The 144,179-nt window shown below is 35.2% G+C and overlaps 2 long non-coding RNA genes and 1 other non-coding gene across 6 annotated transcripts; 1 reads left to right on the top strand and 2 right to left on the bottom strand.

Annotated features, from left to right (window-relative positions):
• Positions 1–37,411: 37,411 nt before the first annotated feature.
• Positions 37,412–96,140, bottom strand: LOC126956289 (uncharacterized). 3 transcript variants are annotated; one of them, XR_007726280.1, is made up of 4 exons: positions 96,018–96,140; positions 49,024–49,295; positions 40,735–40,785; positions 37,412–37,686 (listed from the first exon to the last, which is right to left on the bottom strand). It is a non-coding gene; the product is annotated as an uncharacterized LOC126956289 (long non-coding RNA). The 3 variants fall into 3 exon arrangements; XR_007726278.1 differs by lacking the exon at positions 40,735–40,785 and having other exon boundaries at positions 96,018–96,139; XR_007726279.1 differs by lacking the exons at positions 37,412–37,686; positions 40,735–40,785 and adding an exon at positions 44,434–44,693.
• A 10,446-nt stretch (positions 96,141–106,586) lies between these two features.
• On the top strand, positions 106,587–142,633 carry LOC126956288 (uncharacterized). Of its 2 annotated transcripts, XR_007726277.1 has the most exons (4): positions 106,587–106,801; positions 118,662–118,784; positions 120,332–120,368; positions 142,268–142,633. It is a non-coding gene; the product is annotated as an uncharacterized LOC126956288 (long non-coding RNA). The 2 variants fall into 2 exon arrangements; XR_007726276.1 differs by lacking the exons at positions 120,332–120,368; positions 142,268–142,633 and adding an exon at positions 119,639–119,754.
• Positions 121,781–121,882, bottom strand: LOC126957725 (U6 spliceosomal RNA). The gene has a single exon (XR_007726901.1). It is a non-coding gene; the product is annotated as a U6 spliceosomal RNA (small nuclear RNA).
• Positions 142,634–144,179: the final 1,546 nt, after the last annotated feature.

The following is a 144,179-nucleotide window of genomic DNA, read 5'->3' as shown; positions in this document are numbered from 1 at the left end:
AGAAGCCAGTCTTTGAGGCCTATTCTCACCCCTGGAGTGGTCTATTTAGCTATCTTTTTTTTTTTTTCCCTTGAACTCTGATAAACTGGTTAGCTTATGATTTAGTTGCTCCTTCTCAATGATCTACCAGCCTCCTCTTAATTACCATTTCAATCACTCTCTTAGGTTTAAATTTTATACACTCTGTTTTAAATAAATCCAGTTTTTTAAGGGACGCTTTGGAGCTTTCTATTTTTATGAATTACCACATCCCCTGATTGTATTCTTTACACTAGTGCTCCAGAGTTGCAGGGGGCAGACAGCAGGCTGTTATGATGAATGGCGTGCTGGGCAGGAAGGTAGCCTCTCGCATTCTCAGCTTGCCTTTGCTTATATGGAACTTCTGCCCTATACACAAGCTGGGCAGAAGCAATCAGGTCCCCAATATTTTTAGACTGTTGATCCTTGGGTAGGTTCCTTGTCCTATGAGTGGTAGCTGAGTCGGGGAAGTGAAACTCTGATATCACAGTCACACTAGCTCTTGTATAGCCTTCGCAACTTGAAATTGAGGACAGAGGGTGTGGTATGAAAAATGCCTGCAGCCTGTACCTCCCAATGAGATACTGTTAAAATTGCCAGTATCAAAATGGAGTCACTTAACTTAAACCCTAACAAAATGTAGCTGAGAGCCAATGAAGGAAGGGCCCTCATACTTATATGTATGTCACAGAACCTGCCAAGGAGAAATTTTCTAACTGGAATTTTTAGTTAAACCACTTCTATGAAGACCCTCTTCAAGTAACAATCAGTACCATCAATGAACAGATGTTACCTCCTGCAATAAGCCCCTGTAACAAATGATTTCTTTCAAAACAGCTTACGTGGATGCCTCCTTTTTGTCTTTGAAAGATTCCTCTTGCCACAACACTCTGGGATGTGCCTAGGGGCTGCCATAAAATGCATACCCTAGATTGCAATCCCATATTATTCCTGAATAAACTTTGTTTTTGAGAGTTGGCCTCTCTGCCACTCAGTTTAGGTTGATAATACTGTATTCTTTAAGTGGAACCCAAGGGAAAAGGAGCTGCAGGTTTTGCCCACACATGTCTAGAGAGGAGTTTTGATATGCTGAGCTGGGGGATGCGGTGAGAAAGGGAGACAGCTCTTTGGCCAAGTGCCACAGACACTCACTGTTTATTAAGATTTAGGTTGTTTTCATATTTTATTTTATTTTTCATTTTCTGTGTGTCCTTAGAACAATGTAGGGACATTTTAAGTGGTAGTTTGTTGGACTTAACATTTTTGATCAGTACAGTTTTGCTAACATGGAAAAATTTCCACGTTACCATTCTGGAAGTTGGGAACAATTTGAATGGAGCTGATATGTCACATAATAGGAATGGCGAATATTTATAAGTTCAACAGGTATTTCTAGAAAGCCCATTATATGCTGGAGGTAGTCATTAACCTCATTAACTTAAGAGACAGGCTTTCATATATCCCATTTCTATTAAGAATACTGCTATGAAGATTGACATTAAATAATACATAAACAATACATAAAGTTAAGAATAACAGTAAGAAGTAATAAAAACAATAATATAAAATAGTATTACAGAGTACAGTGATAGAGCCTGGATTGGGGGCAAGTGCAAAAATACTCTACATGGAGTGAATTGGGTAGGCTTTACTGTATGTGGTATTAGCACGGAGATTAGAAGATGAGAAGTGATGCATGTGAACAATCCAGGAAGATCATTTGAGATAAAGGAACATGCCAAAATGAAGTTTTAAATAATAATAATAGCTAATGATTTCATATACTGAATCATGTTATAGGCCTTAGTATAACTGTTTTATTTACACATTGTCACATGAAACTTTGAAAAATTGAAAGAAATAAATAATATGATATCTTTATTTTACAAACAATGACAGTGAGGTGAGAAATGGTGGAGCTGAGATTTAAATATAGGAATTCTGGTTCTAGCAACCATGCTGTTAAGCATTTATAGTGCTACCTCCCTTGAAATGTATTTATTATAAGATGGCATTTAAGACCTAACTGCCAACCTTGGAGAGGGGAGTTTTATTAAAGTTTGGGAGTAAAATAAGACTTGTTGAGAAGAAGGCCCAGAGTTTCAATTATTATTTTTAGCTTTATGGCAGAAAGAATACCAAAAATGATAGTAGGCCATGTGGATAATAAGAGAAAGTGAAAGTTTCACTTTTTTTGCTTTTGTTATTGTTGTTCTTTAAAGGTTAATAATAATCCAAACAAAGAGCTACTAGAGACAGAGAAATTAAAGATTCAGGAGTGAGTGTAGAAAATTGAATAAGGTCTCCTTGGTAGAAGGAATTGAGGTAGGAAGCATAGGTAGAGTTTAAGGTTGTAAGAGGCTATTTTTGTTATAAAAATGAAATTCTTTTCCAAGCTTAGAGGTTCAGACATTTTTCAATGTAGTAAGATAATTATATTTAAAGCTTAAAAGGACTTTGCAACTAGATGAGATAAAAAAGAAACAAGTACATTTACCTTATAGCAAATAGCAGTGTTGCCAAATACCAATGGATTATATAAACTCAATTAAAATGAATTATTATTAATAGTTTTTCACGTTAACAAAAATATGGATACATTTAAATATGATTAAAATAATTATGTTTCTGGAAGCTATTCTAAAATCTCATTTATCTAATCAATGCCTTCTATGTCTGTAGTGGAGTAAAGATTCACTTTACTTTCCAATTAATAAAGAAGATAAAAGAGATAAACTTTAGAGATAGGGCAGATGTAAGTAATAAAAAAAATCAAACAAATCTTAGCCACATGTGGATTAGCTTATGTACCTGAAAAGAAAAATGTGTGCTATGATGAGATTCAATAATAGTTCAATTACAATAGATCTTATGGAGGGCCAGTTAAGGGTTTGAAACAAATATATCAAGTTCAAAAATAGTTTCTGAGAGTCAATTGAAGGCACTGACAAGCAATTATATATCTACATAGAAATCCAAAATCAAATAAAGTTGGCTTAGTTATCCATATAGCAGCTAATTGACCAGATGTATTCCAAAATAAGACAATCTCATATTTGCATCACAGAAGTAAATGAAATTGTTAAACCAATTTCTTCTAAATAAAGAGAGAGAATAAAATGAAATTTGCAAGCATTAAGATAAAATTCAATAGCTGACATGAAGCATTTGTGAAAATGTGAAGAGCTCATAGAAAACTAAGGAAAATACATTGCCTTAAATGTCCTTCAGAAAAATCTTTAAAAAGTGTCTAATATTGACTAAGAGTAACATAATAGTAAACAATAATAAAGATTTATAGCCATCTACTATGAAAGTACTAAATGCCTTTTAATTATTACCTTTCTCTAGTGTCTTTTACTGATTATTTATTCTGATGATGTCAAAGTTGAACAGAAAGTAAAATTCTTATTTATGTTGTATAGTGTTTAAAAATGCAATTTTCAAAAACTAATGGGGGCCAGGCACAGTCACTCACTCCTGTAATCTCAGCCCTTTGGGAGGCTAAGGTGGGAGGATTGCTTGGGCCCAGGAGTTTGAGATAAGCCTGGGCCACATAATAAGACCCCATCTCTATAAAAACAAAATGAAATGAGCTGGATGTGGTGGCATGTGCCTGTAGTCCCAACTACTTAGGAAGTTGAGTCAGGAGGATTGTTTGAGCCCAAAAATTTGAGGCTATGGTGAACAATGATGGGGCCACTGCGCTGCAGCTTGGGCAACAGAGAGAGATCCTGTCTCCAAAATATCAACAACAACAAAAACTAATGGGTATGCCATGTATCCCTGTTTTATTGGTTATATGATCCAAAGAAAAACTCTCACTATATTAAATTTTATTGCTTTCTTGTCTTTTGCCCCCAAAAAAGATAAAAATTAAAAACACTTTGCAACAATAGTCTTTCTATAAGCAAACATCCACAACAAAAAGTGAAGTCTCCATGGGCTGGGTATTTAGAAGAGCTGTCAGAGTGGTATGTACAATATGAAGGAGGAACCAAGTTTCATTGCTTTCTAATCCAAAAGGCAAACTCTCAGCTAGATGTCTGGTTGTTTAAAAGTAAAATATTCTAAAGTTGTTAGTGAAATATGCTTTCAGACTTTTCAAGACAGTGCATTTCTTGTCAATAACTTTCTGGGGAGTGGGCAGATGGCAGGTGAAAATGAAAATGAAGGCTATACAAGAAATATGAAACAACACAAGGAAAATAGTACGTATAAAAAGGTTCGAAGTATCTGTTGATAAATGATTTTATGATAGCTTCCCCATGAGTGAACAAGAATAAGAGGTACTAGTCACTTAAATTTAGCCTAAAATCAGATCTGTTTAAAAGAAAGATGGATAGACCATACTTACACAGGTAAAAGTATAGAGGAGTAAATTATTTGACAGCTAAAACCATTCCAGCACATTTGTACAAAATATCCCAGATTTCTCAAGTCTTCACCACCTCATGGGTAGATGAGAATTGTGCATCATTCTCCAGCACTGTGACAGGATTGACATAGTTGGACCTGGATTCCAGCTGTAAGTCAGGAAGGTCAAATTCAATTTCAAGAATTCAGAATAAAACCAATGTTCAGCCTGTGATTAATAAATGAAGTTTATTACTTTCCTTTATGCATTTTAGCATTATTTTGGCAATTAAGAAGCTACTTTCAGGCAATTTCCCTTTCCTCTAAGATCTGGAACAAGACAAAGATGTGCACTTTTAGCACTTTCATTTAACATAGTACTGGAAGTCTAAGCCAGAGCAATTAGGCAAGAGAAAGAAATAAAGTGCATTCAAATTGGAAAGGAAGAAGTCAAATTACCCTTGCTCACAGATGACCAGGTCCTATATTTAGAAAAACCTAATGACTCCACCAAAAAGCTGTTAATACTGATAAACAAACGTATATAATTATTGCACAGCAATAAAAAAACTATGGAAATATATAATTAAAAGAAGGTATGTTGTGACCTTGCTTTTTCTTAAGAAAGGAAATACGTTTTCATCAATTGTGTGTTGGTGTGTGTATTATGATCTCAACATAATGATAAACTGTTTAGTAATTGAAATAAAATTATACATAAATATTAGTTGATATGGAAACATTTCCATACATTATTGAATACAACTAGTTTTAAAATAACTGTTCATGGAAATATAATATTTTCACTAACCTTTTCACCTATTTTACTTCCCTATCCAACAAACAGAATTTAAAAGTTTTAATGTGTTATTTTATTTTATTGTTCTCATATAGAATGGAGAGAGTTGCTCTTGTTGCAAATATGCTGTTAACGTACATAATTCTTATTGTTCCCTCATCCCATTGATTGAATAAGCAATGTGTTATTTTTAATATAAATCTGTTTCTCTATATAAATATGAACTTTACTTTTCCCTAAATATTGGTTGGTTACTCTATTTCATAAATTTATCTTGAAACAAATATGCTGTTCTTGTGAGTGAATCCCCAGCCAATCCTCAATGAGCATGTAGCATGATTAAACCTCAGTTGCATAAACTTCTGGCTTTGATTTTTTTTTTTTACCTCAAATTGTAATGTAATCAATAGACTAATATATGTAATTTGAAATCAAGGTACACTAACATCATAAAATGAGCTGAGTAGCTTACACCATTTTTATTTTCTCAAAGAATGTTGCAAGACATAAATCATTACTTAAATTTTTGGTCTGTTTTGCCTGTCCATATATTAAAACTTGTTTTATTTATTATTTTTATTTTTTTCTTTTAGAGAGAGGGTTTTTCCCTGTCACCCAAACTGAAGTGCAGTGGCACAACTATAGCTCACTGCAGCTTCGACATCTTGGGCTTAAGTGATCCTCCCTTCTAAGCCACCACCAAAGTGCTGGGATTATAGGTGTGAGCCACTGTGACTACCCTTGTTTTATTTTTTATTAAATTTATTTGACACTTACTAATCAATTAAGTTCATTCTGTCTTTTCCTCTGATTTGGGGCCCTATTTTTCCATGTTGAATATATTTATTTTATTAAACAACAAAATTTTTCATACAATAAATTATAAAAGGAATCTGATTCTTTTCATCCTCATTTTTGCACTAGTCAGAACAGATAGACTTACATAGTCATTCATTCTATAATTTTGAAGTGAAATCATTTTTATCTTTCAATATCTTATCAAAGTAGAAAACATCGTCTGTAAGGTAGTTGAAGAAAACCAATACCATAACATTTTGAGGAAAAGCAAGACAGCAATAAAATGTGTATTGAGTACTTGTATTACATCAAGCAATATTCTGAGTGTTCCGTGTTTAAGACCACAGATTCTGGAATGTGATTTTTGTGAGATTTTTTGAACCCTAATTATTTTACTTCCCATTTGTATGATTTGGAGTAAAGTATTGATTCTCTATGGGCTTCTGGTGCATAATTTATGAGATTGAAATAATAACAATATGTATCTCACTAGACCACATAAAGATAAAATATGTTATTTCGATGGCTTTGTCTTTTTCCCACCAAACTCTTTTATAAATACAAAGAGAGAACCTTTATATGTGAGAGACAAAAACAGAGAGGCAAAAGCAAAACTATTCTTTTTGAAATGGGTAAGAGAGCTCCTTGCCTTATTCTCCCTTGTATGTGTTCTACTCCTTCCCTCAAAGCAAGTAGCTGAAGAAGGTACCTCTTCAAAAATGTAGGAAATAAAGGAATAGAAATAAAAAAGAGAGATGACTAGTATTTTTTTTTATCAGAAATGAATCATCAAGCTACATTATTAATTCCGCCTTAAATAGAATTTTGCTGTCTTCTGAGTGGCATAGATAAGTAGGTTGGAATGATATATACTTTCTTTATTTACATCATCACCACAAACATTCAACTTACTATAAGCAAATCACTGTGCCAGGTTTTGGGTATGCAAGTAATAAATAATTGGGCATAGGCAGCATGAGGCTGGTGTCTCTCTGTTTTAGAGGTAGGGAAGACACACTTATCCTTAATGACAGTCAAATCTTGGCATGAGATTCTGGCCTCACCACTTACTAGCTGAAAACTGTACGAAAGTTAGATAACCTCTCTGAGACTGAGTTTGTTTGTTTTAAATTTTATAATATGGCACACCTTGAAGGATTATTTTAAAGAATTCTAATGATATAGTTTCACAAGTTTATTGATTCTGATATGCCTCTTAGGGCTTTCCATATAGTGTTAGTAATTTACTATTTCTTTAAGGGATGTTTAAACAATTACCTCTGTCCGGAACTACACAGGGTGCTTACAGCAGTCTCTGACTTTATCAGTGTGAATCAATAAATCAAATCTAATATTTTATTCTGGAAAGACCCAGCTTTGGCTTCAACTTGTTTTGACCACTACCAATATGTAGACTTTCTTTTGCCCAATACAGACCCTAATCCTTATCTACATGAATATATCTTAGCCTAATCCACTAAGAATAATTGTTCATGTATGATACATGGATCAAATAATTTGGCACTCTTAACTTTAAAAGGAAACAGAACAGTCCTTGAAAGCTCAAGTTTTTAAAATATTAAAATTATATTACCATACTCTAAGATTATAAGTGTTGAGGTGACCTTCCTAGATGGCAATTGCTTCATCTTAAATCATGTACATAGATAAATCAAGAAAAAACTCATTATGAAAATGTACTTGATTTACATGTGCTAAATGCTTACAACATTCTGCTATGGAAAAATATACACTTTTTGAGGGAATTAGGGGAGAAAATGATGGATAGGAGACAGAATTAACTTGAAGCTCCTACTTGGACAGACAGAGCAGCATGTGGCGGAGACTCCCATGGTGACCTTTTGGTCCATGAACTACTGCAGGAACATTGCAGGAAAACTGAGAGAATCCATGGACACTTTGAAGGAAGTGAATTGCTGCTGCAGGCTCAAGGAGACAGCCAAAAAACTGTGAGTGCCCAAAGTGTGAAGGTGTGAAAGGGGGATCATCCGCTGCCCCCAAACACACATCCTCAGTGGGGAAGCTAAAGATCCAGATCACAGCAGATGGATTTGACCTCACCTGGAGCTGAGATGAATTTATAGAGCCCAGCAAAACACAGATGTAGAGGAAGCAGCAGCAAGAGCCCTCTGGGCACTCTCAGTGCCCAGGGAAATCATTTGTGACTTTGTCTCATAGACATCCTTGGGGAGGGCTACCAGGGGAATTAGGGACAGATCATAGAGAGAAGGAAACTTCCAGCAGACCTTAGTAACAACTTCAACCAAGGAGAAGTTTCCTGGACAAAACCCGGAGAAGGGGACAAACCAGGAGTGCAGAAAGGAGCACAGAAGCCATGGCAGGCAGGGAGGTGCAAAACCTGAAAGTCCTGCTTGCTTTCTCAGCAGGAAGACTTATAGCCTGGGACGAGTTCTCAACCCTGCTCACCCACTGCCTGATAATAAACTCGGTGTTGCGGGGGTCACAGTGGGGTCACAACCTTGTAGGCTGTGTGGGAGCTGGGTGAGACCTGTAACTGCCAGTTGTCCCCCACTTCCTTGGCTACCTGTATGATGCAGCATAGGCAGCCATAATCCCCCTAGGAACATAGTTCCATTGGCCTGAGAACCACACCCCCATCCTCAACAGCAGCCCCAGCAAGCACTGCCAGAGGAGAGTCTGAGCTTAGACATAATCCAACACTTCTCCCACCTGATGGTCTTTCTTTACTTACCCTGGTAGTCAAAGACAAAGGACATAATCTCTTGGGAGCTCTATGGCTCCGCCCACTGCCTGAGAAACCAAGTACCTATCCAGCTGACTCTAGGGCAAGCTCACATCATCCCTATACTACCATAGGTGATGCTTTCTTGAAAGTGCCACTTCCTGGCTGGAAGCCAACCAACACAAAACTAGAGCAATAAACAAAAATACCAAGGAAACTCACAGAGTTCACTCCACTCCCCTGATATCTGGGGCTGGTATGTAAAGCTGAGAGACCTGAAGATGGATCAGGACATCATGACTCTTTGCAATACTCCCCAGTACCAGACCAACACCTAGCAGCTCTGTTGGATGACTATTTCCAGAAGAGAAATAACAATCACTGCAGTTTGACTTTCAGGAAGCTACAACTCTAGGGGAAGGAGGGAGAGTACCACAGTAAGGGAGCATCCGGTGGCACAAAAGAATCTGAAGAGCAGCACTTGAGTCCCAGATCTTCCCTCTACATAGTCTACCCAAATGAGAAGGAACCGAAAAACATTTCTGGTAATATGAAAAAAATGGTTATTTAACATCACCAAAAGATCACATCAGCTCACCAGCAATGGACCCAAACCAAGAAGAAATCTCTGAATTGCCAGAAAAAAGAATTCAGAAGGTTAATTATTAAGCTACTCAAGGAAGCACCAGAGAAAGATGAATAACAACGTAAAGAAATTTTTAAAATGTTACAGTATATGGAAGAAAAAATCCCAGGGAAATATTACCATAAATAAGAAACAATCTCAACTTCTGGTAATGAAGAACACACATAGAGAAATGCAAATACACTGGAAAGTCTTAGCATTAGAACTGAACAAATAAAAGAAAAAAACTTCAGAGCTTGGAGAAAAGGCTTTTGAATTAATCAAATACAACAAAGACAAAGAAAAAATTTTTAAAAATGAATAAAGCCTTCAAGAAATTTGGAATTATGTAAAATGATCAAACCTAAGAATAGGAAGAAGATAAATCTTAACATTTGGAAAACATATCTGAAGGAATAATCAAAAACTTTCCCAGCTTTGCTAGTGATCTAGATATCCAAAAACAAGAAGCTCAAAGGACACCTGGGAAATTCATTGCAAAAAGATCATTGCCTAGGCACATAGTCATCAGGTTATCTAAAGTTAAGAAAAAGGGAAGAATCTTAAGAGTTTCAAAGAAAAAGCCTTGGGTAATCTATACAGGAGAATCTATTAGATTAACAGCAGATTTCTCAGCAGATCCCTAAAAGCTAAAAGGGAATGGAGTCCTATCTTTAACCTCCTAAACAAAATAATTATCAGTCAAGAATTTTGGATCCAGTAAAACTAAGCTTCACAAATGAAGGAGAGTCACAGTCTTTTTTAGACAAACAAATTCCGAGAGAATTTGCCACTATCAAGCCAGCATTATAAGAACTGCTAAAAGGAGCACTAGATCTTGAAATAAATCCTTGAAGTACACCAAAAAAGAAGCTCCTTAATGCATAAATCTCCCAGGACCAAAAAACAACCACACAATTTAAAAAAAAAAAAAAAAAAGGTATTCATGCAACAAATAGCATAATTAATAGAATGGTACCTCATATCTCAATACTAATGTTAAATGTAAATGGCCTAAATGCTCCACTTAAAAGATACAGAATGGATAACAATCCACCAATCAAATATATACTGTATTAAAGAGACTCACCTGACGCATAAGGACTCACATAAACTTAAGGTAAATGTGTGGAAAAAGATATTCCATGCAAATATAAACCAAAAGCAAGCAGGAGTAGTTATCAGACAAAACAAAGGTTAAAGCAACAGCAGTAAAAAAAAAAAAAAAAAAAAAAAAAAAAAAAAAAAAAAAAAAAAAGGCAAAGAGAGCCATTATGTGATGAAAAACCTTGTCCAACAGGAAACTATCACAATCCTAAATATAAATGCACCTAACACTCGAATTCTCAAATGTATAAAACATGTACTGCTAGATCTAAGAAATGACATAGACAGCAGCACAATAATAGTGGGGGGCTTCAGTACTCCATGGAGATTACTAGACAGGTAATCAAGACAGAAAGTCAACAAAGAAACAAGGAACTTAAACTATATCCTCGAACAAATGGGGTTAACAGATATGTATGGAACATTCTACCCTACAACTGCAGAGTATTCATTCTATTCATCAGCACATGGAACATTCTCCAAAACAGACCATATGATAGGCCACAAAACAAATCTCAATCAATATAAGAAAATCAAAATTATATCAAGTACTCTCTCAGACCACAAGAACAAAATTGAAAATTGTTATCTTTTGACTGTGTCCCCACCCAAATCTCATCTTGAATTCCCACATGTGAGAGGCACCCATTGTGAGGTAATTGAATAATAGAGGCCTGTCTTTCCCATGCTGTTCTCAAGATAGCAACTAAGTCTCATGAGATCTGATGATATTATAAGGGGAAGTTTCCCTGTACAAGCTGCTCTCCTCTTTGCCTGCTGCCATCCATGTAAAATGTGACTTGCTCTCCCTTGCCTTCCACCATGATTGTGAAGTTTCCCCAGCTATGTGAAAGTGTAGGTCCAATTAAACCTCTTTCTTTTGTAAATTGCCCAGTCTCAGTATGAAAATGAACTAATACAGTGAATTGGTACCAGTACAGTGGGGTGCTGCTGAAAAAAATACCCAAAAATGTGGAAGTGGCTATGGAACTGTTTAATAGGCAGAGGTTAGAACAGTTTGGAGGGATCAGAAGAAGACAGGAAAATGTGGGAAAGTTTGGAATTTCCTAGAGATTTGTTCAATGGCTTTGACCAAAATGTTGATAATGATATGGACAATGAAATTGAGACTGAGGTGGTCTCAGATGGAGATGAGGAACTTCTTGGAAACTGGAGCAAAGGTGACTCTTGTTATGTTTTAGCAAAGAGACTGGTAGCATTTTGCCTCTGCCCTAGAGATTTGTGTAACTTTGAAATTCAGAAAGATAATTTAGGGTATCTGGCGGAAGAAATTTCTAAGCAGCAAAGCATTCAAGAGGTGACTTGGGTGCTGTTAAAAGCATTCAGTTTTGGGCTGCACATGGTGGCTCATGCCTGTAATGTCAGCACTTTGGGAGGCCAAGACAGGTGGATAACCTGAGTTCAGGAGTCTGAGACTAGCTTGGCCAACATGAAGAAACCTCATCTGTACTAAAAATACAAAAATTAGCTGGGCATGGTGATGAGTGCCTGTAATCCCAACTACTCAGGAGGCTGAGGCAGAAAAATTGCCTGAACGTGGGAGGCAGAGGTTGCAGTGAGCAGAGATCATGTCATTGCACTCCAGCCTGTGCAACAATAGTGAAATTCTATCTTTAAAAAAATAATAATAATAAAATAAAGCATTTAGTTTTAAAAGGGAAACAGAACAAAAAAGTTTGGATAATTTGCAGACTGACAATGTGATAGAAAATAAAATCCCATTTTCTGAGGAGAAAAACCATGTCTGCTGCAGAAATTTGCACACATAATGAGGAGTCGAATGTTAATCACCAGGACAATCGGGAAAATGTCTCCAGGGCATGTCAGAGGTCTTCATGGCAGCCCATCCCATCACATGCCTGGAAGGCTATAAGAAAATGGTTTTGTGGGCCAGGTCCAGGGTCCCCATGCTGTGTGTCGTCTAGGGACTAGGTACTCTGCCTCTCAGCTACTCCCACCATGACTAAAAGGAGCCAAGGTACAACTTAGGCTATTGCTTCAGAAGGTGGAAGCTCCAAGCCTTGGCAGCTTCCACATGCTGTTGAGCCTGTTGGTGCACAGAAGCCAAGAACTGAGGTTTGGGAACCTCCACCTGGATTTCAGAAGGTGTATGGAAATGCCTGGATGCCCAGGCAGAAGTTTACTGCAGGAACAGGGCCCTCATGAAGAACCTCTGCTAAGGAAGTGAGGAAGAGAAATGTAGAGTCAGAGCCCCCATGCAGCGTCCCTACTGGGGCAATGCCTGTTGGAGCTGTGAGAAGAAAACCACCATTCTCCAGACCCTAGAATTGTAGATCCACTGACAGTTTGCACCATGCACCTGGAAAAGCCCCAGACACTCAATACCAGGCCACGAAGGTAGCCAGGAGGGGGGCTATACCCTACGAAGCCACAGGGGTGGAGCTTCCCAAGACCATGGGAACCCACCTCTTGCATCAGTGTAACCTTGATGTGAGACATGAAGTCTAAGGAGATCATTTTGGGGCTTAAGATTTGACTGTCCTGCTGGATTTTGGACTTGCACAGGGCTTGTAGCCCTTTGTTTAGGCCAATTTCTCCTATTTGGAATGGCTGTATTTACCCCATGTCTGTACCCCCATTGTATCTAGGAAGTAAATAATTTGCTTTTGATTGTACAGGCTCATAGGCAGAAGGGACTTGCCTTGTCTCAGATGAGACATTGAACTGTGGACTTTTGAGTTAATACTGAAATTATTTAAGACTTTGGGGGACTGTTGTGAAGCCATGATTGGTTTTGAAATGGGAGGACATGAGATTTAGGAGGGGCCAGGAGCAGAATGATATAATTTGGCTGTGTCCCCAACCAAATCTCATCTTGAATTCCCATGTGTTGTGGGATGGACCTGGTGGGAGATAACTGAATAATGGAGGCAGGTCTTTCCCATGCTGTTCTCATGATAGCAAATAAGCCTCATGAGATCTGATGGCATTATAAAGGTCAGTTTCACTAGAAGGGCTCCTGTCTCTTTCCCTGCCATCATCATTGTAAGATGTGACTCGCTATTTCTTGCCTTCCACCGTAAGTGTGAGGCTTCCCCAGCTATGTGGAGCAGTAAGTCCAATTAAACCTCTTTCTTTTGTAAATTGCCCTGTCTCAGTTATGTCTTTATCAGCAGCATGAAAATAGACTAATATGGGAATCAACTCCAAAAGGAACCCTCAAAACTATGCAAGTACATGAAAATTAAATAACCTGCTCTTAATTGATCATTGGGTCAACAATGAAATCAAGATGGAAATTTAAAAAGTCTTTTAACTGATAATAATGACAAAAACTATCAAAACCTCTGGGAAACAGCAAGAGTGATGAAAAGAGGAGCGTTCATAGCATTAAATGCCTGTATCAGAAAGTCCAAGAGAGCACAAATAGACAATCTAAGGTCACACATCAGGAACTAGAGAAACAAGAACAAACCAAATCCAAATGAAGCTGAAGAAAAAAAAATAACAATCATCAGAGCAGAACTAAATGAAATTGAAAAAAAAAAAAAAAGATAAATGAAACAAAAAAACTGGTTCTTTGAAAAGATAAATAAAATTGATAGACCATTAGCAAGATTAACCAAGAATAGAGAAGATCCAACTGAGCTCAATGAAAAACAAAATGGTAGATGTTACAACTGATAGAATAGAAATACAGAAGTTCATTCAAGACTACTATGAGCATATTTACACATATAAGCTAGAAAACCTGGAGGAGATGGATAAATTCTTGGAAATATACAACCCTCCTAGATTAAACCAGGAAGAAATAGAAACATTGAACAAACCAATAGCAAGGAGTGAGATTGAAATGGTACTAAAATAAAATTGTCAACAAAAATGTCCAGGACCAGACAGATTCACAGCTGAATTTTATTAGACATTCAAAGAAGAATTGGTACCAATTCTATTGACTCTATTCCATAAGCTAGAGAAAGAAGGAATCCTCCCTAAATCATTGTATGAAGCCAGTATCTCTCTAATACCCAAACCAGGAAAGGATATAACAAAAAAAGAAAACTACCCACCAATATCCCTAATGAATATAGATGCAAAAATCCTCAACAAAATACTAGCTAACAGTCTCCAACAGCATATCCAAAAGATAATCCACCATGATCAAATGGACTTAATACCTGAAAGGTGGTGATGTTTTAACATATATACATCAATAAATGTGATACACCACATAAACAGAATTAAAAACAAAAACCACACAATCATCTCAATAGATGCAGAAACAGCATTTGACAAAATCCAGTGTCCCTTTATGATTAAAACCCTCAGCAAAATTGGCACAGAAGGGACATTCTTTAATGTAATAAAAACCATGTATGACAAACACACAGCCAACATTATACTGAACAGGGAAATGTTGAAAGAATTCCCCCTGAGAACTGGAACAGGACAAGAATGCCCACTTTCACCACTTTCAGGAGTTTTCAGCATAGTACTGGAACTCCTAGCCAGAGCAATCAGACAAGAAAAAGAAATAAAGGGCATCCAAATCAGTAAAGAGGAAGGCAAACTGTCACTGTTTCCTGATAATATGATTGAATTCCTAGAAAACCCTAAAGGCTCATCTAAAAAGCTCTTAGAACAGATATGAGAACTCAGCAAAGTTTCAGGATACAAAATTCATGTACATGTATCAGTAGCTCTGCTCTACACAAACAGTGACCAACTTGAAAATCAAATCAGGGACTGAACCCCTTTTATAATAGCTAAGTAATATAAAATACTTACGAATATACCTAACCAAGGAGGTGAAAGATTGCTACAAGAAAAACTACAAAACACTGCTGAAAGTAATCATAAATGACACAAACAAATGGAAACACATCTCATGCTCATGTGTGGGTAGAATCAACATTGTGAAAATGAGCACACTGCCAAAAGCGATCTACAAATCCAATGCAATTCCCATCAAAATACCAACATCATTCTTCACAGAACTATAAAGAACAATCCTAAAATTCATATGAAACCAAAAACAAACCCACATAGCCAGAGCAAGACCAAGCAAAAAGAAAAAATCTGCAGATATCACATTACATGACTTCAAACAAAAACATAAAGGAGAGAAAGGACATGCTATTCAACAAATAGTGCTGGGGAAATTGGCAAGCCACATGTAGAAGAATGAAACTGGATCCTCACCTCTCACCTCGTACAAAAATCGACCCAAATGGATCGAAGACTTAAATCTAAGACCTGCAGCATAAAAATTCTAGAAGATAACAGTGGGAAAATGTTTCTAGATATTGGCTTAGGCAAAGACTTCATGACCAAGAGCCCAAAAGCAAATGCAACAAAAACAAAGATAAATAGATGGGACTTAGTTAAACCAAAAAACTTCTGCACAGCAAAAGAAGCAATCAGCACAGTAACACAGACAATCCACACAGTGGAAGAAAATCTTCACAATTCATACATCTGACAAATGACTAATAACCAGAATCTACATGGAACTCAAACAAATCAGGAAGAAAAAAACCAAACAGTTCCATCAAAAAGTGGGCTAAGGACATGAACAGAATTCTCAAAAGAAGATATATAAATGGCCAACAAAACATGAAAAATGCTCAACATCACTAATAATAATGGAAATGCAAATCAAAACCACAGTACAATACCGCCTTACTCGTACAAGAATGGCCATAATTAAAAAATAAAAAATAATAGATGTTGGCATGGATGCGGTGAAGAAGGAACACTTTTAGACTGCCGGTGAGAATGTAAACTAGTACAACCACTATGAAAAACAATGTGGAGATTCCTTAAAAAACTAAAAGTAGATCTGCCATTTGATCCAGCAATCTGACTACTGGGTATCTATCCAGAGGAAAAGAAGTCATCATGAGAAAAAAATACTTGCACTCACATGTTTATAGTAGCACAATTTGCAATTACAAAAATGTGGAACTGGCTGAAATGCCCATCAATCAATGAGTGGATAAAGAAAGTGTGATGTATAAAAGAAAATTGTGTGTGTGTGTGTGTGTATGTGTGATATGCACTTGCAATTTTAGGAAAATTCTACATTTTTAATTCACATATGTCTTTTATATGTGTCTAAGAATCTCACTATAAATGACATATATATATATATATATGTACATATATACACACACACGCACACACCCACACACACACCATGGAACACTACTCAGCCCTAAAAAGAAATTAAATAATGGCATTCACAGCAAGCTGGATAGAAATGGAGACCATTATTCTAAGTGAAGTAACTCAGGAATGGAAAACCAAACATCCTATGTTCTCACTCATAAATGGGAGCTAAGCTATCAGGATGCAAAGACATAAGAATGATAAAATTGACTTGGGGGCTTTGGGGAAAGGGTGGGAGGGGCTGAAGTATAAAAGGGTATATATTGAGTAGAGTGTACACTGCTTGGGTGATGGGAGCACCAAAATCTCAGAAATCACCACTAAATAAATTATTCATGTAACCAAACATCGCCTGTTCCCTAAAAACCTATTGAAATAAAAACAGTTTTTTAAATAAAAAAAAGCAGATGCTGTTGTCATTGTATAAGGAATTCACTAATGTGGTTAGCATTCTTGATATGATAAAATCCTATCAACTATGCTTATCTAAAAAAACAAAACCATATATACTTTTTATGATAAATATGATTAACAAATATGTAATATTTTAGTCACATTTCTACATCTAGTTTCCCAAGATTTATAAGTATAAATAAAATACATTAGGAATAACTAAAGAAGTATATACATATTTATATTAGATTTTAATTTTATATATATTTTATATACATGTAGAGAGCATATATGCATATGTTTGTGTGTGTGATATGCACTTGCAATTTTAGGAAAATTCTTCTACATTTTTCATTCACACATGTCTTTTACATGTGTCTAAGAATCTCGTTACAAATGAATTCAAAATAAAAGTAAATTGATTTCTACCTTTGAATAAGGTGGTACTTTTAGTTTTTGACAACTCAGTAAAATCCTGTTTGATATTATTGTTATTTCTTCTGTGAAGTCTAACCATGTGTATGTTAAACACAAAATGAAATAAAATGAATGACTCTCATAGAGTCACAACTAAGAGAATCCTCGAATAAAATTGTGGGCTGTAACTAGACCTTCTTCCTGTCATCTAGAAGGTCGGCTTCTACAGAGTGGCATTAGGAATCAGATGTCTATCTCACTGTTCAGCATGAATACTTTTGTTTCAGGAATATTTCAAAGTAAAGCTAACTGAAAGAAGTTTTTGAATCTGAGAAGAGTGCTCCTTGGGACCTTACCTTATAAATTAAGAGAGTTTTTTCTTATTCTTATTGTAGTAACTGGGAGGAAGAAAACATGATAACTATGACAGATTAATGCTATCCATCAAAATTTTATTTTCTCCCTCTTTTTAGGTGAATAGCAGGATTGCGTTTTCCTGCCACCTTTAAATGTGATTATGTGACTGGCTCCAGCCAGTGAAATGTGAGAAGTGAAGCATGCCAGTTTGGAGCAAGAAGTTTTAAGTGCCAGCACACTAACAATGTGCACTGTTCTTTACTTTTGCAATGGTGATTTCTGTGTTCTAGATAGTGGCTGTTGTGTCATCATCAGGTCCAGAGAGAGAACATGACACGGAGCAGAGTTTTGCAGCTTAACCGAAATGGACATGTACAATATCTGAAAAATAAATCATTTTTAACCCTTTGAGCTTTTTGCATGTATTTATTATGGTAACATAACTTAGCATGTGCTGACTGAAGCAGTAAAGTATTAAACTAGTGGTTTTAGAAGTATACCATATTATACCATAATCATGACAAGACTGTTAACATTGTGTATAGTAGTTCTTTTCATTTTGAAATTCTTACATTTTCCCACTTATATATTAAATTATTAAATCTATCATCTTACTGAATCCTTACAATGACTTTAAGAAATCAATTAATACTTCTCTCCTACTCTTACATTAGAGAAAACAGGGATTTATAGAAATTAAGTAAATTCCTTAATGTCACACAGCAAGTAAGTAGAAGCAGATCTCAAACAGATTTATTTTAAATGGCAAATCTCATACCCTTAAACATTATGTTACATTATCGCTCTTATACAATGCCAAAAATCAACAAATAAAATGCACTAACCAAACATCAAATAGTCAACAACTAAGTTACTGTTTTATCCATGTGTATCTAGGAACTATATAAGTGGGAGGTGAGGAAGTGGTAGCTGAAGGATCATACCAAAATGAATACGATAATAAGTCTCATAATGAGCAAGCTGGAGACCAGGACAATGTGGAGAGGAAATTGAATTGAGAGTCAGGGGTATGCACCAGCAGGAAACAGGAAGGAACAAAGCACTGCAGCATGACGTGGTGAACCTGAAGTGGCCCATCTCAGAGAAGACTGGTCACGCTGAAGTGATGAAAACCGTAGTTACATAGTGGAAGAACTTAGGGACATCAAGGGTTCCAGAGTAAAATCGGCCAACAAATGAAAGTATGAGTGCACAAATAGGATAAACTTTATAATCATTGCTGTCAAGAATCCAATATTAGGACACGGTGTATACACGGTGTATACCTAATGATGTCTGGAATGGATTTGCACTATGGAAATTGTGATAAGCTGGTGAAAGTAATTTGTATTTCTTTCGCACATCTAAACTTCTGCAATGAAATTTAAGAATTCATTTTGGTTATTTATTATCTGTTTTATTTTCTCTTTATTTATTTTTTTGAGATGGACTTTTGCTCCATCACCCAGGCTGGAGTGCAGTGGCGCGACCTCGGCTCACTACAACCTCCGCCTCCCGGGTTCAAGGAATTCTCCTACCTCAGCCTCCCAAGTAACTCGGATTACAGATGTCTGCCAGCATGCCCAGCTGATTTTTTTGTTTTAAATTATTTTTAGTGGAGATGGGGTTTCACCATGTTGGTCAGGCTGGTTTCGAACTCCTGACTTCAGGTGATCCACCTGCCTCAGCCTCCCAAAATGCTAGCGCCCGGCTGTTATCTGTTTTATGTATATTATTTACAAAGATTATAAAGAAAGTTTGTGGTTATTTTCAGTATAATAAGATGAGTAAATATCTTACATTTAGACATAGTAGAAAATGTCTAAAAATAAATGGGAAAATTTAGATAAATGACACTGAACATGTAGATATTGTAGATAATGATTTGGAAGCAAAGTATATTTCTTAAGACATACTTCCAAACATCAAAATCGTAAAAACTGGGAGAATCAAAACCCTATATATGTTTGGGTTCTCTGAGACCCACAAATAAAGATATAATTGGATGTGCATTTTTGTCCGTAATATTTCAGGATTGCATATTAACCAGTTCTAAGGTGCAGTGAAGTTTTCTTTTTTAATGCATTGAATTTTAAGAAGTATCACTTTGAAATGATCTATAGGCCACCTAGTATAGTTAGAGAGCAAATAGACGATTTTAGAATTCTTTTTCAAAGCACAGAATTGTAATAAACAATGAATCAAATTATCAAATATTTTCCCAAACATTTTTGCTCAATATATTTAGCAATTAGAGATTTATCATGTGTAAGCTTTATTCCAAATAAAACAAGGATTAGGGAAATGCACAATTAAATAGTCAAATGTTTATTTAAAGATGATTTCCTCGAATCTCCTTTAAATAGGGAACAATTATACTTAAATTGTTATTCTTCTTTTCTTTTCATAAACCTTCTCATTTTCTGTTTGAATTCATAATGATGTGGGGTATTATGATATTAAGGGAAACATTGTGGAACGTTACACAAAGCTTTAGAGTTAAAAAATAAAGCTGAACAACTTTTACTTTTTTGGCTAAAGATTTTGTAGTCATGGTTTATAGTAACATTCACACTGTCTCATCAGTCTTAGGTGATTGAAGATTTATTACTTGGTAGTTTTAATTTTTGTTATTTTTTTTTCATATTATAGGTGGATGTGAAGACTATGACATCATCAAGAAAGACCACCAGCTACCCAAGCCAAACTTCTGAACAGTCTACATTTAAGCTTATGTTGCTTTTTCCATGAACCCCGAAGTACATCTTCAAACTCATCATAGGTAGCTGAATTCTAGCATCTATTACAAGGATCTAATACAAGGATCACTAGTCCAGTCAATAGTGACTGGGGAGGTTAGGGTGAAGAAACAAAGCATGAAGGTACAGGTGCAAGTTTATGCTCATGACTACTCTGGAAAACTGACTCTTGGAACAATATCATTTAGACATTCATGAACTAGGTATACAAAAGCAATACAAAGCAACAATTGTTATCTCATGGTATTAAAAAAAGTTGTTTTTTCTATTGAACTTCTCATGAATTTTTATCTAAAATAAAATGCTGTCATGGATTCCTTGCTTACTTTATCCCTAACACTATTTCTGGCTCCTTTGGAATTTCCCAAATCTACCCTTAAATCACAATTTATATTCCACAGCTCAACTCATTGTGCTATCTGGATCTACCCATATAAACTACAAACCTAATTCTAAGTTTTTTGAAGATGATACAATTCTAACATATGATATCATATCATAAGTCCTACTAAGACAGCGTAAATTATTTTATAGTTGCTGAGAAATGAAGGTACTAAGTTTAAATTCTGTAAGTCTATGAACAGCTAATTTTCTGGACCAGTACCTAATTTTGTCAAACATACAAAAAGTTGCCTGGTTTCTTTCAAGACGATTTAGATTTTCTAATTTTTGTAAGATCTACATCCAAAACTTCCAAAAGGATTCTTTGAATTTGGCTGTCCATTAAAGTGTTGTCCAATGCCTGCTTTTGCTCTCAATTTGTTATACTTAAACACTGTGTGAAGCATTAAATTAGAATAAGTATAACTCACTTTGATCTCAGTTATGACATTCCTTCCTTTCTGTGTAATACACAACCTGTCTTATGAGTTGCAAACTATATTAACCTTGAATATATCAACATTTTAGCCTAATGTGCCCTTCCAATATTTTCTGATCTGATATGTGCCACCAATCAATACATTTCAGACACTTGTTCATACTCCACAAAGCTGTTAACATGCTAATCTATTCAGTCTATTTTTGTCCTTCACATCTCCTGACATTTTTAACTACTTAAAATAGAGGCATTTTCATCTTAAAGTCTTTATACAGGATTTTATTTCCAATACATCTCTTATACCTTGCCAACATTCTTAAGTATTCAAAAATGAGTTTTTTTCTTTCTCGTTTATGAGCGTGCCAGAGCATACCCGGTGATGGGGCGGGTGGGGCGGGGATATACTCTAAAATTATGTAGGTCTTCACATTCTGTAATATTTATTCCTTCTTTAAAAATTTTCTCTACAGGCTTCTCCATGAAATTTCACAGAGTATGAAAATATTTATTTTTACATTCAGTTTGGAAGAGGTCCCCAAGTCATATTCATTATATGAATTTGTCAATATTGTAATCAAAATCTATTCATTACTTTAGACTCTATACAGTGATTTCAAATAAATCATTCTTTTAGCTAGGCATCTGTACCATTCCTCATTTTAAGGGGTGGTGACAAGGAGTGTAATGACTTGCCTCAAATTATGTAGCTAGAAAGCGTGAAAAGATTCCAACTCAGGAACTCTACTTTCAAATAGTCTGAACTTCCTGTCAGACTATTTGATCCTAACTTCTCACTTCTAGCTTTAACAATATGTCCCAATTTAAAAGATAATAAGAATTATACCACGATGTAGTGATGCTCTAAATTACTTAAAGATTTTGCATTGATACATGAAAAGGGACAGAGGGAGAATGAAAGCCGTGACCTCACTTTCAGGAATGATATAGTGAAAATTATATTTATATTATCTGTTTAATTATGCAGTAGTTGATGAGAGCCAAGTTACCTAAATACTGAAGCTGGAACAAGTTATATTGATTCTAATTATTTCTTGTTTATCCCATCCTGAACAGGAAAAAACAAATACAACCATTTAACCCTTCCCATGCCTCCAGCTTTCACCTGATTATTTTGATCTCATGTACATGCCTGTTAACTCATTTTTTTTTCTTTTGACTGTGTCTTCTATTACAATATGAACTCAGCTGTGATATAATATAGGGCAGATAGAAGTAGCTCAATAGACTGGGCGCCATGGCTCATGCCTGTAATCCCAGCACTTTGGGAGGCCCAGGCGGGCAGATCACCTGAGGTCAGGAGTTTGGGACCAGACTGGCCAACATGGTGAAACCCCATCTCTATTAAAAATACAAAAATTAGCTGGGCATGGTGGTGGGCGCCTGTAATCCCAGCTGCTCAGGAGGCTGAGGCAGGCGAATTGCTTGAACTCTGGAGGCGGAGATTGCAGTGAGCTGAAATCGTGCCACTGAACTCCAGCCTGGGAGACAGAGTGAGACTCCATTTCAAAAATAAAAGAAGTAGCTCAATAAACATTATCAAATGAGTTAATAAGATGTTTCATACATCAAAAATCAATCATTTTGTAGTAATTCCACTTCTGGTGTAGACAGCCAATTGTAAATATTTTTTATGTTAGAATGGATTAAACTTTCAAGATATATATTCTCTTCCGATAACCTTTTTAAAGTAGGCCAGAGTACTGTAGAAGACCTTGGATTACTCCAGGTCCAAATAGATAATTTAAGTATGTCTTATTCCTCTAGCAATGTTTGTGCTTGACAGCTATAGTTAAAACTTGAGATTCAGATAAACAAACTGGAAAAAATAAAAAGGAACATATATAGACAAATTTAAAAACAAAGATATTAAATAACTTCATAGGCTTCCATTGATATGCAGGAAACTACTGATACTAATTACAAATATTTATATAATAATTAATACTTAATGATCTATAGCTATTTACAGGGTAAGTAAAAGTGAACAATTATAATTTACATGAAAGCAATAGTATGATTCTATTTTCTATTTTTATGCAATCAGGTTTCAGAAAGTTAAATAAAATGTGTATGTATTTTTCTGATATTGAAACTATTAATGGTAAAAAGTAATTCTAAATTTGAAATATTAAAATATGTGGATAACACATAATATCACATCAAGTAAAATTTAACATCTTAACAGAGCTAATTAGGATGTAAATATGCTGGACTTAAATATAGGCTCTTTATTCTTCTACCTTTAGTATATTCTAATTAGAAAAGAAATAGTCTAAGACTTACCTTGGAATCCCAGCTCACTTTGAAGGACCTTCTTTATTTGCACTGACAGAATATATATAACATCAGTGAATATTTACCTCTTTTTACCTAAGGCCCTAACTGCAAGGCAACTTTGAATGACTCCTAAGTGAGTACTCTGTCATAGCGATCAACTGTCAAGGAGCTTCCACTACTCTAGTTGGCTTTTACAAGATCCTCAACAAACAGAATCCAAACAGGAATTAGTCAAATCTTCTGGTTGAAAATTAACATACCAGGATTATCTGCAAAGCCGCCTAAATTTATATGAGAAAAAGTAGTTGAGGCCAGTTGTAATGAACAGTTTTAGGGTTAGGATGGGTGAATATTATTATCTAGATTTGAAGAATTTTTCTTACATTCATGGATGGAATTTTCAGCCCTTAATTTTTATGACTCCTAGAGGCATTGGCCTTCGTGTAGATTCTACTCTATCACCATTCTTTGCGATTTTCTCTCTCTTATGTAACTTCCCTCTTCATGCTTCAATTTGTAAAAATCTTGATAGATAAAAAGATGATTATGATGCCACATGCCTTACAGAAGTTGAGGACAAAATGAAGGTACTTTCAATTAATATTTTTATCCACAGTACAATGTCATCTTTTATTCTGTGATCCCTTGTGTTCTCATTTTTTGTTTCTGTAGTTCAGCCAGGGGTACCACTCCATTAGATAGCCAGTTACTGCAGTCCAAGAGCTCTGTCTGCATGAAGACTGAAAGTTCAGTCGTCTTCCATGTGTTTCACACATCTCCAGGGAGTATTTTCCTTTTTTTATTCTATCTTCATCTGACTTTGCACCTTTACTCTGAGCTACACTAACTTCAAATAACATGCTATCCCTGTAGCTAAACTACTCCTCCCCATTGTAAAAAGAGCTCCTTGTTTGTTTTTCTAAATACCAAAGTATGGTATTAAATAAAACTTTACCTAAAGAGGTGGGAAGAAAAGAAAAGGTAAAATGATAGTCTATCAGTGCTTTATAGTGAGGAACCCTGGCTTTCCACAAAAGTGTCCTTATTAGTTATTTTTCTCCTTACCTGATTTCTTACACAGAAGTTGTCCCCACATGTGGAAACACCATCAGAGAAGAAAATTCATTTAGCATTATAATTTTTGCCTAGGAAGTTGAAAAACTTTTACATATTATGCAGACTCATTTCTCTAATTTGGCCCAAACTCTCCTTTTCAGAAAGGAAAGTAAGATTGTACCTTTGTATAACCACAGTGTCTAATAAAGTATGTTCCCTAAACAAGAGAATTCTCAAGAGAATACTGCTTTTGTTGAAACATGGTTTTGCTCCTTTACACTAGAATCTGTTAGTAAAGATTCATTCAAATTTTTAAAAGATTAAATCACAATATTACCAGAAACCGAAAGTTAAAAGGCCTGTGTAATTAAAACAAATAAAAATATTATCATAAATTCTCAGCAGAATATCTACCTTAAATAAAGGTAATTAGAAGCATGTAGTTGACTTCTCATTTTCCTTCAGAAAAATGTTTACCAAATGGACGTATTGACCTAAAATGCATTTCCTGTGTCTGCTTCAAGTTCGTTTCTGCAGCCAGTTCTTTCTCAACATGAAGTAAAACTGTGTTCAAGCCCAATCCAAAAAAAAAAACTTCAGAGCCAAAAATACCTGTGGACTTTTTCATTAGTTAAATTAAAATCAAATAAATATATAAGTAGAGCAGTGTTACTATGAGGAAATAGGCCTATTTTCCAAAATTGTTTTCAAGAGAAATGTGATGGATAGGAATAAGAGTAATCCTGTGTCTTGCTTTGGTCTTTCTAAGGTAAACCCTTCTCCTGACTCTATTTTTTGTCAACTATGCTAAGTGGATTTATTCTATGGAGTTGAACACAGAGAGACTACTGAAATGAAAGGTTTTACAAAACAGCGACTGCTATCTACCTTCTGGTTCTGAGCAGAAAGACTATTGAATACATATGCAGAAGTATTAGTTTTCAGTCTACTTGAGGGAGAGTAATCTAATGATTCATTTTCAAATTATGTGGTTATTAAAGAGAAATGGACAGGGTTCTTAACTGTTCACAGATGAAAGCAATTACCACACCAGTGAAAGTGCAAGAATTTTAGTGCATGGAAATTATAAGAAAGAACAGCAAGGACTGAAGATACTTTTTACTTTTAATTCAATGTATAAAATATTTAGAGTAATGGAATCAGATTCATTAAAAACTTTTCAATTTGTATTAAATTGTAAAAAAAATTATTGTAAAATCAGTCTTCTATCTAATTAAAAAATCTTAATTCTAGTCTCTATACAGTGCTACTAATTGAACACACTTGAATAATTCATTTACCATAATTCACCTTGGTCATCATATAACAAAACTGGCCCTGACTAGAAACACCTAATTGTCCTCTTAGCAAATAATTTCTGGAAATCTGCTTTTGGCTATGCACAATGCTAGGTACAGGCACCTCAGCTTAATGAAACCTTAATATATAAATAAGAATAACGTGTACTTTAAGTTACTTATATACTATTGTATTAGTCCATTCTCACGTTGCTATAAATAACTAACTGAGACTGGGTAATTTATAAATAAAAGAGGTTTAATTGACTCGCTGTTTCCCAGACTGTACAGGTAACATGGCTGGGGAGGCCTCAGGAAACTTACAATCATGGCAGAAGGCAAACAAGAGGCTGACACTTCTTACATGGCTGGAGTATGAGGAAGAAAGTGAAAACAGAGGTACTACACAGTTTTCAACAACCAGATATCATGAGAACTCACTCACTATCACAAGAACAACAAGGGGGAAATCCACCCCCATGATCCTATCACCCCCTGACAATCCTCTCCTCCAATGCTGGGGATTACAATTCAACGAAAGATTTGGACGGGGAAACAAATCCAAACCACATTAACCGTATACCTTGTGAAGTACATAGGGCAGGGTGGTGAAGCTGAATGCACAAAAATGGCCTCATTCAAGAATACTGCAATGTGGGAGAGAGGCTAGAAGTCCATTGTAGCTCAACCACTCTGAAAACAAGAGCTGGAGAGTTATGAGCTGGGGTGTCGTGAGTTATATAAGCCACCTGTGTTTGCTACTTGGCATTACCCAAATAAAACTGGCAAGAAAGCTTTAAAATGATTTACATTTCAAAGGGAAAAAAATTACAAGTTTTCTAAAGTAAAATCTCTAAGAAAAGGAAAGTCAGGACAGGCTTGGTGGCTCATGCCTGTAATCCCAGTACTTTGGGAGGCCAAGGCAGGTGGATCTCCTGAGGTCAGGAGTTCGAGACCAGACTGGTCAACATGGTGAAACCCCATCTCTACTAAAAATACAAAAAGTTAGCTGGGCATGGTGGCAGGTGCCTGAAGTCCCAGCTACCAAGGAGGCTGAGACATAAGAATCACTTGAACCTGAGAGGCGGAGGTTGCAGTGAGCTGAGATTGCGCCACTGAACTCCAGTCTAGGTAACAGAGTGAGACTCCATCTCAAAAAAAAAAAAAAAAAAAAAAAAAAAAAAGAAAAGAAAAGAAAAGAGAAAAGGGAAGGCAGGAATAGAGTAAGAAAGAAAACGATATAAAATGTAATCAAACTGAGGGGAACATTAAGGCCATCTTGGTCAGTGAAGAGAAAATAAAAATTGGCTCTAAGCAATTTAAATGAGTGATGCAAATTACATGGATAAGCTTAACTGAAGTATATGTGGTACAATCATATTTTTGTTCATTTTTATTTCCTTTTGAGTATCTATTCATGTCTGCAAGCAGTGGAAATCAAAAAATGGCAGTTTCACTTGTCAGAAGAGTGGATATCAAAATGAACGATATTTACATTGCATGGATTACAGTAAAATTTAAAGGTGCTATGAAATTTATTTGGGCATATTACAGTGCTTCAGTTTACTATAGCTTTCTAGACTGGGACTACAGAAGCCATTTGAAAACTCTTTCCCATTATCTTCTACTTTAAAAAATCTACCCTTGAGGTTTTTGATGAAAGAAAGGTAGAAATGCATTTATTGTGGCCCTATTGATGTTTAGCGTCACTGTAGACAGCATTCTATATAAGAATCTCCTTTATATTTTGTAGGTATAGAAAACCTTAGAGAACACTAACACAGATTTTTTTCTATACACATGCAGTGTTTTGGAGGAAGAAAAGGTATCTCACGTTATAAGACATATTGCAAAAGTAAAGTACAAAAATGGCCAGATATTGTAGGAAAAAAATAAGTATTTAAGACGATCTTAGTAAAAGTGCATTGTGAGAAGGCTCTATGATCAGTGAAATAGTCTGAAGAATGAAAATGATGTTGTTTTTCATAACTGTCCTAATATCAGACTGATTCTCATTGTTTCTCAGAATAAAATAATTGAAGCAATTTGTCCTCAAGACAAGTACTATATAACTCTATCTATTACTGCTGTTGTGAGTGTAGTCAAAAGTGTTAAAGTACAGTTTGAATGAAATTTTCCAGATGTATACAAATTGTTGCTTCTTTTAGTAGTTGTGGAAACCTTGCTTGCCAAATTACAGTGACAGATGGCCAACTATGTACTAGTCTGCGAGCTTCTTGTGAATTGCTGATGTCGTATTTCACGTTGTACACATATTAGGTCCCATTAAACATTTAAACACTTCTTAAACACATAAATAAGGGAATGTTCTTTGTATTTGGATCTTGGCAGAGTTTCAGTTCAGAAAAGGGAAATTAATCAATAGAGGTTTAATTCCCAGGAAAAGAGGAAATTTGTAAACTAAAGCTATTTGAAAGTGTTTTGTTTTTCTCATAATTGTAGAGTTACCATGTAATTTATTGTTCATATTAGAAAACGTTTGTCCAGGACAAATATTAAACTGGACAGGACTCCCAATCATATGTTGAAGTTTCTGTTACTTTACCCATTCTACAGATGATGAAACTGAAATTTATTTAGGGATCAGACTTGACTCTATATAAAGTATCTGATTATGACATAGTAAATACGCAAAAATCATTAGAGAAAATGTGTTTCCTGTTTCCATTTTGAAAAGCTTTGTGGGATGCGAATTTTTCAATTTCTCTTGCTCCCACCAGCAAGTCCATTTAGGGACCACACAGGATGTTGCAGTCCTGATGGGAACTTCATTTGTCATCACTGGAAGTTTCTTTCTCTTAGGGCTTTGTAAAGTTACAAGTGAATTAATTGAAAATAACCTGGTATATTTAAAATAGTTATAATTATATGAAATGTATAAGCCAATATGTTTAAACAAAAATACATATTTTAGGGACTATAAATATGGTGTTATAGGGTCCAACTGTTAAACTTTCATTGTTCCCCTAGTAACCTTTCTATTCCCCAGGAATAGGGAAAATTGTAGCTAGTTGATTATTTTTAAGAAAATTGTTTCTTTTCTTGTTCCGTCAAAATTTCTCTTCTGGTCTAGGATTAGCCTATCATTTTCTGTGTAGCATGATGTTTGAGTTTTGCTGTTGTTTATCAGGAGTAGACATTTTGTTTTGAAGAGAATAGTTTCACATGGGAACATGTTCATACTCCAAGTAAGAAAATATTATTTATATTATCTAGTTCTATTTTTAATTTCCCAGAAGTTATACAGATCCTCTCTCTCAAATATAGTTAACAATATCTGCTACAGAATTGTGCTATGTTTTATAGCACCAGGAAGGTATTATTTTGTCCCCCTGTTCACCTTCCTTTCCTTGTAATGATGATGAAAATCAGGGGGAAAGTACATTTTAAAAGAAGTCTGAGCCAAAAATGAATCATCCATTGGGCAAAAACTATAGCTGTCTTCTTACTTAGTGTGTTGTACCAGTAAACACACTTGTTGGCTACAGAACACCAGAGTTTTAATATTGAAACATTTTATGTCATAAATTATACAGCTACACATTCAAAACTCCCTAGTTCGAAAATATTTGTGTTTTTTTCCCTAAAGATGACAGATTAGAAGTTTTTAGGATGCCTAAGACATTTGGAAATAGCAAGATAGTGCATAAAGATCAACTCTGTGAGCTTTAATTCAAGAAGGGAAATGAGACTCCACCAGATTCATGAAGGACATCCCAAATCCTGGGGAGGAGAATGTGGGCAAACAGCCCCTGTGAAGGCATCTGGCTGATAAAGTGAGTGAAGTCTTATTATGTGAGAGAGTCAGAGAGCCTTCCTCATGATTCACCTTTCCACCGGGGATCTGAGCAACCCAGGACGAAGAACACTGCGTTCCTCCTAAGCCATGGAGCTAACTTGGGAGGAGGCTTGGAGACCCTGAGACGGAAAGACACCAGGAAGAGCTGCAGGCATTTTCCCTAACCCAGGACCAAGAGCAGGATGGCATTTTTAATCCAGGCACATGTGTAGCCAGGCGCAAATCCAGGCACAAAGCCATTCTTTGGTGAGCCAGCTGTGTGCCCAAACCAGCATTGTAATCTCAGGCCACAGGTGGAGCACTTGCTCTGGAGTCGGGTAGGAGCCTCTACAACCAGAATTGTGGAAAGTGCCTGAGCACTAGGAACTAGAACTGTGCTGTCCCCGATCACAGGCCTGGGGTGGAAGGAGAGCTGCTACAGCTCCGGTTTCTCCTAGATTATAAGACATGCAGCCAGGGCCAGCTTGATAACCAGTAACCAGTCTGGGTGTGCCCTTGCTGGGTGCCCCATTTGCTCCCCAGATATCCTTGTGAAGTAGAACCCTCTCCACTCATCTCCCAAGCAGAATTTCAGGCATTTGGAGTGCCACCTTGCCTAGATCAGCAGCCTGAGACACCCACTATTTCTGTGCATAGATTATGGTGCATTGCAACCCTCTCTGCTCCACACCCAGGCAGATTTCTAGGCCTTCAGAGCACCTGCTTGCCTGGACCTGCAGCCTGAGCTCCTATCCTTCCTGGGCATAGGCCATGCTGAAGCAGGGCCCTCCCTGTTCCACATCCACACAGAACTACAGACATTCAGAGTGCTCCCTTGCCTGAATCAGCAGCCTGAGACGCCCACCATTTCTGTGCACAGATCATGGTGCAGAGGGGCCCTCTCTGTTCCACATCCAGGCACATCTCCAGGCATTTGGAGTATTCACTCACATGAACTAGCAGCCTGAGTCACCCTACCCTTCCTGTGCAGAGATCCTGGTACAGAGGGTCCCTCTCAACTTTAAAGCCAGGCAAATCTCCAGGCGCTTGGAGCACCTGCTCAACTGGCTCTGCAGCCTGAACCACCTCACCCTCACCATGTGGAGACTGTGGTGCACTGAAGCTTTATCCACTTCACACTTAGGCAGATCTCCAGCCAGGCAGAGCACCCACTCACTCAGATCAGCAGCCTGAATCACCCAAATTTTCCTATACAGAGACCGTGGTGAAGTGGGGCCCTTTCTACTCCATGCCCAAGCAGACCTCCAGACATTAGAAGTTTAGGCTGCACCCACTCCCCCTCACTGTCTCCATGCAGAGAACTTGAGGTAGAGTTGGGGGAGACAGAGAAGAAAAGAGAGAGAAAAAAAAACAGAGAGGAGAGAGAGAGAGAGACTATACTACAGAACCTTGAGCATAAACAGCATTTATATGAATGTGGTTACCTTCTCCTTCCTTCCCGCTTATTGTAGAATGTGGCTTTAGCCTTAACTTGTGTTTCTGAGTATAGACCAATGTGTGCTTTAAATCTGAGGTGTCTGAAACTAATTACACCATCCAGGATCTTCAATGTGCTGCTTGAGTTGAAATACAGCTGCTAGGAAAAAGAAAAACTCGGGTATTATCTTTTCTGGGCAAGTTATAGAGCAGTACGTTGCTAAGTGCCACCTGAGTAAAAGGATTTATTGACGTGGAAACTACAATGATTCACTCACATTTTATTATAAGTTCAGCATGTTTTTATAGTTTCCTTATACTTTCAGATAAAAAAAATATCTTTTTGAAGTTACTGTAAAACACATGGAAGAACATTGAGTTTGCAGGTGATCTGTAATAACAACAAAAACAAACAAATAAAAACAAACAATAACACCACTTTTAGCATATATAAAATATAAAATTCAAAAGTATTTCATAAAATTTTGTGGAGAAGGACATTCACTAGAAGACACATGCATTTGGCTCTAAAAATTCACAACATGAGACAAAGGACAAAGCCAGGGAGTCAATTTAATGCTTCCTGTCTCTATAGAAACTGCATGATTGATACCCACCCCTTTTCTATTTCTGTGGTTACAGAACACAGAAGACCCTTAGAAAGCAAAAGGATAAAGGGATACACCTCTTAAGTGTCCATGGTGGTGAGTGGAGTCTGATGATGATAAGAAAAATGGATGCTCACGACTTCTTGACAATTTCTTAGAGTTATGGAAAAAATGTTTAAGCCAGGGCTTGAGCTCAGAAGACAAAGATGCTTTGTTCACAGGTGAGGACACCATTAAGCTAAACCGAATTCATAAAATCAATTTACTCAGACTCCACATGAGTCATTTTACACGCATACCTTATTAGGTTTTGACAATTGAAACAGAATAAAAAGTTTTAAAAGTTTAATAAAAAATAACTAATGTGTTCTTTTTTATATTTATACACTGGTGTCTCATTTTTTTCATTACATTGGTACATAGAAGAAAATAACATATTGTTTGGTACTTGGAGGAAATAAGATGGAATCAAGTACACACATAGAGACTACTTTAGATGTTCAGTTGTTCTTTGTTTCTAGCTTCTCCAGGTAAATTTATTCTTGATTTTTTTTCCTCCCAAACACCAAAAGTTTAGATGGTAAAAAGAGAAGAGAAGAAAAGGAGTCAGACAATTTCAATACTTTAGTAGTGAGAGAACGAAATTATTCACAGTCATATAGGTTCTTAGCTTTTCTTCCCCATTGACATACGCCAAACATAAAACTGACAAAGAAATGAAGGACAAAGACATTTTGTGCTATCTCCTGAATTATTTCCTACAATTTCTTTAAAGTTGAAAATTACTTAACATTGCAGGGGAAAATGAATCAGGAAGTCACATGATGAATTAAATAGTATAGAGTACACTTACTGACATACTCTGCTACTGAAAGTACCAGCTCAATTGGAAGTGAGCAGTCACCTAAGGTCTATGTGCTCTATTCTGTGTAGTTGATAGAAATCTCATGAAAATAATACGATTGGATTATTCTTCTTTAAACAGAAATGCTTTATTCTGTATGCGTGTATGTTTGTGTGTGTGTGTGTGTGTGTGTGTGTGATTTTTTCATGTGAACCTTCTTTGTGAAGGATTATTGACTTATGATTATTTATAACACCTTTGCCTTAACATTTCCTCCATGAATTAACTCCTAGTTTTGAGGGAATAAAAACAACTCTTGTGGAAGATTTGTCATCTTGCCTTCTTTTCCACTTATGCATATTTCAGTGGAACAGTTTTCCTGGGAGGAGATAGTGAGATTTCACACTCTCAGATCTGAGGAAATGAGGTAGCTGTGGCCATGATAATAGGACCAGGTGTAGAAGGTAAATAAAGTGCTTTTTAAAGTTGGTGTTATGGGGAATGACAAAGCCCTCTTGAAACGCGAAAAAGTCTAATCGGTGTCTGCAGAAAGTTTAACTCAATAAAACATTTTTAGAGTCAGGATATGATCATTTTTATCAGTCATTGATGAAAAACATAATATTGAAAATAAGTCCAGTTAAGAAAGCAAGAACAAATATACCAGCCTTTTTCTTCCTTATATGAGACACTAATACAAGAAAATTAATCAAATCATATTAATATCTTCTTGCTCAATGCAAATTCTTTCTTATTCTTATTTTTTGCAGTTTTAGAGTTGAGTGAGATAAGTTTGTACCTGTGCAATATTTGCTTCATTATTTGAAGACAAAGCCAGTCAGTTTTTACAGAAAAAAAATTATCGGTAAAACTAGCCATTTGATATAAGTCTTCGATTCAGACAAAAAGTATGTTAGTAGTTTCTCCAGAAATAGTTTCATATATGTCTATGCCTGCATTTAAATTTTTGTGATAGTTTTAAAACCCTTTAGATATTTTAAAGAATAATTAAAAGTGTGCATTCATAGTCTGTATATCATTAATGAGGAAATTTTAAATTGGTTAATTCATACAATGTTGCTAACATAATCATCCACATGTTTTGTATTACACCAAAATTACAAATTTATTTATAATCTTAAAATCTGAAAAACGAGCAAGAAGAATGATACCTGAATTTTTACATGTGAATTCCAGGACTTCTTCAAAAAGGTATTCCAATAAAAACATTAGGTTTTGCCTTCCTATTCTAATATTTTTATCTAGATTTTATTTAGAAATTAATCATGAGTCAATATGATTGTTGATATGATATTTGTGGTGTGCATGTCATTGCTTATTCAACAAATAACTTATCATTATGGCCATTTAGCCCATTATTTGTCTTTATGGCTGGCTTTCTATAAGGCATAAAAAAAATTCATGTGTTGTGAAATAAAAAATTCAGTGTTCAAGTAAAGGTTTTACTCTTCATTAGATTATAAAAATATTTGTTTCCTCTAAACCACTTATCAATTTGTTAATTTTCAAAATTGTTACACACGTTGCCAAACTAAGGATAGTATGGGATGATGAAATGGAAAAGAGTGGACTTGAGTGGGGCAGTCCTGCTGTTTGAATCTGGTTTTTCCGATTCCTTACTGAGAGATTTTGGACTCATTAGTTATGTTACCAATTTTTGATTTGCTCATCAAACTAGAAGAAACAACATCTATTTAAAAAGATTTTGTGGTAATGAGAAACAACATCTATAAAAACATAACCAATAATCCAGAGTATGATACATGTTCAATAACTGTTAGTCCAAATATCATATACTTTTAATTTAATTAGATAAAGTTTTCCATGAATTTCCTCTCCATATTGTAAAGGAGAGGAAAGGAAAGAAACCTAAGATATATTGACCATTTACTGCACTCCAGCCACTATGCTAAAGTTAGAACTTTGATTTCTAATTCAGGGGCACTTGGGATAATTTGGACACTCAGGTTAAATAAAACACTACAGTGTTTCTGCTGAACCTCCTCGCCAGTATAACTAATTTCATGGTGTTAACAAATAGGCCATATATCCAATGTCTTTCTCTAGACATAAAATTTCCAGAACTTCAGTTGCTACCACAACAAAAATGAACACAACTGTATTTTTCTGGATGTGTCAGTCCCTTCCTGTTAATTGGACCAAGGCTATCACTTCATGGCCATTCAAAGACTGGGGAGAGTGGAGGGTAGGACACAACTGTCTTTATCTCCCCGGCCTCCACAAAATTTATTCTCTAAGATTCTCTGTGTTCAAATATTTCTCTTTTTAATAATAATCTCTCTATATATACTATAATACAGATTATTTCATAATCAATATATAACAATTAGATATGTATATGTGTATCTCCAATATATAGAATTATAAGTTATCTATTATACATATTATATATTATATAATTATGTGTTAAATAACATAATTATATGGTATATAATTATATATATTTTATATATTTTATATATTATAACACATATGTTTTATATATATTATTATATATATAACATTATATATAACTACATATATATATAATACATAACATTATATATATATATTATATATAAAATTATATATAATATTATATATATAATATATAATAATAAATAAATATATATATATATATAACATTACATTATATATACATATATAATAATATATATATTATATTATAATATTATATATATATATATTATTATATATAATTACATATATATATATTATATAATTTTATAATTTATATATATATATATTTATATATATATGTACTATATATAATTAAATATATGTATACATATATCATATATATATATCTCCCCCCAACCCTAGGTATTTTTATGTGTGTTATCACCTTTAATAATTTTTGATACCTCAGACTGCCTCCTAAATTGCACTTTTAAGAAAGAAAAGAAAATATTATTATTAGCCACAAGGCCAGTTCTGTACAATTAATCTACCAGATCTTACAAGGCTGGAAGAACTGAAGAGTTTGAATTGAGGATAATCTTCTAAAATGAGAAAATAGGATGTAACTGTTTCTGGTGGCTATTACGTGTAATTGAGATCGAGTTTTGTTCAGCAGTGCTAATAAATAGGAAGTAATAAGTATGGAATGAATAATCTTAGGCTATAACCCACAAAAAGCTAATAACGAAGAGTCATTCTTTGGATTTAAAGCACTCAATTTTTGTGGGTATGTTAATGTACCTCACTTTCATCCAATATTCTGTAAGACCACATTGCTATTTTATTACTTCTCTGATAAATTATCTTCTACCTGACATTAAAACCTGTTCTTTTCTGGGTTCATACAGATTACTAATTAAGAAAAGGTACTGACTGGATGTATAGAAATTTCTTCTCTATTTTAATCAATGTTGAAGATAGTTTATCAGAGAAGTAATAAAATAGCAATGTGGCCTTATGAAAGTCATGAATTCAGATTATTACCACTTTTTGATCTTAGTAGATAAATATTTTTGTTGTATTACTTAAAAATATATAGCTTTTCCTGAACTCACCATTGGTGCATCTCTCGGAATTTTCCTTAAGCAGTTTGTATGCGTTGTGTTACTTAATCCTTACACATTGCCAGATTTAGCAAATAAAAGTAGTGGATGCCTAGTAACATTTGATTTTCAGATGAACAGCTTTTTAATTAATTTACTTATTTATTTTTGACACTGGGTCTCACTCTGTCATCTAGGCTGGAATACAGTGGCACAATCATGGCTCACTGTAGCCTCGACCTCCTAAGCTCAAGTGATTCCTCATCCTCAGCCTCATGCATAGCTGGGATTACAGGGGTGGCTAAGTTTTGTGTTTTTCATAGAGACAGGATTTCCCCATGTTGCCCCAGGTTCGTCTTGTACTTCTGGGTTCAAACGATCCACCTACCTTGGCCTCCCAAAGTTCTGGGATTACTGGAGTGAGCCACCATGTACAGCAACATTTTTTTTTTTTTTAAATTACAGGTATGTACCATGCCATGCAACCCTAAAACTACTTCAATGGTCAGCTACTGTTACTGATGATCCCCATTTTAAAGAAAAGAAATTGAGGTACACAGAGATTGTCACTTGCTCAATGTTACATGGATATTTAGAATGCATTAAAATCCAACTAGTTTTATAGTCTGGTTTCCTGGTTCATACTCTCAACCATTTCACCACTTTCTCTCTCAATATCTACTCCTATGAGTTCAAAGACTGCCTGATATTATCATTGTGGTTCCTCTCAAATCCAATCCTCCATGACCTAATTCTATTTATTAAGGTAAAAAGGGGCTTATTCTTTAAAAGCTTATTCTACCTCATTGCTCCAAAATGAATGTCATTATTTTGGCAGCATCAGTAAAATATCACTAATATAAATAAGATCTACATTTCTCTTGAGAAACTTTCCAGAGGTCAATGTGCCATAACTAGACAATCACTGTACCAGAAGAATTGATTTCTGTAATGTATTCAGTGAGCCTTGTAGCATCTCTCCAAAGTTTACCTGCTAATTACTACCTATTTACTTATAAAAATGCTAATCAAATATATGTGGATTTAAAAACACAGGGAAATTCCTCTTCAATTACCACAATGGTTCATTCTCTTCACTGTAGAAAGGATGCAGTCCATGACAGGCAGAGTAGTCTGTGGAATTGAAAATTAAAAGGAAAAAGGAACTCCCTGCTATGTAAAAAGTAGTTTTATTCAGTAGAGTGCTGAGTAAGGGTGATAAAATGTGTTCCGCATTGTCAGGGTACAGTAAAAGATTTTTATTTATCTTGTCTAGGATCACTTTAGACAGCTCCAAGTGACATCTTTCACATCATTAATTCATTGATATGGGTCCAAGATCCACTTTTTATCTGTAATGGAGGCAGGATAGAGGGTGATGCAGACTCTTCACCTGGAGTGGTCAATTGGGGAACTGACCAAGGTGTGAGGTCCAGAAATGTTAGCTGCTGATAGTGGAGGCAATTGTCCCATGCTAAAGACAAAACAAGAAAAAATTATAAATATTCTGGTCACAGGCTATATAAGATGTTCAAGAGAAATCCGCAGATGCAGACTGGACAGTCTGTGGGTCTAAGTGACTGCCAATTATCTCTGAGATACTAGTGTTAGATGGTACTTTCTATGCCAGTGGCAAGAGCCAAGGACTTGACAGGTCTGTTCACTGCCCTAGAAAACTGTCTACTCTTGCTGCTTTGGATGAGAAAGAAGACCTCACAATAGGGTACAACGAAGCTTAGAGGACAAGAAACCATATTTAGTAATGAAATCATTGTTCTCATCTGATTTGCTATTTTACACTTTCACTATTCTACTGGAGTGGTTTTTATATTTTTCTCTTTCCTACAGTAATATTTCAATCATATACATATGAGACACATTGTCTAGGATCCGAAATAATAAATATTGTTTTGATAAAATACACTGCTGGTCATGCACAACACCTAGATAACTATAATCTCCTTTTCTCTTACATTAGAAAGCATGTCTGAGTGCCTGAGTGAGAAACACTTAAAGTAATAGTCTTATACAATTACTAATTTATTTTTTAAAGGAAAATATTTGCTAACTCATTGTTAGCATAAAAACATTGCAATGTGATGACACAAACATCATAATACCTAGAATAAGAGCCACTGTGTATAGAAGTAGGGAGCTACCCATAATATTATGATACCTCTCTGCTTAAAATCCTTCAGAGACTCCCTGTAAAGTCATCGCAGTTCATTAGACATGCAAAGCCCTTTATAATGTGGCCACAACTTATCTCTCCAGTCCTTCTTCTTTCACTTTCTCCTATGCTTCCCTGGAAGAAGAAGAAGAAGAAGAAGAAGGAGAAGGAGAAGGAGAAGGAGAAGGAGAAGGAGAAGGAGAAGGAGAAGGAGAAGGAGAAGGAGAAGGAGAAGGAGAAGGAGAAGAGAGGGAGAGGGAGGGAGGGGGAGGGGGAGGGGGAGGGGGAGGGGGAGGGGGAGGGGGAGGGGGGGGGGGGGGGGGGGGGGGGGGGGGGGAGGGGGAGGGGGAGGGGGAGGGGGGGGAGGGGGAGGGGGAGGGGGAGGGGGAGAAGACGACACAACTGGCTATGTCTGAATTACATCACGTAATTTAATTTTTAGGGCCTTTGCTTGTATTTTCCTATCTGCTTGAATTACCCTTTCACTATATTCTATGCATACTCATCTTTCAAAACTTAACCCGAATGTTACTTTCTTCATGATATTTGCATGCCTCAAAATAATTTTTTTCAGTGCTCAAATAAAACTTCTTAGAGTTCTGCTTGAATAATAGCATTGTTTGTTGATAAATCTTTGATATTACGTAATGAAATCTGTTGTGATTAAAATGTAGTTCTCATTATATCTCCAACATGATGTATGTGATTTAGAAGTTGTTTAATGAATGTTTCTTAAAATAGTAACTAAATGGCAAACAATTATATACTAATCTCAGACTATCACCAATAAATACCACTTATAAGCAAGGAAATTCTACAATACTTATTATTTCACCATTAATAGGGACTAAAAATTATTTTGAGGATCAACAAATTAGTTAATTATGTGATTGGGGTGAAATATGGAAATAGTATAGTTTAAAGAAAAAAGCATGGTCTCTGAACTAGACAATTAGATATTCATATGAATTTCTCCACTTTTGTTTGTGAAGTCAATGAGTAATTATTTAACATCTTTGAGGTTCATTTTTGTTGTCTTAAGGAGGAGGAGGAGAAATAGTGGTGAACTCAGTTGCTGGTACATGGAAGGTGATCATTAAATATGAATTCACTTTCCCTTTCCTGAGTTCTTGTGAGCTAAATGCATAAACAGAATGACCTATGATGATGGAACATACCAGGTTAAAGTTGTCTAGAAATAGGGAAGTAAAAGGAAAATACAGAATATGTAGAAATTAAGTTATTTGATTATGAGGATAATAAGATAAAATATGCCAAAATATATTTAAACCATTTTAAATGCTGACTTTTGTATTCTAATGTTGCCTTTTCCTAAATCCAATTTTATAATATTCTAGTTTCAGGTGCAAAATAGAATATTAAAATTCTCTTGGCATGTTTGCAATGTTTCTTTTATTATCACACCCAGTATAATTCTCTATTTCAGTGATTCCACGTAGAAACCAGCCTCTTTATAGTTTCTTCTTTTGGAAACTATGTCAGCCTCTCTGAATCTCTCTGACTATCACATTCATCTTGAGCTTTCTGGTATGTTATGTAAAACAATACTAGCACCTTCTGTTTGATGTAGATAAAAATGACAGGATGAAAAGCTGACTATGAGACAAACTCCTGGCTCATTTGCAAAATAATAAAACACTTTCAGCTGCCTCACAGATAAACATTTTGAAACAAAGCATAGCTTGGGTCCATTGTATATATATATTTTTTTTCTTTAGTATTTAGAGGTCTGAACAGAACCCATGATAAAAGTGACATTTTTGGTAGTTAATCCACTACGTACTTCATTGACTTCTACTTGATTGGAAAAGAATATCTAGACAGGAAAACTTTCTTTTCATTAAGAGACTAGGAACTTGGGTTAAATATTAAGAAATAACTTATGATTCTGGCTGGTCATGGTGGCTTACACCTGTAATCCCAGCAGTTTTGGAGGCTGAGGTGGACAGATCACTTGAGGTCAGGAGTTCAAGACCAGACTGGCCAACCCAATCTCTCCTAAAAATACAAAAATTAGCCAGGTATGGTGGAGGGTGCCTGTAATACCAGCTACTCGGGAGGCTGAGGCAGGAGAATAGCTTAAACCTGGTAGGCAGTGAGCCTCCCACGTTGCAGTGAGCTGAGATTGCACCATTGCACTCCAGCCTGGGCGACAGAGCAAGACTGTCTAAAAAAGTAGAAAGAAATAATTTATGATTCTGAAGGATTAAAAGATAAAACGATCTCAGCTTTAGGAAAATAGGTATATCTTAACTTATGGGAATTAGGAAACCCAGTAGCTGTTCTCTTGAGGATAACCAGAAAGGCTGTTCCACATTTACCTGTACTTACCTTACATGGCTAAAACCTTGAATTTTCTAGAAGTTCCTAGAATATGGTTCTCTATAAACAAAGAATGTCAATAACATTATAATATCAAATATCTTTGGAAGTTTATTTTTAGCATGCTGTGCATTTATATTACAGGAGAGGACTCTAAGGAGCATTTGTAGAGGGATATCATAAAACTTACTGTCCTACCTAACATTTATTGAAACGTCAGTTACAGAACGAGAAGGCATACACATATTTTCCCCTAATTGTAACTGCTATGTACAACCAAAAACGCTGGAAATAGGGGAGAGGGAAACAAAGGAACTCCAAAGGGTTATAGGCAGAATGCAAACTGATTTGGGATCCAAGCATTGCAGAAAATGATCACCTGGGTCTGAGGTTTTCCAACACTCAAACTAGGAGCAGAAGGCATTCCAGGTAGGCCCATTTCTCTCTCTCTCAGACAAAATGGGAACTGTACATAAAACACCATGTTAGCCCTGACAGATTTAGCAAGGGAAATTGATTGGGAGCTCCACTAACAATAAGTAGTCAGAGTGAATACTCTCTTTCCTTGCTAGTCTTGTGAATTCACTACCGGGAATAGAGATGCTAGAGAAGCTGATGAGATCACAGGGGAGGAGAGAGAAACCTGCAGGAAGATGTAATGAATTATTATAGTTTTATGTTGCCTCAGGATCCATTTTGAGTATAGGTTTAGTTTTCTTATACCAAAAGCAGGGTTTAGTCACCCTTGACGGTTTCTAGGTCTCTGCTTTCTCCCAGTTCCTCAATATTGACAATCCAGATATCTACCTTATACAACCACTTCCTGGTGATCAGTTTCCAGTGAGACAGCTAGATCAAACCACTTGTCTCACTCACCTCCATATCAAGTGTGGAATGTGCAGATGTGCCTCAGGGATCACTTCTCAGTCACGGTGTGTCTCCACGGATCTCATACCTACTTGCCCAAACCCAATTAAAATTCCCTGAGGAAAGCGTGCTTGGGTAACACTTGGAACCCCGATAAAGGCTTCATCCCACAGACCCCTCTCTCTTTAACTTGCTCCCCACCTGCTTGTTGAGAGTGCATATCCCAGAAATCAGCCCCCCTTCCTGTTGGACCTGCAAGGTATGCCACCCAACTTCTCTCTGGGAACTGTCAGTAATAAACCTGCTTCTGTTATTTAATGTGTTGTGTTGTGTTGCTTCCTCTGTGTTTTATCTGACCAACACACCTGAACCTAAATTCTTTCCAAGTTAGTGCTCTGTAAGAGAGTGATTATATGGGTAGATATAAACTGGACACAGGTCAGGCAAAAGCCATGAAAGGGTCTTCCAGAATAAACAAGTTTTATTTGAGAGGGACACCTAGTCACAGGTTGACACTTACATATTAAACTGTTCTCCAGGATAAAGAGGTATCCCTTGAAGGGCACACTCTAAACATACACAACAGCCTCCCCTGAAGCCCTGTTGGGGTTATACTTTATACCCACTCTCAGGAGAGAAACCTCAAAATCAAATTACAAATAAAAAATACAGCAGAGGCCGGTTGCGGTTGCTCACGCCTGTAATCCCGGCACTTTGGGAGGCCGAGGCAGGCGGATCATGAGGTCAAGAGATCAAGATTATCCTGGCTAACATGGTGAAAAACCATCTCTACTAAAAATACAACAAATTAGCCAGGCATGATGGCACGTGCCTGTAGTCCCAGCTATTCGGGAGGCTGAGGCAGAAGAATCACTTGAACCTGGGAAGTGGAGGTTGCAGGGAGCCGAAATTGCGCCACTGCATTCCAGCTTGGGTGACAGAGTGAGATTCTGCCTCAAAAAAAGAAAAAGAAAATACAGCAGAAGATCGCAGCACAACAAGCAATTGGGGAGCCACTATCTATCCCCAACAGACAGACATTGAATTGTCACAACAAGCATCTAACAGGGAAGACTTTTTATACCACAGTCCGGGGACTCGACTCCTCTCCTTCAGAATACACCAGGTGGCCACACTGGGGTCACCTTTCTGCCTCTCTAGACAGCATCAGCAAAGACCAGTGGGAGCACCAGTGGTACCACAAGTACCAGGCAAATCAAAACAATATAGTGAAGTCTTTGAAAATTAAACTGTTATTGGAATCATAGCCCACATAAGTAGGCCATAACTTGTTTAGTAAATCTGAGCATCTTATCCTTAATTCTGGTGTTCAACTCAGTCCATCATGCATTATATTTAGCCAATTCCTAGATTTAGAAAAGCTTACAGATATACATCAAAGAAATAGGTTGGAAATCAACAGAGAGCAGGTCAATGAAAAGGCTCATTTTGAATCTATGGAGAAAATGAAGGGAATGCCAAGTGGCTAAGGTACTGAGTGTACAGAGAGTCTATTTGCCTGGAAAGCGAAGCAAATAGCACTTCAAAGTTTGGGTCAGTGATATAGGCAGTTGTGTGTGGCAAATAAACAGGTTTTTAGTGTCAATTGTGTAACTGCTTTATAGGATCTGATAGTTTTATACTTTTATGTGCTTTTAGGACAGGAAGTATCATCCTTTTATTTCCATGTTTAGAACTCCTTCAAGCATTTCTTGTAGAACCAGGCCAGTGGAGATGAATTCCCTCAGCATGTGACTGTCTGAGAAATACTTTATCTCTACATTTATAAAGCTTGGTTTGGCAAGCTACAAAATTATTGACGGGCAGATTTTTTTTTTCTTTTTTTTTTTTCTTCTTAGAGGACAAAATAGGATCCTGGCTTGTAAGACTTCTGCTATGAAGTGCACTGTTAATTTGATAAGATTTCATTTATAAGTTATTAGATGCTTCTCTTTCACTGCTTTTACAGCTTTTTCCTTCATATTGATTTTAGATAGTCTGATGACTATATTCCTTGATGAGGTTCATCTCGCAAAGTATCTCCCAGGTGTTCCTTGAGCTTCTTGTATCTGAATATGTAACTCTGTAGGAAGACCAGGGAAGTACTTCAGAATCAGTCCCTCAAATAGGTTTTCTAAGCTTGTTACTATTTATTTTTCCTTTGCCCTCAGGAATACCTATAAGTAGTAGGTTTGGTTGCTTTACATAATTCCATATTTTTTAGAAGCTTTGTTCATTTCTTAGAATTCTTTTTTAGTTATTTCTGACTAGATTATTTTAAAAGGCCTGTCTAAGCTCTGACACTCTCCTGTTTAGTCTGGTCTGCCTATTGTTAAAACTTTAGACTATATTTTGTAATTCCTTCAATAAATTTTTCATTTCTAGTTATGTTTTTTGTTTAATTCTATCTATCTCTTTAGTAAATTTTTCATTCATATCCTGAATTTTTTTTTCTTTGTGTTGGTTTTCAACTTTCTCTTGGATCTCATTGAGCTTCCTTACAACTCATATTTTACATTCTTTATCTGTCATTTCACAATTTCCATTTTGCTTAGAGTCTATTACTAGAGAGCTAGTGTGACCTTTTTGGTGTGTCTGCCACTGTGCCCCACTTCCTGCCTCACCCTTCATGCAAGTCCTGGCTGGCGGGCACACTGCCAGTGGGGGTGCAGCCACCCACCCCTCCGCATAACCTTGGACATGTTTTCCTAGGTGCATCCATCCCAACCCCCAGTGAGAACAACTATGGCCATATTTGCAGCAGTGGGTGGGGGTAGGTAGAAGTTCCTCTATCCATATCTACTGCTGGGCACTGGTGCCACCTTTCTGTTGGTGTAGAATCATACTCTTCCTGTAGAGCCCAGAACTGTACCCTTGTCTCTGCTGGGAGGGATGCATTTACCTTCTTCTCACAACTGGGGAGATATCTGGCAGAAGAGATGCACAATCTGGTTTCCTTTGTCCCAGAGGGTGCTTTGGTTTGCTGTATCCTTCCCCTAGAGACAACCTACCATGAGGGTTGAACTCTAGGAACCTGCAGCACCCCAGGGTCCCACCAGACCTTTGCAGTTGTCACAGTCTGAAGTAATTCTGGGAAATATCTGTGGATGATATAGGGATGCAGAGACATAAGGGCTGAGAATTCCTGGGCAGGATAGAGGCACACAATGGATGCACAACCAGTATGGTGCCCTCTACCTCAGCTCAAGTGTTGGGGGCAGCTCAGTGGGTGAACTTATGCCACCTGGCCACCCAGCATTCTGCCCTCAAGAAGTTCCCAAATTGCCACCCACAACAATACTTGGGCTAGCAAAGAAAGAGGTGCTCTCAGATAGTTTGGCAGTCGGCAGCCGGCTGCAGGAGTTAGGAGAGCAAAATATACCCCCACCTGCCCTTTCTAAGGGCTCTGAGTTCACAGGGGTCAATCTCTGCTAAACTCTTGCTTCCTTCTTTTTCTGCACCCCAGATTCTTCCCATGTATTCTTGGATAGGTTCTGGCACTGTTTCTTCAGTATTTCACTCAGACCATGATTATTCACCTGTAACTTTGGTTCTGCTTTCTGTAGACAACTGGCATCCAATATCTCTAGTTAGACATCTTGGATTAAAACAACAATGACAACAACAAAAATAACAGAAACAGCTTTTGATAAAAGATGGGCTTTCCCACATCAGGTCATATCAAAGGATCCAATAGTGGTTCTAGTGGTAAATTCAATAAAGTTGGAATAATTGTCTTATAGTAATTGTAATGTTTGTTTATATCACCCTGGAGAACCTGATTGTCTTGAATATCCCTATGGGCTCCATATAAACCTGAGAAGACAAAAGAATAATCAGAGAGCATCAACCTCAATTGTCACATTGAATCCTCAGAATGTGTTCAGCATCAGAGGTGACAGTGAAGCAGTTCTCCCCTTCTCAAGTTCTATCAGCCTGTAAGCGCCACATCATATACCAAAGTGTTTTCTGTCAAATTGAGGTGATCGTCCGGCAAGATTTCAGTGAACAAAAATAAAGAACATTGTTGGAGAACAACAGTTTTTTGACTGTTTTTCCTTGTCCTCCTTAATAAGAAAGGTAGCTGAAAGAATCTGTACTTCAAGGAGATTTTTATAATTCTGCTGAAAAGACAAGGGAATCAGATTAAATATATGTCTATATAAGACAGTTGTTCAACAAAAATTAGGTGAGTGACTAAAGGCTCTTTTCTCTGAGTATTTATTCAGAGAACTGATGTGTCAGTTCTCACCAATTGAACAGGGTTTAAAGCATAGAAGTCCCTTTCAGCTGTGTTTCTTCCTTCTAGTCCCTCCCTTTCTTCCCAGTTTTCCCGTCTCTGAATTACTCTGATCAGAGGCCTACTAGCAGCTTTTAGGGATTCCTTGTAGAGATAGACTGTGCTATTCTATTATACTATATAGGCATATGTTCATATTTATCACATTTTGTTATTTTCATACAAATGGTCTTATAACAAATTTTATGTTCTTCTCTTATTTTCACTTAACAAAATAGCTTAAAGTTTGTCCATTATCAGTTTGTAGTGAGTGTTCCCTTTTTTCCCCAGTGGGAAGAAGATAGTATTCTCTTTTATGAATTACTATAATTTATTCAACCTACATTCTCCTAATGACATTTGGGATTTTCTCAAATTGTGCTCTAATAAAAATCCTGCGATGAATGTTTTTGTTTGTTTGTTTGTTTGTTTGCTTGTTTGTTTGTTTTGTGACAGAGTTTCTCTCTGTTGCCAGACTGACTGGAGCGCAGTGGTGTGATCGTGTTTCACTGCAACCTCCACCTCCTGGGTTCAAGTGATTCTCCTGCTTCAGCCTCCTGAGTAACTGGGACTATGGCATGTGCCACCATGCCCAACTAATTTTTGTATTTTCAGTAGAGATGGGTTTTCACCATATTGGCCAGGATGATCTTGATCTCTCATGATCCGCCTGCTTCAGCCTCCCAAAGTGACGGGATTACAGTTGTGAGCCACCATGCCCAGCCGCAATGCATGTTTTTAAGCTTATTTCTTCATGAATTTGTGTGATTGCACCTACAGTGTATGTTCTAAGAAGTACATTTTCTGAGTCAAGGAATCTGTCCATTGAAATGATGATAGGTTATTGAGGGAAGTCAGGGACCTTGAACAGAGGGACCAGCTGAAGCTATGGCAGAATAGCATAAATTGTGAAGATTTCATGGACATTTATTAGTTCCTCAAATTAATACTTCTATAATTTCTTGCGCCTGTCTTTACTGCAATCTTGGAACATAAATTGTGAAGATTTCATGGACACTTATCACTTCCCCAGTCAATACCCTTGTGATTTCCTATGCCTGTCTTTACTTTAATCTCTTAATCTCATCATCTTCATAAACTGAGGAGGATGTATGTCACCTCAGGACCTTGTGATGATTGCATTAACTGCACAAATTGTTTGTAGAGCACATGTGTTTGAACAATATGAAATCTGGGCACCTTGAAAAAAGAACAAGATAATGGCAACGTTCAGGGAACAAGAGAGATAACCTTAAACTCTGTCTGCCAGTGAGCCAGGTAGAACAGAGCCATATTTCTCTTCTTTCAAAAGTAAATGGGAGAAATATCGCTGAATTCTTTTTCTCAGCAAGGAACATCCCTGAGAAAGAGAATGCGTCCCTGAGGGTAGGCCTCTAAATGGCCCCTTTCTGGGAGGCTGTCTTCTATGACCCAAGGGATGAAATAAGCCCTGGTCTCCTGTAGCATTCCTAGTCTTATTAGGATGAGGAAATTGCCGCCTAATAAATTTTGGTCAGACAAGTTGCTCTCAAACCCTGTCTCCTGATAAGATGTTATCAATGACAATGCGTGCCTGAAACTTCATTAGCAATTTTAATTTCACCCCGTCCTGTGGTCCTGTGATCTTGCCCTGCCTCCATTTGCTTTGTGATATTCTATTATCTTGTGAAGCATGTGATCTCTGTGACCCACACCTTATTTGTGCACTCTCCTCTTTTGAAAATTGCTAATAAAAACTTGCTGGTTTTATGGCTCAGGGAGCATCACAGAACCTGCTGACATGTGATGTCTCTCCTGGACACCCAGCTTTAAAATTTCTGTCTTTTGTACTCTTTCCCTTTATTTCTCAGATCAGCCGACGCTTAGGGAAATAGAAAAGAACCCATGTTAACTATTGGGGGTGGGTTCCCCCAATAATAGGTGAATGTGAGAGTGCTTTACAAGGAAGTAGAGCTAGTTACACTCCTGCTAACATGTATGAGAGTTTCACTTGTCTCATTGTTTTGAAATATTCAAAACTCATCTATAATTTTATCCTTCCTGCTAAATCCTCTGTTGGATACAACAAAGCTATTGATTTTAAAAAATGGAATAAGTCAGGAAAGAGCTTCATATAACTCTCCATTAACAATATTTTCAATATGTGTTTTTGATATGCATTGTAACAGTAGCATTTTCATTGGTGTCAGTTTCCTGCTCAAATATAAGTGCTTGGACATTATGGCCATTCCAACTGAGTTATACTATCCAAAAAATAAATGGATTGATTTTTTTCTCAGTGGCCTGCTCCTGACTCCAATGGTCAATACTTTTCTTGCCAAAATACATGAGAGGTTAGATGTGTTTTCTCATTCATGGCCAGACATGGCCCCACAAAATAACAGAAAAGAGAAAATGTTATTCATCATTACCAAAGTATGCTTTTATAGAGAAATAACTAAAAATGTGTACTGATTTATGAGCATCCTATAAAGTTTACAGTTATTGCTGTATCCTTCTTGATACAGATTTGTATTTGAGGAAGTTAAAAGCATATACAGTACACTTTTAAAATAATCTCTTATAGCACCCAAATCAGTATTTGCCACACCACACCCAAGAAATCAAGCTAGTATCAGTGCCAAAACACATTGTTAAGGAGCATTGTCCACTCCTTGAATAACTTGAAAATTGATGTCTGGAGAAAAGGAGCATTGTCCACTCCTTGAATAACTTGAAAATTGATGTCTGGAGAAACGTTGAAAATAAATTGCTTTAAAGGACTATCTGGAAAACCCAAAAGGCAAACTTAGAAGTTGGTTTTGTATCTTTGTATATTGAACAATGTGTTTTTTAGTTTTATTTTTAAATGTCCAGATCCTATCTAATGAACAAACTCATGCAAAATATCAGATATAGTAATTTAAAAATTGAACAGACAGAATCTATGAAGAGTAATCATAAAACCCACTATCCTTTTAAATATCATGAAGCTCAACTTCTGGTTAAATTTACTAATTAAAACTGTTTTTCCCCTTTTTGTGAATTGTAATTGTGCAGTTTCAAACTTTTCTGATCATTCCAGAGTAAAACAAAGTGTCAATCCAAAAATTAAAATTTCTAAACATGAGTGACAGTTAAATCTTCAAACATACTTGAAATTGAGGACATACCTTTTTCCCATATGCAAGAAGACTGAAAGTTGAGAAATGGAGTAGATTTGGCTTCTTCTCTCATCTTGGTCTGTTGTTAGAATGATTCTATACCAGCTTTCTTTCTCAGTATGTTGCCAGGAAACATATTAATTATTTGGCCAAACCGTGGGGAAAGGCTGATTGAAATGCTCTGTTAAAGTAGCTAGGCTGCCTATGACATGCCCGTTAGAATTTCCAAGAAGTTTGGTTCTCATATGCAGTTGCATTCTCAAAATGCAGGGGCCATAAAACTTGAAAAAAAAAAAAAAAAACTGATTATTTGAATGAAGAATTAACTTTAGAGCTCACTGATTAATTAAACAACTTAACAGAAATATGTACTCCATTTTCAGTTACAGAGTTTAGAGCCATTTTCTTTTAAGTCATCATTGAATTATTAAACACCCTCTTCCTTTCTTATCTACCATGGTAAATATTAAGTGGATGCATGTATTTCTCCCATTATCATCTTTAGGAATTAACATAAAATGTGTGTTAAAAAGGGATAAGTTCTTTTAATATTCTCATAATGCTACTTGGAAAGATAATTTCCTGGTGTCCAAAACTGTCTCAGATGTTAATAAAAAAGAGGAACCATTTTGATTGCCAATTAAATTATAGTTTATCTTTATTAAGTAGAAAACAAGATAGATGTGCTATAATTGTAAATTGAGGTTTTTGTGTCAACTGAAGGCTTAAAGTTATCCTAAAGAAGAAATTTTCCCAAATCCTATACAAATGAGTATAATCTTGATTAAAAACCTGACTATAACTTTACCAAAAAATCATAGGGCACTTTTATCTTTGGTATAGGAAAATTCATAATGTAAAATTAATACATAGCTTATTAAAATGATAGCCCTCATAATTAGATAAGTTTTTTTAGGAACTTAAAAATGTTTTAATATCAGTATCAGTATTCATATAATCTAAAATATTAGAATTTATAAAAATACATGATTGCTATAGAAACTAAAAATTCAGCAAAATTTTGGATAAAAAATACAAAATGAGTATATATATAATCTTTTACTTTATAAAATAGATTATTCTCAGGCCCAAACCCATCATCATGTTTTATGGGAAAATATTAAAGACATTTCTATTAATGTAAAAAATGAATGACAAATGCCTACTCTCATTGCTGTTATTAAATATTGTATTTAATACTAGTCAACTCAATTAAAAGAAAAAAAACTTTGTAGAAAAAAAAGGAAGTTGATATACATGTGAATATGACACAACTGTATGCCTGGAAGTCCCAAGAGAATCAGTTAAAACACTAATCCAAAAATAAAATGATGTTATAAGTCTTTTTTATGTAAAATTAATGTATGTAAATTAATAATTTCCACATACAATATGCTGCAAGGAATTTCCAACTTTTATTAAAATATTAATAACATATTTAGGAGTGTGCACAACATGAAGAATTCTCACTAAACAAAAGAAGTCTTGAAAAAAAGCAAGACATAACACATTCTTGAATAGAAAGACATATTAAAATAGATCTTTTTTTTGGGTAATTCATAAATTTAATATGATACTCATGAAAATACCAAACACTAGCTGGCAGTTTATTTATTTTACTAAACAAACTAATTCTAAATTTTATGTGAAGAAACAACTAAGAAAATTAGAGACATTTTTGAAAAATAATGAATACATCCTAATCGTTTCATGCAATAAAACATTATAAATTTCTAATAATTAGATAAGTATAGTGTTGAGACATAAGCTTTCAGGGAGGACAATAGAAGAAAATAAAAATCATAAATAGACCCAGTCACATATGAGAATGTAGTAAGTTATTAACATGGCATCTCAGCTCAGTAGGAAAATATAAGTTATTTATCGTATCATACTCTGATTAATGAAGAGACATCGGAGCAAAAAAAATAGGATTAATATAAATCTGACACTGTACAATGAGGTAAATAAAAAATGAGTCAAAGATTTAATCTAACCAGGTAATCCTTTCTAATGATTTTTGTAAGTCCAGCAGCATATATATATATTTGTGCTTGTGTGTATATATATATATATATACAGAGAGAGAAACAGCACATTTTTTTAAAGTTTGCATTAAGAAAAATTTATAGACAGATTCAAAGCATAATGATAAACTGAGGACAAGACAATACTCCCAATTTCTGTCAAATACAAAGTGCTATTCTCTCTAATATATAAGAACTGCAAACGTATAACAAGATGGTTAGTAACAATGAAAAATAAGTTTTAATTTTGACTAGGAAATTCACAGTGAAAGAGAGAAAAATGGCTTAAAAACATACGACAAGCTAGTTAACCACAATTCTAATATAAATAGGCCTATTAAAGCAGTGCCTAAATATCCTTTTTTAGAAACAATATGATTTGAAAATCCTAATATGTGTCAATTATGTACCTGTGGAGAAACAGGATACTCTCATACATTATCACTACAACCACTACAACCACTATAGATTATGTTTAACCAGATATCCTACTTCTAGAACTTTTTCTAGATATAGCCATGCAAGTACCTAATGATGAACTGTACAATGGTTTTTATGGTCAATCATATTCATTAGCAAAAAAATTGGAGGTAACGTAAATGCTCAGTACATGCACACTAGCAAAAATTATATACATATCTGTATAAAACAACAAGGAAGCTCTCTATGTATTAGTAGGGAACAATCTATCAGACATTGCAAAAAAAAGCAAAAGTTACAATTATTATGTAATTCAAAAGTTATAGTTTAGTGAAAAAAGTAAGAGTGCAGAACATTTTAATCACTAGCCACTATTCGTGTATGAGTGTATGAGTGATAAAACAAGATAAATATTTATATTTGCTTTTATATAAAGGCACTCTAGGAAAATACCTAAGACATTAGCAACAATAGCATCTGTGGTTGAGCATGGAAGGGAATCTAGGTAACTAAGGGAATCTAGGTAACTAATTAAGTTTAGGGTAGAAGACAGATTTTTATTGTTTTTTTGTTTTGTTTTGTTTTTTGTTTTTTTGAGATGGAGTCTCGCTTTGTTGCCCAGGCTGGAGTCCAGTGGCACTATCTCAGCTCACCACAACCTCTGCCTCCCAGGTTCAAACAATTCTCCTGCCTCAGCCTCCCAAATAGCTGCGATAACAGGAGCCCACCACCACACCCAGCTAATTTTTGTATTTTTAGTAGAGACGGGGTTTCACCACGTTTGCCAGGCTGATCTCAAACTCCTGACCTTGTGATCCGCCTGCTTTGGCCTCCCAAAGTGCTGGGATTACAGGCGTCAACCACCACACGAGGCCTATTGTTAAGTGTTTTTGTATTTACTCCTTGGGAACATCTTACCTATTAAAATAATCTATATCATTTATATATATAGTGAATGGTTACTTCAAATGAGAGTCATGAATTGGCATATCTTTATATTTCCTTAAATAATCTGGTATAACAAAAATTCTATGGGTCACTCTTTGGAAAATGCTAGCATAGGAACAAGAAGGCTCTAGTTTTAGAAGTATTGTGCCAATTAATTCAAAAAAGTCATTTTACCTTCGGACGTCAGTTTTCTTCTCTATATCTAAAAGGGTAATAGAAGAGGAGTTTCCAAGAATTTATCCAGGTTTTAAATCCTATAAGTACAGCAGAGTACGAATAATTGAATCTTTACTCTTTCTAAGCATCAGCTTTCACAACATGGAATCTCCTTTTAACAAAAATGCAAGAGATAGAGAGTGACCTCTAATTCCAGAACATCTCACCTAATTTTTTGTATAAAATTCCATGATACCAATCGATATTGATGTAATTTTTCCACTTAAAAACTGTCATAAACATTTAATATTAAACTCTTTTTATTTTTACTCTTTTAATCAAAGTGTATCACTCTGCTGAGAATATGTAAAGTAGTGATGAGAGAAATATGAATATACCTGTCAGGACCCTGTGTATTGATAAAATTCAGTATTTTTTATTTATGTGTTATTTTTAATAATTTATGTTGGCCTCTTTATTCTATCAGCTACTTTTGTTTTTTTCTCTATTTTGTTTCTTTGTCCTAATGAAATAGGTAATATTGTGGGCTGATGATAACTCATTGATTGCTCATCTACCCTCGGGTGTGTTCAACATGCAGTAACATTCATTCTACCCTATAATGAGTTTTAAAAGGGAGTGATTCTGGAATAATTTCATTTACATCCTGTAAATGCAACCAAGAGTATGCAATGATAAGAGTTCTAATAAGATGAGAAGTTTAGTGTGCTGTTCACATTTGCCCCCCTTTGCTACTTAAATCCAGAATTCTTCAGACCAGTGAATCAGAACAAGGAAACAAACTGAGAAGTAAACAGATGCCTGTCAGAACTGTCATGTTGTTTTCATGAGTTTGCTCTTGTTAGAAAGTTTGAATGAAATACATGGAAAAAAAATGATAAATCTGACAAATCAGTCAATTCACAAATTCAAGAACATACATGTTGATTTTATAGCCACTTTTGCAGTTTTAATATATCTCAAGATTTTAGAAATCATGTTTTTTAAACAGAAAAAAAATCCCCAATGGTTACTTATAAACAGGCTTTTAGTAACAAATATTTAAGCACTGCTATTCCTTTGGGCCAATGCAGGGCTATAGTAAAAATCTGAGATTTGAATGTTGCTGATACTTGTTTTTATTTTTTATTTCAATCTACCATTTAGTAACCAAATATTTTATATTGGGGATTTTAAAATTTTTTTCTGGTTCTTAATTTTAATTTTTGATACAAAATAGATAATAGTACTATATACTAAATAATATTATACAAATTATTAAATAATATAATACAATTTAAATAATATATAGCATTCTTGGCACATTATATACTGCATAAAAGGTAGTTATTACTATTTTTTATATTTTATTAAGTTGTAATTGAATCAGCCTCCATCCTGAAAAAATTATACATAAAGGGTCTAAAGTACTTATACATAATATGTAGCCAATGTTATTTCTTCTCTGTTTAAGAATGATAAAAGGTACCAACTGCTACTTCTGGCCCACCTATATTTTTTTCTTTGCATTATAAAAATGTATTGATAAACTGTGAGATTAAATTTTTTATTCTACAAAAGTTGAAATAAGACAGTCTACTCTAGCTGGAAAACTACTGCAGGGCCGTCGTTGTGGTGGATTGTATTTGCTGCTGTGTCAATCATAGGTGGCAGGCACCACATGATTCCTTAGTCATCTGACAGAATTAATGAATCCATTCAATTGCTTCACCTACTACCCAGTGGTGCTTTAAACTCCATGGAAAGAATTCAATTGAGTGGTACCCCTCAGAGTTTCGATAACATGTCTTAAAGTCAGGGTTTTCAAAGTGTGATTCATGAGTCACCTGCGTCAGAATAATCAATTGCTTTTTAGAATTTGTTTTAGAAATCACATTCACAATTTAATTTTATCTTTCAAATAAATCTTTGATATGGAAACTTAGTAATCATGAAAGTGTTAATATTATTTCTAATAAAATATTAATGGATAGTTTCTGTATAATTACTATGCTCCAGGAATTGTACCAAACCATTTGCACAATTATTTATTCCTCAGAAAGAGAAAAAAACTATAAAGTAGACATCTATTCTATCTATTGGATAAAGAAACTTAGACCCGAGAGAAACATGATTTCCTCTAGGTTACACAGATAATTGATTAACTGAGCAAGACTAGAAAAATTCATTGCTTATAAAGTCACATTTACTGAACTGCTTTTGTGTGCCAAGGCTTGTATTTGGCTCCGGGAAAAGGAAACAAAATAAGATAAAGCCTTCAATCCACAAGGTATTGTTCTCCTATCTTCTTTGACAGAACAGGGCAGGATCAGGCCAAAGGAGCAATGAAATCCACAACAACATGGATACAGTACAATTTTTGGAATGTATGTGGGTTGCTCTGACTACATTTGTAGTATTGAGTAATTTGTGCATTAAACATATAATCAATTTATATTTGTAACAGCAATAATAATCAGTTGTAACCCCACAACTAGAACTGCATCTGACTAATGATAGATGGTTGATAAAGAGTTGCTGAATGATAGAATGAATGAGTAGTCTGCTCTACATTGAGCCCATGCTAAGATTTCTGAAACCTTATGAGCCAAACTCTTTTAAGTTTTGCCTTAGGTTGCAGGGTAACCTAATGCCATTTCTTCAATGATACAATCACTTTACTAGATCCTTGGCCTTGCCACTTGCAAGTGTATCTTCCTGATGACTGTTCTAAATGGTTTCCTCTGCAAAGTTGAAGAGTTTTCCCAGAAAGTTTTTTTTTAGTCTATTTCCTCTGCTTTGCATGAAATGTATACTATCATTTCTACAATGATTGAACCTCTACTTTGTTTAAGGCTCATGGTGGGTTCTGGTAAGCAAAATAGTCATGGACTCAAAACTTGACTGGTCTCATATTCTAATGAGAAAATTAGGCATGTGTTGGGAAAGGAAATATGCAGGCTTGTCATATGGTAAAATATAATAAACCAAATGACAATGATCAGAAAATCTAGAAAGTGTCCTTTAAGTGATAATAAAAAAAATTAGTCCACAAGCATTAATCCAATTATACTGTTATTCATTATTCTATATTTGAGTTGTTTTTCAAAATACAACAGATTTTACTGTGCTAATAAAAGTTATGTATAGTAAGTTAATCAGGGAAAAGGTATACCTACTTCTGACTACTTCTGCTGCCAAATGCTAAAAGAGCCCTATGCTTAAAGAAAGTTGAAAAACGCTGGCATTTATATCTATAAACTTCCATTCATAAATAATTCTAAGGACAAAATGAAGCTGAAAAATGATGATAATAATATGCTGGTTATTTGTTAAATATTCACTCAGGATGTACCTATGGAAAATGTACTGTGTGCCAACCGTGGAGCTCTAAAGCTGACTTCCTTTCAGTCCTCATAGATTTAGCAGTCTACAGAGAGCACAGAGCTATTGACAAATAATAATTAATCGGGAGATTGAGCGAGGGCATCTCTGAGGAAGAAGTAGCATTAAACAGAATGCAAGATGAGGAGTCCAGCTAAAAAATATGTCCTGCAGAGAAAGGAATGTATGTGAATTGTCTAGCTGGAAGAAAATAGGTGAGGCTGCACAATAGGAAAAGGGGCTAGGGATATCCCTAAGTCCTAATAGCAGTAATATTGCCACAAATCATTTAGATTAAGCCTTTATTCATTTCTGTTTCACATGGTAGTATTGATATCCAATTATCTAAAGACTTTGAAGGCTTATTTACTTGTTCTGCAAATTTTTCTTAAAGTAATGAAGATTCTCATGTAGCATTACTCTGACTATTGATGCCTCACAAGATTACACTGAAATTCATTTGTGAAAAGTTTTTTTTAATATCTCAATTTAATGAGTCTGAAAGCTGAGATTCTATAACTTATTTCAGTGTCATTACAACTTGAAGAAAATACTGATACTCTTAGAGATATGAACTTTGAACTTCAAAATATATATTATTTAAATGTCTAATAAAAAGACATAATTTCTTACAGTACTCTATATTAATTTAAGTAATGTCTATGTTCTCAGAATGCTTTTCTACAAAATCAGTGTTTCTGTAGTTCTACACTCAGATTGTATATGACAACTTTATTAGACTATCAAGCTTTCAACCAGAACAGCATTGAAAAAAATCTACAGAACACAAAATGGAGAAAAAACAGTTTTTTGTGACAGCTAAATCATAGAGTTTTCACAAGAACATTTTTAGTATTGATTCTTGAAAGCAAAAATTATTTCCAAAATGAGGAGCTCCTATTGGCTGTAGCTTTTAACATCTTCCTTTTCTTCTCATTGCCACAGTTTATCAGAATAGTTTAATATGAGGAGAAAAGCTCTCAAAAAAAAAAAGAAAGAAAGCTGAAATTGCTTGATCTAGTTAAACATGATTTTTTTCTAAATGATGTTCAATATTGCTAGAGGTTTTTTTTCTTCTCATTTAATCTCAAATTACTACATAAGAAAGCACTTGACATTTGCACACCAGCCTTCCTCAAAGAGATATTTTAAGTTCTTAAAGAAAAAGGCAAGTATATATAAGTATGCTAAGAACAGAGGCCTTTAAAAAAATCACTGACACTGTTATAAAACTATAGTATAGAAACATGCACAGGTAGTTAGGAGTGGAGCTGACTTCAGGGAAAGATCTTTGGCAGATTGAGTGAGACAATTTTAAGGAGATACTGAACTCGGGGAGAGATGATTCTGGGTAGAAAAAAAAAGATATGATTAAGGAAGAAAGAAGATGATGATACCGAATAACTCAAGACTTCTTTCTACATCAAAACCTGAGAAAAATTTTGCATATTACTATTGGATTTTGAAAAGTAACTAAAAGCATTTAAAAGTTGGCAGCAATGTAGGCCTGTAGAACTCTGTGGGACCAAGAGAGAAACTGAGGGCAGCATGAGCATTAATAAGCAGTCTACCTGGTGAAAAGTGGGCTCCCTATCTCCAGATAACAAAAGCAAAATGGCAACAGTAAGGAGTTGGGGACATGATACCATGGTATGAGGGAAAACAGAATTACCTACAATACTGTCCAATTTCAAAGGTGGTCATAAAACCTCTCAATTTACTCATATCCAATACCAACCAGTTGATGGAGTGAAAAATAGGGAAAAGCTACTATGAATATCACTCATATTAAGTATAAACTATATATTTCCTTTCTTTTATATTCCACTTCATTACCACTGCCTCATTTAGAATCTCATCTCTTTATCCTTAGACTACAGCAAGTTGTAATCTCCAGGCTTCCCAGTTATCTCTGGAAACAATTTTGTAATTATATCCATCAGGAGTATATGCAAAATCAATCTCATTTCATTCTCAGTTCATTAAGCTGCAATGACTTCCTCAATGAGTTAAGCCACTCTGTTCAGCTTGCAAGGCCTTAAGTGTGTTTTGTACATTTTCATCAATTGTTACTTCTAATTGTTACTTCGTATGAATCTCATTCAACTTTTTCTCTGTTATCCATATTGTCTTTATCATTTTCTTTTTTATCTCTCCTATAATTTCACATTTTCAAAATTCTTTATGGCTCAATTCGAGTTCTAGTTCTTTCATGACACCAAATTAAAGTACATTAGGTCCAGCTTTTCTCCAACTCTGATCTCATGATACATTTATATCCAGAAACATACATATTAATTCCCCATTTGAAAAAGATTGGCTTAATTTGTCCCCACGAATCGATGTTAAGTTCCCACAGGCAGGGACTTTTTATACTACTTTTGTATCCACTGGGGGGCCCAACAGTGTTCTGGGTGTTTGATCATTAATTCAATAAATACTTAGAGACTGGTTTCAGATAGCTTTCTTAATATCAAAACTGGACTGCCCTTGAAAGATTATTCAGCAGAAGATACTGATTAAAACAGTCATTTACAACGAGAGTTTTCCAGTTGATAGATTTTATTGCCTGTTTTTTTTAGATAATGCAAACACTGTAACAGGAAGCATCCTGTAAACAAAATTTGCCTTGACTGTTGGGCATAGCCAGCTTTAACTGCTACTTTAATCTCCACTAAAGGCTCAGAGGAGAACTGAAATGTGAAGTGTTTAGCAGGGAGTCTGTCCAAAAATCAAGTTAGTGCAGAAAATAACCTGAGTGAAAAAATAGAAAAACACAGAAACTATGCCAGCTATAGGAGTTCAGCCTGCACTGTGTCCCTTCACATTTTCCATTCATTCATAATTCTGGGCCACACATGTTATATCCTCACTCTTTTTCAATACTCACAACTTTAAGTGTAGTTTATCACAATTCCTATCTTGAAAGAGGTGTTTACATTTTAGTCTTCCATTGAATTCTCTATTCTTAGCTCTTATCGTTTGAATAGTCTGAGCCTGTTCAACTTTTTCCTTTGTCCCACCAATAAATTTAATCACAAGTTTTGGGATTGAGATTAAGAAAAAAAAATAGGCATAGTTTTATATTAAGTTACTCCATGTTATAAGAAAAAAGCAGCGAGAAATGGGCAGGTGTAGCATAGCTAGATGACTTGGAGATGTTGTCTTCTTTAACACCTGTGAAAATAAAGGTATATGAGGAATCTACCTTGTGGAACATCTTGGATTTTAGAATAACCGAATTTCAGATTTAGAGTGGACTATAGATATAATCTTGCTGAAATTTTTGAACAACATTGTGTGTATTACTGAAATTAAGACTTAGTTTCTACATCTATAAAACATGGGTAACAAAATAAAGTTAAACATAGAATTTCAATATGACCTACCAATTTCAATTCTAGGTATGTAGGATTCAAAATAATTGAAAATAGGTATTCAAGTAATTATTTGCCCACAAATGTTCATGGCAGCACTATGCACAAGAGCCAAAAGCTGGAAGTAATCCAAATGCCCACTATAGATGAATGGATAAATAAAATGTGGTATATTCACAAAATAGAATATAATTCAGCTACAAAAAAGAATGAGTTACTAATATATATATTACATTGTGGATGTCAATGAACCGTCAAAGCATTGTGCTAAGTGAAAGAAGACAGACACAAAACATTAAATACAGCATAATATTATGTTTATGATATATCCCAAATAGGTAAATCTATAGAGACAGAAAGTAGATTAGTAGTTGCAAGGCACTGATGACAGAGAAGTAGGATATTGTGCTTTAAAGTATATGGAGTCTCCTTTGTGGGTGATAAAATTGTTTGGAAGCTAGAAAGAAGCGATGGGTGCACAACATTTTATATGGATTAAATGTCATTGAATGTATACTTTAAAGGGGTCAGCTTTACATTACATGAATTTCATCTCAATTAAAAAAAGGAAAGAATACTAGAGGTTGAAATATTTCTGTCTGTTACACGTCATGTTGCAACTGACAGCATTATCCAATTTAAATGCTCTAACGTCGTTTACTCTTTATGGTCCATATAAATTTGACTAACATGATTGTTAATTCATAGATATCTATCTAACATGAATATCTACTTTTACTTTAAAGTATTGCCATGTTAATTAGTTTAAATAAGAAGTAGTATACATACATTTAGAACAGATTATAACTCTCCTGTGGTTTTCATTTGGATGCGGTTCATGGTGAATTTGCACATCCTTTGAGGAAAAACCTTCATGCTTTAGTTTGTGTTCAGCTACACAATATCCACTATTTTAAATTGTTGGCAGGAAATAGCTATTTAGCATTAGTCATCTTGTAGAATTTATAACATAATGATTATAATCCAACCCCAACAACAGAATAGTATATTGCCAAGAATGGAATCGGGCTCACATTTATCTTTAACGGAGAAATATGTTCTATTTTAAAGAGCCAAGAAAAAAATAAACAGTCATGGAGGGTTAAAGTTGGCAGAATCTAGCCTAGGTATTACTTTTCAACTTTTCAAGCAGCTAGTGAATCACCTATGACAAGTCTAATTAAAATAATTTCAACTCTGTAACTGGGATACTAAGCAGATGGTAGAAATAAAGATGTGCTGAACAGGCCATAAATAATTGAGGCATGAAAAAATACAAAGAGAAGTGCAAGCTAGTCCTTGCAGTTTATGTGAGTATGCATAGTTTTCTCTGATATGTTAGCATATGCTTTTAGCATTGTACCTTTACAAATATACATTGTAAGATATATGACATTATTCTTGGAAGCTGGGCCTTGTAGATGTTATAAATATAATCCACAAAATGTAGCTAAGGATTATGACATAATAATCTGTTGGGGAATGACATAAAAGGAAAAGCATATAAACCAAATAGACAATTGGAAGGAGACATAAGAGTTTGTAGTCCCCATGAGCTGTGAACTGATAGTAGTAATTGGATTATATCATTTCTCATCACAAAGCCAATACTCATTGTCATGGTGAAATCTGTTGTTTTTCTTCCTGGGCTGAGCCTTCCAATTCGATGGAATTTCACTGTGAAGGGGATTTAAAATATTAAAGAAACAAACGAGCCTTTACAATTTTTCTGTCTAAACTGTACAATAATCAGGAACTCTGCACAACACAAGTACATGATACTGTGTTCACAGAAGACATATTCCCAGAGCAAGTTCCTTGGCTTACACTATTAGCAATGACACTCAATCAAGTACAGCCCTTCAAGGATTCCATGGGGAGAAATGTGTGAAATAGATTTTGGATCTCCTGTAGGGGGCAGCAGGCAAGTTATCAGGCGGCTAGGAATCAATAAACAATGCAGACAACCTAATTATCAGCGAAGCAGGCATAACATGGAGGTATTATACATAACTTGGAGATATTTATTTCAGTGGTTTGGTTAATATTATAGTAAATTCAGTCATACAAAATTTTTCATTTCTCAGTGCATACAAAAGTTATGATTATACTATATTATAGACTATTAAACATGCAGTAGCATTATGTCTAAAATACCAATGTATATACCTTAAGTTAAAGTATTTTATTGCTAAAAAGCGCTAACAATCATCAGAACCTTCAATGAGCTGTGATCTTTCTGCTATTTGAAGGTCTTGCCTTGATGTTGATGACTGCTGAATGAGTAGGGAGGCTGTTGTTGAACGTTGGGGTGATTGTGGCGTTTTTTAAAATGAAACAACAATGAAGTTTGCTGCATGAATTGGCTCTTCTTTCACATGAGATTTCTTTGAAACATGCAATACAATTTCATAGGTTTTTGTTTGTTTGTTTGTTTTGTTTTTGTTTTTGAGACAGAGTCTTGCTCTGTCACCCAGACTGGAGTGCAGCGGCACGATCTCGGCTCACTGCAAGCTCTGCCTCCCCGGTTCACGCCATTCTCCTGCCTCAGCCTCCCAAGTAGCTGGGACTACAGGTGCCCACCACTGTGCCCGGCTAATTTTTCGTATTTTTAGTAGAGACGGGGTTTCACCATGTTAGCCAGGATGGTCTCGATCTCCTGACCCCGTTATCCGCCCGCCTTGGCCTCCCAAAGTGCTGTATTTGATAGCATTTTACCCACTGTAGAACTTCTTTTAAAACTGCAGTCTATCATCTCAAACACTGCCACTTCTTTCTCAACTAAGTGTATATAACGTTCTAAATCCTGTGTGGTCGTGTCAACATTGTTCATAATGTCTTTACCGAGAGTAGATTTCTTCTAAAGAAACCACCCTCTTTGCTCATCCATAAGATGCAACTCCTCATTTGTTCAAGTTTAGTCCCAAGATTGTAGCAACAGAGTCACATCTTCAGGCTCCATTTCTAGTGTTTGTACTCTTTCTTTTTTTTCTTTTTCTTTCTTTCTTTCTCTCTCTCTCTTTTTTTTTTTTTTTTTTTTTTTTTTTTTTTTTTTTTTTTTTGAGAAAGAGTCTGACTCTGTCTCCCAGGCTGGAGTGCAGGGGCGCGATCTCGGCTCACTGCAACCGCCTTCTGGGTTCAAGAGATTGTCCTACCTCAGCCTCCAGAATAGTTGGGACTACAGGCAAGCGCCACCATGTCCAGCTGATTTTTGTATTTTTAGTAGAGACGGGGTTTCACCATGTTGGCCAGGATGGTCTCCATCTCTTGACCTCATGATCCGCCCTCCTCAGCCTCCGAAAGTGCTGGGTTTACAGGTGTGAGGTACCGCACCCGGCTGTACTCTTAATATTTCTATCACATCACACTTACTTCCTCCACTATAGTCTTAGAGCCTTCAAAGTCATCCCTGAAGGTTAGACTCAACATCTTTCAAACTCCTGTTATTGTTGGTATTTTGACCTCCTTTCATGAATCATGAATGTTCTTAATGGCATTTAGAATGGTGAATCTTTTCCAGAGGGTTTCAATGTATTTTGCTCAGATCCACCAGGGTAATCCCTATTCATGGCGGCCATAGCCTTACAAAACATATTTCTTCAATACTACTAGAAAGGCAAAATTGCTCCTCTAACTGTGGGCTACAGAATGGATGTTAACAGGCATGAAGACAAGATTAATCTCCTTGTACCTCCCCATCGGAGCAATTGGATGACCAGGTGCATTGTCAATGAGCAGTAATATTTTGAAAAAGGAACTTGTTTTTTGTTTTGTTTTGTTTTGTTTTCTTTTTTTCTGAGCAGCAGATGTCAACAGTGGGCTTAAAATATTCAGGAAGCCATGCTATAAATGGATGTACTGTCATCCAGACTTTCTTATTCTATTTATGGAGCACAAACAGAATTGATTTAGCATAATTCTTAAGGGCCCCAAGATATGTGGAATAGTCAATGCTTTGGTTTGAACTTGAAGGCACCGACTGCGTTAGCCCCAACAAGTTCGATATGTCCTTTGAAGCTTTGTAGCAAGCCATTGACTTCTCTATAGATATGAAAGTCTGAGATGGCATCTTTTTCCAATACTTCAAATATAAGGCTGTTTCATCTTCATTGAAAACCTGTTTAGTGTGGCCACTTTCATCAATTGTCTCAGATTTTCTGGATAACTTGCTGAGCTTCTACATCAGCACTTGCTGCTTCACCTTGCAGTTATAAGCTCTGGAGATGGCTTTATTCCTTAAACCTCATGAACCAATCTGTTAGCTTCAAACTTTTCTTCTGTAGCTTTCTCACCAGGATTTGCTTTGGATTAGGCTATAGTTTAAGGGAATTTTGTGGCTGATTTGATCTTCTATCCAGACCACTCAACCTTTCTCCCTATCAGCAATAAGGCTGTTTATTTTTCTTATCACTTATGTGTTCACTGGAGTAGCATTTTAAATTTTCTTCAAGAACTTTCCCTTTGCATTCACAACTAGGCTAAATAGTGCAAGAGGCCGTGCTTTTGAACTATCTCGGCTTTCAACACGTCCTTCTCACTAAGCTTAATCATTACTGGATTTTTATTTAAGATGAGATACATGTGACTCTTTCACTTGAAAACTTAAAGGACATTATAGGTTATTAATTGGGCTAATTTCAATATTGTTCTCTCAGGAAATAGGGAGGCCTAAGAAGAGAAAGAGAGATCAGTGAACATCCTGTAGCTGGAGTAGTCAGAATATAAATAATTATTGACTAAATTTGCTGTCTTGTATGGATGTGGTTTGTGGTGCCTCAAAACAAATACTGTAATAATATCAAAAACCACTGATCACAAATCATAACAAATATAATAATAATACAAAAATTTGAAATGTTGCAGAAATTAACAAAATGACATACACAGACACATAGTAAGCACATGCTATTGGAAAAATGGCACTGATAGACTTGCTGTTCACAGGGTTACCACAAAGCTTCAATTTCTTTAAAATAAAAACCAGAACACCGTATCTGTGAGGTGAACTAAAGCAAAGCACAGTAAAACGAAATATGACTATTTTCTTCTATTTTTTCAACATACGTCAGAAATAGCAGTGAAGTTTGAATATCTGGCTGAACAAGATATTTAATCTGTGCATGGACCTCTCCGCAATGGCTGATCTAAAGCAAGTGCTGGCTTGGGTGATACACTGTGAAAACAACAATGAGAAGTCATGGAATTACAGAGGAATATTATTCAATGATTTCTTTTTTTCTCTCAGAGTGCTTCTGGGATGAAAAGACACACTAGAAAAGGCAGATGTAATTAAAGGTAATGAGAGATCAAACTTTAATTGAACTATAAAAAAGCACCACCTCTTCTACTTGATAATTGCACTACCACCACCAGGATCAGCTCCACCACGTTTATTTCCCTTGAACCTTTATTATCACATTATTGGCATATATATCTTATAATTAAAACATCCTGAATTACAAAAACTTTAGTTATCAAGGAAATGAAGAAGAAATAACATGCAGTGATGTGCCGTGGCATAACATCAGCCCATGAACTCGTTGCCCCAAATGGTAATGCTCTAAAATAATGTGAGGTTCTTTAATATATGCTAATTAATGAAGGGAATTCAGTTTAAAAAATCATATACATGCACTCTCCACTCTTCTCTACTGTGAAATATTTTTCTGTTCTCATTAGTGCATTGAAATTGCACTTGTTCGTTTCTACTTAAAGAATATTTGATAGTTTGTATACATATTAATTTGATTGCTTGCAGGTTCATTAGTGAGCACTTTTGGGGAAGGTATGTTGATTCCAATTTTGATTAAAAATAAGCAGATAACATCTGAAGTTTGATTGGGGCAAATGAACCAATGTCTGGTGTAGTAAGTGGAAGAATGGTTCTTAGCTAAAGACACTTAAGAGTTATCACAGAAGATTGGGAATAAAAGGTACTTAAAAGTTTGAAGTACCATATAATACTTCATGAAATCATCACTCTTTAGGAAATAATCAACGATGACAAAATAAAACAATGATTTTAGAATAATTAAAGAAAAATTTCATTCATTTTAAAATTCTTACTGCTGAATAACTCTTATTACCTACTAAGAACTTTTAGAAACTGATTTCTGGCTTTTTTTCTCAATTTTTCGAGTCCTCTTGGGATTTTGATGCTATTTTTGAGGGAAAATGGTCTCAATTTTACTCAGCTGGGTGTGCTTCTAACATGTGGTTCACTGATTGCAGAATTATTTATTAGCCTTCTTAAGATAATATAAGTTAAAAAAATGCTGTAATTCTCCATTTTTTCCCTCTAATGAACTCAGGTCTATGAAAACTGTCTGGTTAGTTTAAGAGAACCTTAAATTTGGTGGAGGGATGAACAGTGGAATGATTGGAAGTAATAAAGAGTTTCTAAAAGTGGAAACAGGAAACAAATCAATGATGAAATATAATTTTGCTTTCATGAAAGCCTAAAGAATAATGGGCTTTAAAAGGAATGATAAAATTAAATTTTAGAAGCCAGGAATGCAGAGGTCTATAGAGGAAGACTTATTCTTTCTGTTAAGACTAAAAATGATAGCTCTACTTAAATCTCTTTAGGCACTAGAAAAATCTTGTGAAATTGAGTTTCATATTCCATTGACATGTCAAGATATCTTATTCACCCGAGAAACAGTTTCACTTAAATATATGACTTGTTCTGCACCATCACAGGACTTAATTTAAGCATAGCACTTCTACTATCAAGGAGCATCATGCTTGTATCAGCTCCATCAGGGTTACAAGGCAAGTGGAGAATTGAGGCCATCAATTTTAAGGCCATAGAGTTGAAAAGTCTAGTCTTTAGTAAGTGACTTAAAACATCTTGTATGGGCTGTATTTATTGGTTTGGTGCCACAGCATAATGAAATTTATGAAACAATTATTTGAAGTCTGAATTCATGACTAAATTGCTAAACTTAACTTGTCATCCATTTGCAGAAAGAACTCATATGAGAGTTCAGTTTTAGAAAAGACATAGGTCATTTAGAAATGCAACTAAAGGTCACTGTTTCTAAGATCTCTTCTATAATAGGGGTGAGGACAGTCCATGTCTAAAGTAGTAACAGTAGTAAACCGAATATATAGATGAATTTTTAAAATACAGAGAAGGAAAAAGGAAGTCTCATGGACAATAATGTTTTACTTTCAAAACTAAGCTGGCTTCTTTTTATTAAAATATCATATGAAATTAAGGAAAATTAAAAAACCCAAATCACCAATATTGAACCACAGTTATCCTCAGAAAAGGTAGCACAAATATACTCTCAGAAGACATTTTTATTATAAGTGGATTAACTTAGGTGGCTTCGCCTCTATCTCAAATACGTAGGTGAGAAAACACAGGTAATTATACTTTGTTAATTACAGTAGCCACAAAATGTTAGTGCTTTCCTTAATTTATGGTACTAAAGAGTATCTAGAAGATAATATGGCTAATCAGTAAGATGGAAAAACTGCTAATAGATCTTCTGTTGTAAGAAAAATTATATGGGGCTAATACCTTTGTAATTAAAATGTGAAGCAATCAATTTTCCTGTCAGTCAACCTTGATTGCCAGGTTGGCCAATAAATCTATACTGCTTGGAGTGCTGTCCTTTTCATTACTTAATAGTTTGCATTCAGTGGAGGAGGATATCCACCCTGAAAAAGAACTAATATTCTTTCTTCAAGGACATTAATTTTCTGTATTCAGAAGTTATTTGTCAGCTATTTATTTTGTCAACAAATACACTAGGCTCTTGCAGTAAGCACGGTTTTACAAATGCCTTTCCCTATGGTAAAATGTTATTTATACAGCTTATCTTCTATTAGATATATGGGTATTTTTATTTTTCCTCTAGAACTTTTCTAGTGAGCAACACTGGAACTTTACCCTAGCTAATTTGCACTCTGGATCATGACTATTAAGTTAATGGTTGTGAACTTACTTGTTTTCATTCTAGGATATCTTATAACGACCAACTAACAATGCTGAAACAGAAAAAGCAATAAACAAATAGGCACTATTTTTTTCCCTTAAATCTGGTTAAAGTTTAAATTAGCATTTTTTGAGACATTGAGCTATGTATTACTCAGCATATTCCACTCATGCTTTTCAACATAGGATAACATGTTCAACAAAAAGAAATATGAAAATGCTGTCAGTAGTCTTCTGTAACCATCACGTTAGGGTAACTTTCATAGTCAATACTATTGCCTCAGACTAGCCATTTGCTTGAGGGTGATAAGATGTAACTGTGATAGTTCTGATAAGGTTTGTGCACTCAAATATTTTAAACACTACTAGAGTAAATATAGACTCTTTGTCCAAACCATTAATTGCTAGCTAGCCATGTGTTGCACATAACTGCAACAGAACTGTTAAGCATTGTAGTGTGAGCTAAAGTTAGATACATTTTCCATTATTTTGAGGCAAAATCTATTATAATCAATATATACTATCTCTGAATTGGTGCAACTCTATCAAGATGGAATCTTGACCAATAGTTTTTGGTCAATTTTCATGACAAATCAGGATATTTGGTTTGCCTGTGTTGAAAATAGATATTTTTTAAGTATTTAAATTTGAGTATAAGCTAAATTCTTTTTATTTTTTTCATCACATTATATACCAACTGAGACCTTATTTCACAGCATATTTACTCTGAGATCCATTTTAATAAAGTAGTTTCCATTTGGAGTATTGTCAATCACTATATCACAGGATGGGGATATTTTAAACCAAGATTTGGCATTTAAAAATAATATTTTACTTGGCACTGACACACACCAAACCAAGTCTCATGGCCATGACAGATTACAGCAGAGTGGGAACATGTGAGCTTTTCACAGACAGGAGTACCACAAAAAAGACACCAAAATAATATGATGCGTAATATTTGTATCCACTTTGGTGGAACATTTCAGGAAATAATATTATGATGTCATGTAATACATTATAGCCAATCTTTTATCTGCTAGGCTTGATACAACATCAGTGGTGATAAAGAGTAGCTTATATATATTTTAAAATGGTAATACAGGTATACAATTTTTAAAAAGCTTGATTATTTATCCATCATCTTGGAAAACACATTAAATGCAGTTAACAACTATGTCATAGAATATTATAGTAATGATTATCTTTATAAAGGTGGAAAACATAGTCTGTATAAATGTAATAGCAACAGAAAGGTCTGAAAATCTCATGTTGTCATTGAAATGACTAAATTATAGACCAGGTACCTTATCTTCAATGAGTTAAATTCCAGAAACATTGATGTGATGGCTAAACTTGTGACACAAGATAATACATTTTCACATTTTTAAACTCAGAAACTCACATATCCTATGTAGATCTGTCTGAAGTCATTCTGATGGTCACTCATCTGTATATTACATGATCATGATTCTCTGAAATTTGTGCTACACTTTAAAGCCCTAGTGTTGCAGGAGGAGGAGGAGGAGGAGGAGGAGAAGGAGGAGGAGGAGAAGGAAGAATATATATCAAAGAATTCCAAACTGAAGTATATTCTATGGAAAGAATCTTAATAAGTGATGGTAGTAATTCATTACTAGCCTAATGCTGTGCTTCCAGTGACAAAAAAATAAAAATGACACTCTCTGAGCAAGCATAGGGCTTTGTTAAGTGGATGGCATCTTTGTGCATCCTTCCTTCCAGGTAGGTGTAGCCTTGCACCATGTCATACAGCTTGAACCGATCTCAGTTTCCTTCACCTCCTCAGCTAGACAACCTCAAACAATGCAAAAACTATTCAAGCAAATGTGAGAGCCCTGGTTATTGAGTATTTAGCAAAACCAAGTTTCACAAAGATTTTTCTCCAGAAGTAAGTGTTGGGTATGAGTATTGCTCAAGTGTTCATTTCACATTGTATTTCCACTCTCCACGATTATGTTGCCTCTAGCTGAGCCTCTGACTGAATCTCCTTCACTTCTAATCCCACTCAAAAGTCACACATCAGTAATACTTGTTCTACTTATCCTTCCTAATCATAACTCTGCTTCACATGTCCATGCATTTGCACTTTGACAGCTTCCTATTTCACATTCCACCTGCTATAGCTTCTGAAAACCCAGCACAAATGTTTATTTTTCTATGGAAGTCATGAAAATACAATACAGAGACTTTCTGCTGCGGAAAAAACAGTTGATTCGTAGCCCTGTTTCTGTTCTCTGAATCTACCAGTGTTTATGCCAAAGTCATGCTTCTCTTGAGATGACCCAAGCATTGATACAATGGCAGATCTATTCCTGCAAAATATGTCTTCTCTGAATGCTGAATTTGGTTCAAGGACATTCTATTGATGTGAGCTAGTCTTTCTTAGAGATGTGCTACAGTCTAAGACTGTTCCTAATCTTACCTCTTTGCTGCTGTTTTTCCAGAAGTAGACCTGTCTTATTCCTTCTCTGGCTCTGCACTTCCCATTTTCTTTTACATGTGTTTCCTCAATAAATCTCTTGCATAAACTCTTCTGAGCATCTTTTAGTGGATCTGAACTAACATGATTGATACTGAAACAGGTCCAAAAATAGGTAGCAAGATGGGAATTGGAGACAGGTTCAATCACCAGCCCACAGGTAAAACGAATGCCATCCTAAGTGGTAGGTGAGGCATAGAGAGTCTCTGGCACAAGATAGTAGCCTAATTGCTATTGATTTCACCACTTGAGACATGAAAACATATTACAATGCAATAAAATACCCTTTCAAATGCAATAATTCAGGCATTTGAATGATAAGAGTTTAGGAGGCAGCATCAAAAAGACAAGGACTTCTATATTATGTTGGTGGCTTGCAGCGAAATAATGACAAACTGATGGATGTAAACAAGCATTTAACAGCAAAATGTGAGCACCAGAGGGTCCTTTTGGTAGTTTAAATAGATATCCAGATCTCCTGGAGAAGAGCAGACACAGCAGCAAGTTGAAAATTTGATAATTATATTTGCATAGCTTCAGAGATATCTGAAAGTCCTTCAAGACAGATTTTTTGTGTGCTAAAGTCAAGGCCCTGGTTAAAAAAATTCTGGGACTCTGAAGCTTGGGATGGGAATATCTAGACAAGTGTTCATGTAGATGGTGACTCACAGACACCTTTGAACTGGCAGAGCTTGGAGAAATGGTGCACCTTTGTGCAGTCAACTTTAGTTCTTTCACTCTTCTATGATACTATAAGACTCAGGCTGGGTAGAGTGGCTCGCACCTGTAATCCCAGCATTTGGGGAGGTTTATGTGGGTGAATCACTTAAGCCCAGGAGTTGGAGACTAACCTGGGCAACATGATGAAACCCCATCACTACTAAAAACTACAAAACTTTGCTGGGCGTGGTGATGTACGCTGTAGTATCAGCTACTCAGGAGACTGAGGTGGAAGGATCACTTGAACCTGAGAGGCAGAGGTTGCAGTAATCTGTGATTGCATCATTGACCACTGCACTCCATCCTGGGTTACATAGCAAGACTCTGTCTAAAAAAAAAAAAAAAAAAAAAAAAAAAAAAAAGAAAGAAAGAAAGAAAGAAAGAAAGAAAGAAAGAAAGAAAGAAAGACTATAAAATTTTAAAATACTAAACAGTCCCATTTCTCCTTGCGGCTAGGTTGAAAACTGGAGTTAAATCTTACCATGATCTACGTTAAGTGTGTTCTGGGCCTGATAAGAAAAGAAAGAAACAACACACCTAAGGAACTGCAGTAATAAGGTAGCATTTATTGACAGGACAAGGCATGTACAACTGTGATTGCATTTTGAGGGTACTGGATCAAAGTGATGGAATGTAAGATCAGAAAAGCAAGAATTCATTGACATGGGGTTCACTCACCGACTTTGGTCTTCACATCTTGGCAAAGAACCAAGGAAATGAGGAAAACTCTCTGTAAGTGTTATTCTTAGAAACCTGGAAAAAGTGATGCCTAATACTAAGCAAAATGGAAATTCCTGAATTGCTCTGGAAGAAAAGAGTGAAAGGAATGAAGAGGCTGAAGCACATGTGAATGTGGAATGGATTTATTATGTGAGGCCAGAAGACCTACCATATGGTTATGTTCCACAGGAAGAACTAGAGATCAAGGTCATCAGGATGTGCCAATATATAGGGGCAGGATCACTAAAAAGTTTGGGGGTGGCTCTCATCTGTAGGTCAGGGTTAATGGTAGACAAGGTCTTCTCAGATTTGAGCTTTGTAATACCCATGAGATGATGACACCCCAAAATATTAGAGGCCAGTTGTAACACTTGAACACCAGAAAGCAGGGAGAGCAATTACTCTAATGTCTAGCAAGGACACATAGGCAGCCAAGGGAGTTTGACTTACAGGGAGCTGGGATGATTAAAAGAGTGGGAAGCCCCTAAAGGCAAAATAGATGGGCAGACAACAAGGAAGCTGCTTGACATCTACAACTCCCCTTCCAAAAACAAAAACAAAACAGAAGAAAACAAGAATCAAGACACAGATATTTAGTACAGTCACCCTCAATAAAAAGCCATTACTCAACTTAAGCATTCAGTGATTGATGACTGGAAAAACAATGTGGTATATATATACCATGGAATATTATGCAACTATAAAAAAAATGAAATCATGTCTTTTCAGTAATATGCAGTAGAACTGGATGCCATTATCATAAGTGAAATAACTTAAAACCAGAAAATCAAAAATCATATGTTCTCACTTACAGGTGAGAGCTAAACAATGGGTACACATGGACACAAACATGGAAATGATAGACTTTGGGGACTCCAAAACTGGGGAGGGTAGGAGGGAGATGAGAGTTGAAAAATTAGTTATTTGGTACAATGGTCACTATTTGGGTGACACAAGAAGTCCAAACCATTATGCAATATATCCAGGTAACATATATGAATATACACATTCTGAATCCATAATTTTTCAAAAGAAGTCATGATTACTTGCTGAGTTCTCAGACCTGTGTCAAGTTTTAGATTTGGAAGCCATTGACTGAAGAGGTGGTCAGATTCATAGGAAGAAGCACCATGCAACACTACAGAACATTAGAAGTTGTGATTATTTCCCTAGTCATAACACTGTACACTAAAGAATGGGAAACACTCATATATTTGAAGACAGTTGGACAGAGCCTGAGTGTAACTTGACATTGACAACTGAAGTCCTAATGTGTCATCATTGACCCTATGTAAGATTGGAGGCTTAAGTATAGTGGGAAATAAATGGAGCACTGACTAAAATCTAACCCACAATGGCCCACTCTGTCCATGGATCCACCCAGTAGTTGTTTTCCAGGTACCAAACTACAAATTGGAATTTACTATGCAGTTGGAGTAATACTCACATTGAGTCTTTGGCTTGCAGAATGAGAGATATGACTATGAAGAAGGACAACTTGCCACCTCTTGAAATGACATCCTCCCTCCAGCTAAGATTGAGTCAAAACCAATATCACATCCCCAGAAGGATGCTGCAGGCTATTACTACCACTAAAGATCTAAAGGTTACAGGGGAGGTCATCTTTATTATATCTCTATTAATTTACTAGTCTTCCCCTACAAACAACTGCATAGATCTAGAGAATGATTATAGACTACTGCAGACTTAACCATGTGGCTGCTATAGTTGTGGATGTTTTGCTGACAGAGGCACCATTACTACAATAATTTAATTAGGTTTCAGGTACATGGCATATACAATGGTATATAGTTATTGACATGGAGATTGGATTCTTTTACCTTCTGATAATAAGACAGGATTTTTAAAAGCTTATGTTCATATGAGAAGGTAGAGAATGTTTATCTGAAGTTTTGTTTCAGAGGTACATTAATTCTTTTTACCCTCTTTCATAACTTCTGTTATAGTCTGAAAAGAACAGCCTGGGGATTCCATCAAATAGTCAATAAATTCCTCATATTGGATAATTAGTTCACTGGCAGCCTTAGTAAGATATAAGTGTTACCTAATATAGGAAATAAACTATCAAAGATTCAGGAACATTCTACTTTAGTGATGTTTTCAGAGTCCAGTGTTCAGGATGTGTTCAGGATGTGTCAAAAATCCCACAAGAGAAAAGGAAAATTGACTTATCTTTCATCCTTTATTACAAAGAAGGAAGCACTTTATATGGTAACGCTCTTAGGGGTTTGAAGGCAACATATTCTGTACTTCCGAATGCTGTCTCACCCATATAACAGATGGCATTGATTGTGGCCATCTTTGGGTGAGGCCCAGAGGAGGAAACTGGTCCTGTTACTGAAGTTGATCTCAGGTTATGATGCTTGCCATTAGCTATCACATAGCAGAGGGCTGTAGCTGACTCCACTTACCATCTGTATTTTCCCCTCAGCAAGTGAGGCCTGGAAGAACCAAGGAGGATGTGCTCCCCAAAGCTGAATTTGGAAGTGATTTTATGGTACATATTAGTACATTTTCATACTACACAAGACTGGGTAATTTATAAAGAAAAAGAGGTTTAATGGACTCACAGTTCCACATGGCTGGGGAGGCCTCACAGTCATGGCCGAAGGCAAAAGAGGAGCAAAGGCACATCTCATGTGGTGGCAGGCAAGCAAACATTTGTAGGGGATCTGTCCTTTATAAAACCATCAGATCTCATGAGACTTATTCATTGTCATGAGAACAGCATGGGAAAACCTGCCCATGATTCAATTACCTTCCACCCGGTTCCTCCCACAAAACAAGGGATTTATGGGAATTACAATTCAAGATGAAATTTGAGTGGGGACACAACCAAACCATATGATGGCACAAGGGGTGGACTGTGGCAGACACTTAAGATTCTACTCAGCTCTCCTGCTGTGGGAAATATAAGTGAAGGACTTCTGTACTCTTCATTTTTCACCACATTCATGCTGAGACTATGGCTTTCACTGGCTGCTCCCAGCCAATGGCTGAGCATAGGGTGGTAGCAAGGAAGGCCAATTTCTGCAGAACTCCTCTAACAGGAGTAGCTGCTCAAGGACTCCTTGAACACCAGTTTTGGCTCAAGGACTCGCATCAACCTTATCAAAACTTTCTTAAAGCTATGCTACAAACTGAGACTCTTCCTACTTTTTCTTTCTCTTTCACAGGTGTCAGGATTTCACCATGCTCTGACAGATCACCCTCCCACTCAAGTTTCTTTCCCCTTTTCTTTCACGGGCATTTCCTCTTAAATTGCAACTAAGTCTCTTGCACTTCTAAACCTGTTTTGGCATATGCTTCTTCGAGGAGCTGAACTAAGTTCTTACCACAAGTATGACATTTTGATACTCTCAAAACCCGCTCTTTAGCTAGTTATCGTCTTCCTGGACTAGTGTTTTAATAAACACATCCAAAAATTCTATAAAGTAATTTTATTCATTAGGTATTCACATGGTAAAAGTAGATGGACACAATTGTCCGTTTCCCAAGAATCCAGTTTCAGAGTTCCTCTCAGATGGCAAATAAGTCTTTTCCCATACCCATACTTATAAGCATGACTGTGATTGTCCATCTGTCCCTCTCAATATACACATACACATACACAATCTACACCTTTTATATGGCTTAAATATGGCTTAGTATCATCAGTTGGAGAAAAGAAAATTTGTTGAGAATGAAAATCTGAGCATGCATAGATAATTCAAAGGACCCTACCAAGCACTAACTTCTGTGAATAAAGCCACTTTAACAGTATAATATCTTAAACATCTATGAGTTATTGACTTCAGAGTCTGTCCTCTCAAGAGTTGCTGCTCTTCCAGTATTGCAAATGTGACACTATATTCTGCGTGGTGCAAACACTGGGCAGTAATTGGAGAAGTGGGGAAAATATTCTTGTTAAAGTTGTTTTCTCTTTGTTATCATTTGTTTATCTTTATTAGTAGGCTACAAAAAGAACCTGTGTATGAAGCTATTCCATTGAGTAAAGTTGGGTTAGGCTCAAGCTAACATCATCTGTGTATATTAATGTTACTGTCATATTTTTTCACACAAGAAAGTGTATGACATGTCTTCATCTGCCTGAAAATTATTTTCTCAGATTTGTTTCCAATATTATAAATTATTTTTAGATTACATATTAGTTTAGATAATTTACTCTCAAACTAGATATCCTCATTTTCTGATTCTAAATCTACACTGATCTTTCATTCTAAAATGCATTTATTAGGTTCACGAACTGTGCCAGATAGAATGTCCTCCCAAACATGTCTATACATTAATCTTGCACGTGTGTGTGTGTGTGTGTGTATAGTCTTATAAATATGTTACCTTACCTGGCAAAATGTGATTATGATTATGAACTTTGAAATAGAGATATTATTCTTGGTTATCTGTGTGGGCCCAAACTAATCATATGAACCTTATAAAGCAGAGGGTTCAGTGTAAGGACCAGAAAGATACCTCCAGGAGAAATGGGGACCTCAGTCCTATAACCTCAAAGAACTGAATTCTGCCAACAATCTGAATGAGTGTGGAAGCAAATTCTTCCAAGAGGCTCCTAATAAGAGCCCCATCTGCCACCATCTTAATTTCCTCGTTAAATCAAGAGCCGAGAAATCTACCAGGCCAATCTAAATTCTCACCTATATAAATCTGTATTGCTTTAAAACACTAAATTTGTGATAATTTGTTATGGTAGCAATAGAAATTTAATCTAAACTATCCATAATCACCTTTTTTGCCAACCTGAGTCAAATTTAGTCATCTGTTACTCTGCAACCTGTGTATTATCTTCATGCACTTATTATTTTACTAGATTTTGTAACTTTTTAAAATCCCTGTCTTTCTTCCTAACTAGTCTGCAAGATCCTCAAAGGTCTCATTTATCTTTGAATAGTATAGTAGTTGATCTTTTGAAATGAAGAGCAGAGTATTTAGTACTGCCCGAGTGGATTAATAATTCACCCATATATAAGAGGTTTTAAACACACTGAAAGTAATCAAAGCTTAAGTAACTTTCCTTACTTACTTATTACAAAATATTCTGTCTCAACTAAGTGAGTTAGTAAAATATTTTTAATCTAAATGATATTGGTTTTCCCATATAAACTCAAAAACACTCAGAAAGCCTTTTGTAGAAGTCTTTTTCTTATTTCTTAGAAAAAAATGCCTTGGACATTAATTCTTAAAAGGTTTTTATGTTTATTTCTCTGTGTAATGGTGGAAATATGTTTGTCTATAAAATAATTACATTTTGTATTCAAACACAACTTTCAGAAATATCAGTTGTGTGGCTATCTAATCTGAAAAGAATATTTCACAGTGATTTTCATAGCTAATAACATGATAATGTCATATAGAGTGCATGTCATCATTAATCATTGCTAAAATCTCCAAACAAACAGAACTTCTATTATACTCCCATACCATATCTTCCATAAGCTCCTTGACCTAGATGTATTGTATTTGATATTATGCCTTGAGCTTGCTGTCTCATGCAATACACTTAGACTAGGTAATGTGACCCTTATGTCAGTTATTCATAAATAATTTATAGCCCATGGTTGGTGAAATTTTTTTTTTTTTTTTTTTTTTTTTTTTTTTTTTTTTTTTTTTTTTTTTTGAGGCGGAGTCTCGCTCTGTCGCCCAGGCTGGAGTGCAGTGGCGCGATCTCGGCTCACTGCAAGCTCCGCCTCCCGGGTTCCCGCCATTCTCCTGCCTCAGCCTCCCGAGTAGCTGGGACTACAGGTTTCGCCACCACGCCCGGCTAATTTTTTTTTTGTATTTTTAGTGGAGACGGGGTTTCATTGTGTTAGCCAGGATGGTCTCGATCTCCTGACCTCGTGATCCGCCCGTCTCGGCCTCCCAAAGTGCTGGGATTACAGGCTTGAGCCACCGTGCCCGGCCGGTTGGTGAAATTAAACATTCAATAAATACTAGTAAATATTGTGGTTTCTATAATTTATCATTAATAATTAATTAATCCTGCTTTTGGATTTGCTCATAACCATTTTATAGATACTATGTACTCTGGATATTTGACTCTGAAAAGTGGGACTTCTGCTACTATGTTTGAAATGTGTTCTATCAGTTTATAGCTGTATAACAAATTGCTTCAAAAGATAATGACTTAAAATACAACCTACTTCATATAGTCCCCTTATTTGTGGGATAGGAATTCTGGCAGGGTTTGGGTGGGTAATTCTTCTGCTCCACGTGGTGTACACAGAAGTTATGCAGTGGTATTCAGCCGATAGGTAGGTTAGTCTGGGAAGTGCAAGATGGCTTCACTCACATGTTCGGTGCTTTGGCAGGGATGGCTGGCAGACTGGTCTTAGCTGATGTTATTAACTTAAGTGCCCATAGTAGCCTTCTTCAGCCTGGCTATCAGAAGAAATTAGCCTTCTAAGATGGTGGCTCAGGAAGGCAAGAGCAAGTATTCAAGGAAACATAGCAGAGATTGCATGGCCTTTTGAAAGAAAACTTGAAAATTTTCATGGCATGCTTCCATTGTAATCTATTGCTTGACACAGCTACAAGCTCACCCAGATCAAAGGTGTGGGGATATTCCATGGGAAAAGCATCAAAAAATTTGTAACTGTTGTTTAAAGCTCACGTAATTGCATTCTGGGCAACCCTCCTGTATCTGGTAAATTATCTACTGACAGTAAAAACATTTCAATTAAAACAGACACTATGTAATATCTATGATATATAGTGAAAAAAAAACTGAAATTTTCTTCAACCACTTCAAATATTTAATTTGGATTTGTCTAAAAGCACAATTGCAAGACAACATCAGGTATTCACATGCCATCCTATAACTTTTATATTAATTTTTAATATGCTATTTAAATATCATGGGGTCTTCAGAAAGCTCATGAAAAATGCATATTATGGAAAAAAAAACTATGCATGGATTTCAAAATTTTCTTACACCGGATTAAGCTCATACTAAATTGTTATAACAAGTTTGAACAAGAGTTAGTCAAGGTACTAAGATGATGCTTAGGCATCAATTTAAAAAGTATTCCTATCAAAGCAACATTGATTCTGCTGGAATTGAAGCAAGGATAACATAAAAATTTATGATGAAGTTGGGATGAAAGAATGGTAAACTCACCGAGGCATTGCGAAAGGTATATAGGAATAATGCCCTAAATAAACCAGTAATTTATATATGGAAAACTTGTTTTAAGAAAAGGCAGTGTTGAAGATGAAGCCTGATATGGTTTGGCTGTATCTCCACCCAAATCTCAACTTAAATTCTATCTCCCAGAATTCCCACATATTGTGGGAGGGACGTAAGGGGAGGTACATCATGGAGGCCAGTGTTTCCTGTTTTATTCTCATGACAGTGAATAAGTCTCACAAGATGTGATGAATATAACAGGGTTTTCTGCTTTTGCTTCTTCCTCATTTTCTCTTGTTGCTGCCATGTAAGAAGTGCCTTTCACCTCCCGCCATGATTCTGAGGCCCCCCTAGCCATGTGGAACTATAAGTACAATTAAAGATCTTTTTCTTCCCAGTCTCAGGTATGTCTCTATCAGCAGCATGAAAATGGACTAATACAATAAATTGGTACCAGTAGAGTGGGATGTTGCTAAAAAGACACCCGAAAATGTGGAAGCAGTTTTGGAACTGGGTAACAGGCAGAGATTGGAACAGTTTGAAGAGCTCAGAAGAAGACAGGAAAATGTGGAAAAGTTTAGAAATTCCTGGAGACTTGTTGAATGCCTTTTCCCAAAATGCTACTAGTGATATGGACAACAAAATCCAGGCTGAGGTAGTCTCAGATGGAGATGAGGAATTTGTTGGGAACTGGAGTAAAGGTGGCTCTTATTATGCTTTAGCAAAGAGACTGGTGGCATTTTGCCCCTGCCATAGAGATTTGTGGAACTTCGAATTTGAGAAAGATGATTTAGGGTGTCTGTCAGGAGAAATTTCTAAGCAGCAAAGTATTCAAGAGGTGACTTGGGTACTGTTGAGAGCATTCGGTTTTATAGGTGAAGCAGAGTATAAAAGTTTGGAAAATTTGCAACCTATGCGATAGAAAAGAAAATCCCATTTTATTCTGGGGAGAAATTCAAGCCAGCTGCAGAAATTTGCATAAGTAGCTAAGAGCCCCGTCTTAATCCCCAAGACCATGGGCAAAATGTTTCCAGGCCATGTCAGAGACCTTCACAGCAGTCCTTCCCATCACAGGCCCAGATGTCCAGGAGGAAAAAGTGGTTTCCTGGGCCAGGCCCAGGGTCCCTGTGCTGTGTGCAGCCTAGAAACTTGTTGCCCTGTGTCCCGGCCCTCCAGTCATGGTTGAAAGGAGCCAACGTGCAGCTTGGGCTGTGGCTTCAGAGCCTTGGCAGCTTCCACGTGATGTTGAGCCTACAGGTACACAGAAATCAAGAATTGAGGTTTGGGAACCTCCACTTGTTTTTCAAAAAATGTAAGGAAATGACTGGATGATCAGGAAAAAGTTTGCGCAGGGGCAGATCCCTCATGGAGAGCTTCTGCTGGGGCAATGCGTAAAGGAAATGTAGGGTTGGAGCCCCCATACAGAGTCCCTACTGGGGTACTGCCTAGGGGAGCTGTGAGAAGAGGGTCACCACTATCCTCCAGCCCCCAGAATGGCAGATCCACCGGCAGCTTGCACAGTGACCTGGAAAAGCCACAGACACTCAAGGGCCAGACTGTGAAAACAGCTGGGAGGAAGGCTGCACCTTGCAAAGCCACAGGGGTGGAGCTGCCCAAGACCATGGGAACTCACTTTTTGCATCAGTGTGACTTGGATGTGAGACCTGGAGTCAAAGGAGATGGTTTTGGAGCTTTAAAATGTGCCTGCCCAGCTAGATTTTGGATTTGCATGGGCCCTGTAACCCCTTTGTTTTGGCCAATTTCTCCCATTTAAAATTGCTGTATTTACCCAATACCTGCACCCCCATTGTATCTAGGAAGTAACTAGCTTGCTTTTGATTTTACAGGCTCAAAGGTGGAATGGACTTGCCTTTTCTGGTTTGAGACTTTGGACTGTGGACTTTTGGGTTAATGCTGAAATGAGTTAAGACTTTGGGGGACTGTTGGAAAGGCATGATTGGTTTTGAAATGTGAGGAAATGATATTTGGAGGGACCAGGGGCAGAATGATATGGTTTGGCTCTATATCCGCACCCAGATCTCATCCTGAATTGTAATTCTCACAATTCCCACATGTTGTGGGAGGGACCAGGTGGGAAGTAATTGATTCATGGGGGCAGGTCTTTCCTACGCTGTTCTCATGACAGTGAATAAGTCTTATGAGAACTGATGGTTTTATAAAGAGGAGTTCCCCTGCACAAGTTCTCTCTCTTTGCCTCCCACTATCCATGTAAGACATGACTTGCTCCTCCTTGCCTTCTGCCATGATTGTGAGACTTCCCCAGCCATGTGGAAATATAAGTCCATTAAACCACTTTTTCTTCCCAGTCTCAGGTATGTCTTTATCAGCAGTGTGAAAACAGACTATTACAACAGGCCTCCGATAGTACAGATATAGTCCATTATTCCTGTAAAACCATTTCTGGTTAACTCCATACTGACACACAGCAGAAAACAACTGAAAAACTTACATGCACATACACACATATGTATATGTACACACATATGTATATATACACATATTTGTATATGTACACATGTATGTATATATACACATATAGGTATATGTAGGTAGTCCCTAAAGCTATAAACTAACATTGAATAATTTTGAGTTCAAAGTTTTAAGCACTGTCATGAAAAACTCAGGTGGACACCCAAACTGTCTTAAATGCTTATTCCCTAAATTTTTTTCTAAAATAGCAATTTTTTCTTGTTTAACATTATACAAACTAAGTACAACATTAGAGACATATACAAGAAATAAATGTACATGGATATATGTGTGGACATGCCTATTTGCACAAAAACAACTTTCTGTATATATGGACATATATATAGAAACATACATATATATACACACATACATATGTATACACACATACATATATACACTCATATACATATATACAAACTAAATACAACATTAGAGGCAGATACAAGAAAGAAATATACATGGGTATACATGTGGATATGCCATCTGCACAAAAACCAATTTCTGTAAGTATGGACATATGGACATATGTATATATGTATGTTTCCACATATATATGTGTGTGTGTGTATATATATGTATGTTTCTATGTATCTGTCCATATGTCCATCAACAGTTTATGTTACTGTCACCAAAGAAATAGAGAGATTAAGTGTACCAGAATATACTAACTCTGGACAATGGACATATATATAGAAACATATATATATATAGACATATGGACAGATACATAGAAACATATATATAGGACATATGGACATAGCTATAGAAACAAACCTATATGTCTATATATGTCTATATATGTATGTTTCTATAGGTATGTCCATTGTCCAGAGTTAGTATATTCTGGTACACTTAATCTCTCTATTTCTTTGGAATAATGGACTATATCTGTACTATCGGAGGCCTGTTGTAGTAGTCTAAAATATACACATATATGCATGTTTCTATATGTATGTCCATATGTCCTACATATATATGTTTCTATATATATGTCCATTGTCCAGAGTGAATATATTCTGGTACACCTTCTTTTAATCTCTCTATTTCTTCTGTGACAGTAACATAAATTGTTGATAGCCAACAGTATAATATATATTTAATTTAATATTTTGTTTATGTAAACAGCAATGTAAGTTTTTTTGTAATGTAATAAAATAATACAATGCCTCTGGGGTGGGGAATATAATAGGAAAAGTATTAATAATAATACTGTTGAATAATCTATATTATTATATTTTAAATATAATGCATTTATATTTTATTATTTTAAATATATTTTACTGGTTTTCTTTTTGTTTAATAAGTTAAACAAAATCTATATTATTATAAGTTATTCAACATATATTTAATATATATTATTAATTGTATAATAGATATTAATCATTATTTATATTATTATTAATTATTAATAGTATTATATAATATAGCTATTAATATTATATTAATTTGCTATTATTAATTATATAATAACACTATTGAATATAGAGTTGAATTACCTATATTATTATAGATAATTCAACTGTATATTCAATATATTATTAATAATAATATAATAACCTGTAATATATAATTATAAGTTATTCAACTACAGGCAACTGTATGCTATATGTTAAAAATGTTAAGGGTCACTTCCTATAAATCATACCTAATATGTAATGGTCAATTGGTTAGCATTGTATCTCAGAACTAGAAGAAACTTTCAAGATCATTTGATTCAGTCCCTCATTTTCTTCAAAACAGAGGTGATCTTTTAAAGTATTTCACAAATATGAAGTGCTATTGACTCCACAAGCCTGTACTATCATGAGCTGTAATCATATTTATATAAGATCACATAATTATTTTTTCATAAATTTGAAAGCAGACCCAAAGTTGGAAATGCTAAATCAAAACCAAATCAATCAAAACAAGAACAAAGCAACATTTCTGATCTGGAACAATAGTTAACAAACTACCAAATAAATATTCAAACTTATTTTCCTAGAAAAAAAGATAAGACATTTAAATTTATTTAACTGACATTTTTTGTGTGCATAATTTAGTAGTTTTTTACCACAAACATGCAGCATGTTGCAAAATGTTAGCAAAATACTGAAACATATAAATTAAAACAAAGTTACCTTTTAAATATAAAGATAAAATCAGTATCTTCAGTACTTGTGTATTTATAATATACATTTTGTTTTTCCTTAGTTTTAAAAATTGGCAGATATAGTATCATATTTAGTAGCTTAGGAAATAAAGTTTGTAGTTGTGATTTGTTCATATTATATATCTCACCTATATTAACCAATTAACCAATAATTTTACTTTACTTTAAAATCAAGTTTATGATACATTTTGAAATATTTAAAATCCTTTATGATATAAGACAGTGGGACACTAAAGTAACTCAAATTTTTTTCTATTCACCTGTGACAAGAAAATCCAAATTTTAATCTTAGTTCTCTCATAGTGATGTAGGGTCAACCTATTTAGCTTCTTTGCCCCTCAGGTTCTGTATCTTTAGAAAATTGATAATATTAGGAAAGACATTAAACTGTTGTTATAAAGATTCAGTAAGTGCATACAATTGCTAATGGATAATACACTTAAACTATCTAATATGAAGCAAAATAACTTGGCTCAGGGAATAAGAAATGCCTGGACATGTATCTGGAGGAATCTTTTGCAACAACTTATCCAACATTATTATAATTCATCAGGAACCACGAGTGCCCTTGAATTTTAATTCTTTTCTGTAGCTAATCAGAACTGGGAAGAAAAAAATGAAGCCTCGTGGCTCTACTCAGGAAGTAACAATAAATAATTCAGCTCAGACAGAGATGCTAGGGTATATTTGAGGTATAAAAATGCAACATGTAAGAGCTCAATGAGCAAGATTCTAGTGAGAGACGATTAACAGGTTTTCCACCCACAGTCATAGATTTGTTCACCTCCATTACCTCCCCCCACTTTACCATCAAAATACAATAAATTTAATATAACTGTTTTCTCAGGCAGGAGTTTGTCCCGTAATTTGCTTTTAGTATGATATATATATTTTTTACAAATATAATTATTATGAACAGATATACAGTACTTGTGTTTCTCAGAATCACAGGGGGTAAAATGTGAGCCTATAATAATTTCAGTATATATAAACCAGAATGTTAAGTATTGGTCCAAAATGTGGAAAAAAATTTTTAAAAAGCTGAGGAATGTATTATTTTTCTCATATTTCAATGGGCAGAAACTAGAATGGAAAGCAATTGAGACAATGCTGGCACAGTCATCTCAAGACTCTGAGTCAATTCTTAGCTATCACAACTCTGGTGTCCTAGGAAATATTTTGATAGACATACCTAAACTTGCCATGACAGCAACTTCATAGTGCGAGAGAGGAAACCCTGTACTCAAGAGAAGGGTGAGAAAAAGTAGGAAATGTCTGTAAATGGGAAGAACTTAAGTTTAAAAAAAAAATTATCTGAATGTTGGAAATGAGCAGAAGAAATTCCTGGGTGTTCTTTTATTGTGATTCTGAGTTTGAAACTTTGATTTATTTTATATTGACTGGACTATTCCACAACTCTGTAGGAGTAGAGTTTAACTTGCAGATTTTTGTCTGGAAAAGATGAAAGTAATTAATTTTGATAGGAGAGATAACCCCAAGGGTAGGACATTAAACAGGTTTGTATCTAATCCAACAATTTTATGCTAGATTGCTCATAGATGCCCAGTTCCTTAAATATTCTTTGAACTTATGTGCGTGTGTGTTTTAAATATATTTTACTAGTTTTCTTTTTGTTTAATTACTTGAATAAAACCTCAGACACACATTCATTTTATATTTGCATGAGAGTAACAATGTTACTATTTTGAAAATTATACTTTATGTCTCTCTTGGCAGAGGATGAAAAATATCTAGCCAGACATATGCTAGAAAACTAAAACTATTTATTATGTAAGTGTTCAAGGAGAAGGAGGAAAAAGAGTTCTACTTTGTTAATCAACTCTTGTGCTCTTCATTATTGCGAGGAGTCCGGGACATTGTCAAGTAGGAGGATTGGAAGAAGCAAGAAGAACTAAATTGATGCACATTAAAAAGAGCTGAGCCAGAGAACTGACAGGTGAAATAATGGAGAGCCTTATAAGATGTAGTCCAGTGGGAGGGTCATTATTTCTTTATTTAAATTGTTGAGAAGATTTTGGAGTACTTGTGATACAAGAGAAATATAAAGATTGACAGTAATGGCCACAAGAGACTATTAAAGGACTGTGTTGTACTTAATGAGAATATATTTTTGTGTATTTTTGTGAAGAAACTAACCACATAAAGACATATGTGATTTTTCTTTAAATATGATAAAGCAACTTCTCAAGACAGAATGTTTGTGAGCATGTTGTCCAAAGTTTCATTTAAATTTGCCACTAGGGAAATATACTTCTAAAAAAAACATTTCAAATTTTTATATTTGACAGAGAATTTTGTGGGGGGGGGGGGAAGATACTAGATTAAATTAACATAGTTACAAGAAGGGAAGAATTTACTTATACTATTAGCATAGTGATTAGACTGGTTAAAGGATCTTGTGACTTTAAATATCTGATTTGAGGATTTGGGGCTGAGAACAAGCCCAGTAGCTGTCCCGGTTGTAATCTAACCTCCCAGAACTTTCGGTTCATCACTTCTAACAATCAGGTTGGCTCCAGATTATCTTCCAGAAAATCATTCAAATTATTTTATTCAAAATGATCGGTAACATAACATTGGCTTTTTCTCAGGGTTAGCAAAATCTGTGTTTTATTGTGACAGCTTACTGGACTGTGTATGTATTAAGTGTAGGTTAAGTGCTTAATACATTGCCTGACAGTAAACATTTAAAAAATAACAAAAAACTTAGTTATTTCCTATGAATGAAACAAACATTAGTACTAAGTATGAATTGGATAATAATTATAAAATTATAAACAAATGAGAAAAAATTGAGGCGCACACACACTCATTTTACAATTTACCTATTCATCATTAACTCTAAAATCAAACAGTTATTTGATAAAAATTATTTTAATTACTCCTCCAACTATTTCAAGGTCACCCTGGGCAACAGGCCATATTTATTTCTTGGCACCGTAGCTTCCAAGAGGCTTTCATAAGCTGATTCCTACTCTGTTAGATATCAAATGTCTTCCACTCCTCCTCCAGCTCACTATTCCTCAATTCTCACATTCTGTACAGTTTTCAACACCTATTTCACATACCAGCATTTCAGATAAGTGCTCCCTATCATCCAGCCTCGAGCAATTTCTTGCTTCTGTGTTGTTCCCTGACACCCTTTCTTACACTGTTGTTGAAAGGCATTGCTTGCTACCATGTATTAAACATATTTACATCCTTCCTTCCCTGTTGGGCCATAACCTCCTTTTATACAACATTTCATTATCTAAATGATTACATCTTAATTTTGCTTTGTTTCCTGAATCAATACTTTGCATCCATATTGTGTAGCTAAGATTTTGCTGAACAGGAAAAGCAATCAGACTTCCTCTGCACTCTGCTAAAAATGATGTGTGATGTGGTCATCCATCTCCACCACAAAAGTGGCAGTTATAGCTGTATCTGTTCTTCTTTCTGGTTTACAGAAGAATACAGCCCTGGTCAGCTAACGGTGACAATTTGGAAGGATGGTAGAAGTTAGTTGTACCTGTAGTCTTAAAAATTCTCGATAGGATCTCCTTCTCCACAGGTCAGAGGGCTGGAAGTTAAATATCTTTTACAATCACATGCCCCTAAAGCAACCACAACTTTTCAAGCAAGGAGCGGTATTTTTTCTTGCTTACAGACTCGCTCTACACAGAGTTTCAAACACAGGGACCAGAAGCACTATCTATGCCTCATTACCATTTAAATAGTCTGATCAATGAGAATTAGCATATAATTTGAATTACAACACCCACCTCCTGCTTCTTAGAAGTGTTGGTCCTCCAACCTTTTGTAAGTAGTTTCTACATTTTCCAGAGAGGATTCCCTCTTCAAATCTAAAAGCAGGCATATGCCTGTGTTTTGGTGTAACAATTTAAATGGAGTTATTGATCCCTGATTCTGCCCAAACTTCATCTACATCCAACATAATCTATTGTCCTGTTAAAACACAAAATGTGTAATAGCCCCCTCAACCAACTCATTACAGTGAATATTTTGATTCAAAGTCACCCTTAGTTTTAAGTATATACTTTCACTGCATCAATTTAACCAGTAGACCTACAGCTATGTTGTCATGTCTCCACGTATGCGAATATACTGACCTAATTAACACGGTAGAGCTGTTTTATAATTTCACACACTTTGTCAGATTTATTTATATAGACGACCACCTCAAATATTTTTGAACTGCGAATTTTCCTGTGTATATAGTGAAGATAGCAAAGAAGTACTTTCTAGGATGCAGTTGTGATTGTCAGTCAGCAGTATGTACTCTGGAACTGTAAGGAATTTCCAGCTGAGAGCTTGGAGATTATTATTTAATGTTCAGATGATATAAAATTCTCTCCTTTCAACTAGTAATTCTTTTGATCCTCAAGTAACTTTCCAACCCTAGGAATACATAATTTTGATGTAGTTGAAAAGGGAATGATAGTGTTAGGCAGGCATATCCACTTCTGGGGTTCATAAAATATTTTTATATTTGTGTTCCAATATTGTATTTTTTGTTCCATCATATTATCTTCATTTAAAAGTGCTATTTATTCTTATTGAATGTTCTCTCTTCCTCAAATATCCAATGTCTCCTGGGGACATAGTAGACTTTATCTTTTTCATGTTACTATATCTTCATATGATAGTGTACTATCATAGTTCCTGGATCACAGTTAGCATTCAGTATATATGAGTTGAATGAGTGGACAATGGTATTTCCAAGTGCTAACCTGAATAGGTTTTTGTTCCCTACTAAACTCCGTCAATTCCCTAGGCTACTCCAAATAAACATATTTTACATAAAAAATTCAAGATTGGTTTGGATATGCAACCTCAGGGAAATTTCCATAGCCTATTTTTCCATCCAGATTGCTACTCATAGACTTCTGCTATGTAGCAACAAATAAATAAATAAATAAATAAATAAATAAATAAAAACGGTACAGCCAGCAGACAAATTAAAGTGGATTCCAATGATGCCATAAAATGGTATTGTCAGGCCTCTGAGCCCAAGCCAAGCCATTGCATCCCCTGTGACTTGCACCTATACGCCCAGATGGCCTGAAGTAACTGAAGAATCACAAAAGAAGTGCAAATGCCCTGCCTCTCCTTAACCGATGACATTCCACCACAAAAGAATTGAAAATGGCTGGTCCTTGCCTTAAGCGATGATATTAACTTGTGAAATTCCTTTTCCTGGCTCATCCTAGCTCAAAAAGCTCCCTCACTGAGCACCTTGTGATCCCCACTCCTGCCAGCCAGAGAACAACCCCCCTTTGCCTGTAATTTTCCTTTACCTGCCCAAATCCTATAAAACGGCCCCACCCTTATCTCCATTGGCTGAATCTCTTTTTGGACTCAGGACTCAGCCCGCCTGCACCCAGGTGATTAAAAAGCTTTATTGTTCACACAAAGCCTGTTTGGTGGTCTCTTCACACGGACGCGCATGACAGGCATAGTGCTCTCTAGAGCCACTTTTAAAGTGATGAGAATTTGGCATTCATAGATCTCTTAGGTAGAAATGTGTAGGTTGAGGACCCAGTCCTCAAATAGATATTTATTGGGAATTTTTATAACTTTAAATTTTAAATAATTATAGGCTATATTTCCTGTGCATCTATAGTTATTTAAACATTTAATTAATTAGATAGATAGAAATGATATAAATCCATTTTGATTATCAAAATTTTTTCATGTTTTTCTTTTCATACAGAAATGGTACACAATTTAGTTTCTGTAATCATCTTGTGTTTACAAGGATTTGGGATGAGAGTATGTATAGTATGTATAGAATTACTCAAGGTGGCAAGAAAGCAGTTAACATCAAAATCAACAAGAAAGGAGAAAGATTTATTTGTATTTTTTTGCTGAAACATACTTTGTAATGGTTATATAGCTGATGTACTTAATTAGAGTATGAGCTATTTTCTAATTTTATTGACCCATTATTTTGTGTAAACATGCACACACAAATTGAATTATATTTTCTATATGTGCATTAAAGTCTCAGTCATGTTTCCATGTTCAGACTACAATCACTCTCAAGAAATTCTTTCTTCAATAACCTTAGAAAACTAATTTAACCATCATATGCTCAATGTATGTTTCTCTAATCTCATCAACTAAACAAATTTTCTTACTCCTCTGAATCCCCCCTTTTAAAAAATATATACCCTCCTTGGAGCTGAAATAATTGTCTATCTCATGTAAAACTTTATTATAGGCACCATTATGTTCCCCTTTGAACCATTTTCTCCCAGAGGGCAGGATGCATCAGTTAATTCCCTTTATATTTTGGAGCCTCTAGTTGACAAGTATTTTTGAAAGAGTTAGTGAGAATTTACACTTACATCCCAAAATATCTATCTTGGTTTCCCAATATTCACACTAATCATTCAAAATTTGTGAAATGGAGAGACAGAAGAAAAAAGAGAAAGGAGGAGAATGGAGGGGAGGGAGGGAGTGTGTGTGTGGGGCGGGGGAGAGACAGAGAAAGAGAGAGACAGAGAGAGAGAGAGAATCTTATAATATACCTCTGACTTTGCCCAATTTAAATGTTTCATATTGTACTGTGCCGGAAATAAAGTTCATGCCAGCAGGTTCAAAGTTTTAAATTATTAGAAATAATTGTTATCCTAAGGAACTACTATATATACGGTCAGAATGGTAAAATGATTTTTGTTAGAAATCACATTTAAATTAAAGTCATTTATGATGGATGTAGTCTGTACTCTGGAAGTGCTGAATATAGTACTTAGTCAGCTGGAGTTCTAACCCAATTTATTTCTTTACTAGCAATCAGTCTGGAAGTAGCAGAATATCTGGGGACTCATTGTCTGAACCAAAAATAAAATTTGTTGGTTTTTTTTTTTAAACCCAATGCTAAAACACAGTCACTATTTTGTATAGTTCTTATTATTCCTATATATTTCTATAGCTCATATAAAATTTTACAGTAAATTATTAACTAATAATATGAAATAAATTATTAATTTTAAAGATTGTGAAAAATTACCACTAATAGTGAACAGAGGAAAATCCATGGAGGACAAATTGATATAGCCAGAGTTATTTTTTTCCTCTTCTAAAATGAATACCCTTTTTATACATCTGTAGCTAAACATAAAAAAAAAATTCAACTTAATTGTGTTAAAAGTATGATAATCCTTTCTGTACATCGGGAAAATTTAATCTAAATAAAGGTCAGCTGTTCTACTGCTGGGGTATGATATTTGCTATTCTAGAGCTATTTCCTCAATTTATCAGTGAGAATTTATGTAAATGTATGTAAACTGCAGTGGAGTTTAGAGATAGGTTGTGATTTATTTATTTAGGGCTTTTATAAAGTTTAAAATTGTTAAAGAAGGCAGAAAAATATGAAGAAAATGAGTTAAAAACAAACCAAAACAAATAAACTAATAAAATAATTATATTATTTATAAATTTTACCATATCAAAATGAAAATATGCCTCCATTAACCTATGGATTGTTTTTTGCCATAAGTATGTTAAAGTCTTTAAGTATTACCAAATCAGCAATTTAACAGATTTAATCACACAACAGGATGTAGTCAGCCTTCTATGATTGATAATACAATGACTTACCTTAATTTTTTCATCAGTATCTTAGGAAAATGACAGCAAACAAATAACAGTATAATAACAAACAAGACAATCATACACATATACTCACACACATTTTTTTTTCCCTCTACACAGAAAAATCTAACAAAAATCTGCTCAAAACTCATAGACTACATCGCTTCTGTTAGTTAACTTTCCGAAGCAGATAAAAAATGCCTTAGTATGATAGATGCCTATGAAATATGCATAAAAGAGACAGAATTTTTCTTTCTTGCTCATTATTTCATTAAAATTCAGTGTATCTCCATTTTTCAGAAGATGGGGGATCCATGAGGATATTGACACTCTTATTTGTTTCCTTTCACTATTGCCTAGCTCAAATTGTCATATATGCAAAGCACTCTGTAATTAAGTTTAAATATATAGCTTTCTTTGTAAACAAATCTGTTATTAAAATAAATTTAGCTATTTTATTTTTACTCAAATAATCTATATTTGCTACAGATATAAGGAAATTAAGATAAAAATATAACTTATTATTGTCCTAACAAGTGATGACTTCTGTTAAAGTTTTGGTATTAATATGTGCACATTTTTCCATAACATTTAGAAAAATGGGACTGTACACTTTTGTAATTTCCATTTCTCACTTGTTTATATCTGCAGTTTCTCACTTCTCAGTTCAAAACATAAATATGCATTATCACTTTAAATTCTACAGTGTGTTTAATCTATATTTTATAATTTTTAATACTGTGATTAACAATATTTTGCTTATATAGGACTATACTTAATTATTTCCTCATGATGAATTCATTAAAGTGAACTTAGGATCCAACATGTAAGAAACTTGGAAGTCATCAAACATGTCCTAGATGCAAAAAAAAAAAAAAAAAAAAAAAAACAAAAGGAGAAAAAACTGGAAATAAGCAACTCTGCTTAGATTCATCAGAGAATCGAGGTCACAGAGCAAACTGTTGTCCATCCCCACCAAAAGTGGGGGGACAGATAGGTAGATATAGAGAATCACATTTCATTAGAGCAAATGTCCAGAAAGAGAAACCACAGTCAGAGCCAGACCAGGGTAGGATAAAAGAAAGAAAAAAGAAACAGAAAAGACTGTAATTAATGAATTGCTGGAGGTTCCATATATGCTGTAAACCAAAAATAAATTTTCAAATGCTCCTCTCAGCCAAGGGCATTCCAAAGTTAACCTGAAAAACGTGTTCAGGCCATGATGGGAAGCGGTAGCTGGACATGCCTCATTATAACCTCCTCCCTTTTGGAATTGCTGATAGAACAGGCTCTTTAAGTCTGATAAGAAACATTTACCGTCTGTTCTCTGTGAAGCCTGCTAACTGGAGGCTTTATCTGCATGATAAAACCTTGCTTGATCTCTACAATCCCTTATTGTAATCCAGACATTTCTTTCTATTGATAATAATGCTTTCAAGCAATTGCTAATCATAAAATATTTAAATCTACCTGTGACATGAAAGCCCTTGCTTCCAGTTGGCCTACCTTTCTGGACCAAACCAGAAATATGTACCATACATGCAAGATACATCTTACATGTTTTGACTGATGTCGCATATCTCCCTAAAATGTGTAAAACCAAGCTGCACCCCAAACACCTTGGGCACATGTTGTTAGGACCTACTGAGGCTGTGTCACTTGACAAAAATAAACTTTCTAAATTGATTGAGACCTGTCTCAGATGCTTTTGTGTTTACAACACAAAATGAGTCTTCAAATTTTGGTGGGGCCTCATTTTAAGAAGGTCACCACATTTGTGTCTGTTTTGCCTCCAAGAACTCTACCAGGTTGACTCAGTGAAGAGCAGATAAAAAGCCTCAACACCAGCCAGGCTTGTTGTCTCACGCCTGTAATGCCAGCACGTTGGGAGGCCAAGGCAGGCAGATCACGAGGTCAGGAGATGGAGACCATCCTGGCTAACATGGTGAAAACCCATCTCTACTAAAAATAAAAAAATAAAAAATAAAAAAAAAAAAAATAGCTGGACGTGGTGGTGGGTGCCTGTAGTCCCAGCTACTCGGGAGGCTGAGGCAGGAGAATGGTGTGAACCCAGGAGGAGGAGCTTGCAGCAAGCCGAGATCACACCACTGCACTCCAGTCTGGAGGACAGAGCCAGACTCTGCCTCAAAACACAGAAAACAAAACAAAAAAGCCCCAATACCATCTCTCTGTCACTAGGAGGGAAAAAGCAGCCATTTTGAAATAAACTCAGAGCTTCTCTTTTCCTTAACAAAGTCTGCACTCAAGGGAAAGGATTTTACTAAACACAAATTGAGTGGGGTTTTCCCAAGCCTAAGCAACTTGGGGAAAGGAAAATACTCAACCTCAGTCCATCCTAGGCATCCATGTGAAGGAAGATACCCATCTCCATCCATCTCTAGTCTTCCTATCCCACAAAACAAAATACAACCAAATAGCTGGGAACTCATGAATACACAGTCTTACTGAAAGACTGAGATCTCATCACAGAACTGTAGTATACTTCCCCTCACCCCACACCTTACAACCATATCAATAGGCTTCTATATAATAAGAAAAGATTACAAATAAAAAAACTGGAAGTCTCAAGTTACTTAAGAAATTTCTTTGGAAACTCAAAGAAAAAAAGGGAAACAAAAACAAAGTCATCAGAGGAAATTTTAGCCTCTGATACCTGTAGCTATGGCAAATGGCAAACAGACTAACTCCTAGCCAGCAAGCATGAAACCTCACACTAAAGGCCTTTATACTTCAGTTTCTTTTACCTGGTACATCATATCCTACTTTAAATAAAAACAACAACAACAAAAATCAAAAAGCATGCTAAAATGCAAAAACCACAGTTTTAAGAGAAAGGACAAATGTCAGAGCCAGATTCAAAAATGGTAGAGATTTTAGAGTAGTCAGCCTATCTATTTAAAACAATTATGACTAATATCCTAAGGGCTCTAATGAAAAAAAAAAAAAAATGAACCACATGCCAGAACAGATGGGTAATGTAAGCAAAGAGATGGAAACCCTAAGAGACAAAAGGAAATGCTCAAAATAAAGAATACTGTAGGAGAAATTAACAATGCATTTAATGAGCTCATCTGTAAATTGGACATGGCCAAGGAAACATCAGTTAGCTTAAAGATACGTCAACAGATACTTTCAAAACTGAAATTCAAATAGAAAACATTTAGAAAGATGAAACAAAATATTCAAGGACTGTGGGAAGAATTACAAAAAGTGTAACATATACATGTAGGAATATTAGAAAAAGAGAGAGAAAATAAATATTCGAAGTAATAATGGCCTAGAATTTTTATTAAAATTAGTGACATCAAAGCAGAGATCCGGGGGGTCCAGAGAACATGAAACAGGACAAATATCAAAATATCCATAATGTAGAAAATGAAAGACAAAGAGAAAGTCTTGAAGGAAATCAGAGATAAAAACAGCTTATCTATACAGGATGAAAAAAATACCTTATCTACATAGGATGAAGTGTAAGAATTACAGAGCATTCCTCATTAGAATCCAAAACAAAAAGAGAGTGTACCCTATCGATGTCTCAATTTTCACTTCGTGTATCCCTTTTTTTTTTTTTTTTTTTTTTTTTTTTTCTGAGGCAGAGTCTCATTCTGTCACTCAGGCTGGAGTGCTGTGGTGCAATCTTGGCTCAATGCAACCTCTGCCTCCCGGAGTAGCAGGTATTACAAGCATGTGCCACCACGCCTGGCTAATTTTTGTATTTTTAGTAGAGATGTGATTTCATCATTTTGGCCAGGCTGGTCTCAAACTCCTGGCCTGAAGTGATCCACATACCTAGGCTTCTCAAAGTGCCGGGATTACAGGTGTCACCCACCACGCCTGGCCAATTTATCTCATTTTTAAATAGCTGTTTAAAGATTTCTATCTAGGATGAGTTACTCGACTCTTCCTTAAGTTTTTGCTTTGTGTCATTCTCTTGTGAATCATCTTAATTTTCTTAGCTATTATTGTTTTAAGGCCCTTTCAGCTGACAGAGTAAGAAAAAAAAAAGCATATATATAAATACACACACACACACACGCACACTCACACACAGAACTACATATACACATATATATGTGAAACTTGGTCCTACTATCCACCATTTACTTAATTGTTCTCATCTAGTACACCCATATAGAAGTATGAGAATTATTATCACGGTCCCCTAAGGGTAACAATTTTATCAACTGAAGTATAGTTCTTAAGTACAATTTCTTTTATCATTATTTTTATAGTCTATTTATTTCCAGAGTTATATAGGTAAGCACCATTTTCCCAATCCTCTTTAGCAAGGTAATTTTATGCATTTATTGTGTATTTATATTTTGTCAACTTTTCCATTCCAATCTGGGATTCTCCAGCTTACTAAGTGATTAAATTTTCCTGATTTGGGTACATTAAGATTAACTCTATATGCTATATAGTTCTGTGGGTTTTGGCAATAGAAATAGTGTCATTTACTCCCTAATACAGTGTCACACAGGATAATTTTACCACCTTGAAATACCCCTGCTTCATCTACTTAATAATCTTTCCCTCCCTCGATTCCTTGGCAACTAGTGATCATTTAACTGTCTCCTTAGTTTTCATTTTTCAGAATATCATGTAATTGGTATGATACAGAATGTAGCCTTTTAAATGACTCTTTCACTATGTAATATGTCTTTAAGATTCTTTCATGTCTTTTTATGGCTTGCTAGCTCATTTTCTTCAAAATTGTTGAATAATATTCTGCTATATGAATATATCACAGTTTGTTCATTCATTTACTCATTGAAAGGCACCTTGGTTGTTTCTAGTTTTAAGTGACTATATGTAAAACAGCTACAAACATCTGTTTGCTGGTTTTGTATTAGTCATATAAATCCTTTTGCCACCAAACAGAATATTGACAATTGATTTGTATTCCTAATTATTATAAGTATTTCAGTTAGGGTATGTAAAATTAGTATCTGAATATTGTATAATTATACTAAATCCTTCAAGATGATTATTTTATAGAAAGCAACATAAAGTTAATTGATGAAAAACAATTACTACTTTGGAAACCTTTGAATATAAATTTTACAAACTGTGTTTGCTTCGGAATTTTTTACATGCCACCTTAACAATACTTGTTCTTCAAAACATCCTTCCTGAAAGCCAAACTTATATATGATTGAACTTATCATGGTGGATGCAAGGAAAATGATTGGGTCAGGCTTGTCTTAGGGCTGCCAGCATCAAACATATGAAGTTATTATAACCAAGGTCTACAAAAAGTCATAAAGAAGCAGACTTGAGAAAAATGAAGGAGCCTGTGAAAGTTACTGTACTATTTGTTCACTACGAAGAGGTTGGGGAATGATCACTGACCTCTAAGTAACAGAGAATGGAACTCATCTTTCACTTCTGAATGAGCTCCTGGCTGTAATTGATGGCATCTCCTGAAATGGCTGCGATCATTAGGGCTCCAGTGACTGAATTAAAAGAAAATGAAGGATGCAGATGGCTGTAATAAAGCAGGAAAATGCATTTCTTCCTGGTGACAGATACAACTGATCATTTTACAAGGAAGTGCTTTACTAAAAGTGTTTCCACTATGTAGTTCTCAGGGAAAATGAAGAGTAATGTAAAAATTGGACAAGATGAAACTGGCTGTTTCATTCCAGATATTGACTGCACAAGTCACTTTCAATAAATCAGCTGCTTATTGTACCTAAGACAGCAGTTTGTTAATATTATGAGGCGCTACAAAATGTTCTCTTTGGTTAGGCAATCTTTGAGCATCACATGATAAACTTAAAAGTGTTATTTAATTTTTTATTTACTATATGTTTTTCAAATTATCAACACTTGAACTACTAGATATATTTATTTGGAAACAGCTTTGATTAGCTAAAAGATTCAAGGGTCAGCAATCTTCCTGTAAATGTCCAGATAATACATATTTTAGACCTTTGTGGGCAATGTAGTCTCTGAAACAACTGTTCAACTCTTGTAGTTGTAGGGGGAAAGCATATGCAGGCAATGATAAAAGAATGGGCACGACTGTGTTTCAATAAAACTTTACAAAAACAATGTACAACTGGATTTGGCCTTCATACTGTAATTTGTGAATCTGTAATCTAAAAAATCTATTCAGCATAACAAATGATGTTGTGAATAACAACAATTACAAATCGTAAAAGCTTTCTACAATGAAATAAATAAAATGCTAAAGCTAAATATTTTAGTCTTCTACTAGAAATGGGGACATGAGCCTTTATATTCTTTAAATAAATATGGAACACTGTTTTAAAAGAAACACAAGTTAATGACAACCTGTATTTTTCAACCATGAAAAGAAAAAACACAACACTTTTATAATAAATGGAATTTAAATAAATATAGTTTTGTTGGTTTGTTTTTTAGCTTGAAGAGATTCTGTGTGTCATACTCTGAAACGATTACTTTGAGAGTCAGAATTGTTCATTCTATTATTTCCTAGACATTGACTTACCACCTTCACATTTCCCCCTTTCAATACGTAAATTAAGAGAAACGCTCCTCTCTGTTGTCAAGTTCAGAGACGTTTGTGAACTGTCTCATTTTTTGGGATTCAGTTTCTTAGAAGTCCTTTAGGTCTTCCCCAAGGCTGAGGAGATAACAGCTGTCTTTTGCTTTGATTATGTAGTTCCTTATCTGTCAGGAATCTCTTTAGTTTAATTAAAAAAAAAAAAAACTGAGTCCTCCCCTGGTAACCACCTTGCGTATCACTACCTCAACGGTAAGTGAGAAAAGATGGTGAGGTGTTTTCAGTCTAGAAACCTTTGTTGGGTCAAAAGTTCAAAACATTTTCTCAAGAAGCTTCCTGGAAACCTATAAAAGGCTATTTTGAAGTATTTATGAAATACTAGTTTGTCAAAAAAGTAATCATAAATACTGCTTTGGAAAAAGTATAGAATAAAAGCCTGTTTTTCATCTGGTTTTAACGTTAGAAGGTTCCATCAAACATTGATGTTTACTTTCCAAGAAAGGTATTTAACAACCCACATGGGTTCCAGGTATACCGACCATAATTTAATCTTTTAAAATGTTATTGAATATGAACTTAAAAATACCCTTTCAGTACAATAGCCATCAATTTTTGAATAAATCATTTTGTAAAAAATTTTTAGAGCAAAAAAATGATTTTAGATTATGGGCTACCTAGACTATCAAGGACTTTTAGCACATATTCTCTCTAACAGTCCAAAATGCACAATGTGTAAATTCCAGTCACCTAACTTCTGGCTTTGCAGAACACAGAATACTACTGTTAAAATTCCAAGAACTGGATTTCAAACATTACATCAACAAAATACCATTTTTCTCTTTACAAATCTTTATGTGTTAGTTACAGAAAGCATACAAATTAAGAACATCATAAATTTTAGAGACTATTATTACTGATACATAGTATAATACATTTAATTGTAAGAGATAATAGAACCAAGTCCCTTTGGAACAAAAAAAAATCATTGGGGATGTATTCTATCTACATTATAATGATTTCTTTTGTCTAAATCTAGTTACATGAAATTAAATGAGGTAATGACTGTGGAAATAAGTGGGAGAATTTATAAGTTCAAATGGTAGTTAATAGAAACAAGAAAAATCTGACTATAATTGTGTATATATATGTATGTATGTATATTTGTATGTACACATACATATATATGTATATACAGAGAAAGAGAGAGGCCTTAAAAGAGTAAGAAAAAAAATAAGGATTTAGCTATTAATGGGGCCAAAAGTGACTTCTGTAAAAGAACTCTAGAGCAGCATTCAGTAAAACTACAGAAATAAGGAATATATATATATATATAGGCCCACAAATGAAGTTTGGGCTACTGTCTGTTTTTATATAACTAATGTACTACAATTTTTTTACCTCTTTAAATTGTTTTAAAAGAGGCAAAAAAAATATTTTGTGGCACATGATGACTTATGTAAAATTTAAATTTTGCTGTTCAGAAATGAAATTTGAATTTCATCAATTAAAAATTGTGTGGAAACTTTTTTGTCATTTAAGCATCTACTTATACCCTTGATTTTACCTCTTGGCTTTCCAAGCCTGAAATATTTACTACCTGCCCTTTATGGAAAAGAAAAAAAGTTTTCTGATTCCTACTAAAGCATATCTTTAAGTTCAAGGTGTTTTCACAACTTCAATTCTTTACCGTAAGTTTGTGTCACTCTCTTGCTTCTTACAAAATTGAGGGTATTTATTCTTTCATATCTATCTTTTCTAGGGAAACTTAAAATTATGTTAAAAGTCACAGACAAACTTGTTTTTCAAAATTCTGCGCTTGGAAAACCATAATACGTATTGAATATTTTTCTTTAAAATACATTTCAAGTTTGAGTTATATATTAATATAATAAGAAACAGAAGCCAGAATATTTGAACCATTATGGAAAGATTGTATTAGAAAAATTGAATAAATTACTTATACATAATAGAAGTCTCAATCCTTGGGTAGTCCCAAGTGTTGCAGTTTCCAGGAAGTCGTCCAGACATGTAAAACTAAAGTAAAAATGGATTGAATACCTGTGGTAAGAAAATTTGAAGATGTATAAAAAATTTCCCACCCTGGTGTTCATGCCCTGTATAATTCTTTTTCTTTTAAACTGGACAAGATCAGTGAATATAATGAGATTTCACTCTGATGATTAGATTATGTTATATGGCACAGTCGGTTTTAAGAAAAGAATATTATCTGGGTGAGCTGACTTAATCACATGAGCCTTTTAAATCTGGGTCTAGAAGTCAGACAGAGAGAAAATCAGTGATTCAAAGCAACAAGAGGCAGGCTTTAGGAGTTGACAGTGGCCTAGAATCAATAGCCATACAAGAAAATAGTGACGTTAGTCCTATAACCTCAAGGAACTGAATTCTGCCATGACTTGAATGAGCTTTGAAGACAATGAAGTCTCAGATGAGATAGCAGCCTGGATGACACTTTGATTTCAAACTTTTGAAACCATAGTCAGAGCAACCATGCTATGCCAGATTACGGACACAGAAATCGTGAAATATTAATACATGTGTGTTGTTTTAAGCTTCTAAATTTGTAGTGAGTTGCAACACAGCAATGGACAAGTGACACACACCCAATTTGTCTTCAAAGGTAAACAGAAACCTTCCTCCTCTTTCTACAGAAGCTTGGGGAACTTCTGCTTAATCATCGCTGGTTCAGTTGTCACTTTTGAACCGAATGTCAATTTCCCTGTATGTTTATTGTCTCCTACCTTTGGACTGCCTTTCTTACTCTTAGATACTACATTTATGACACTTCTGGTTTTTGGAATTATTTGAATTAATTGGGGTAGTGCAAAAAAGCCGGCAACATGAAAAGAGGAGTAGATGTATCTCTAAAAAGTATCCTTTGACCCTGTGATCCTGAGGGAATTTGATCTGTTTTTTACTTGGATTCCTGTTCTCCCATGTTTCTAGACTCCCTCCGTTGTCAGTTTGACCCTTATTTTCAAATTCCTGATGAAGAACAGTTCATTCAGTCTCAGTTCTTTCAAGTTTTCTCCCAGAGGCCTCCTTTTCATAATCAAATATACATATATCTCTTAATCTCCAAAGAAGGATGTTCTTCCTTGAAAGAAACCATTTTATTGACTCAGATTTACCATTCTGGGGGATGAAGGTAGAGGCAATATATTGTAAGATTGCAATGTGTAAATGTCATCTTTAATATAAGGTAGTTAAATGCATAACACATTTGTGATGACAATAGAATAAATTAAAAATGACATGACCTTTGCTGAGAAGCTTTAAAATTGCTACACTCTCTCTAGTGATTGTTTTATTGCTTGGAAGAGAAAAATATTCAAAACCTAAACATATTAAAACTTAAAGTTGGCTTGCTTTTCTACTAATTTGGTGTAAATATCAAGGGGCTAGATATATTTTCTGAGATGGTAGTTGTAGTGAATAATGTTCCAAATGTTAGTCTACAACATTTTGGGAGATAACTTCACAGAAGCTTGTGATGTTTTAATTTCATCTCAATTAAAGCTTTTATTTATATGTTTTCCCCTCTAATTACTCTTATTTTCATCTTTTTATACTTTATATTCTATAATTCAGCAACAATAATTGCATTTCCTTCATCCACTTTCTGGGTGTTCCATCCCCATCAACTAATTTAGAATTTTTTTCTGTAATAAGTATGGCTCTCCATTGCTCTTTTCAAGGCTAAACAATGTGCTCCTTTTTCTAATTTTCTTCAAAATTTCTCACAAAATTACACCAAAAGGTGATTTTCTTAACCAAACATCTCTAGCATGGGCCATTCTGTCTGTATCTAAATATGTTGATTGTAGATCAAGTTTTTTAGAGAAAAAGAAGATCCAGAGATGATATGACTCAATGTATTTATTTGATAGGTATAGATACAGAAGGTCTTCGAATAACTTTGTTTCATTGTCTTTTGGTTATACGTTGATGAGAAAAGTCAATTACTGGCTGAGGCTACTGTCTGTATGGAGTTTGCATGTTTTCCTCATGTGTGCATGAGTTTACTCTTGGTACCCTGGTTTCCTCAAACATCCCAAGACCGTGTCCGTTAGATTGTGTATAAGCTGTGCACATGTCTAACAGGTCCCAGTTAAAAAAAGTGTGAAGTTTCTCATTGATTTCCAAAATATTGGGTAAATAATTATCTTACTTTTTTTTGTTAATCTTTCTTAAACATATATATAGTTCATATTTACTTCAGTGTTTTACATTAAAGTGTTTTGAGTCTTTATTTAGAATATTGGTGATGTTTCTGTGACCAGAATTGTGCTGTAGGAACTTAACTCTTGTTTATATCACTTAGACTATGGTGAAACTGGTTTCCCTGTACTTTATTTTGCTTGAAGTTGCTGTTTCTAAGAACCATCGATGATTTTTAGTGAGGACTTACAACAGTAAGGTTTTGGCTAAGTTTAACTCACTTGTCATATAATAATGTATTCTACATTGTTATTCTGCTATACAATTAGTAGCAGAAGCAGTATGAGGCTTCAGTTTTAGTTATTTTTTATATACTATTATTAATACATTTTTAAAACTTTTTCTGGTTCTGTCTTCCTATGCTCGTTGATCACTACTTGATTGCTTTATAATGTTATTTTGCGCACCTTTCTGACTGACAAGTATATATTAGCATAATAACTGCTAAGTTTAGTGTTTGACCAGTTGATGGACTTAATGATAGTCCATGTATACTCTCTTAGAAATAATGTAGTATGGTAGATATCACTAACATATGAAGTTTTATTTTTTTCTCATTCCTCTCAGACTCATTTAATTACTCTCCCTTTTATACTACTGAAGTATCTTACCTAATTTATATTTATCTTGTATTTAAAATTTTTACTTACTAAAATAAATTAAAATATAATGTTTAACCAACTCCATTGCCTAATACTGTCACAATATAAGTGCTTAATTCCAGATAAGCTTTTCTTGTGAGTGGACAAATGAGGCATCTTCCTGAAAGACTGTGTACGTTTGATTGAGCTCCTGTATTCTAGTTATGTATGCGCTTAGGGTTCATGCCCTCACTTTCACATCACATGGAAAACATGCCCATAAATTCCACAGGATTGGAAACCAGTCATTTTTATGGCTACCATTAGTGCTATATTTTTTCTCTTAGTTCTCTATTATAGTCATTTGATCAAATTAATGTTGAGTAGATGATGTGCAACTTATGAGTTTATACACTTTCCTACATGAAGGTTTCACTACAGTGGGCAAGCTAACATTCATGAAATCATGATGCACATAGAATATAATCTTTCTAAAAATTTTCTATGGCTTTTACACAATGATTTATTTGCATAGCAAATTATATTCATATAATTTTTCTATGTATTTACTAAAACACATTTTTAGGAGCATTTTTTATTTGCTGAATATATTCTCATAATAATTTCAAATAACCTTTTTAAAATGCAGTATAACACAAAGGACTGAATTAGTACACCGTCTTGTTTTAATTACATAGACATGAAGGTTTGACTCTTTACAAAATTGTAGTGTAAACTTTTAGAGGCAACTTCATGCTGTAGTTGAGCTTGTATCTTTTCTGGCTATTAAATTCTACATTTTGCTTTCTGTTGCCGTGTTGATTTATCATCTGCATTTAAAAAGCAAAGTAACTGAGCACAGAATAATGGAATTGTGTCCTCTGTGCTATTTTTAAAAGAAATCATCCAGATTTTTAACTTGTATCTTTTGGTACACACAGTGCTATTTTTTCATTACTTCAGCATGAGGTTTTTTTAAAGTCCATTAAACTTTCATATGGACAATGCCATGCCTACTTTTCTAAGAATAATGGCTTAGTCAAATATTCTTGTTAAATGTTTTGTCAGTCCCTCAATATATCTAAAGTGTCTATCATATGCCATTTAGAAAGATGCACTATTAGTAGTCAGCACTGACAGATAGGATAAATGGTAGGAATAAGAGTGATGGAGATATTATTCTGAAATTTTCTATTCTTTATTGTTTGTATTTTAACATATACTAGATGTATTAGTATTTTAACAGTTTCCACTCCAGTGAAATATTTCAAGACAGTATTTCTTTTGCAATACAAAAATTTCCTCATTTTCCTAAGCACCATAAATAAAGGAAGAGTGTGAACAGATCTCTGAAGATAGGAAAAAATGAAAAATCATTTGTCAAAAATAGCAACTTAAAGGAGGTAGGAGAAACAGATTTTCAGAGAATTAATAAATATCAAAGGAATAAAAATGGTCTTTGGAGTTCCTCAATGTTTTGTTAAAAATAGAGAGATGAATGAAATCATACTGACTGTTTTCTCATACTAGCAGTTGTCAGCCTAAATATATTTTAAATGGTGGTGGAGGCAGCATTGTTGGTACATAAGCTATTGATGAGAAATCAGAAATTTTAGCCTTTAAATTTACTGATGTTGAGAGAGCTTGTGTTTTTTATTGGAACACCTCTGCAAATTACATTGAAAGATGTTATTTTCCTTATGACCTCAATTAAACAATTAAAATGAGGAGCGCCTCCCGGGACATTGAAAAAGAAATATGAAACTTTGCATTTTGGCTAGATGATTACTTATCTGTACTCAATAAAAACATTTCAATCTTGTTAAAGTGAATTGTTGCTTCCACATTTATTTTTGAAATAATTATTATTCTTTTAAGAGTTTACTTTTAAAAAGTCAATATTCTAATATGCTTTGTGGAGGAGGATGAATCTGCTAAACAATTTCTATCCTTTTCAGAAATGTATACTTTTACTCTACTTAACATAGTCAAGCAAATAATACTCAGTGATAACATTTTTTAATAAAATATGTTTAATGTACCTAAAGTGAAAGGTACATATGTTAAGAGTAAAGTTCCATGAGTATTCACAATTGCATACACTAATATAATCCAAACATCTGTCTAAGTATAGAATATTTTCATCAGCAATATCCCTTAGGTCACTTCCCAGTCAATTCATGCTCATCTCCAGGTAGCCACAGTTCTGGTTTCATTTACCATCCATAGTCTTGCTTGTTTTAGAACATCATCCTAACTGAAAAATATAATACATCCTCTTTTCTGTCTGGTTTCTTCCAATTAGCATTATGTTTTTGAGATTCATTCATTTTGCATGTATTGGTAGTTTATTCCTTTATATTGCTGAGAATTATTTCATTGAATTTTTTGGCCATTTGGTGTAGATGTAGATGAACATTTTGGTTGTTCTTAGTTTCTAACTATTATGAGTAAAGCTGTTACAAATATTATTGTTCAAGTTTTATATATGTACATTTTTTTTCCTCTTGGATTAATTCCTAGAATTGGAGTTGTGGATTCTAGGTTAGGTATATGTTTAACTTGTCAGAAAAATTAAAACTTATTTCCAAAGTAATTGTACCTTTTTACAACCACACCAGCAATGTATGAAAGTTCCAGATTTTTCTTATTTAATCCAGCAGTTTATATCCTCAGTTTTTAAAATTTCATCTATTTTAGTAAGAATGCAGTTTTACTTAATCTACATTAGTTTGTGATTGAATAATATTGACTAGTTTTTTTGGGTTTGTTCGCCATTCCCAAATCTTCATTCGTAAAGTACCTATTCAAGTTTGTTTTTCAATTGGGTTGTTCAGGTTGTTTGCTTGTATTTTTGAATTGGATTGTTTGCAATTTTATTATTGACACATAAGGAACCACACACACACACACACACACACACACACAAACTTCTGTTCATCTAAAGACACAATGAAAATAGATGCTATATGTGCTATATAGATCAAAGGATATAACTCTGCCAGGATGTTGACTGTGGTTCTGGCCTATTGGTTTGTGGACATAGAAGCACCAAATGTCTAGGTGTTAATTGCCCCACAGGATTCAATATGACCCTTCCTGTATTACCAAGGGGCAGTATGCCCCCTTTAAAAAACAGAACTTTTATCCCTGCTGATTCCAGAATTGTGGAAAGAGGACGTACAAATTCTCAAAATGGACCACTGGAAGTGATGGTAAGCAACAATGTTCATATTTCCACTCTTTGGTTCTTGAACCTATGTAATCTTCTCATAGAGGGCACCATTTTGTATAAAAAATGTTAATTCAGTGTGTACACTATGTCTTGATGATGCTCCGTCCTGGCAAGGTAATGCCACTGAGCTGGTGTTTCAGTTCTGCATTTAACTGGCCATTCCAATGCTCTAATAGAGCCCTATTTACCCAACAAATGGACTCTTTTGTTTTTTGTTCAATGAATAAGGACTTAAACATTGGTTTTCCCCAACATCCACTCTCAAACATCCTTTAGTGTAAAATATGTCCTCTGGTCTGTTATAAGGTCATAAAGTATCCCCTTTAGCGGATGTAATACTTTGTGAGCCCTCAGACACTACTGCTGATTGAGATCTTACAGGTATAAAATACAAACATACCCCTTAACTATGTATCTATTCCTGTGGAAACAAACCATTAGACCTTCCCAGCTGAAAGCAATCCAATGTAGTCAACTTGAGAAGTATTCAGTTGTTCTCCTTGAGGAGCAGAACAAATTAATGTCATTTGTTTTTTGTTGCTGCTAAGTTTGTTACTCAGAAGTGGAATCAACTGGGACAGGATTGCTCAAAGGGAGTCCTCGCTATAGTGCCCATGCATAGCTTCCATCTCTGCTACTGTAGCCTCTTCATTTATGTGACTATCGTTCCACACTGGGGTTGCCAATGACAAAGTCTGGCTAACATCAACTAAGTACACTTATTTGTGTGTGTGTGTGTATGTGTGTGAGTGATGTGTGGGACTCTACCATAGTGGACATGTTTTGGTAGAAATTTACCTGTAATACAAAAATCTTCACGCTTCATACCAACTCAAGTATGACCATGCACATCCTCCTACTATAACCCTCGTTGTCCCAGATTTTCCGAATGCTTCTTTTCCAGTCCTCTTAACAAGTGGCCAGGCCATTTACTTCTGTCAATTTGTCCATATATATTCTAATTTGGGGCTATATTTCTTTTCACACAAAGTGAACAACCAAGTACCCTGCCAGAAGCTCTGCCCTCTGGGACAATGTTCCCTCTCTACTGTTTTTCTAAGTTGCTTCTGCTCTACAACCACATACCATAAAATAGGATGTTTCTCTTCCTTCAGCTAGTTGTACAAAGTTTCCAATGGATGGATGTGTCACAGAGAAAGGGCCACTGATACAACCTTCGTGGATGACATGAATATCTGGGATACCTGCTCAGCTAACTTCCTTTGGTCTTCTTGTTTTGCTTGTACTCAGTCCCAGATTTATCCCTTCCAGCATAGAATGCATTATTTTTTCATCCCCTGAGCACTAAGTCTTTGAGGTTCTGAAAGTGCTGAGGTCATAATGAGCAGTTCTGGATACATGGGCAACTAGTGTCTAATGCTTAGGTACTCCATCTTTATCAGAGCCTAATAGAAATTCAGGAATTGGTTTTCAAATGGTATATAATTCTTCTCTGTAGATGTCATGGACTTTCTTTGTAAACCTAAGGAAGTGTGTTGAGATTTTTCCAGTGGAGCTTTCCCCAAATGCTACACAAAATTATTGTTCACAACTGATAGTTCACAACTGATGTTCCAGCACCAACTACGTGAGTATCAGCTCATGTAGTCCAATTTCTTTTCTTTTTTTTTTTATTTCACATGTTTTAAGAATAAAGTCTTCATAATCTTTGCATTTTCAGCTGTTTTCTCATAGTTTATGTTACAACACATAGGTGAATTGTGTCACATGTTTTAAAAAAAAATTGCCTATAGATATCAAATCAGTGGGAGTTTTCATTCATGAAAATCTCAGATATGCCTTTGATCTAGATTAAGCAATTATCTTTAAATAATAGTTTTTTGTTTTTGTTTTTGTTTTTTTAGCCAGTCACATCGAGTTCTCTCAGTCTGGGTTTAATATCTGTATGTTTAGTTTTGAAACAGGACAATTTTCCTGACTGCTTTGCAGACAGAAACTGAAATGAAGGAACTGGAGCTAGCCAGTTGCTTCAGCTGGCTTCACTAGCTCAGACCCACTGCACTCTACTCCTCTCAGGAGGGTGAACGCAGCTGAGTGGGTGCAGGAGCCGGGGCGAGTGATTCTGGGTGACAGCAGGAGCAAAACTTCACGCAGGCCCCGTGGCAGCATCTATGGGAGTACATATGATTCCCCAAAACACCAATAGGAGTATTACAGGCAGTGTTGTTCTAGTTTTGCCATCCGCAGACAGCTTAAGTGTTTAACAGTTCAGTGGACCCCTGCCTTTTAGTGAAGAAAGAGGGTCAGTGTGACAGCCTTCTGTATCTCGAGCTCTTGTCCAGCATACAGGAAAAATCAAGTTGCACAAATGAAATGAAGGATAGTAAATGCAGGGGATTTTTTTGCAGATGGAAGTGGCTCTTGGTGGGAAGAGGAGCTGGAAAGAGGATGGAACAGGAAGGTGTTCTTCCCCTGAAGTCCAGCCATCCCTGGACAGGCTCTTTCTTCTCCAAAGTCTCGCCATCAAGCTATCTCTCTGAAGTCAAGGTGCTTCTCTCCACTGTCCAGCTGCTGCTTCTCTTCTCTTCTTCTCTGCTGTCTGCCAGTGGAGCCTGGGGTTTCTATGGGTACAGGATAGGGGATGGAGTGGGTCAGGGTGATTTTTGGAAAAGGCAACATTCGATTGTAAAACAGGGATATAAAATTTTCACTTTGGGCTACAGTTCCAGGCTTGAGGGTGGGGACCCTCACCATGGACCCTGCCCTTTTCTGCCTAGAACTTCTCTGTCTACTGCCCCTATCAGTTCATGTGGGTCCCAGTACATCTTCATGTATAATACCTGGTTTTCTCATTTTTGTTAAGTAACATTTTTTTGCCAGTCGGACTTGGGATTGTTAACTCACTTTTGTTTGTCTCCTTTTTCTAGATTATTTTTGTCCATACTTTCTGATTTATGCAAAAAAAAAAAGAAAGAAAATTAGAGTATTTCACTAAGGAGAGGACTGACTACATTCAATTACTCCCAACATAGGTTCTTAAATCCTAAAATATCTATGTTCAATATATTTAATACAGCACTTCTGTGTGTGAGAATCAAGAATGATGTCTTATATGGGTTTTGTCTGACATCTTGAGCAGAAGTTATAATATAAATGTAATATATCTCTTCTTTGTCAAAGCAACTTATATTTGTGAATCAACCAATTATAATGTTTTGATTATGTACATAACATAATTCTGTATTATTAACATATTAAAGATACTCATTGATAACCTTGCTCAATTTAAAAATATTTTAATCTTTTACTATATACCAGAAATTATTCCAGATATTTATATTCATTAAATAGTTTGCCTGGAAAATTCTATCAATTCTGTTGGAATTCTCAAAGTCTATGAAAGAGATGACATTTAAAATTATATTATGGACTATAATAATTATGAGTGATATAATATGTATCAATTTTATTTCAAAATAATACAGAAGTCGAAGTTGGTGGAGTATAGATTTTATATGATTCACCACAAGTTGGTTAATTTTGAGCTTGGGTGATGGCTTTATAAGGGTTAATTATACTACTCTCCACTTTTTAAAGGGTTAAATATTTTCACTACAAAATGTTTGGAAAATAAATATTAGATCTTCAGATGTCCTTAAAAGTGTTATAAGCAATCATGTAATTATGATATTCCCATAATTACTTCATGACAGTTAAAGATACACATTGTTTCCAACATTTAAACTCACCATTTATTGCTAAAGTCTTATACCACATTTGTACTATTTGAAGCACAATATTTAAAGATTGTTTCTAAATACAAATGTATTGAAAAGCTAACAACCCTAAGCAGAAGGCTCATGACAGAACAGGGCATTTCTATCAATTTCATTTATTGTTAATAACATACTCCCAAATGGAGCGATGGTTTTAACTGAAGCTTAATTTGAGGAAAACACAGCGAATTTCAAAATCTTTTTTTCTTTTTTAGTGAGTTTCTTTACGTTAAATTTGAAAACAAAAATGCACACATGAAATTTTATTGTTGAAAATTAATTTTTATCAGAAATATATTCCCCTCTAAACAAAAACCTGAAAAGATAATTAGAGAGAAAGAAAAAAGTATGTAAGGATACATGGGAACACTATCTCAAATGAATGTAGCTAGGACTAAATTCAGCTTACACTAATACTGAAAACATAATGTCATTTGATGCTTTTGAATGCCTTTTGGCATGCAGTGCAAGGAACACAGCTGGGCTTTTAGCTTGTTGATTGATAAATTTAATGAAGCCCATTCTCTTATATTGTTATTTGTCCTTTTTAAAAACAAAAGGAGTTTTCATGAATAGTTTGATTATCTTTTAAATGTTTTTCCTCTTCTTCAAGCAATTATTTTCCAGGCAGTATCAATCAAGCAGAAAGAGAACATTTTTAAAGCATAGCTACTATTTTTCTAACAGCTTCACTTTGACCTAGAAAGAAAGCCTGGTATTTTATTCTCATTCTTCTAAGATTCACTAACTTAATTTGAGGGAAAGCCAAACCACAATTAAAAAATTCCTGCCTTCTTTAAAACAGGCTGTTGCATCCAGGCATGTTTAATGTGCCTGAAGTTGAAGGCACTTTGAATCCATTGTGGAAGCAGCTTGAGTTATTGAAGAAGGTTGTCTATCTTAGCTATTGTTCAGGTCTGTTCAGATCTGTTCCTCCAAACACTTAGTACATTCTGAAGGACAGAAAACCTAGCCTCTTTCCTTTGATAGAATATATTTCTATTATAAAACGTATGTCTGTATGCTGGAAGAGAGAGTAACCCTTTATATGTCTAATTAATCTCTACACCTTCTCCACAAAATGTTCTCCTTCTATGTAGAAGAGGAGGATGCAGTCAACGTTATTTTATTTAATAATAACCTTTATCTATTTGCATTTTAGAAAGTAATAAAAAACAATAAGGCTTTGGATATTAAAATATCTCTTATCTCTAACTAGAGATAACGTATGGCGTAGTACATTTCTGGAGTCTGAACCACTTAGTCTAAAGGCAGTATATCCTCCCTCCATGCACCTTTTTTTTTGATAAGGAGCAGTCTGCCCTCTTTGATTTATAGTTCTCATAAGGAAAGTAATATATTTCATGATTAGTTTTAGTCCCAAGTCATTTGCATATTGAATAAGAGATTCAGAAAAGACTAGGAGAAAATAACTACGTACCTTTATTTACATTTAATAATCAATATGATTTATGCATTCAACACATCTCGTAGCTCTTATTTTAAATGAATCTCATGAAAATATATTGACAAGATAGCCATTATTTTAGATCACTTTTTTTATGTTCTAAATTTAAAGGCAATTTAGAGCCTTGTTTCCGTCTATGCCTCATTTCAAGGCCCTACTGTCTAGAAAAGTTAAGTAGATGAACATAGGTTTTAGTCTGACTTAAATGCAACCTCATCTTGTCTTGTTAGGGACCATTTCATGTACCTGTAATATTTGTGATGCCTAAATAAAAGGACTGAGATACATTCATGAGCCATCCAGAAGTGTAAGGGCTTTAACATCCTTCAGGCTACCCTTGACTGATGAGAGTTGGGAGACAGGACAATGAATAAAATGCCTTTCCCTAAAGGAAGGAATACCTGATTTTTTTATCCTATCAAAGCCAGTGACCTACCAAAATACTGGTAGAATTCTAGCCTCAGTACCCTAGCACAATTTTGTTCCCTGGACAATATTCCCAAGTAAAGCTTCATCTCAGTCTCTGCCAAAACAGGCTTTTACTCTGGAGCTAGATTGCCTGAGTTCAAATCCTGGCTCTATCTCATAATATAAGTTACCTTGAAGAAATATTAACATCTCTGTGCCACTGTATTCTTATATGTAAAATAGAGATTATTAGACCTACCAATAACAGTGTTATAAAGATTAAAATATATAACATATGTAAATTACTTAGGGTATTTTTTAGCCTACAGTGAGCACCATATAAGCATGTGATTTTATTTTACCTGTTACATGTTATCTAATCAAAATATAACTTTATATTTTAGAAATATCCATGGTCACACAAATTGCTTATGGCAAAGGTGCTTTTTATGATTTTTTTCACTTAGTATAAATGCTACTCCATATATTTTTCAGGCTAACTAACTTTCATAAAACAACTTTTTCTTAAAATTTATTGTGATGCTAAAACAATTTATTCACAATCTAAAGCATTTTGTACAAAACACCTTTTTCTTTTTGCAATACCTCAGAAAATGTAAGTAAAAGCTCTTAATTTAGACTAATTACACAAGTTAGTTGTCAACACTAAGTTTACTACATAACCCAAGTTTTAGAGTTTAGTCTATAGCCTTTGAATTATAACTTGTCAAGATTGATTGTGTATATATATATGTATGTGTGTGTAAATATATATTATATATATGAAGAATATATACATATTATTATAGTGTATGAAGAAAATGGCAGGAAACATTAGAAGTTTAGGTGATAGGATACAGGATGATGACATATTTATTCACTCACTATGTAGACTTCAAAATAATTTCATTTCCTATAACAAGGCAGTATATCTCTTCCTATTGAATTGGTGTTCTTCCTTATAATTTACTATGTCCTATAAAATCAAGCAGGATTTATGCTGTGTAAGATCAAAAGCTAGACCCAAGACTTTTCTACTCTCTCTGGAAACCCTGAGATTATCAAGTGAAACATATTGGTATGAATGAGAAAACACATGTCAAAGAGCCATCTTAGGCAAGGTCACATAGACCAGTTAGCTCTGCCTGCCCCCATATATATACACATGCTGACCTTGGACACATAAGGCTACCCAAGATTAACCTAGTGCAGCCAATCCCTAAAGAAAGTTCTACATAATGATACAGACAGGAGACTGGGAAATACTAGGCAGAAAAGGGTAGGATTCCCTGGCGCAGCCCCACTCTTAAGCCTGGACCCGTGGCCCAAAGTGAGGACATGCGTTCCTGTTTTCCCACTCCAGTGTTGCTTTTTGTCTGCCCCACCTGCCTTCTGTTCGCATAAAAACCCCAGGCTCCATGGGCAGAGTGGCAGAGAAGGAGAGAAGAGAAGCAGCTGAATGTCGGAGAGAAGCAACTTGACTTCAGAGGGACAGCTTGACAGTGGGACTTCAGAGAAGAGGTCAGCTTGGGACAGCTGAACTCCAGGTGGAAGACCACCTTCCCGCTCCACCCCTTTCCAGCTCCCCTTCCCACTAGGAGTCACTTCCACCACTGAATAAAATCCTCCAGATTCACCACCCTTCAATTTGTTCATGCAACCTGGTTCTCCCTGGATGCCAGACAACAACTCAGATACCAAGAGGGCAGGCGCAAAACGCTGTCACCCTGACCCTCCACTGAGCTGTTAAACACTTAAGCCATCTGTGGACAGCAAAGCTAAAAGAACACACTGTAACACACACCTTCTGGGGTTCTGGGGGTCACGGGTACTCCCTAGACACTGCCACAGGGCTGCATAAAATGCTACTTCTGCCAGTGCCCAGAAGTACTCGACCCAGACCCTGCACCCACTCATCTGTGTGCCACCCCTCCCATGAGAGTTTGACAGCTGTGGGCTGAGTAAATGAGCCAACCCCTTCTCCAGCCCCACAATGGGGTCAATGGAACTCCCATTTCAATAACATATAGGAATATGACTAATAATTAATGACTATTTTCTTCAAGCAATTGGCTAAATTTTGTAATATTTCAGATTTAATGAAGTAGCATGTATGAAGAATAAAACCCACCCATTTTGGGTGTGGAGGACCATGCACTTGACAAGCCTATATAATAACCTAACCACCATCACAACGATTGTATAGACGATTATTTCCATCATGCTGAAAGATTTCCTTGTGTTCATTTGTAATCAAATCCCCAAACATCATCACTGCTTTAGATTCTGGCAGCTATTGATTTGACTTATGTCTCTATAGTTTAGCCTTTCCTAAAATGTTTCATACATGGAATCATATAGAATGTAGTCTTTTGAGTCTAAGTTCTCTTAGGATATTGCTTTTGCATTTTATCCATGTCATAGTGTAAATAATAGCTCATTCCTTTTTATTCTGAGTAGTATTCTATTATATGGATATACAACGATTTCTTTGTTCTTTAAGTAGTTAGTGGACATTTAGAATGTCCCCCAGTTTTGGTGGTTATGACTAAAACTGCTGTAAACATTAGTATACAGGCTCTTGTGTGAACATAACTTAATTTACTTTCCATGTTATATATTAATATACACATAGCTTTATAAAAAACTACCAAACAGTTTTCCAGATTGGCTATACCACGTCACATTCCCAACAGCTATCTATTCAAGTTCCAGTTGCTTTGCCTGCTTATAAGCATTTACTATTGTCATGTTTTTGTTTGTTTGTTGGACATTTGATGAGGTATGTTGTGATGTCTCACTGTAGTTTTAATTTGCATTTTCCTGGTGCCTAATGATAGTGAGCATTGTTACTTGGGCTTGTTTTAAATCCATATCTCTTATGTAGTAATTTTTTTAAATATATTTTACCCATTTTTAATTTTTCTTATTAGTATTTTTTTGTATTTCATTATTATTTTGGTTACCATTATTTTATTAAGTGTGTTTTGCAAATATTTGCCCTGAAGCTATGGTTTGCCTTCTATTTTTAAACACTATTCTTTAAAAAGCAAAGACCTTTTGAATCCTATCTAAAAAGTGACTGCCTTATCTCAGATCACAGAGATTTTTCTGTTATGTTTTCTTCTAGACAGAAGTTTTCAATTTCAGGTTTTACTTTAAGACTACTGTTTTCCATGCACATGGGATATGTGTTTCAGAACTATTGGTTGGGTAATTATACTTTCTCTGTTGAATCACATTGCCAACTTCATCAGAAGTGATTTGCTCATATACAGGTTGGCTTATTTCTGTGTGTTTTATTCTGTTCAACTTACATGTGACACTTGTATTACCAGTGCCATACTATCTTGATGACTGTGGATTCATAGAACATCTTAAAATCGGGTACTGAGTCTCCTAACTTTTTCATTTTAAAAATGATTTTGGAGATATGAGGCCTCTTGCTTTTTCATATAAAGTTAAAATCAGCTTGTAGGCTTCTTCAAAGGCCATACAGGATTCTTTTAAATTGTGCACAATCTATAGATCAATTTTAGAAGAATGTATGTCTTGAAAATTTTGAGTCTTCTACTCAATGAATATGATATAATTCTCCATTTACTTATATCTTCTTTAATAGTTCTCAAAATGTATGTTTTTAATAAACAAACCATGTCCATGTTATTTAGATTTACTCCTAATTAATTAATATTTTAGTGCAATTGCAAATAATATTTTTAACATTTCAATATCCAACTGTTTATTGCTAGTATATTTAAAGATAACAGTTTTTATAGGATAAGCTTGTTTTCTGTAACCTGTAAAACTCATTAATTTTGGTAAATTATTTGGAACTTTCATGTGTAAACATTCATTGCCTCTGAGTAAAGACAGTTTTATTTCTTACTTTCCAAACTTTATCACTTATGTTTTCTTCCTTGTCTTATAGCACTGGCATGTATGCTGTAGGATGAGTTGTGCAAGTGGATATTTTTCTTTTGACTCTACTCATAAGAAAAAAAAAAATTAGTGTTTAACAATAGAATATGATGTTACTTGTAGTTCTCAATCAATATCCTTTTTAAGATTGAAAATTTTAACTTTCGTTCATAGCTTGAGGAGAGATTTTGTCATAAATGTATATTGAAGTTTGTCAAATGTTTTTCAGGCATGTATTAGATGAAAAGACAAAGTTCTTTTCTTTTCTTCTTTAAAACATTGGTGTAGCTGGGCATAGTGGCTCCCACATGTGATCCTAGCCACTGGGAAGGCTGAGATAGGAGAATCGCTTGAGGCCAGGAGATTGATACCAGCCTGGGCAATATAGAAAGAACTTGTCTATAAAAATTAGCCTAGTGTATGCCTGTAGTCACAGGTGCTTAGGATGCTGAGGGGAAAGGATTGCTTGAGCCCAGGAATTTGAGGCTGAGGTAAGAGGATTGCTTGAGCCCAGGAATTTGAGGCTGTATTGTATTATGCTTGCACCACTGCAATCTCACCTGAGTGACAGAGTGGGACCCTTCCTCTTAAAATATTTGATAAATGAACTAAAACTTTTTGTATAAGTGAATTATATTGATTGATATTTGAAGGTTATATTAATCTTGCATTTCCAAAATAAATCTCACTTGTATTACCAATTTAAATATGCTGGATTAATTTGCCAGTAATTTTAAATGATTTTTATTTCTATATTTATGAGTGAAATTGGTCTGTAATTTTCTTTTCTTATAATATCACTGTCTAGTTTTGGTATCACTGTAATGCTGGCCAAATAAAAAGAGTTAGGATGTACTCTGTCTTCTATTTTTATAAGTTTTTTTGTAGGATTGATATTTTTCCCTTTAATATTGTGTAGAATTAATTGGTAAAGCCATTTGAATCAGTTTTTCTAGTTGAAAGTTTTAACTATTAATGCAATGTCTTCATAGATGTAGGAGTATTTGGACTATTCCTTCCTGAGTAAGCATTGGTTGTGTCTTTCAATATTTAGAAAAAACTTCTGTCATTAAGCTTATTGGCATAAACCACTAAGTTACAGAATACCCTTTTCTATGAGAACAGCTAACTGATACAACCATTTGTTTATCCATCAATTTATCAATATATCTTTCAGTAGAAAGAAAAAATAGAGGGGCATGCTTGCTATTTAGCAAGGTTAGGAAGGTATCACAGAAATGTGACCAGGGTCAAAAAACATAAATTGAAATTGTGAGGATGTGGAATAAGCATTGAGAGGCTCTCTAAACAATAATGGCACATTTTATATATTTATATGCTTATATATATATAAAAATCATTAGATTTATTGAAGTCTAGACATAATATAATAAATATATTATATATGTTTACCTAAAATGTCTAGACTTCTTGAACAAATCTAATGATTTTCCCTGGCTTTTCCTTCTCTAGCTACACTGACCTCTTGGCCATTAATATCTCATGCTTCACATATTTCCACTTTGGAGTTTCCATACCCACTTATCCCTGTCTAAAATCTCATTTAAAATAAACCTTAAACGTTAACTCTCCAGAGACATCTTCCCTAGACACGCTGTCTAAAAGTATGTTTCCCTATTTTTTCCTGTCTTCTAACCCTTTCTAATTCTCTTACAGCATTATATGACATTGTACTATACATATTTATTTTATGTTTGTAATAAAATATGTATGTAACATATTGAAGAGTAGTTGTAGTAGTAATTAAAGTGAATCATTAATAGTTGGAACATTTGAACATTATCAGGCAGAAGTTAATTTATATAACAATACATGTTTTAAATACATGCTTCTGACACAGGATCCTTTTCGTGCTGTTTCAACAGCTGAAAGTCTCCACAGCTGGTGGAACCACTGCCTGGGCTTTCCTGGAGCCCCCGGTCTCGCTCTGTCTACTCAGTCCAGCAGGCTGTGCGCAACTCTTGCCACCAGCCGGGATACGGCACCCACCACAGATTTGCGTTCAGCCCGTGGCTGATCTGGGTGTGCTGCGACCACCTTCCGCCTTGGGCACCAGTGTCAGTATGAGGAGGACATGGTGGCACCTGTAAACCTAGAGAAACCAGCAACCACGGAGCCCCCAAGAGGGTGTCACAGCTTCTGCTTGGGGAGTCTCGAGGTCTGAATGCCACAGTTTTCTCTCTCATTCCTGTCACTTGCAGCTTTGCCAATGGGGAGGATGTGTTACATAACTCGTTTGTTCCTGCAGCCCACGGCTTGGTGAACAGGGGCATATTAAAGCTCTGGCTCAGGGAGTCCCAAGGTCTGGGTCCCCAAAATGGTCACAGCTCTTCACTCCCTAGTCCGGCGAACAGGAGCGTGTCACAGCTCTTTTCATTCATGCTGCCCACCACTCGGCAAGCTGGCCTGGAGAGCGTTACGGCCCTCCAAGAAGAATGAAGTATGCAGACACCGAAGAGTGAGCAAAGCAGAGAAGAATATTGAGTTACAGAAAAGCTCTTGACAACAAGAAGGGACCCAAAGTGGGTAGTCTTCTGTGTGACAGGGGACTGAAAGCGGGTAGCCGTCTGTGTGACTGAGTCCAGAAGTTTTTATAGGTTTGGAATGAAGAGGCATGGACTGTGGATAGCCTTGGAAAACGCAACGTTCAATTAGTTAAAAGGCATCATTCAGAAAGAACCAATTGGGAAACGGTAGGCAAACAGGAATAAAAGTTCTCATTCTGATCATGGACTCTATCCAGAACTGGCAGCTCCGTTTTCAGGTTTTAAATTGTCTTTGGTTTGAAGGTCAGGTTTCACTGGGGACCTGCCCCTGTCTCCCTAGGAATTTGTCTGTCTCCTGCCACTATCACTTATATACTATCTTGCAACCTTCCTTTAGTATATATACTCCACAAACGGAGGACTTTATTTTTGTTCACTGCTTTGTTTTGCTTTCTGCTTTATCTCTAGCAGCTAGAACAGAACTTGATACATTATAAGCACTCAATACATTATACTGAACAAATATGTAAAGGTATGGCAACCATCTTAGGAGCTGTAAATTGTTTTCTTAGAATTATAAAGTCTGGCTTTGATCCTCTTACTACTAATATTGAGCACATTATGTAATCTTTTCTGATATTTTATTTTCTAATTCTAAAATTTAAATTTTTAATTTTTTTATGTAAATTAACTTCTGCCTGGTATGTTCAAATGTTCTAACTATCAATGATTCACTTTTATTACTAATAAAACTATTGTCCAATATGTTACATACTTCAACATTTATTACACTAATTTAAATTTTACTTTTTGTATATTTTGTACATTTTCTTGGACACAGTGACTGAATTGAGGGGAATTAGTTATATTTTTAACTAGCTACATCAGTTCAGTAGGTCAAATTCTTTCTCCTCACATCATCATTAATGAAGAGATCTCAGATATTTTACTGGGCTCTGATACTTTTTCTGATCCTCTCCCTCTTCCCACCCTTTACCCTCAAGTAGGCCTCAGTGTCTGTTGTTCTCCTCTTTGTGTCCATATGTTCTCCTCATTTAGCTCCTACTTATCAGTGAGAACATGCAATATTTGGATTTCTTTTTCTGCATTAGTTTGCTAAGGATAATGGCCTCCAGCTCCATCCACGTGAAAACTGGTGAGATTGTCCAGGCATTTAACTTGGTGTGTGTGTGTGTATTTTTTTCCAACTGTCAAAACTTGACTGCCCATATAACATTTCTTCTTGTATAGCCCATATTTCCCATTTCCACATGTCATCATCCTTTATGCCTGCTCAAGAATCATAAGATTTCTTTTATCCCAAACTGGAGCCCTTCCCTCTAAGCTTCCTCTTTGGTCTCAGAAATCTTTAAGCCCCTGACTCTGCAATTGCTTCCCTTTCTTTAGGTTATAGAGAGGGATAGGAGAACTTTATGCCGAAAAAAACTGGACCAGGAATGGACATCCATCATGGTTGTAAGGAGGTAGACACAGAGAGGTAACTTATATTGTCTCCTGCCTTGACATCAGGTAAAACTAATTAATAGCAAAAAAATATATATATGTGTGTGTGTATGTGTGTGTGTGTGTGTATATATGTGTATATATATATATATGTTTTACTTTGATATTAGAAATGTCAATGTTCATATACTCTGTTTTTTAAAAAAAACTTTTATATTAGGTTCAGGGATAGGTGTGCTGGTTTGTTCTATAGGTATACTCAAGTCACGAGTGTTTGCTATGCAGATTATTTTCTCACCCAGGTACTAAACCTAGTACTCAATAGTTACTTTTTTCTGATCCTCTCCCTCTTCTCACCCTTTACCCTCAGGTAGGCCTCAGTGTCTGTTGTTCTCTTCTTTGTGTCCATGTGTTCTCCTCATTTAGCTCCTACTTATCAGTGAGAACATGCAATATTTGGATTTCTGTTTCTGCATTAGTCGGCTAAGGATAATGGCCTCCAGCTCCATCCATGTTCCTGCAAAGGACATCATCTCATTCATTTTTATGGCTGCATAGATAATATGCTTTATGTATTTTATATTTGTAACTTTGTCAAGTAATATATTCTGTGTAGAATAAATTCTTGGTAAGTTTTGATGATAATGATAAAAATGAAAATAATATAGTTTACTTTTTAAGCTGATTGCTTGCTTTTTTATTTAGGTAGGCTTAATGTTGTTCTTTCTTCTTATAATTCTGATTCCATTTTTTTCTATTATATTTAAACTTTTACCATCCATTCATAACATCTCTTCTTCTTATTCTCATCTCCACAGTTAAAAAAGTAGAATTTTAAAATTATATGTTTATGTGCATTTATTTAGATTAATAGCATCTTTAAAAATGCCTATTTCTCTTATCTCTGATTGTCTTTCCAGAATTCATCCATGTAATGTCTTCACCATAGAAAGCACTTGGTTCACCCTCTCTAGTTAGACCCACCCAGCACCCTTGAGGAGAGCAGAATCGTACTATTCTCATCTGACTGTTGACAAAGCAGGAAAGTTAAGAAATATACATTCGTACAGACTGGGGTTGCAGAGACTGAATTCAGGCCTTCCGCCCTACTTTTCAGTGGTATCCCTATTACATCAAGGAGTTCCTTTTGAATTATACTGCAAAGTTTCCCAGTATTACATTGTCAGGAGCTGTGTAAAAGAAGCTAGTCACTAAAGAGCACATACGTTAGGGTTTTGTATGAAACCTATATAAAATTCTACAAAAAGGCAGAACTATAGTTTGCATACTGGTAGATCACTGGGTGTGCCTAGCTGCAGAAGTTGGATCAGGTATTGCCTGGAAGGGGCATAGGGGACTTTTTGAAGTGATGGGTGTGTTCTAAACTTTGACTGTGGTAATAGGTCGACATTCCTCAAAAACACTGGGCCATACACTTAAAATGAATAAAAACATTTGTATGTTTACTATAGCTCAATAGAGCTTAAAAGATAAATATTTTCAGGAGGCTGTTACCTCTGTATCAAGAATATAAATATAGGATATTGTTTAATATTTTCAATTTATTGTCCCTTGTGGTTAATCAATTAACATTTTCTTTTCTTTCTCTTTAGATTCCCTGGTAACTGGGTTACGGCTGAGCAGGTGGTTGTAAGTGCAGAGCCATGTGTTTTTCTCCCATCTGACCTGATGCACTAATCACTAGGGTACTGTTGTGTTATATGGAACATGCAATGAGGTCACATTTCCCCCTGGTAGAGAGTAAATAGCAAATAGACTTAGAAAAAATAGCTGGCATTTGATGTCTAATCCTTAAGATTAGTTTGTTACATAAGGCAAAAAAAAAAAAGGCCAAATATATCTATTTCATCACAAAAGAATTTGACAAAAATTTTTGGTTGACAAATTTCTGTATGTCTAGTTATATTCATTTGAAAATAGGAAAGCCAGGGTACATGTGACAGTGGGTTGAAACAATGTGAAACAAAAAGGTTGTAAAAGAAAATAAATGAAGCTTGCATAAGCTTAAGTTCTTTTTCATTGTTCCTCTTCAATCAAAGCCTTGTAAATAACTTGTAACAAATATTTTCTCTCATTGAATACTATTTGGTCTTTGAAATTATTGTTGGTATTACTTTAAAAATTCTTATGAAAATGTATTAGTATATAACAGAGAGAAAAATAACACAATGAATCTTTATGAATCCAATATTCAGTTTCAACACAGTGAATATATTTTGCTCTAAGTCTATATCTACTCTTCATCCCATACCCAACCCTAGGTATTTCTTTAGTCCAATGTAGATAACCTATTATTGCATTTATAGATCCTTCAGTATGTATCTATAAGAAACTTTAAAAATAGTCACTTCAATATTTTTGTTATTCCTAAGGTAGATGGCTATGATTCTTTAGTGTTATGAGAAACACAGTATTCACAATTCCTCCAATATCTCATAGTGTTTTTAAATTAGAGTCAGTTTGTTTGAATCAGGAGAGTATACACATTGCAGTAAATTGGTATAGTTTTATTTTATTTTATTTTATTTTTTACAATTTATTCAATAAAGAAACCCATGGCATTGACTCTGTATAATTTGGCATGTTTAAGATTTTGCTTATTGATTTTGCTTATTGTGAATTGTAATCTTTTGTGACACTTAAGATGGTCTGCAGACCTCTTTATTTCCTGTGAAAAACTAGAGTGTGATCTAATAATTTATGTCCTACTTTTTAGTAAGAACACTTCATAGGAGGAGTTGTAAGCTTTCTGCTGTGTCACATCGATGGGAGATCATGTCTGGTTTTTATTCTCATTGTTATTACTGTGACTGATATAATAAGTTAGTCATTTTACTTTTTTAGTATCAATGTAAACATAATGAAACCAATACCATTGTTATTCCTGAAATTATGATTACTGAAAACATTTGAAGATGTCCTTGTCTAACACTTTTTTGCTTTCCACATTATTTTAAAATTTTTTCATATTTATATATATTTAATTATGGCAAAATATATACTACATAAAATTTACCATTTTAACCATTTTAAGTGTACAGAAAAATATAAAACATTTCATAACTTGCATGTCCTCCTTGGTCAGGCATCATGCTAATCTCTGTATCATTCCAATTTTTGTATATGTGCTGCTAAAGCAACACCTTGCATTTCTTTTTGTCCTTAGGATGTATCTAAATTGTCTGTATTACAAAATTCCTGCATCGTAAAGTCTTATTTAATGATTCTTGATAGACTTTAAACATTTTTGTTGCAAATGTGTTTCACTATTTTGTCATTTGTCATTGTTGATCATAATATTTATTTGTCATAGATATTTTTGACAAGTTACCTAACTAAAATTAACTTTTATTGCTTCTATATGGTGAGTCACAGGTAAGACTATTTTACCTACTTTTAGATTTATAGATGAATCCATACATGTTTTCTTCTAATATTTGTACATACAGTAAGAAGATAATTTTGTTTTCTTCATATAACTCTGCCATTATCCCAATACCACCTAGTATAAAGTACATTTTTTATTCACCGATTTCTGATGCAACCTTTATGATATACTAAATTTGTATTTGCAAATGTGTCCATTTCCAGATGTGCTATTCTGGCCCATTCATGGTGTAATATCTTACTGTCTTAATTATAGAGATACATAATACATTTCATATAGGACATGGCCAGCATACCCTTTTCACAATTTTTACAATCATCCTATTTTTTGCTTGTTTGTCCATTCACATGAACTTTATAATAAACTCTTCTAGCTAAAAAATGGTGTTTATATTATAATTATATTACATTTAAAAATTGAAATTTTTTATTAATATTCACATGAAAAATTGTTTTATAGTTTCCTCTTTTGTGTGATTTTGATCAGGTTTTATAATCAATGTTATATTCACCTCATTATAAGAATTTTTGAAGTTTTGCTCCCTTTATGCTTTAAAATTGTTGAAGTTGTACTAGGATTATCTTTAAAGTTCTTTAAAGTAATTCACTTGTGAAATCATTTGAAGCTTAAGTCAAATCATTTTACCGCAATATGTGTTGGTTTTGGATGCCTGGGAAAAGCTTTTCAGAGGCATGGTATTCATTTTCAATAGGAAGAGATCATTCTTATTTTATTTCAGAAAAGTTTTATTAAATTGCAGTTTTTCATATTTATGCTTTGCTCTCGCTTTTGTTTTCATTTTTGTCTTTTAACCCATACATTAGAACCATTTTCCCTATCTTTTTTTTTCTTTCAGTTCCTCCCTCATTTATGTGTTTCTTTATTTTTGCTTGATTTTAATTTCAATTTTTCTATTTTCTATTATCACTTTTACCATATTATTTAGAATATGCATTAACTTTCATTATCTATTTAGTTTTATCTTAACTTTTGAAATTTATTTCTAAATCATTTCTGAACTCTCTCAGAGTTCAGAAGTTCCTTAGTGACATAATTTAAAATTTTTTTTCTAGTTCTTATTTATTCTTTTATTCATAAATTAATTTCACTGCTTATTTTGAAATATTAAGCTAGTCTTCCTGCCAAAAAATGTTAAGTGGGAAGGTCATGTTATTTTGGTATGTCTTTGCTGTTTGAAAATAGTTTATTTTGCTCATAATTTTCTTTTTACCTGGATTGAGTTTGTATGGAATTCATCCACATCCTGTTGTATTCTAAATATTTACACGAGATGGGTTTTTTTAAAGTATTTTTCAAATTAAATTACCCAGCATGGGAATGTGCCAGGATAACTTTCATAGCTTTATGACTCCAGAGCTTTCTATAGTGAAGTATCAACAAGTTAGTTCAAGTGCTGAGAACCTTCTTGATTTCCCTCTTCTTCATTAAAATCAATATTTTCTGTCTCTCTTTCTATGTTTCTCTCTTGTTAGAATGTTTTTCTTGCTGAATTTGTGTTCTATTCCTAACAGTTTCTCTTTAGCATGGGCTTTGCCCTGGAAGAAACCTTCTTTGGCTGGTTGATTTTAAACTTCCATGACATCCAGACAATCTCAGCACTAACACTCTGGAGTCCCCTCAAACTCCCCTTGAAATGGAGAGAGCAAAGCCTCCTCTACTGTTGTTTAGCTATTTTCCTCAGATTGTTACATCTGACTTATACTCCATAGTGTCTTCTCTTGCTGTCTGAATGAATCATTTTTAGCAGTTTCTGGGTATACCAACATCAGAGCTGCCAGAAATTATTTTATTTATCTTCTTTCTAGTTTCTCGCACACTGTTAATTATATACAAAGGTGTTGTTTATGTTGGTAGTTTGGCACAGATCAATGGAATTTTGAAATTTTATTGCTACCTCTTTACCTACTTTTGTTTAAAATAATTTTGATGTTTTACTTATTAACTTATTTCTTTCTTAACATATTATTCCCGGTGTCTGTTTTCTTGGGAAACTCAGGAAGACTTAAATGCACTGCTACTCCACAAAGCAGTAGTTTTTTGGTTACTATTTCTTTTATTAAAAAAGAAAACCAAAAACCATTACTCTTTTCTCTTTTAGTCAGGGCTTTCTGAATCTAGTGGTAAAATATGCTTAATAATTGAAATAACTATATCTAGAATTTATCCAGAGTTTCTGCACTAATTATGGTACTTTTGTGAATGTGCTGTGTTTCTAAAATAAATCCTGAAATCTAAGTGATAAAACACAATAAAAGAATGGTTTTTCAAACAACCCCATCAAAAAGTGGGTGAAGGATATGAACAGACACTTCTCATAAGAAGACATTTATGCGACCAACACACATATGAAAAAAAGCTCATCATCACTGGTCATTAGAAAAATGTAAATAGAAATCACAATGAGATACCATCTCACATCAGTTAGAATGCCGACAATTAAAAATTCAGGAAACAACAAATGCTAGAGAGAATGTGGAGAAATGACGTTTTTACACTGTTGGTGGAGTGTAAATTAGTTCAACCATTGTGGAAGACAGTGTGGCAATTCCTCGAGGACCTAGAACCAGTAATACCATTTGACCCAGCAATTCCATTACTGGGTATATAACCAAAGGATTACAAATCATTCTATTATAATGACACATACACACGTATGTTTATTGCAGCACTATTCACAATAGCAAAGACTTGGAACCAACCCAAATGCCCATCAATGGTAGACTGGGTAAAGAAGATGTGGCACATATATACCATGGATCACTAGGCAGTCATAAAAAAGGGATGAGTTCATGTCCTTTGCAGGGACATGAATGAAGCTGGAAACCATTGCTCTTAGCAAACTAACACAGGATCAGAAAACCAAACAGCACGTGTTCTCACTCATAAGTGAGAGTTGAATAATTAGAACACACGGACACAGGGAAGGGAACATCACACACTGGAGCTTGTTGGGGGGTGGGGACTTGGGGGAGGCATAGCATTAGGAGAAATACCTAATGTAGTTGACAGGTTGATGAGTGCAGCAAACCAGCATGGAATGTGTATACCTATATAACAAACCTGCACATTCTGCACATGTATCCCAGAACTTACAGTATAATAAAAAAAATTACAAACACACAGAAAAGTAAAAATATATGACAAACCACTCTTTTGTACACCATCCATCTAGATATACAAGTTGTTAACGTGTTTCTAAAAAAAGCAATCACTGAGTTGTATACTTTTGAATGGTGAATTATATCTCAATTAAAAAAAAAGAATGGTTTTTATTCAGATGTAGTCCAATGCTGCTTGGTTGATTACTTCTAACTAGTGACTCAAGAATTTTCTTGTCATATCAAGAGCTTCAAAGAGAAGAGTTCTTATGAGAATTTTACAGAGACTTTTATTATATTATTTCTGCTCATATCTTTTATTATATTATTTCTGCTCATATCTCTTGGCCAGATTGGCACAAATCCTAAAGCCAGTATATTAGTCTGTTCTCACACTGCTATTAAAAACATACCCAAGATTGGGTAACTTATAAAGGAAAGAGGTTTAATTGACTCTCAGTTCCACGTGGCTGGGGAGGCCTCAAAATCATGGCAGAAGGTGAATGAGGAGCAAATTCACATCTTACCTGGTAACAGGCAAGAGAGCTTGTGCAGAGGCACTCCCATTCATAAAACCAGCAGATCTCGTGAGGCTTAGTCACTACCACAAGAACAGTATGGGGAAAACTGCCCCCATGATTTAATTATCTCCACATGGTCCAGCCTTTGACATGTGAGGATTATTACAATTCAAGGTGAGATTTGAGTGGGGACACAGCCAAACTATATCAACAAGAAATTAGAAAATATGGGTGATGTTTCATAAGCAATAAATACCTATCCCATATTCTTTCCTCCTAGTTAACAAATTTCACTTTTATTCCATGCACAGATTTGACTGCATTACACTTAGACAATATTCAACTTCTCTTCAAGGAAGTCTGTGCCATGAAATTTTGGAATTACAAGAAAAACAGGCCCCAGCACTGTCCATGCAGATGCTGTTTTACTTATTCTATCCACTTAGTAACTAACTAACTAAGTAATAATAATAATAATAACAACAACAATAGAAAGTTTATATAAACACTTCAAACAGACATTGGGAAATTAACAATGCAGTTGAGAGTCCTTGAGAGAAGAGAAGCACATAAAATGAACCATCAGGCTTGCACTCTGGCTTTCTCTCTAGGAGCACTTCCAAAATCACAGTGCAGGTAAATAGAATTTAAACAGAAAGGGGCAATATCACTGATATGGTTTGACTGTGTTCCCACCCAAATTTCAACTTGAATTGTATCTCCCAGAATTGCTACATGTGGGAGGGACCCAGGGGGAGGTAATTGAATCATGGAGGTCTTTCCCATCCTATTCTCATGATAGTAAGTCTCATGAGATCTGATGGATTTATCAGGGGTTTCTGCTTATGCTTCTTGCTCATTTTTTCTTGTCACCACCATATAAGAAGTGCCTGTTGCCTCCTGCCTTGATTCTGAGGCCTACTCAGTCATGTGGAACCATATGTCCAATTAAGCCTTTTTTCCTTCCCAGTCTCAGGTATATCTTTATCAGCAGTGTGAAAATGGACTAACACAGTGAATGTGTACCAGGAGTGGGGGATTGCTGAAAAGATACCTGAAAATGTGGAAGCTATTTAGGACCTGGGTAACAGGGAAAGGTTGGATCAGTTTCAAAGGCTCAGAAGAAGACCAGAAAATGTGGGAAAATTTGGAACTTTGTTGGGACTTTTGGAATAGCTTTGCCTAAACCATTGATACTGATATGGACAATAAGGTCCAGGCTGAGGTGGTCTCAGATGGAGATGAGGAACTTCCTGAGAACTGGAGTGAAGGTGGCTCGTGTTATGTTTTAGCACAGAGACAGACAGCATTTTGCCCCTGTCATAGAGATTTGTGGAACTTTGAACTTGAGAGAGGTGATTTAGGGTATCTGTCAGGAGAAATTTCTAAGCAGCAAAACAATCAAAAGGTGACTTGGCTTCTGTTAAAGGCATTCATAAAAGTTTGGAAAATTTGCAGCCTGACTCTGTGATCAAAAAGAAAAATCAATTTTCTGGGGATAAATTAAAGCTGGATGCAGAAATTTGCATAAGCATCAAGGAACCTAATGTTAATCCCCAAGACCATGGGGAAAATGTCTCCAGGCCCTGTCAGAGACCTTCATGGCCCTACCATCACAAGCGCAGAGACCCAGAAGGACAAGGGGTTTCATGGGCCAGGCCCAGGGTCCCCATGCTGTGTGCAGCCTAGGGACTTTATGTTCTTTGTCCCAGCTGCTCCAGCCATGGCTGAAAGGGGCCAACAGACAGCTTAGGCTGCAGCTTCAGAGGGTGGAAGCCCTAAACCCAGGCACCTTCCATGTGGTGGTGAACCTGCAGGTGCACAGAAGTCAAGAATTGAGGTTTGGGAACCTCCACCTAGATTTCTGAAGATTTATGTAAATGCCTGGATGCCCAGGCAAAAGTTTGCTACAGGGATGGTGCCCTCATCTAAAACCTCTGCTAGGGCAGTGCAGAAGGGAAATGTGGGGTCAGAGCCCCCATACAGAGTCCCTACTGGGGCACTATCTAGTGGAGCTGTGAGAAGAAGGCCTACCCCAGAATGGTAGATCCACTGACAGCTTACACTGTGCACCTGGAAAAGCTGCATATATTCAATACCAGCCTATGAAAGCAGCTTGGAGGTAGGCTGTACCCTCCAAATCACAGAGGTGGAGCTGCCCAAAACCATGGGAACCCACCTCTTGTATCAACGTGACCCAGATGTGAGGCAGGAAGTCAAAGGAGATCTTTTTGGAGTTTTAAAATTTGACTACCCTGCTGAATTTTGGACTTGCATTGGCCCTGTAACCCCTTTGTTTTGACCAATTTATCCCATTTAAAATCACTGTATTTACCCAATACCTGTACCCTCATTTTATCTAGGATGTAACTAGCTTGCTTTTGAATTTAGAGGCTCATAGGCAGAAGGGACTTGCCTTGTGTCAGATGAGACTTTGGACTGTGGACTTTTGGGTTAATGCTGAAATGAGTTAAGACTTTGGTGAACTGTTGGAAAGGCATGATTGGTTTTGAAATGTAAGGTTATGAGATTGAGAGAGGCCAGGGGCAGAATGCTATGGTTTGGCTGTCCCCCCACCCAAATCTCAACTTGAATTGTATCTCCCAGAATTCCCACATGTTGTTGGAGGGACCCAGGAGGTGGTAATTGAATCATGGGGGCTGGTATTTCTCGTGCTATTTTCAATATAGTTAATAAGTGTCATGAGATCTGATGAGTTTATCAAGCATTTCTGCTTTTGCTTCTTCCTCATTTTTCTCTTGCCACTGCCATGTAAGAAGTGACTTTCACCTCATACTGTACTGCCCCAGCCATGTGGAACTGTAAGTCCAATTAAACCTCTTTTTCTTCCCCATCTCAGGTATGTCTTTATCAGTAGCGTGAAAATGAATGAATACAATCACTGGCTAGAAAAAAGTGAAATTGTATTCATTGCTGCCTTTCTGACTTGAGTTTCAGGAGTCAAAGAGAAAATCATTATGAAGAAGGAGCCACAAAACTCTATAAAATACTGTATATTTGGTTCACTAGTTTGGATGATGTTTGATAAGCAATAAATATGTCATATTCCTCTTTTCTAGTTACTTTCCTTCTAGTGGATGCAAAACTCTACAAAGATACTGGAATTCAAGCTCAGCAAAAAAATAAGCTATTTTAGTGAAACCCAGGACTTCTGTTAAAGGAAAACCATGCTGTAAAATGAAGAAAAAGATCCTAGGCTTAAGATCCATGCCCTACAAATATACCTAGGAGATGGAGAAGGCAATGTAATCCAGTGTCTCTATAATGTCTCATAACCAATAGGTGAGATAAGATATAAAATCACCAGTCATATGACTAAACAGGAATGAATTATATGTAACAAAGAGATACAGTAGTCTATAAACAGAGCAGACCCAGAGATGATATAATTATTATAGCTGTTCTATAAGGACTTCAAACCATGGATATTTATAAATGGTAGAAAAAGAGAAAAGGGAAAACAATGGGGATTAAATAGATGGAGAAAATTAATAGAATGTGTATATATTTTATATAAAGAAGAGTTAAGTGGGTCTCATGAATGTGATAAATAGTAGACCATACATTGCCTAGAACATGTATTGAACTCAGAAATACAGTTTTAGAAAAATACACAAACTAAAACAGAGAGAGAAAAAAGAGTAGACACATAAAACACACAAAGCATAAGAGATATGCAGAACATGGTAAAAAAAAAAAAAAAAAAAAAAGGTGACAGGGAGGGTGGTTCTCAGAGGAGAATGCGAGTTAGAAAAAAAAAAAAAAAAAAAACTGGAAAAAATGATGGTGAATGACTTCCCATGTCAGTTGAAAGATATTGCCAGTGAATTCAAGTAGGAAAAATACAAAGAAAAAAATACCTAGGTGTATTATAATCAAATAGCTGAAAATCAAAGACCAAGTGATGATATTAAAAGAAGCTGGAGGGGAAAAGTGATGTATAGCATTTAATGAAAAAGTTGTATAACTGACAACTGAGATCTTAACGGAAAATGGAAGTCAGGAAATAATAAAAGGATATCTAAACTAAATTCAATTAGCCCAGAAGCCTAGGAAAAACAATTTGTTGGATATATTCCCTCTTACCCCCAATCAGCCACCCCCATGTGCCTGATCTCCATATGGAGTATGGCAAGGAAGGTTCAGAAAATATATGGGAAAACAAAAACATGAATTATCTGTATTGTAGGAAATAATAATATTGGCAGGTGAAATAGTTACCTGGTGTTTTATTTATTCAAAGAGATCATGGGTCAATCAATTTCAATTTTTTTTTTTTTGAGATGAAGTCTCTCTCTGTTGCCTAGGCTGGAGTGCAGTAGCGTGATCTCCACTTGCCTCAACCTCTGCCTCCTGGATTCAAGTGATTCTCTTGCCTCAGCCTCCCCAGTAGCTGTGATTACAGGCACGCACCACTGCACCCAGCTAATTTTTTGTATTTTTAGTAGAGACGGGGTTTCTCCATGTTGGCCAGGCTGGTCTTAAACTCGTGACTTCAGGTAATCCACCCACCTCAGCCTCCCAAAGTGCTAGGATTACAGGCATGAACCACCATGCCCAGCCAGTTTCTATTGTTTTTAAGTCACATGGAAAACTACCACATTACCTTTATTCTCAATTCCTTCACTAATTTTTAATTAGTTATCCTTCATTGTACAACATGTATTTTAATAATACTCCTTGAATTCCACTTTTATTAAATGAAACAAAATACCTTCCTCTATGTACTCACTGTCTATCCTATAGTATAAAAACATAATATGTAGTTCATGTCATTCAGTAGCTTACTGTCTTATATATGTTTTAAGATTCAATGTATATAAAAGTGAAAAACAAGATGATAAACGCCTACATTATAAATTATTCAGAGCAAATTGTGTATCTGCAAAACACTATAAAAAAAAAGAAGAAAAATGTAAATAAGTAGAATTTAGGATGAAGCTTGGATATGAAGAACGGATAGGAAGAATTTCAGCTTATGAAGGAGAGAAGATGGGTTTCAGCAAGGAAGCAAGTTGAGAAATGTTATACTAGGCAAGTACACTGTACACAGAATGACAATATCAACTCTAGAGAAAAGTCCATACTTGGGAGTAGTGTCTAAGTGGGAGATAAAAATAATGCAGAGAAATGAAAAAAAAGAAAAGAGAGAATAAAATTTAAATCTGCTTAGGAAGACAACTAGGAGCTGTTGTAGATTTTTTGAACACTAACAGAATGAAAGGACATTAATTCAGAGATCATGTTCAAGATAAATTAGAGTACAAGAAAGAAAGAAAATAGTCACAGAAAAGATTCAAGAGGAGAGTCTGATAGTTATTTTAGAAAACTGGTTAGAGAAGCCAGACGTACTATGTTAAGGGTCTAAATAAATGCCACTGACCTAGGAGGATCAGCTAAATTTTCTGTGTTTCCCTTAAAATCCTGATTTCTCTATTGCAGTTTAATTTCTCTCTTTCATCTCAGTTAACATTTCAAACACTGGCATCTATTTCAGGAAACTTTTCACTGATAATAAAAAAATTCTGCCTAACCTTGGAGGACTTTGCATAAACTTTGATTCCTAAAAGCACTTAACATCCTTGGCATATATTTATAATTCTCACTACTAAGATTCAGTATTGAGAAAATGCCAAATTTGAAATTTTCAGCTATAATACCTTTAATTTCCAAGCTGTATTAATTTTGCTGACTGAAGTAGCTTTCTTTTCACCTCATGATTGTGTCTTTTCTTGAGACTACTCTGGCTAGCATGTATTTCTGAGATAGGTGAAATCTATGTTCTTATACTTTTCCTTTCAATTTTGCCTTTCTCAAGCAATAGTTCTCTTTTAGAAAATGCACCCTCTTTATATACGGATTTCAAGGGTACCTCTTAGGGCATAATTGATTTTGAGGACTCCTCGGCCTGATGCTTCTATTTAGATTGAAATTTATGGAAGTAATTTGAGATGTCACTCAAATTGCAATATCAGTATTATATGGCAATTCTTTTCTTTGAGCAACAACACTGAAAATCTATTATCTTTAATAAAGGAAATGATTGTTTTTGAAGATACTTTTATTTTTAAATAAAACATTATAGAATATGTGCTTTTTTCCATAAAATATAAGTTTCTAATGCACAATCCTTTGAGCTATTGATGCAGATTCAGCCCAGAAAAACAAAACAGGGAACAGGCAAGGTTGAACTGAAAGACACTGAATATCCCGAGTGTATTCATTAAGAGTCACTCAAATTTGCAGAATCATGATAATTGATCAGTATTGAGAAAAATGAGATGATTGAAGATTGTTTAGAATACTTTTTACAAATAAAACATTTTGGAGGTGGTTTGTTTTAAGATGTAAAGTTCTGATAATTCCTTGAATCAGAGCTAACTGGGGATTCATTCTTTTTAAAATCCCTATCTGCTGCTGCAAACCCAGTCTATGTAAATAGTTACTTACAAATAGTTACATGGCAACCTGTATTGCATTTTCATAGTAAATTCCTAGGTTAGTTGTTTTCCACTAGTATGTACTATCCTTGCTAAAAATATTATAAATGCTTCTAATACCATTTTTTCAAAGAAAACTTGGAACTAATTTTCAGCTGTATCAGTTTTATAAATATAAATTGTAATTAATATAACTGAATGTAAATTAATATAAATTGCATATTTAATTTTTAACTTTCTACCTCTATAATAAAATACAATATTTATTTTAATTTTGTCAGATTTCTCATGATTGCTTTTTCACCAAAAGTGTATATAAAAACACCCTTCTGTGTTAAATGTGCATTTTCTTTGCTATCAGGGGAACTCACCCCCGATGGTTAATGTGGGTTCTTTTCTATTTCCCTAAGCATTTTGGCTGGTTTGAGAAGTAAAGGGAAAGAGTACAAAAGAGAGAAATTTTAAAGCTGAGTGTCCAGGGGAGACATCACATGTTGGCAGGTTCCGTGATGCTCCTCAAGCTGTAAAACCAGCAAGTTTTTATCAGCAGTTTTCAAAAGGGGAGGGAGGGTACAAATAGGGTGTGGGGCACAGATATCACATGCTTCACAAGGTAACAGAATATCACAAAGCAAATGGAGGCAGGGTGAGATCACAAGACCACAGGATGGGGCAAAATTAAAATTGCTAATGAAGTTTCGGGCATGCATTGTCATTGATAACATCTTATCAGGAGACAGGGTTTGAGAGCAGACAACCTGTCTGACCAAAATTTATTAGGCGGCAATTTCCTCATCCTAATAAGCCTGAGAGCGCTACAGGAGACTGGGGCTTATTTCATCCCTTTGGCCATAGAAGACAGCCTCCCAGAAGGGGGCCATTTAGAGGCCTACCCTCAGGGTTGCATTCTCTTTCTCAGGGATGTTCCTTGCTGAGAAAAAGAATTCAGCGATATTTCTCCTATTTGCTTTTGAAAGAAGAGAAATATGGCTCTGGTCCACCTGGCTCACTGGCAGTCAGAGTTTAAGGTTATCTCTCTTGTTCCCTGAACATTGCCATTATCCTGTTCTTTTTTCAAGGTGCCCAGATTTCATATTGTTCAAACACACATGCTCTACAAACAATTTGTGCAGTTAACGCAATCATCACAGGGTCCTGAGGCAACATTCATCCTCCTCAGCTTACGAAGATGATAGGATTAAGAGATTAAAGTAAAGATAGGCATAGGAAATCACAAGGGTGTTGATTGGAGAAGTGATAAGTGTCCATGAAATCTTCACAATTTATGTTCAGAGATTGCAGTAAAGACAGGCATAAGAAATAATAAAAGTATTAATTTGGGGAACCAATAAATGTCCATGAAATCTTCACAATGTGTGTTCTTCAGCTGCGGCTTCAGTGGTCCCTCCATTCAGGGTCCCTGACTTCCTGCAACACTTTGCACTTGATAGTATTATCTATATCATAAACTATAGTGATGTTAAAATTTGAAAATAAGTTTATTTACTAAAATATAACTCTTGAAGGCAGAGGATACAAAATCTTTTATAGGAAATGGGATCTAACATAATTTTACTTAGTAATCTGTACTTGGTAGGAGCTTAATAAATGTTTAAGTAAATGCATGAATTATTTATCTTGTGTATTAATCATTTGTTATCCCTGAGTTTGTTTCAATAGAGGAACATTGGCCTCTAGGCAATTAATTTCACTTTAAATGAGTACATAGTTATTTCTGGACTTTACAAAATTAAGTCAATTAAAAATTATCCCATGTTAAAATGCATTTGTTTCATAGTTTTTAGAAGAATATGTTTTCCTAGATAATCCATTGCAGTGTACATTCTAAAATTCTTGTTAAGAGCTGTGATTTATAATCACCTAATTTAGATTTTGATTATCAATTCTGGATTGTTTTCTGTAAAAAATATGACAATAGTATTTTTCTATAAAAAATATTATAATGGGATTATGATTCCAAATTACTGTGAAGACATTTTTTAAACTTGGTTGATGTGGCTTATGATAACTTATGGTATTTTGGATGAGTATATCTTGTTTTGATTCACAATGTATGAATATTAAGGGACTACATCAAGAGAAAAAAGCCTTCATATAGTTTCTTGTAAAAGTGAATACTGAATAGTATCCATTTGACAAATTTTTACTTCAGTATTTATAGAAATAACTAACTTAAACCAGTAATTCTTAATCAATGAAAGCATCATAATAGTGGAGGAACTTTTTGAAAATACACTGAACTGCATTATATAAGAAACTCTTATATAGAGCAGGAATGGCATTCTGCTGTGTGTCATTCAAAATTTGCCCAGGTGATTATTATATACAACCCCATTTTCTTAGTTCATTTTGTGCTACTGTAACAGAAAACCAGAGACTGGGTAATTTGTAAAGAACAGAAATTCATTTGTACGGTTCTGGAGGCTTGGCAGTGTAAAGTGGAGGAGCCCACATCTGGTGAGGGCCTTCTTACTGCGTTACCCTTTTGCAAAAGGCAGAAAGGCAAGAAAGCACACAGGAGAAAGAAGGAAGGGGGCTGAGCTTATCCTTTTATCAAGAATCATCTCTCTGGATAAGTAACCCACTCCTGAGATAAGACCATTATTCCATTCATGAAGGCAGAGTCCTCATGACCAAATTACCTCTGAAAGGTACCACTTCTCAACAATGCTGCACGGGGGATTAATTTTACAACACGTGAATTCATAGAACACATTCAAACATTAGCACCCATTATAGCAACTGGAATATAGGCACACGTGTTCACACTACAGACACACATTTAATTTTCTGGTCAAACTCCATACTCATACTAGTTTCCAGGTTTATGTTTTGATATGCTGGAAATACGGGTCAATAAGCCTAATGATCTATATAAGTTGGTGATGGTGATGGAGAGTACTATTTTCTCAGTCTAAGAGTGGCTTTATTTATGACAAGTAAGGAAGAGCCAATTATTAATATTAAGAATATTAAATATAGAAAGTTAGGAATTTAAATATGTTTATGTGTATGTGCATATATATATATATATGTGCTTGTACACATGTGTATGTATAAATGTTTATAATCCCTTTGTGTCCCAATGTCTCATTCTCCACTCCTTCTAAGAAATTTCAAAATTGCCTTTCCTTCTGTACTCCTCTATTTCTAACCTCCTGAACTGATTCTTCATTTCAAGGAAGTCAATTCTTCCCAACGGATGTTGAACATCTTTCTCTTTAGAACTGCAATTGAGAAAATTAACTAATACTTACCAAGGGTGCCAAACCTAAAACCCCTTCCAAGTAAGTACTTAAATTAATAATAATTATTCTTAGGGCAGATACAGCAAGGCTTTGCACAAAATAACTCACTAGACTTTATTACTTGGATCCAAGGCTGCCATCCTAGACACAGAAAAGTTCAGGATCCATTTGGGAATTTAATCTGAAATTTCTACTGCAACAGTAGCACATGTTACTAGCTAGTGACTTACCAATTCAACCATAACTTGCCTAATATAGCTAAAATCTAAGACAGGAACGTGGGAAAGAGGCAGGAGAGTGGTGCAATTGCCAAGAGATATGAGGAGGCAGGAACCAGAAATAATGTAGGGATAGATTCCAGTATTTGCATTTCCAGTGTACAAAATACATGAGCTTCTCTTACAACACTCTATACTAGCTCCTAATTTAGAACATTTTTACTATTTTCACCCTGAGATTCCATGTGTGCACTGATATCCCAGAGGAAAATAAAAATGATTCTTGGAAATGTGCTATAATATGAAACATAATAGTACCTAAAATAAGTTATATGGGTCTACATAGGGAAATAATTCTTTTCACCCTGAAGCAATGTTAAAAAACTGCATTAAAAATCATCAAAAACCTAACACATGTACATAGGTTAACACCCATGAGAGATTATGCCTCCTGACCTAGATGGCCTTAATGTTCACCTCAGCTTGACTAAACTTTAACCAGGCTTCTTTTTGACTTTAGGCTCTTGACCTCTCTTTTTTTAGAACATTTACTTTAGAAAACTTGTAATTGTGAATTCTTTCTCTGCTTCTTTGAGATGTAAATCTTTTTAAAAGCTCTTGCCAGGTTTACAACCCAGGAATGTTTCTCAAGGACCTAGGAGGCACTCCTTTGAAATGCAAGCATCAAGACAGATAGTGCCCTGATCTCCCAGTTTCTGTGGGATGGTAGGAGCCTGCATTCTACAGAGCCTTGCTCCAAACTGTAGAACTATCTCCCGTCGTAAAGACAGGAGAAAGTTTATTTTTCTTTAGTTTAAGGCCAGTTAACAAACACAGGTGGCCTATAGTCCCTCCCACCTTAGCCCTTAAAATCTTTATAGCTCTTTTTTTCAATTCAGCATAACTCAGACTGAGTTCTAGACTCATTCCATTTTTGCAAGGGTCTTGAATAAAGTCTTTGTCACCTTTTAATTTTTATTCTGTATGATTTTGCTTTTGATACTACCATTCTTCCCTCACTTCACCCTTATACACTTAAAAAAATATATGGTTTATGGTAGAAGCAATAAAGTGAAAGAAGCCAAGGCTACAAAGAAGCTATGAATTATTTTCAGAGAATAGTGAGTGATGGATCGTATATTTAAGGAAGCTCAAATCAGAAAGAAAGTTGATGAATTAACAGAAGAGCAGATTTCCAGGGGAGGGAGAAAAGAGCCCCTGATTCTGACGTGGCAAGTTATGTTTTTTTTGTTTTGTTTTGTTTTGTTTTGTTTTCCAGAGCTGCTCTAAGTAACAGCTTCCATTTCTTCATGAGCTCAGTGAGATAATTTTCTGTAACTTCTTGTAAGGGAGGAGACCACCCATCATATTGTCTTATGCCCAATTTCTGCCTCCAAAGAAAGAAGAAGTAAAAACTAAAAGGCAGAAACGAAATCCACAAGCAGACAGCCCGGCACCACACCCTGGGCCTGGTAGTTAAAGCTCTACCTCTGACCTAATCGGTTACATTATCTATAGATTACAAACATTATATAGAAAAGCACTATGAAAATCCCTGTCCTGTTCTGTTACGTTCTAATTACCGGTGCATGCAGCCACCTGTCATGTATCCCCTGCTTGCTCAATTGATCACGACCCTCTCACACAGACCCACTTACAGTTGTGAGCCCTTACAAGGGACAGGAATTGCTCATTCGGGGAGCTCTGTTGTTGGAGATGTGAGTCTTGCTGAAGCTCCCAGCTGAATAAAGCCCTTCCTTCTTTAACTCCGTGTCTGAGGGTTTTTGTCTGCGGCTTGTCCTGCTACACTTGTACTGGATTTCAAAGATCATTGCCTCTACTGTCTTCATTTTTCCTTAAGACGGAATCATCATCAAGTCCTCAGAATTCTCTCTCCCAAAGTTGAAAAAAGTTCTCAAGTTTGTATAAAATGTTTAGTCAATATTTGCTAGAAATGCAGATTTTGAACAAGGCAATAATTACAAGACACAAGGATATTGTAGTGAAATTTAGAGGCTACATCCACAGCTGATGTGCTCTATTTCTTTTGCCGCCTCCATTTAAACCCCCATTCCTTTTTATTATTGGGCAAACACACTTTCTCAGATTTCCTGCTTATTTATCCTACTCTATTTCCTCTGTAATGGGGAGGTCTTTTCATATTAGAGTTCTTTATAATTTTGCATCTTAAGTGGACAAATATCCTTAGACCCCAAGGAAACTCCTTAGAAATTTAAAACAGTTATTCATATTGTTCCAAAGAGGAAACAAAAAGAATAAATGACGTTTAAAGTCAAGTCCCTGTGATAATAACAATAAACTTTTCTTTGCTCTTCATGTTCTCAATCTTATATTTTCTCATCAATACTGATTTTTCTTATTTTCATTTTAACAAATAAACAAGCAAAAAAATCAGAAACAAACAGAAAACCTCTAAAAACAAACAGAAATACACACACACACTTGCATACACATGTGCGTGTGCACCCACAAACACACACACACAAATAATGACCAAAATTGGTGAAATGAAAATTGTTTTGAGGTACATACTCTGAAATATTCAATAATGAATATGATTACATTGAATCAGAAATCAAAATTACTGAAATTTATAGTCCATGTTAGCTACTTTAATTAACCTTTTTGCCTAAGAAATTTTATTTCTAAAAGACTCAGTGTTTTGTCTATAAATGAAAATGATGATTCCTGATATACCAATATCAGAATGTTTTAAAAATAAAATGTATTAACAAATATAAAAATATTTCATGAAATAGCTCTATAAAATTGACTGTGGCAATATTAAGGAAAATAGTTCACTAGTATTGGATGTTATAAATCTTAAGTCACAGTATTAACTGCAATCTCCCGGATATTTTGAAATCTTGTAGTTTACAGTAATAAATGTAAGAAAACGTATCTTAGAGAATTTCAGAAACTTCTGGGCATCATTCATTGTTTGCATATATAAGGCCAAGTTTGTGTATATTTATTTAATTGAGACTTTTCATTCACAGGGCTAAATGCTTTACTGTTTTACCACATCTCAGGGGCTTCCTGTTGCAACAAATAAACTTATAGCTTGTAGGTGTACGCATAGCAGAGTGTTTAACTTTGTTGATTATAATGAAGTAAAATTTGACAGCAGCGATGGTTTTACGAAGACATATTTTCTCCCTAAATTAACTTAGAACTATATTATGATCACAATAAATGTTAACAGGCTTTTTGTGTGTGAACTAGACAAAAGGTATTTAAAGTATATATGGAAAAAATAGCATATAAAATAAACAAAATCTTATAGAGGAGTATTTACTAAGAATTTACATTTCAACATGTCAGATAGGTAATTAAAATTTAATTAAAGCATTTCCTATCACCTTGTACTTTTAAGCAAATCATGAAATAGAATAGAGAGACATGAAATAACCCCAAATTCCTATGTGAACATAGTAGGTTAATGTCAAGTTATTTCAAATTGTGAGGGAATTAGAATGTGGTTATTTTAATACATGAGTTTCAGCCTTCTGGTTCATGATAGATGTATGAACAAAACAAATGAAATATAGATAGATGCCTATTTCACTTGTTATACAATATTAAATTACAGGTCAATAATAATTTAAAGTTAAAAATGAAACTAGAAGGCTATTGGAGGAATATGTAGGATAATTACATTTAATGTATATTTAGATTAAGGAGTGACTTTCTAAGCAGGGCCTATAACTTGAAATCATATTTTTTAAGCAAATAATTTAAGATGTCATAATTATGAATTTTCCAAGTAGAAACAAATTATTAAAATGACTCAGAAAAATATCTAAATCATCAATTTCACAAAGACATATTTTCTTAAAAATAAACAGATAAAATACCTAACATTCAACGGTGAAATGGACATGAACATATAGTTTATAGAAAAATAAAAAAATTTACTGATTAAAAATATAAAACTTTGCCAGTCATGATGGTTCATGACTGTAATCTGAACACTTTCAGAGGCTGAAACAGGAGGATTGGTTGAGTCCAGGACTTTGAGACCAGCCTGGGCAACATGATGAAACCCTATCACTATAAAAAAAATCACAAAAATTAGCCTGCTGTGGTAGTGTGTGCCTGTAGTCCTAGCTCCAGAGGAAGCTGAGGTAGAAGGATGACCTGAGCCTGGGAAGCTGAAGCTGCAGTGAGCTGTGATCATGCTACTGCACTCCAGCCTGGGTATCAGAATGAGACCCTGTCTCAAAAAAAAATAAAAAAGTCCATAAAAATTCTTCAACTCCACACACATTACACCACAAAACAGTAGTCACCAATCACAGCAATAATCATAAGGTTAGTAATATGCAATGTCCTAAGTTTATGGAGAAATGATTATTCAAAAAGTGTTGATAAAATATGTATCCACATTTAAAATACACCTTAATTTCAGTCCCAAAATTCTACTGGTGTTGACTTATTCTACAGACAGGCTGTGTCTGTACAGAAAAAGTAAGATAATTTGGACTGCATGGAAGACAAAAAAATAAAAAAAGAAAGAATAGAGATGATGTTAATGAACATTATGTAATCGCAAAAGACAGATATTTTTAAAAATCCATTAATAGGTACCAATTGAATAATCCAAGATAACTTCATAAAATTAGACAAAATAATACATAGTTATTTTGATTCCTTTTGAAGTGTAAGGTGGATCAGTATCAATGATATGAATGATCTGCTAGCTATGTAGATCTAAAAGGAAGAGTGGAAGAGGGTATCTTTTTTCTAGTATATGCTCCCTTTCTGTAAAAGTATAAATTTATAAATGAATGCACGTTACTCTTCATATATGAAGTATATTTGTGGAAGAATATTTAAAACAAACTGTTAGCAGAGTTATTTTTGGGGAATAAGTTACCATAAATCTGAAGTAAGAGAGAAACATTTACTAATTATCTAATCTTTTGAATTGTCTGATGCATTTCCTTTTTAATAAAAGTAAATTGTCGATGGCTTCTTATGCTTAAGTAACAACTAAAAAATAAAAAAGGATATACAAAAACAAAACACATAATATATTTTAGTGTCTTAAAATAACTTAGTAGACACAGCCCCTTTTTTTCGAAAGAGTATATTTCCCATAGTTTAAAGGAAGAACACACTAATCAAATCAGGAAAGCCCAGGCCTTTCATATTTGGCCTTTCGTACTATTGGTATTTATAAGCTCAAGCCAAACTTTATGGCAATTTATTTACAGAGAAATATAAGAACTCTGCTAGAATATAAGGATTCTGAATCGCAAATGCTCCTCTCCTAGATCCAGGATTAATTTCTTCTGTGATTTCAACTTTCATCCTTTACATTTTTATTTTAGTAAATTTTATGATATGTTGTCAATAGTGTTAGCATAACAGTTTAAGGTTTACTCTATTTATTTACATATAAGTGTCTCTCTTTATATATCACATGTAGGAAATGGAAAAGTAATTTTCTCTCTGAGTTTTATATACTGCTCTGTTTGAGAAAATGACTTGCCCTCTTCATAGCACAGAATTTAGACTAGATCTGTTATCATTCACCATGCATAATGTATTCTTTCCCGTCTCCATGCTATTTCTCCCGACTACAAGTGTTCAGACTTGTAATTAGTCAATCTTCTTCTTTTTTCTTCAATGGTATGGAGCCTTTATAAAGTTAATTAAAATATCTTAATAAGAAATCTCCTCGTTTATCTTTTTTGTTTGTGAACTCTGTATAGCTTTATGTCTTTCTTGATATTATTTCCAAAGTCATATTCATCTTTTCAAATATACTGTAATTATCTTGAGAGCAAAAGCAAGTTTCTTCTATTTAATTTACTTCACATGCCATTTAGTAAAATACTTTACCATTACGCTTTTAACAAAATTTTAAACACTTTTATTATATAATAAGGTAAGATTTGTAAGAATGTCATCACTGTCAAATTATTTTTTCATACCACTAAAATTACAAGTGATTATGAGGGAAGAGAGAGACCTTCTTATATTGTTTTATACTCAGAAAAGGAAAGAGAAGCGAAACTAAAGGCAGGTAGACCGGCGTCTGTGAACCAGATCAGGAACCAGGCTTGGGCCTGCCTGATCTAAGCCTTGTAGTTAAAAGATCCACCCCTGTCATAACCGGTTACGTTATCTATAGATTCCAGACATTGTATGGAAGGACAGTATGAAACCTTCCGTTCTGTTCTGTTTCATTCTGACCACAGGTGCTCGCAGCCCCAGGCACATACCCCCCAGCTTGCTCAGTCGATCATGACCCCCTCACGCGCATCCCCTTTGAGTTGTGAGCCCTTAAAAGGGACAGAAGTTAAGCATCTGACGAGCTCGGATTTTAAGACGCTAGCCTGCCCATGCTCCCAGCTGATTAAAGCCATTCCCTGCGCTATCTTGGTGTCTGAGGGGTTTTGTCTGAGGCTTGTTCTGCTACGATAAGACATTCTCACTGGTCAAATATGCATAGTAGAGTGCAGGACAATTCACTAGGTAGCCTTGCACCAACTCAGTTCTCCTCTCTTTTCTTGTTTGCAGTACTCAAGAAATTGTAGAATGTGCCGGAATGCAAAATCCTGAGATGGGCTGTACTGGTGAGAACGACCTGGGATCTATTCTTCTTTCCCTTAGAAGCAGAATGTACCTCCAGGCTTTAACAGCATGTCGTGTTGTCCCTGATGTATGTTACCCTTGGGTCTGCCCTCCATGATCCCTCAGCTGCAGTGCAAGTGGGGCAGTCACAGTCAAGACTCCAACCACATTAAGCTGCTTTCCTCAACCTTGGGAGAGCAGCTCACAATAAATCCTAAGCCTCCGTTGTCCTTTGCTGTCTATTTATAAGTAATACATCCACTTTGTGTAATTTGTGTGCATTGGTGTTGTGTCTCACCAGACTCACACAAGTTTGTAATCAGTGCATAGTGAATCTACTTCATATATAAATAAACTATTTAAAATAAATTTATAATAACTCTTGCATAATAAAGTATAATTTACTTTTTCATGTATTTTCCTCCATTCTTTTTTCTATAAACATTTTAATGTATTTATAGTCATAATCTATATTTACTTGTATGTTTCTTTTACTTTACTAACAACTTCAACATATGCTTTACTAGATTAAAAAAGTCATAGAGGAATAATATTTGCATAACATTTTATTACTTACAGTATCTTACATCTATTAAAGCAAACATGTGTGTGCATGTTGGGCATTTAGGTTGGCCTCATTGTTTCCATGTCAATCTAGATTTTGTATAAAGGTACATTCAATGAAGTTTTTTGATACATGGGGGTCTCTATAGACTAGATTTCAAACAGTGATAACAGTTGATCAAAATCGGTTACTTTCAAGATTATGAAACATTGGAACACACAATTGTTAATATGTGTGTTTCAAAAATCTCTATTGTATCTGTTTTTCTAAGAAATTACTGTTTACTTTCAGCAGTTTTTGACACTAAAACGTATTTTGTGTACTACACATCTCGAGATGAATTGGTGCCCCTAAAAAAGCAAAAGATGCCAGGGACAAGAGGAAAATTGTGAATATTAATTGTAAATAATGATTTTAAAAAGCATATCTGGCTTAGAAGTAAAGATATTTTAATGAGCAGTTAAGATGCTATGTGAATGATAGTAGGTGAATGATCATAGCCTGAGTGGAATACTGAGAGAAGAGTTCCAAGACCTCAGCACAACCCACCATGCTCTCCCTCTGCCACCCAAGTCAGCATATGTGCTTGTGTTGATCATTGGAGAATTTGTGGGCAAGCTGGCTCTTACTCCTCAGTGCCACCTACTGGACAAAAGATTGGTCGGGCAATTGTGTAACTGCTGGGGAATGAGATAAGCTTCCCGAGACCTCCATACTTGAAGCCCCACAGAAGAGAGTGAACCAACTCACATGCTCAGTACATTGCTACAATAATCCGCATTAGAGAAGGAAACTGTCCTAAAGCTACCTCTAACCAAGGAACTCATATATTACCTTGGCACTCTAAAGTCACCGAGAATTGAAGCCAAATGATCATACACAGTAGACGTTACAGTCACGCCCCCAAGGGGGGGAATTATCTCATCCAAGAAAATAAATTTAAAAATAACAAATGGCAGGTTTTCTAGATGATTAGGATCAATGCAATAACTCTAACAGTACAAAACCTCAAAATATCTCAACACCCCAAAGATCACAGTAGCTCTCTAGCAATAAATCCTAACCAAAATGAAAATTCTGAAATGACAGACAAATAAGTCAAAATATGGATTGTAAGAAAGCTCAATGAAATCAAAGATAAAGTTGAACACCAACAGAAAGAAACCAGGAAAACAATTCAGGATATAAATGAAAAAAATTGCTTAAGAGATGGATATTTAAAAAAATACAGAACTTCTAGGAATAAAAAATTCATTGAAGGAATCACAAAATGTGAAAGCTTTAACAGTAGGC

This window comes from Macaca thibetana, chromosome 6 (genome assembly GCF_024542745.1).
Source record: "Macaca thibetana thibetana isolate TM-01 chromosome 6, ASM2454274v1, whole genome shotgun sequence".
In the NCBI taxonomy this organism is placed as follows: Eukaryota; Metazoa; Chordata; class Mammalia; order Primates; family Cercopithecidae; genus Macaca; species Macaca thibetana.
Note: the sequence above shows the minus strand (reverse complement) of the source record. Positions and strands in the feature narration are given on the sequence as shown.